We start from the raw sequence: 144,179 nt of genomic DNA, 5'->3' as shown, positions 1-144,179 counted from the left end.
CCAATTTCTCAAGCATGAAGCGACTAGGAATATTTCTACTCCCCCACCCCTCCGGATGGGATGCTAGTCCATCTCAAGGTAACCCCCAGCATTAAATTCACCAGTACCCATTTGTACACCTGGGTGGAGAGAGGCGCTGTGAGAGTAATGTGCCTTGCCCAAGACCACATCACAGTGTGGCCCAGCTAGGGCCGCTCAATCCATAGTCGAGCACACTAATCATGAGGCCACAGCGCCTCCACAAGGGAAGCTACTCCCAGAAACATTGGGTGGGGTTGTGCAGCCTGCTCCCCAAAGCCCTTACCCTATTTAAGACCAAAATCTGCGATTGTCCCTGTCGTATACCCTGTTTCAGACCTACACTGTACCATATAATAAATTTATTAGTTCCCTAGTTCAGACCAATGTGAAAGGCAATGTTTGTATGCTTTTATTAGGTAGGATAGCTTCTTCTAAGAAACATACTTAGTACAAAAACCATACCCTATTTGGCACCAAAATAGCCAAAGTCGATGCCCTACATTACCCTACATGTCTTTCTGACCAAAACGTCTTATGGGGTGATTTATACATGGTGAATTTCAGCCTTGTTTTTGAAAGAAATCCTCGTGAAAAAAGTGGCGATTAAATGGAAAAGGTTTTAGTCCAAGCTGAAAATTCCAGCCCGCTTTGAAAAACCGGGCTGGAATTTTCAGCACGGGCAAACGGGCTGAAAAAGTTCCGAAATGTCCATTAATTAGAATGAAAGTTCCCCGCCCTGGGGGGATGAAAGCTAACTTGGGGATGTGCAATGATTTCATTCATCAGGTAACAAAATCACTGAAAAGGAGCAAGCAAGGCATTGACAAAATCTGGATCGGACCGGATCACGGATCGGATCAAGGGAAAAAATTCAAAATTCAAAATTTTGTTGAGCAAATTACACTAGAGTGACTACTGTGAGCAGAACGTTTTATTTAATTTAGGTGTGATATTCCTTTATTCTTTTATAATATCAAGCCAACTGGGAGCTGGTCACAGATGAATTTTTTTCAAGCTGTTGGGTTTTGATTGCGATGATCAATCATGTCGTCATATCTTTCTCCGCAGTTCAACTATATGATATTTCGTATATTCACTTATATATTCACACTCTTCACCATCTACGGGTATATTACGAACTCACAATGTGATCAACTCCCAGTTGGCTTGATAGCTCAGTTGGTAGAGCACTGCACCGGTATCGCAGAGGTCAAGGGTTCGAGTCCCATTCAGGCCTGAATTTTTTTTCAGGCTTTAATTTCATGACCGCTTAAGTTGTATGTATAATTGCGATGATCAATCATGTCTTCATATCTTTCTCCACAGTTCAGATAAATGATATTTCGTATATTCACTTGCATCAAAGGTAAACTGTCATAAAACGAGTCAGCATGGCAATAATAGGACGAACGTATGAATCGAAACACAAAAACTAAAAACACTAAAAAAAAATTAAACACCTGATGATTTCAAACAATTTCCATTTTTGAGACAAGTCTATACTTTTACAAGATGTGAGTTTGGAATACAATATTTCGCACTGGAATAAAACGAAACAAACCATTTGTATTTCAAGGAAATATAGCTGTTTTACAAAAAATTATAGGAATAACATCGATAGTGTGAACGATAGCGCAACCCGAGAATGAACAACATATTAGGAGTTATGTCACGATTTTTAGAGTCATTTTTAGGATCGTAAAGAGTTGCCTTTAAATAGAATAAAACCTTAAAATGATCGTGTTCTAGGATAGAAAACACTTAAGAGGCAAGAACAAATCAAAACGGAATGAGGATCGTTAAGGATGGCAAAGATTAACGAGGACTGCAAATGACAAACTCGAAAAACTAGGCTAGTTTTTTCAAGACGTGCAAATCGTGACGTAGCTCCTTTAAAGCAAGCCATGTCCATAAGTTTTCGTACATAAGTTTTCTCATTAACTGTAACGCCAACTGTAACGCTCACATCTGACACGAAAATGTAGCCAAGAATTAGCTACTGATACGGGCAACAATTTCAAAAACGAGAATGGGAGGTTTGAGTCAACTAACGTTCAAATATAACTACATCTGCTTGTTCATTACAATTTAAATTCGTCGTAAATTAAGCGGTTATGTGGCTTTTTAAATGACCTCTTGTCATTCTCTGTAATTAACATGTCGTTGCGTCAAATTCGGGATTCTTATTTTCATTTAACATATTTTAGTCTTCCACTTTTATTTTTTATTTATTATTATCTTATAAACGATTTGATTTTTGGGGGGATTTTTTTTTCTTTAAAACTTTGTTTTGTTTTTTTTTCTGTGATCCGATCCGTGATCCGATCCGTGATCTGGTCTGTGATCCGATCCATGATCCGATCCGTGATCCGGTCCGTGATCCAATCCGGTCTGATCCAGATTTTGTCAACGCCGGGGTACAGGCGTGAAAATGGTATCATCGAGTAAATTCAGAGTTAAATTACTGCGCTGGTCCACCATAAGCCTTGGCTAAATCTACATTTATATTTACTCAATCATTACTACTAAATAAATACATTATTATAAAATGATAAGGCTTCTTTTCATGTTATTGCAATAATATAGTATCTATTTACTATAAGAGTGGGTGCCACTGTGCCAGTTGCCTAATGGTTAGAGTGATAGACTTTGGATCAAGTAGTTGGGATGTGAGCCATGGCCAGGGTCATCATGTTACATTCTTGGGGGAAAACTTTACTCTCACAGTGCCTTTCTCCCATCAGCACTCAGGAGTACATTAAATGGTTTTGGCAAATTGTAAGGCAGCGCACCCTAACAAAAATAAACGTTTGGGGGTAACATGGACAAGTATCTGTGGTGCACTAGTGTCCTATCTGGGTGAGATACTCCTAGTTATTTTATGCTATGGAAACCTGGTTGGAGCTTGTTGACTCCTGAGAGTTGGGGACTTCTAGGGTTGTGACAACTTTGCCCACCTACCTACATGCACCATCCAAGAAAAGGAAAATAATACTGTAGTCAATTGTACCGCAAGGAAATTCTCCCAGACTTTCACAAGTATTACAAGAAAAAGAGTTGTCTATTTTATTTAATAAGCTGCAATTCTCTTTCTTTTAATCCAAGATGTAAATGGCTGTCAACCAATCAAAGGTCGAGTGTAGTTTCTTATGTGTTTTAAAATATATGTCATCACCCAAGAGCTTTGAAGTTACGTTAACATTGTAAGTAGAGTAGGCATTTTTTTTTGTATCTAATGTAATGTTATTGCAATAAAAAAAAATAAAAAATAAAAAAACCAAAAGCTTTGAGAACAATTGTTCCCATAAGAAAAAAATGTTAGCAAATAAAAAGGTGAGAGAGATGTCCTTTCAGGAGGTGATGCTGATGGATGAAGGACAATTGTCCCTTACCAGTAGGCCTGATGGCTGGCTAGAACTCTAGATGCGATAAATAAAGTTTTTGATTGATTGATTGGTTAGGTGATTGATTGATTGATGGGTTGGTTGGTTGGTTAGTTGATTGGCTGGTTGGTTGGTTGGTTGACTGATTGATTGATTGATTGATACTGGACTGTGGGCACGCTAATTGTTCCACTAAATTCTGTAACTTATGTTTGATAACTACGTTTTTACCCCGGCTGTTAGCATTTCACATTACAAAGTGATTGGTGTTAAGGTATTAAGATCAAGGTCTGACTGCTACCAGGCAGGGCAACACAAAGGGTCATCACTGTTGCTCTCCCAATGATCTACACTGTCTTTTACATACCGTAAGAGTACAGACTACCAACTTCACTTTAACTGCCAAAACAACTTTATTAGTGGAAACTTTATGTACATTTGACAAAGACCTGAATTCTGTGGACTTTGCTATTTGGAACAAAATCATTCTCCAACTACAGTATTTGCTACATACATGTAGCTCCATGGAAACTTCTCACAATTTGTTGCAATTTTGCAATACATGTAACAGACTGAAGATATGCCATATTTCTAGGGCTACATACTTGCTGGAATGACAAAATTCAAGACTGCTCATGGCATTAAGACCCTCCATTGTAAATATGAGACTAATATACTTTTTGATTTTAGATGGCAAGAGAGAAACCCCAAAACAGTGATTTGTTACCCATCTCCAGGAATTCCAAGATTTTGAGATTTGATCAAAAGCGGTTTCCATACCTCACAATTTTCTATGTGCAGTACATGTACCACAGAGCATCATTACTGATCTGTATAAATTACTCCATGTATGTCTGTTTTTTGTTTGTTTGTTTTTGTTTTTTTTTACTCATCAACAGTCCTTGGTCGCTTATTCCCAGATTGAACATCATTTTCATTGGCTTGATTCTGCCGAGCTCTCTCAAAAAGTTTAAGCAACTGAGTGGCTTCCCTGAGCTGCATCCTTCTGTCCAATTCTTGTTGACATGCCTCCTGGCTGTGCTGGGCTTCAGCAAGACTTCTACCTAATGCTGTTGAAAACTGCTCTGTTTCAAAGTTGATCACGTCTTGGAGGCTTTCATCCGAAAATGAAATAAAAAATGCAGGATCATTTTTTATTCTTTTCAAGAGATCAGATGAAATGTTTTCTGTTGTTTCCCCAGCATCTATACGGTCAAACTCCATGCTTTCGTTCATTTCTAAACTAGCCACAAAACTACCAGAACCAGTTCTTCCTTGACTGGAGCTAAAACCTGTTGATTGACAAAAATAAGAAGAGATTTCTAAGAAAATACTGTAATTTTCATGTTCCAAAAAAGAGGAGCTTGAGAAGAAGTGGGGAGCTCATGCACATGGTACGTACTCTTGTTACTTTGCATACATTCTGGGGATCATGAGGGATTTTTGCCAGATGTTGAGATTATTTGATTTTTTTTTTTTTTTTAACTAAGGCCAGCTTTAATGTAACTATTGTCTATCATAGGGATTTTAGCATCATATTCTTCATTTTGGGATGGGCAGTTTCTAATCAATAAACTTGATCATAAGTTGTATACACTTGAGTTGTATCTAGTGGTTAGTTGTTTTTTTTTTTTTCTTGTGCTAGCATTTGACTTATATTTGGACATGTATTTGTATTTAGTTTTTGTACATTGAATTTTTATTACGTATTTACCAAGATTAGTTTCTTTTAATTTTATTTATTTGACTCCAACTTATTGACGGGCATTTATACATGAGCCTTGGATATGGAAGGCAACCTCATCCCACATGTTGCATTGTATTGTATTGGCATATCATGGATTACATGCCATGCATACAGTGTTTCAGCCAGAAAATTTTACTTGAGGACCAAAGTGGCCCCTGAAGATCTTTTTTAGGGGCCAATTTTTTTTAGGAAAAAGACCAATAAATTGAAAGCTACAGAAGGAAAAAAATACATCAGGGTACCAAGGAAAATAAAGCAGTTTATTAGGATCTACATGTATAATAAAATTTAATAGTAAGTGCTTTTTGAAGGGTTTCTATTCAATAAAGTTTCTTTTGAATCAGATACTAGTATGAAGGATCCGTGCATTACAAGAGAACAATCCTTAGGCATACATGACATAGTCAATGATCAAGGGTCTGCAATGCATTACAGGGCGATTTCAAACACGGTCAGTCATTTAGAAGTTTACCGATGTGAGAGAATCAATACAGCACAGCAAAAGCACGGATTGACTTCTTTTCTTATGTTGAATGTTTTGAAGCAAAGATCTTTCAATATGATTTTCTAGAAGGACATAACGTGTGACAAAATAACCGTTATTTATGGAACGCCAGAACTGTCTTATGATACTTTTTTTTATTATATTGGGTGGTTATGTCATTATATTGAGTAGTTATGTTATTATATTCGGTGATTAACTCATTATACTCGGTGCTTATTCCATTATACTCGGTGCTTATGTCTTTATATGCGGTGCTGTCTTCATTATATTCGGTGCTTATTCATTATATTCGGTGCTTCCCTCGTTATATTCGGTGCTTTCTTCGTTATATTCGGTGCTTTTTTCCTTATATTCGGTGCTGTCTTTATTATATTCGGTGCTTATTCCATTATATTCGGTGCTTACTTCATTATATTCGGTGCCTACTTCATTATATTCGGTGCTTACTTCATTATATTCGGTGCTTACTTCATTATATTCGGTGCTTACTTCATTATATTCGGTGCTTACTTCATTATATTCGGTGCTTACTTCATTATATTCGGTGCTTACTTCATTATATTCGGTGCTTACCTCATTATATTCGGTGCTTACTTCATTATATTCGGTGCTTATTTCATTATATTCGGTGCTTACTTCATTATATTCGGTGCTTATTTCATTATATTCGGTGCTTTCTTCGATATGATCGTCACCAGTCTTCGCACGGGGTCGTACAATTTGGAGGTAGTCTAGGGAAAGCCGGGAAAAACGGGTGTCACGAAAACTCAGACCCCGAAACAGACCCCGAAAACTCAGACCCCTCGAAATTAAAAACTCAATTGTTATCACCCGAATTGCTCTATGGCCACAATGGGGGGAGATGTTTATCTTCTCCGGTTTATGTTGTCGCGTCGATCGAACGGTGAAACACAAATATTTAACTTCTCAGGTTTATCGCTGTCGCGTCGGTCAAACAGTGAAGAACTAACAAGGTTTAGAACAGCAGCCGACACTGCTTTTCAAAACAGACCTTTTTTATGCAATCGTATGCAGCAAAAAAATGTGTTGTTCTCTGAAACATACTCGTTTGATCGCAATCTGCTTTTTGACTTTATGTGCGTTGCGTGACTGTCGGCACGTAAAAAGTCAACACGTAAAAAGCACTTGAAGGTCGAACCGATTGAACCGCCATGTCTGGTCTCGAAATGTGAGTGAACGAAAATTGAAAGGAAGAATACAAAAGCAAAAACCGACACAACTTCTGGTTTTTTCCGTTGTGGCAAAAACTGTGCTACTTGTCCCTACATTTCTCACGGACTTACTACATATACCTTCTTTTCTACCGGGGAAACGCGCGCCATAAAATCCAACCTGACCTGTGACACTAAAAACCTCATCTACATGATTCAATGTAACCGCTGTAATTTACAATACATAGGAGAGACGAAACGACGATTAAAAGACCGATTTAATGAACACCGCCGTACCATAGATAACCCTAACAACAAATCTAAACCTACTACAGCCGCCGAACATTTCCTGTCCTCTCCTAACCACACTGCTAACGACATGCAATTAATCCCCATCGAAAAAATCGTTTCTAACCGAGACTCTATCCGTACGGCCAGGGAAACTTTTTTAATTCAAAAAGGCAGAACAATTGATCCTAATGGTCTGAACATCCGCGAAGAAACATATTAATTGTTTCCATTTGTTTTCTTTTATTATGTTCTTTTATCATGTTATTTTATTTTACCGTATGCTTATCTTCAATTTACACGATCAATTACTTTTGCGTAGTCCGGTATTACGTAAATATCGGCTACACAACATAAACTGGAGAAGATAAACATCTCGCCCCATTGTGGCCATAGAGCAATTCGGGTGATAACAATTGAGTTTTTAATTTCGAGGGGTCTGAGTTTTCGGGGTCTGTTTCGGGGTCTGAGTTTTCGTGACACCCGTTTTTCCCGGCTTTCCCTAGACTACCTCCAAATTGTACGACCCCTTGCGAAGACTGGTGACGATCATATCGAAGAAAGCACCGAATATAATGAAATAAGCACCGAATATAATGAAGTAAGCACCGAATATAATGAAGTAAGCACCGAATATAATGAGGTAAGCACCGAATATAATGAAGTAAGCACCGAATATAATGAAGTAAGCACCGAATATAATGAAGTAAGCACCGAATATAATGAAGTAAGCACCGAATATAATGAAGTAAGCACCGAATATAATGAAGTAAGCACCGAATATAATGAAGTAGGCACCGAATATAATGAAGTAAGCACCGAATATAATGGAATAAGCACCGAATATAATAAAGACAGCACCGAATATAAGGAAAAAAGCACCGAATATAACGAAGAAAGCACCGAATATAATGGAATAAGCACCGAATATAATGAAGACAGCACCGCATATAAAGACATAAGCACCGAGTATAATGAGTTAATCACCGAATATAATAACATAACTACTCAATATAATGACATAACCACCCAATATAATAAAAAAAAGTATCATAAGACAGTTCTGGCGTTCCATAGTTATTGATTGTCAACACAGAGAAATGTAGCCACCATCATGGTGACTAAATCTGAATTTTTGGTCGCCAAGGATGAAATGGTAGTTGCATTGGTGACCGTATCGATCACAATTTCGAGTCTTGGGATGGCTTTTAACTTATTATGCCTGTGTTAAGCCTGCAATCTTGTAAAAGGAAAGAGCTAAATTGGCCCCTTTTTTTTTCTGGGGGCCATCTCTAATTGTAACGCGGGATTCCCACGATGGCGCGCTCTGGCGGAAACACTGGCATATGCTACATCTGGTGTTTAATCTGACAATTGAAAATGAATTTCAACTATGCTACCACGTGGGTAACTATGATGTGTAGTTCCAGAAATTTTCATACAACTGTATACCTCTTCCACGGAAAGTCTAATTTAGCTTCATACATTTCTTTAAATGTTCCGGCCTTACAGAACCCCTTTCCCACAGGAAATTCCAATCCTTTCTATGAGAGTCCTGAGTATGAATATTTTCTGGAACAACATAATGCAAGCAAAATGTCCCTAATGTGTTCAAATCAAGGTTAATGAGCAATCCTGTATTTTAACACCAACACCAGAATAGCAGAATATCTCTAACTGCATGCTGCTGACAATTTACAGCTGAAAAACTACATGTACTATTCATAGAAAATTATATAGAATTCAAACTGTAAACTTCTTCCTACATACAAAGTCATGTATTGCATAATGCATGCACAAAAAGATAGCAAGATGGTAATATGTGACCAACTGGGTAGGTGACAGGAGAAAGAAATCTTATGGACTCCATATTAATTGATTTCAAAAATAGAGAAAATAGAACAACTCAATTTACTTTTAAAAACAATGGGTAGTTACCCCAACTTTTAAATTTATGAAAGTCAAGATACTAGATTCTGGATTCCAGATTCTGGATTCCAGGTTCTTTGTTCAAGGGTTTGTCATTCAAGGCTGTAGTAAAAACGTGTAGCTACCCTAAGTTTTCTTATTGAATTTTAATGGAGGTTAAGGTAAAATAAAGCTGCCGACTGCAGACTGCAGACTGCGGATAGTGGACTTGGGACCGGGGCAAAAGTGAAGACGGAGAGACAGTATAATGCAGACTGCGGACCAGAGGTAAAATGCAGACTATAGACATTGTAACTGAATTGTGTTACCATTTACATCAATGAGAGCGAACCATCAACAGGCTAACCTGAGCATTATTCAGACTAACCTGATTCAGGGTAACCAGAGTGCAGATTTTCCCTATGATTAGCCTTAATAATCCTGTTTACGCCAGCACTCAATAATCGGTCAGTGTAAAATGAAGACTGTGGATTACAGACTGCAGAGTGAGGGTAAAAGGCAGACTGCAGACCAGGGGTAAATTGCAGACTACATACTACAGATTTTTTAAGTATATATTGTGTTATTACCATTATCAAGTGCTAACCATAAACAGAGTTACATGTATTCAGGCGAATTGTAGTGAAAGTCTGCACTCCAGTCAGCCTGAATATCACTCCAGTCATTAGCCTGAATAACACTCAGGTTAGCCTGAATAACGCTCAGGTTAGCCTGTTTACGGTTAGCTTTCATTGATGTAAATGGTAACACGATTAAGTTGAAAAGTCTACAGTCCACAGTCAGCATTTTACCCCTGGTCTGCAGTCTGCATTTTTAACAGGCAGGTACAAAAGGTAGTATTGAAAACGAAGACCTGAAGACTGAAGACCCCTATGAAAACAAAGACCCTTTAATTTTTTTGTAGGAAACAAAATAATTTCAATTTAACTCTACCTATCTATTTAACTCTATCTAGGCCAGAATTGATGAATCAGTTACTACATGTATCTTTCAATTGCACAAAGTCTTGCTTGCACAAAAAAAGTCTTGTAGGAAGTACATTATATCAAGAATAACAACAGTTCATCTAGAAATAGACATTAACAAGGATTCAAGATCTATCAACTGGAATATCAATCAAATACTAACACAAATGTAATGGCTCCTCTTTGTATTAAACGAGTTCAATCAAAATAAAGAAACTGAAACAAGTACAAACAAGCAAATACCGAAGACCAATGCACGTAGCATGAAATATCGTAATACTTATCTGAATTATTTCGACATTTGTAAAGCTTTCTTTCATGTCGCTGTCTGTTATGCGTCAAATTTGAAAGGTGTGGCAGCATTTCATTTCAAAGTTACGATAGTGTACGACTTTCGATTGGAGTAACATGACTGGGTGTTGGTTATGTCATGTTCACTGTTGGACGGAGGTAAGCATCAAATACACCTAACGCATGCGAATGTTGACATTGAACTACATGGTGTTTAATACACTGGAAAATGAACCTTAGATTGACTTGAGAGGATAATGATAAGGAGAAAAAAAGATTGTGAAATAAGTAACACATTAAACACGGTGGCGGCTTCATTGGCGCAAATCGTTTTGAGTGACATTTCCTGCAGTCAAATATTCCACACAAACCTTTGAGCTGTCGCTGTCAAATTTACAAGCACGTGGGTTCTAAGTAGCCAGGCGTGCGTGGCCAAAAAAATGGTTTGGTATTTTCACACAAGGAACAATACTATTTTCCCCTTCACGGTGACTGGAAAAACAAAATAGCCACAAATGAGGAGGCAATGCGATACTATCAATAATTATGCTGACCCAAAGTGTATCATGCAGTAGTTCCCTTACTTCACAATTGACCATATTGAGATCCCTTCAGGAGCCCCACAAAGTTTGTTTGAAGAACCTTTTCTCCCTAAATATCTAGACTTTTCCAGGACTTTTCCCGTGGATTTTCTTGGGTTTTCATTCCGCATCCTTGTTGATTATGTAGTAACACATTTTTGTACCAAACGTATTTAGCACAAGCTAGATGTTTTACAATTGATGGATTTTAGTTTTTAATAACATCCTAGGATGTCTACATATACCTGACACGTTTAAATTGCAGTGGTTTGCAAGTGTTGCAGTTCTTGGACTTTTCCAGTTTTTTTAGTCCAAACTCGTTACAAAGAGGAACTGTTACGTTTGCGTTTAGTATTTGATTGATATTCCAGTTGATAGATCGCGAATCCTTGTTGATGTTTATTTCTAGATGAACTCTTGATTACTGTAGTAACACATTTTTATACCAAATGAGTTTAGTACATGTGGTTTGTTCTTGTTCCAGTTTCTTTAGTCCAAACTCATAAAAAAGAGGAACCATTATAAGTTTGCAGTAGTATTTGATTGACATTTCAGTTGATAGGTCACAAATCCTTGTTGAGTTTATTCCTAGATGAACTGTTATTCCTCGTAAAAAATAGACCTACTACAAGCAAGACTTTGTGCAATTGAAAGATATTTTTATTCCTAGATGAACTGTTGTTATTCCGGATAAAAAATAGACTTACCTCAAGCAAGACTTAATGCAGGGTAACCTGAAAACACTGACCCCCGGTCCGCGGACCCCCACAATGGACCGGGTCCGCAGTCTACCCTACGGACCGGTCCATGGACTACCCCTACAGACCCCCTCTACGGACCACCCTAAAATAGTGTAAAAATAATAAACAAAGATTTTACTTATGGGTTGTCTAATAGATTCACACTCGTGTCGGTGATTTTTCGTGTGTTACACTGTGCAAATGTACCAGACTTGGGTTTTTACACCCCACCACCCCTCCCAAAAGAAAATGCCTAAAAGCTGTTTTCAGCGTAAGGAGATGCCGATGGTAAGAAGGAAGGTTCTAACCTTCCATTTGTGGCTCAATCTAGCTATGGAAGATATATTGTTAGGCCGTTTATTCTTGTTTGTATCTGTTATTCTGCTGAGCAAATTGTGAAGCCTGGAATGAGTTCACAAACCCACTGGAGAATGGGCTGAACAAAATGGCAGAGGGGAAAGAACAAAAATTTCGAGGCTTCCTGGAGGCTTTCCCGCACGCATTTTTTTGTATACTTTATGGCCACAGCAAGGGTAATGGTAATGTGTAATGATATAAATTGCACCCTAGCCTGAATCCAGGTCTGTTATATTTGTACAATGTAACGTTCAAAATTTTGCCGTCACGAGTAGTCTATTAGACAACCCGTGAAATATTTATTTATCATTTTTACTATATTTTTGGGGTGGTCCATAGAGGGGGTCCGTAGGGGGAGTCCATGGACCAGTCCATAGGTAGTCTGCAGACTTGGTCCGTAGTGAGGGTCCCCAGACCGGGGGTCAGTGATTTCGGGTTACCCCTTAAGGCAATTGAAAGATATTTTTTATTCCTAGATGAACTGCTTCAGCTGTGTGTACAGTAGAGAGAAATTATTTGTATTTGCAATGAATAGTAGGAGACGTTATTCCATTTTTGTGAGCCTTATTTACGGATTAGAAGAAAAGAACTCAAAATCAGAAGTTGTCGTTACCGTTTGCCGTCTGCCGTTAACGTCATGCTTAAACTCTCTATTACGAACCTTACTTACAGTAGTTCTCAGTACTAAATAAAGTAAATTTAAACCACTGTTTAATTTAACAGTAAGATCGATGATTGAACGGCGTCAACGCCGGTGAAAATGTCACATGTCCTTACAAGCAACATTTTAACTTACTCTCTTGGCCAGCCGTCCACTCCTCTCTTTCAGAAACAATCATAAGTTTTGTTTGATCTTCCAGGAAACTAAAATACTCTTCTTCGTCAATCTCGGTTCCATCACTCTCAAGAAAAACACGGCAGTTCGCTGCCGTTGCACCAAACTTTGAGCTTGCCCTATCTTTCAGTTCTTGAAGGCTTTCTGCAACAATTCCTGTAGTTTTTGTCCGCTCAGAGTTACAAACTTTATAGGGACGCCGTCGTTTTCCTTCCATGTCAGAACGTCGCTTTTCACTCTAATCCGTCCACCATGTTTAATTGCTGAGATGCCTTGCCATTCTCGTCCCCATAGCCCTTTTCGCTCCTCTTAGTCGGCAGAGCCTTGGCACGAGAATCGAACTGAGGACATACGGGGTGCTTACTATTTAGCAAAAAAATCCGGAAATTTCGGTTGAAAGTCAAATGGAACAGTAATTTTCCGGAAAATCCGTTCAGAAATTGTAGACTACCTTCAGAGGCAGTCCTCTTTTTGCGTTCGGAAAGGAACGGCGGAAATTTCCTTACCATTTGGTAATTTTCCAGTTTCCATTCTCTCATCAGCCGAAAACAATTACGAGAAATCGAATTGCAAATGGTAAGCGCCATCTCGTTCGTTTAGTTTGCTGATTTTGGAAACACCCTTACCATTAACAACGGTCATCCCAACCGGTTTATTCTGACAAATGGTAAGCACCCAGGATTTTCGAATTAATTCGAATTTTTTTTGATTGGCTGTTTGAAAACAAAGAAATCCCGTTGAAGCCCTGAATTTTTTTCAGGCTTCTTCTTTCCAATTGTTTAAATTGGAAAATTTATTGCGATGATCATTCTTCACTTTCTGGAAGTCAGAATGTTCGCCCGATTTGCTGGCGCGAAAATATGAAACAGCTGTGAGCAGCGGTGTTTAAAATCTAAAATGGAGGACATGGAGGATTTGGGCGAAAATTCTCTCAATTCTCAATCTTGTTTAACTCACGGCTAAACACTTGTCGCTGTTGCAACAAAACGTTTTTTTTTTTTCTTTTTTTTCTTTAGAAACCCCGGTTGATATTTTCGGCCGGAAAAGTAGCAAAGAAGCGGAAATTTTAAAAGTGCTTGAGCTTTTAACTGGGTAAGAAATTAAGTTTGGCGATGGTTTACCAACGAAACTATGCGAACCATGTACAGAAAGGTGAAGAATATTCAAGAATTCCGTTCTTTGTGGCTGGCATCACTTTCTTTGCAGGAATTGTCGATCGTAGGATCTTGTGGAAAAGAGTTTGTGGCTTGCAACAGGTTGGGGGAATCACCTTCGTCGAGTCAGCACCCTACGCTGTCTACGGTGAGGCGAAAAAGAGTGAACCGCGACAGTGTCGAATGTGGTCAGCTGTGTCTTTTCGTTGAGGGTGATCAACATCATTGCTCCCAAGAATAGCACGACTGCACTACAGCGCCTTCCATAATTTTAAAAAGTTGGAACAGTTTATAAATGCGGGCTTAGGGTTGGTGTTTCAGAAAATATGTCTAAAATATATTACTGTGTTGCCCTTGAAGGAAAACGGTGTGTAAATGATTTTGTTTCCTGGCGAATAATTGTTAGCATATTTTTTATGCTTTGGCATCAATGGAAGGAACTATGGGAAGGCCAATAAGTGATTTCCACTTTTCTTTGCTGGCCCCAGCCTCCAAACGAGGAAGCTGAACTAATAATGATGACGATGATGAGTGGATAATGTTTCAGCTGTGTACTGATGCAAAAAGTTAAGAGGTGTTCCTTAAATGATTTAGGTGAAATTAGGGTTTTTAAAACCAGGTCTCAGCAAGGCATCAGTTTTAAAACAAATCTGTCACTGTATAAAACTATACACATTGAATTCTCAACTCTGATATATGTGCAACTGAAAACAGAGATTTAGGTATTCTGTTTGTGTTTACTACCTGACAACTAATCAGTGAGAGACTCACAATCAATCCACCAAAATGAAGAGACCTTTTCACCAACATTGAGGATAGAAAAATATATCCGTTTCTTTAAGCCTCATATAAAAGTTGGAGCAATATAGGTTGTACTAAATGAATAACTTGATTTTTTCATTTCATAGGTACTTAAAAAAAATAGAAACCGAGGAAACGTACACAATAATAGTCTTATGGATAAAGTTTGAAAAGTTTACAGTGGATTTGAAAATATACAAAGTGTTCATCACTTACAAAATAGGGGCTAAGTAATGAAATTTTCACTTGTCAAGAACAAGTGGTCAACCTATAATTTCTCCCTACTGTAGTAGTAATACATTTGTAAGTAGACAGGCCAAGTTAAACAATGTAATGGGCCTTTCTATCCATCCATAAAGAAATTTTAACTTTTTACACCTATAAATGTGAAGCTAGGAGGAATTGAAGATGATCAATTTAGGGACCGTTCATTTTTTATAAGGTAGGGGGGGCTGGTGGGATTTGGGGGGGCTGGTGGGATTTGGGGGTGGGCCATGCGAAAAAAAATGGCTTTCGAGGGGGGGCCATCCCAAAAAAATAAGGGAAAAAGGGGGGGTCACGTGAAATATTTTAGTAAAACTTTAAAATGGCATAATGTCTGAATATCAAAAAAATTGCTATAGAATAAACATAGAAGGCAGGATACAAATTTATTACAAACTTTCCTTCTGCTTTAAAAAAACGTTTGGCGACAAAAAGCATTTGTAGATACTGAAACAAAGTATTTAACACAGTTATTTTGGAATGCAACTTTCACTGGCACTCATCTTCATCTTCGCTGTCGTCGAGTTCTTCGTCGCCGCTTGTGCTGCTATGGGAGTCTCTTTCACCAATGCTGCAAGAAGCAGCAATGCTTTCCGTCAGAGTGTACTCTTCAGGGTACATGAAGGTGTAAACACAATCTCTCACTTCCTGCTGAAGGTTGGTGGTGATTCTGCTTCTTGCAGCATTGGTGAAATAATTCCCTTCCAAGAGCTGTGCGACGTATGGCCCATCTCTTCTAAATAACGACGTGGCAACATCCTCAACCTTAATACACTCTTCAAGGCATTGTGGAAGATCATTTCCTAGCGGGTTTTCAACACAGATTCCATAAACTCTTTGGACGTTGTTTTCAGTCCGCTTCCTCTTTCTTTCATTTGACTCTCTGCGGTTTTCTTTTTTCCTTCTCCTTTTGTTGATGTGCTGTTTGAGTATGCCCTTGAATATGCTGTTATAATTGCTCTTCTTATTTTCCAGTGCTTCCACGTCCTGCGTGACCTTCGTCAACTTAGGTTCTATACATTTGATCTGTTTTACATTAAAACTGTGGGCAAATTCTTCCCCCTGCTTTAAAGCAAGCCCATTGGACTGAAAGAGTGTGGAATCGTGTTCCTTTACGTCTTTCAATATGACATTCAACTTTTCCACCATCGCCCTGTGTTCTTTGATGGAGAAGTTCAGTTTTCTTCCATCACTGGGCTTCAACTGGTACCCTGGCATGGAAAACTCACTCGCCCTTTTTGAACGGCCATCCGCACTTAGAAAGATTGCTTCTTTTTCTTAAACCAGTTCCTGACCATTCCTGCCTACCGGAATACCACTACCTCCCCTACCAGAAGACCCCAAAAGAAGGGCGTGATCCAGATGACTGGCAGCCAAGGGTCCAAGCGAAGAAAGAGCATGGAAGTGGCAGGCTGGTTTTATCTCACCCAGAGAGCGTTGCTCTATTTGCAGATAAGTTTATTGTCAAATCAAATTTTGTGGTGGATTATCTTCAGCATCTTGAAGTGCTGGAATTTAAAAGGAAAAAGAGAGCAGAAGAAAAGACAAAGTTAAGTAGGGACGCAAAAGATAAATCATATGAGGATTATCCTTGGACTGAGTTGTGCGAAGATCTAACCAAGCTTAAAACGCTACGTGTTCCAGAACTAAACAAGTACTTGAACCACCTCGGGCTGAAGCAGCATTTGAAAAGCAGCAAGAGTGAGAAAGTAAAGGCAATTGTAAGACATTCATGCTTGCAGCAGAAGAGTCCTCTCAGAGCTGGCCAACCAACACTGAGAAATGCCAGGACATTGACACAAAATGACAACAGGGCAAGTGCTGACAGCAGTGAAACGGATGAAAGTGACAATGATGAGTATGACAGTGATGCCATTGACTCTGGGGAAGAAGATGACTCAAGTGACGTCATTCTTGCATTCATCAATTCAGATGAGGAAGATGCCAATGAGAGGCCAAATGCCACACGCTCAGGGCGAGCCATAACTAGGAGATCCGAAATTGACTTCTCTTTCTTTTGATTTGTTTTTTAAACAACAGCTCTCTGTAGTATAGGGATTGTAAATATTGTCTTCATAGTGAGCACAATAACGTGAAGTAGGGGGATAATAGAGAAATATTAAAAAAGTTGAAATCTAAATATTGTTTGTTCAATTTTTTTTAGGGGGGGGGTCATCCCAAAAAATTACCGCTATAAGGGGGGGCCATGTGAAAAAATTGGTAAGCTGAGGGGGGGTCATGTGATTTTTAAATGGTGCTTCCCAAATCCCGCCAGCCCCCCCTCCCTCATAAAAAATGAACGGTCCCTTACGTGGCGAAATCTGCAAAAACGAATGCCTATGATTCTCTCAAGCATTCCAACAACAATATTAAGGATAAAATGACTGGTTTTGTTGTCCGAGTAGTCGGTATGCGTTGAAGGACTTTAAAAAAAGAAGTTGGGATCGGTTAGAACTATCAAATCTATAAATGGCCATCAATCAGTTTCTCTACATCCATCCCTTCAGTGAACTTGGGAAATAACACCACACCACGGAACGGCTAACAGTTCGAATTTATAATTCAATAGTTGAGCAGCTATTCAGTAGCAAATGGTTTGTGACCTGTGTGTTGCATAATGAAATAACGACAACAACAGCAACATTTATTACTTATATTGCGCTTTTTCTATACGAGATTTGTGATAAGGGCGTCGACGTCAATAGTACAAAGTGTTGTTTGATCCTATACATTAGAGACAGATTGGTTTGCTCAGCAACCACAATGCAGTTATAATTAGGCTTTAATTCTTGATATTCTTGAATATTCTAGAACGTTTTTCAGTTTTAGAAGGTGACAGAAGGATGCTTCTTTCTTGTCCTTTTTACGATTTTCTCAGTTTTCTCCTCACTTTTAGTTTTGATTTAAAATATAGATATATATGTTTCAACACTCGAAACAATGTTTCACGGTTCAGTTTCCAAGCCACAAGAATTTCGTCAAAGATGCTGTGTTTGGAAATGGGATGAAATACTTTCTCTTGTGTTGATTTATTACTTACGAGACCCAATCTTCAACTGGGATTGTCCTCGCACAGCCACAGCTTTGTAGTCTAAGGTGTCTGTTAGCATTTTTTCAAGCATTTTGTTACCACTACAAAGATCATCAGAACAATCAACGACCCTTTTCAATCAACGACCCTTTTGCTGTGTCAATTTTTTTCGGACACTGCATTGTAGAATTATTAATGTGACCTCACACAGGCTTGATCAATTGGCGTTAAGTGATATCCGGGACACACAGGAAGAACAAAGCTAAAGCTAACGATTGTTGTTTTCGTTTCGAATAACACAGCATCGAAATATTATCCTAGTCATTCAAAATGGCCGGCTCACCGGGGAAATGTTTTGTTAAAAATAAAAACTTAAGCCTGATGCTTATGAAAGAATGCTAAACACGCGTTAGGTACAAGGTGTTCACATGTGCATGTTGAAAATATCTTTTTTTTTTATCGCCATCATAGGTTTTATTGTTTGCCCTCATTAGTCCCCAGCTATGAATTGATTGCTTCGGTGTGCGCACAGATTTTTGTCATGAGTGGGGCTCGATGGATTGCCACTAAATCCGTGCCTGATTTAATTGCACTCATTACAACGGTTTGCAAATCGCAAGGCCATATAAATATTTGAACAAAAATTGGTCTCAGATAGAAAGTATCAAAGTTTCAAGTTTTCAGTAACAGATAGTTGGAATTCATGTGTATCTCACCTCAAGCCCAAGAGAAGTATGGAAAGATCATCATATTGTAATTACGCGCGTTAACTAAAAGTTTTATCACGTTTGTTGGGTATTTACACATGCATTACAAACACACAGATGATTGCAAAAACATTGCTTACTCGTTCCACATGTTTCAAATCGATTTACAGCAAAATCTCACAAGGATTGGCGCAATATCTTTTCACCCAATTCTAAAATTCATTACTCATTTTACGACAACGTTCAAGACTGATTCTACAGCATGAACTCAGATTTTTGTTACTTAACCAGAGAGATTCGTTTGAGAACTTAAGGATTTGTTCTCATGTCATTTGACACGTTAACTCAAAGACTAAACGATGGTATTTAGCCCATGCTCTTTAATAACAGCAATCATGAAGCAAACAATAGGAGGTAAAAGTGACCTCTGTTGTTACTGCTTCTGCATATGACTGGAGAAATCTGTCCTAAAGAGCTTCCAAAGACAAAAATAGCCAATTAGATAGGGTTAATAACTATTCCCTTCCCTCTCTCCTTCATCTCAGTATAGATATCTTACCGAGTTCGTTCAGATATGAACGCGTGGTAAACTCATTTTTGCCTCCGGATGTCTTAAAAAATTTTGAACATGCACCGCGTGTCAATTTATGGGCTTAATGACTAGCGAAATATCAGTAACAAAGCCTGAAAAACAGATGGTGTCTCAAAGTTGAGCGAGAACATTGAACTAAGGAGCACAGTAACCAAGAATACTTTGTTGCAGTTCACACGCAACACATCGTCGCTGAGTAAACACTCGTTTTGAAGGCTCAACTGTGAAAGCCGGAAGTCTTGGGATCTAAGGTTGGTTTATAAGTTTGTTTTTGATAGTTTATGTTTGTCTCAAAGGAAAATAACTCGCGGAAAGTTCAAAGGAAGCTTGGGTTTTGGTACTATTCTCTTGACAATACAAAAACACGAAAGTAAGTGTTTCTTTTGACTTGTTTTTAAATTTAAACTTACATATTCAATAGTGATTGGTATTTGAGTGCAGTATTTAACTAAGCCTGCCAGACGTTCCGAAAAACAGACAGTACACTCGTGCAATCGTTTTAAACGAGTTGGAGAATTGCTAAGCAATTCGAAGTGCTATTCTAAACGCCGTTGGTGCAGGTTCCGATCATACTATATATCAAGAGAATTTTCCAATTCAGTAAAACCAGAAAATAGAAAGTAAAAATGTGCTACTCACTTAGTTCCGTCACGGAACAAAATCAATTTGCAAGAGGAAATCTGTGTTACAAAGGAATAACTACAGGAAATTCAGAGGAAAAAAAAATTATATATACATATACATATATATATGTTACACCAGGAAAAGATAGTTTCGTGTGTAATAACTCCTCTTTGTGCAGAAATTCTCCAGATCTCAGACAGTCAACATTAGAATCTAAACTCTAAATGATTCCTACTCAGTACTGGATTTGTAAACCAGCAGTGAATTAGCTTGTAGATCTATATTAACAGATGGAAAAAGCTACACCTATTCATTACCAATCGCTCAATCAGTTTAGCCAGAAAACGCCGGGGTAATTAAGCCTTCTCGGAATCAAGCCCTCCTTGAATCGTGCTTGAGAAAGGTCGATTTGTAGTCTCGTTTTTTAGATCTATATTGTCCACCAGTCCCTTTTAAAGACCTCCTTCCAAGTGTCACCTTCCGTTTCTTGGCGAAAGCTCAGTCAAGAAGAGTTACATCTCATAAAATGCTTCAGAATACGTACGATATGAAACGTGACAAAAAACTGTACCGAAATGCTTCACAGATCAGTAAGTGATCCGGAATTTGCAATGCTGCGAAACTGATAATGTCAGAATGCTCGTGGTTATGCATAAGTCATACTAGTCGCAGCCCGGTGCCAAACATGTCCTGTATTGATTCATCATTGTGTGCATTTTTCAGTCAGTGTAACTTTAGTTTCATATGAAAGCGTCAACACCAGACGTCTTACTTGAGTCCATTTAGAGCCGCATTCTTTCAAGCAGCTGTTAAGATTCGATTCTGTTTGTAAATTAGGTAAAGGAAGTGTCTTCATATCTCGACCACTATCAGAAGAGACACCGACGAGTTTCACTGATGAAGTGAACCCTTTTGCTTTTCAAAAGCATCAATCACCCATATACTTGAAACACTGGGTAAGGTCAACACTGGTATCTGCAGTTCCGTTGTGATAACCAATATCATCACGAACCAATTCGGTACTGACTGGACTTGCTCTGTTCCAGCTTTGGTTTTTTTATTTCCCTTTTGTATGAAGCAACACCTTAACTACAGCATGTACAACAGTGGTTAATTTTTTCTTGGTTGTTAACATATCCTCGCAACATCATTTTCATTTATATGCAAAACATTGCATTTGTGTCGAATATTTGAATGCTTAGACTTTGCATGTTTGTATTCTATCTTGTCTCTTAAGCCTTAACATATTGCCAAGAAGGGCATTTGTAAACGAGCTACCTGCAGCTATAGCTTACAGTGGACTGCTTCAAAAATTACTGAAGAGTTGGTGAGGTCGGATCGGTGAGACATATCCACAGTGACTTTTCGAGATTGAAAGGCAGGGATTAGAAATGGGCCCCTCCGAATTACAAACACTGGCCGTTTGATAGCCTTGTTGTTGCTTATACAACAAAGATTAAATACAAAAAAGTGGCTACCTTCCCAAGATTTTCTGTTCATTCTGCTTTTGGCAACCCTCATTTGCTGCTCCGTGTTCAGGTTAGAATGAAAAAAAAAATCAGTTTGAGCTTTTCAAAGCCTGTGATGTTTTTGTCGTGCATTTGCATTTCATCAAGACTCAAATTGCATCGTTGAGGATTTTCTTTCCGTTCTTACATAATACTCGACAAAAATTACAAAGGTGTGCCTGGGCAATTAGGATTTGCAGTTACAAAATTATTCCACGAAAACGTAACATCTTTAATAACAGTGTTCCTTTAATCGTTCGGGACTCAGTGTGGTGAGTTAAATTCACCTCATCGCCAACTCTACAACACCGAGTTGACAGAAATATCATGGAGGACGCTTCAGAATTCAGAACTATAATAGTTTCAGTTGTTTGCTCGGCCCCACTAGCCTTTTGAGCTATAAACACTACCGAGGGTAAATAATGTATATTTATTTTTTATTTATTTGTTTTGTTAACATAACCTTCAATTTGAATTTACCTGCTTCTGCAACCAGTTCAGCTCATGGCAGCAGGAAATAATGAGTGGTACTTGCATGGATTTTACCAATCACCAGTCGGTCCTTATCTTCGCCAAACTCGTTTGATTTGTAGTTTGACTTACGTCTTTAAGAGTGAGAGGAAAACACTCGTGAAGTTTGGGAAACAGTAACGTCATAATAAACCGCAGTTTTATACATTACATCATTTTGAGAGACATTTTCTATAAGTGGAGGGAGTATCAAGAGGGCAAAGAATGCAATGCAATCTCTCCTGTCCGGAATTTGGCCACTCGACTTGATCACGTATGAATTTATAAAACACTTTAGTCGCCAGCACATCGCTATGTACTCAGTTATGGGAAAACCTATGCGGTTCACAATTCTCCATATTTGCTTTAACGTACTAGATAACCGCAACAAAATGGCCAGAAAGATGTTTTTCGAGCCATAATTTCTGAATAAGTTGGGCACGTTTTTGGGACGTCCCGAAAGTAACTAAGTAGGATTAAGGTAATCCCCCGAGAACGGTATGATTTTAATTAACTTGCCAATAATGAGCTTTAGATTATTTTTCCGATAAGACATTCACTTGCAACTATTTTGATTCGTGTTTAATACCTAAGGGTTGATGCTCTTTGGTGTACCAAAGACGCCACTGGGTTAGCCATAATTACCCATACATTTTACTCTACTTGACTTTTCACGGAATCACGCGTCTCAATGTTTACAACTCTCGACGTCATCAATTTATTTCCCTCTGGAGGAAGACTTTCCTCTTTATTATAGCAATCGCTACAAAGCCAGTCCATATGGATGTGGGAAAGGAACTTAAAGAGCACCAACAATGCAAACGATGATATCTTCAAATATAACTTTACCAGGATGTGCTGACTTAGTGCAAACAAGAACGAGGTAAACTGACTATCGTATAGTGTCTGCGACGTCGCAAATTAGTCACTGTTAATTTCATGGCGGCAAATAATTGGTTTTAAAAGTCAATTTGGTAAAACTAACAGACAAAAAACAGGATATCTTAAGAATGTTTTCAAAAATGGCAAGAATGCAAACTCGCTATGAACTATGTGCACTGTAATATGATGCCTGTATAATGATTTGACAAACTTGCTAGTAGCAAACATATTTTTTCATGTTCCAGCTCTCTCTGAATATAACAATTCAATAAAGCCAGCAATGTTTGGTTTCCTATTAACCCCTTCTCTCGTGAAAGTGGGTAGTTTGGTTGCACGAAAACAAATATACAAACAAAGAAACAAACGTAAACAATACAAAGCAAGACAAGGCAAAAAATCCTGATTTCAGTTGAAAGCTAGATTTATTTATGATGGAATGAAGCACTGGAAAAGAGAACTGGGAGCGAACGGTGACCATGTTTTCCCAACTATGTGGTGAAATGGGCTTTGGCAAATTAGCAAAAAAATTTATTGGAACTATTGGTAAAACAACAGTATCTCCTTTTCTCACTAAATGCGTCACTGGATTTTTGTTATGTTGGCCAATTTTGCTTGTTAATTTGTTTTTATTTGTTTGTTTTGTTTTGTATTTTTTTTTTTTTTTCAATCTTCAGTACACCACAAACCGAGCTTTCAAATTCCAGATCGATTTCATCTGTTTTTCATATAAAAGGGACCGTTCATTTTTTATGAGGGAGGAGGAGCTGGTGGGATATGGGAAGCCTCATATAAAAATCGCATGACCACCCTCAGCTTATCAATTTTTTCACATGCCCCGCCCCTTAAAGCGGTCATTTTTTTCGGGTGACCTTCGCTCCCCCGCCCTCCTCCCTCCGCCCTCCTCCCTCCCCCCCCCCCCCCACCGCACCCCAAAAAAGAAAATAATAACCCTCTCTCAAAATTTTACCCTTTTTAGTATTCTCTATCATAATCCATCAAATATTTTCGCTCGCGCGCGATTGGTCTAAACGGGTCACGTGACCGAATATTCCCCAGCTAAAACTGCGAAAAATATTTGAAGGCAAATAAACACAATAGCTTCCATTTGGCATGAAAATATGCTCGCATATTTGTTCTTGGACAAATATCCTAGCATATTTTCGCGATAAATGGAGACTATTGTTTATCTATTCCCCTACTTCACGTTATTGTGCTCACTGTGAAGACAATTTTTATAAAAACTGTCTAATTTCTCGGGCGCTGATTGGCTCATTTTTATTATCCATAAGAGTACAAACGGATAAAATTTTAATTTATGCAAGCTTTCAACAGTTCAACGTTTTACTGTCAAACTGTCAACTTTTTAACCAATGGGATTTTATTGACTTTCTTAAGTAGCCAATCAAAAAGCGAGAAAAGCTATTGACAATGTTCGCGTCATTTGGAATAAAATTCGCTTAGCTTTGTTTACGGCAAGTTTACGGCGTCTTTTCCCCTCATTTATTCCCGGCATTTGACCACTTTGAGGTCTTGTTATTGTAAAAAACAAATAGACGTCAGTTTTTTGTGCGTCTATCCCCTTATTGAAGATAAATCTGGTCATAACATTGTCAAAGTTTACCGCAGAGCAACTGGCCTGCGGCTTGTGGTTCCACAGCCACTTTGACAATGTTATGACGCAATTTATCATCAATAAGAGGACAGACGCATAAAAAACTGATGTCAATTTGTTAACTTTACAATCCTTATACTACAGAGAGCTGTTTATTAAAAAACACAAATCAAAAGAAGGAGAAGTCAATTTCGGATCTCGTAGTTATAGCTTATGAATAGAAGTTATGACAGCATATTCAAGGGCATACACAAACAGCACATCAACAAAAGGAGAAGGAAAAAAGAAAACCGCAGAAAGTCAAATGAAAGAAAGAGGAAGCGGAATGGAAACAACGTCCAACGTTATTTTAAAGCAGAAAGAAGGTTCGTAATAAATTTGTATCCTGTCTACTATGTTTGTTCCATAACAATTTTCTACCTATATATAAATAATGAACGGTCCCGCAGAAGTAAAAAACAGCTAACCTTTGTCAGGGGCTTATCTGAAGGCACGTGACTCTCTAAGGTGTCACGGTTCGTTTTGTCTTGCTTACCAACCGAGGCACGGCTTTGAACTAGAATACAAATTTAACTGATTTCCTGCTGTGTTTCATGTCTCTTACACTTGGCAAGGCAAAGGCCAAAAATGTTTTAAGATTTCAGTTCAATTTACAACACCTAAAAGTCGACTTCTCTGCTATAAGGCCATACCCAGGATCATAAAACTTTTAACAAAAAAAAAAATACTACTAATCCGGAAGTAACTTTACTGGGTGAAATAGAGGTAGGATGCATAGTAGCGTCTTAAAATAACCGATTATTCTCTCACAGGCCGAATGACTCAGCAAACTGTGAGGTAGCTCATTGACTTTAATCTTATTCTGTTCGATTATTCGCTTCCGCTCGCCAGGAATCGTTGACTCATCCTGACAACTGAGTCAGCGTTTGACGAAATCAACTGCCAGCTAGGAGAGAAACCACCACTGGCAATATCCAGCTCTGACTCGAGAAGTAGCTCAGTGAAGAATAATCCGATAAACTATTTCTTTGCCTGTTTTCTTACAAGTGCTTGCATGCGCGAAGGGCGGTTCGATCCATTTTTGGGAAAGGTTCCGGTCCGTTAACTTGAGGGCAAGAACGCAGCCAGGCGCGGACGGAAACCGGTCAAGTGGCAGCAAATAGTTCAGGAAACTGATCCACTCTTCCTCAATTTGATTCGGCCGTTAATTGCACGCAACAGCAGAAGTTATCAGCGATAGTTCAATCCACTGCCAAGGTTAAGGTTCCTATGATAAACCTCCTTTTCGGGATCCCTTTTAGTCTAGGGGACTGGCCGTATAATTTTGGTTATAATTACAGTCTCCTATAGTTCCCATAGTATGCTTTTAGCACTAATATATATAATTCCCCGGAGTTTGTTTCATGAACTGAACTGAATTCAGCAGCTTTTCCCCAACAGTCACTGGCTGTCCAAACCCCTGTATAACCTGCTTTTAAGGAAATGCGGGTCGTGAGCAGCGGTGAATAAACGAGCCTGTCGGCATTCCAGCGAAACGTCTCAGTCTCCGTCAAACAAAATGCGCCTGAAGCCAATTATAGAAATTGAATTTAGCTTCTGACCTTGACTGAGGATCGACATTTTCAAGTTAGAAGCACGTTGCTCAATCATTTAGTACCATGCTATCAGAGTGGTTTCAGACTTCGGCTTCGAGATAACCGGGACTGTTCAACCCTATACTAATAGGGCCCATCTAGAGACCTACAGAAGACAATCAAAGCACCGTCTGAGATTAGAACGGTGTTGTTTGTTGACCGAATAAAAATGAAATCGTGGCATAAGAACTTGGTCTGACATTTCAGGCTAATAGGATCTCAGAGGTATCTGTCTCGAGGCTTGAATACGAACACGTGAGGTTTTCCGACCTCGTAGGGTTACACGCGTGGCGGGAGACAAGGAAATTACTCCCACGCGTGAATCCTGTTAGCTGGGGTGATCTGCGCGTAAATCTAGTAAAAGAAATCCTATTGTCCTCTTGACTGGAAGACATTTATTTAGCTTTCATTTGCAATTAATATCGTGCCAAGTATGTCACGAGATCAAAAGTATGAGTAGATCGCGTTATCGGACCTCGCGACCCAAGTATACCCGCTCGTTTGGGACGTACCTCATATCTTAGCCGTTAGTAAGTTTAATTTCAAGAAGTGTTTCAATTCTGTTTTGCTGCGTGAATTGAACGACATGAGAACGCAAAACTCAGTATCACCGTGTTACACACCGTGTAACTTTTATACCGTATAGTAGAACCACGTTAATGTTGTAAATGGGGTTATAATATTCCTTGCAACGTAACTCGCGTAAAATATGAGGATATCGTGCCAAACCGTATACTAAAACTACGTGTTCTGCATGACTGATAATCTCTGAACACGTGAGACAAAACGTCTAACACGTTATACAATACGGTAAAAACGCGTGTTTTACTTTATGCAACGTGTCGAGCCTATTCGAAAAACAAATGTACGAGCCTTCCTTTTTAGTACGGCTGCAGCTATTTAGATTTTGCAGTTGTAGTTTTTATCCGGTTGCAGAAGTTCGTGAAGTGCATGCATAAAAGCATTTGTCCTTAGCTTGTATCACGGCGAATCAACGTCCATTGCTTCTGTTAGCAGCCTTTCAAGAAATAGGCATTTCTGAATTAGTCCTCGTTTGTACCTAAAAATGTCTAACTCCCCCTACTACCGTGTAATAATAATAATAATAATAATAATAATAATAATAATAATAATAATAATAATAATAATAGCTCATTTATAAAGCGCACACATCCATTATTTGCCCAAGGCGCTTTACAAAACTATCCCTAAAAACTACAACTTTACTCAAAAAAAATAATAAATAATAATAATAATAGTAATAAAATAAATATTTAAAATATAATAAAGAGTTACTCTTACTAGTGTATTAAGGTTTTCTTGTTTCTTTTTGACACTGATACAACCGGGCTGCAGCATCTCGGTTTATGTTGGCAATTTGGACAATCAGTGTGTGGTACTCTGTTCGCAGCCATGTGCCTCGACATGCTAAAAGGGAGAGTATAAAATTGAATTGATAGAGCGTAGAAAGCGAGATGCTGAAATTTTGTTAACAAACTATTCGGACCACGCGGTGATCACGTGACATATATTGTCCACAATACTAGAAGATTTTATGGGCATCAGTAGTATCATGTATGAACCATAACTACATAGTAGGAATATTAAAAATAAAACAAATATATAACTGAAACAAGGCAGAAGCCCTGTTTGAAGGAAAGCGACCTTTCTATTAATGCTACTCTTATGGGATTTTTTTCCTTTGGTATTTGGTGGTTATTAGACGCTTCCGCTCTATGGTGGCTGAAATAAAGAAACACCAAAGACATTTGTTGTAGTTTCGTGCCTGAAGCTAGTTTACTGTGAGTTTGAGAGTGCACGAATTATTGAGTACCTTGGGGGCGGGTCATGCCCCCCTTTCGTCGGCCACACCTATGTTCCGGATTTATAACACATAACGAGCACACAAGGGAACATGAAGAAATATTTTCTCACCTTGTTTCTACCCAGTTCCGGCTTCATCAGACCTGACGGCGTCTGGGATAGATTGCCGACCTAATTTTAATATTTGAGCTGCTGATTGACAAATCCGTTATATTTACCACACGTTTACCTGTATCACTTCAGTGAAGGACATCTTGAATCATGGTACTGTCCTAGCACGCTTTGGTGGAATTGCATCATAATCGCAACAAAATGCTGCACATATCACATATATCTCAAAAAACAACCCTTATAATCAAAAGTTGCAAACTTTATTGATTTTTTTAATATATATCGGCTATTAGTAGGAACCGGACTTTTTTCAATCTTGGATATTAGCTTCTTGCAAAGCATCGAATAGGAGCATGTAGGCAGTGACAAGTTCGCTTGGTTGGGTGGAAAGGCTAACAGGATATTATAAGATGTGTATTGACTTTGCCGATGGCCAATAACCGAGAAAGCTTAGTACTTCTTTACCTAGGAAGAATGGATTTGTCAGAGCAGTTTTTTTTTTTTTTTTTTAAATCAAAAGGCCTGAATCAGTTACATGAAAGGGTGCACGTGTTTTTAGGATTCGAGCGCCGAAACGACGATAGTGAAAGTTGTTACAAACGGTCATAGCAACTTAACGCCTACTTTGTGAAGTACAACGATTTAATCAAGCTCGTTTCCCCTATAAGTAAATATTGACCTACACCTCGGTTACAATCGATAAACTCGATTGCACTTAGAGAAGGAAGCTTTCTGAGCTTTTCAATTACCCACCCTCACACTCCCGCAAGACTGAGATCTTCACACACAAATGATGATGAATTACAGTGTTCCTTTGAATTTATTTCAGGGCACGATTACAACGTTTTTTGTCAGTTGATGACATTTCAAACTATTTGCTGTATTTTTCCAGCTTCCCTTTCACATGGTTCTGTTTAGTTTAGCAAACAGGAAAGCGAGATGACATTGATCACGTCCTCATTATTACTGTAACAATTCAAATTGTTTTAGTTCTGTGATAGCCAACAATATAATAACCACCGCAGCCTTCTCATTTGTGATACGCCACCTAACGTAACATTTTTATCCACCTCTGGCATTCTTACATAATCCAGGCAGAAAGAAAATAAAGATATAATCTAAACATTTTCAAAATATATCAGTTCTGTAATTCTGAAAGATGAACAGCTGAATTTGCGCGCGCTGGAAAAGATAACTGGTGATAACAGCCATCAGGCCTGACCGGTGTAGTTCACTGGTGTAGTTCACGTAAAAAAAAGAGGTTCCCCAAAAAAGAAATGTCTGTTTAACCACAACCACACCAGTGGTTCAAAAACATTCCCAAATTCACATCTGGCGTTAAAATTAGTTTATCTTGCCCTCAAAGAACGTTTTTGTCAACAAGAAATAAAATGAAGGTTTTCATCTGCTGAAAATGTGAGTCATTGAATGAGAATTGTTACTATATAGGTGGGGTTTAGTTAATCTACCGCGCGCTCCCATTCGTTGATTTTTGATTGCGAGGCAATGACTAAATCTAAATGTTACTCGGCAGGCTACTGGTTACTTTACAGTAAACTCCAGCTATATAACAAAACACTTAATCACTAGTCCCTTGGCAAACAGCTTAAAAAGTAACGTTAACTGTTTCCCTCGGGACCAGTCTATACGTGATGTGCCGTGAGTCACAACTCCATCCATCCGGGGATATCTCATGTTGAGACAAATAACCCCGTAAACTCGAAATAGCGTTTCTCATGACTTTTGCCATCCATTTCTTACATTTCAAGTATTGAGGGTTTCGGTGCATAAAGGAGATGACCTTAGCTACTCGCATGCTTGAGGAGATAAGCCGTAGGCACGTCGAAAAGGTAGCGGTTAACAAATTGGAGAAAATGTAGACAGATTTTAACCTTGAGCGTGAGAATTACCCGAGCTAGACATTCAGTCATTTATCTATCTTTAGTAATTTTTTTAACTCGAGCTATTTATACTTGAGTGGATGCCCATTCAGTCATTGGTGAAACATTCAAGGAATTTCTCCTTTGTTTGACTCCTCACGCTAAGCATGAACGGGACCCCGCGCGAATGCCGAAAGTTCCCGTCAGCGTTTTGCGCCAAAATCTTGCTTAGGGTCGGCTGCACGCTTCATCTAGTTATAAAAGCGTTTTCATAAACTAGCATCAACAATGATTAAATGTAAGAACTTGTTAATCTGTGTCTAATTGCGATTCTTTTAAACCGATCAAAACCTCGATGTTCATGATTTCCGTGTTCCTGTCTTATAATTTATAACGATCCTTTAACTATTAGTTTTACCCCTACTTGAGGGGATTTCGTTCTTCTTGGTAGCACGATGGCAAAACGAAACATTGCTCAGTTGTTTGATAAATTATCTGAGCAATTTTAATGTTCTGAAGGATCAGAAGTTGTTTTGTCGTGAATGAAAGCGATGCCTCCGTTACCTCACAGCGTTTGCTCGGTTCAAATTCCATCGTACTAGCTGCCTAAATCCGGAAATTCAAACATTTTTAAACTTGCTTTTAAGGACGTAAAATAAGGGTAGCTCTTAAATAAATAAATAAATAAATAATTAATTAATTAATTAAATGATTTGACGCCAAATTTGAGTTGCTTTTTTTATCGAATGCTTTCAGTTGTCAGTCAGTGAAACGAATTTATAAAATGGTTCGACCTACATACTTTTCACTTAATTGAATTCACATATGTCTGGCCAACCGACAGTTGAATAGTGCACCCTGCCGCGAAATACAAGTAAAATTTGGCTGTATTGACTTGAGGGAGGGAGTGTTTATAGTCACTTCAATGGTGCCAAGTGCAAGCTGGGTCACGAAGAGCCTCATCTGGTTCAACAAATGAAAATCATACGGGCATGCGCTGTAATGGAACCTGACAATGAAACAACTTAAACTACTGATGACTTTTACAAGACTGGTGTATTTTCCGAGCTACTTTTGTAGCCGCATGTTTCTCAAATCTTCCAGCAATCAAAAAACGAAGATGCCAAAAAGATTATCGCAGTTAGATAAATTTCACTATCGACTGCCCACCGGGAAATATTGCTGCTAAAATGCGCGTAGGTGATGGGACGAAGAGGATATTCACCATGGGAAGTGCCCAAACCTATTTCCTATCGACCGAGAAAGCGTGTGATCACATTGATTAAGATGTTATCAAGCGTAGCTCGTTGATAAGTCAGGCTGCAGGGTGAAACGGTATTTGTTTATACGACTCTCGCCCAATTCCGTGTAAGTTACACGGATCTGATAAAGAGCAGATATAAAGGTGCAGTCTGCAGAGTGTCAGACGGATTCACGCAACCCAACTTCAACTCCGATCCATCGACACTACTTGTAGAGCTGTAACGAGCAAGATTACCTCACTATTGACCAGGAGATAAAGAGGATAAAACGACAACTGGAAAGCAAGCTTTACAGGCTGGTAAATAGCAATTTCTTCATTTACTATTTCTTCAGTTACTGTCATTGTTTCGTAATATTTCGTTTTCGCGGGTTTTGCAAAGCAGGGAAGTGATGACTTCTAGAAAACCCTCTGAACTATCCGATAGCGAGCTCAGCTCTACATAGATAGATGTGTGCGGCTAAGAACAAATACGGGATTATCCGTTTTTGCCCGCGGGAGAAACACTTCATTTCAAGAGGTGTCAGGCAAGAACATCGTTCGAAGCACGCAAAAATCTTCTTAATCCCCGTCGAAAGTGAAAACCGAGAACACCCGTACGATTTTCGTGGCTGTGTCGTCATTTTCAATGTACCTTTCGTGAAACAATCTCGCGCGTTTTAGCAATGTTGCACGACGTGGAACCATTTCCCCAACTTAGTTGTTGTTTTAAAACAATCGGAAATCGAAGCTTTTAGCAGGGTATTAAATGATTTAGCGCCTCGAATTTCCGTTATCTAATGAGAGTCACTCTTGATTTTACAGTCACTGGAAATTTCTTTCAAAAAACTGCGTTGTTTCAAACAAGCTTGCATAGTAGGAACATTTGATTCATCACTGCCCTTCGATTTTACTTAGTTACCTATTATTTAGGATTTGTCTGATAAACACACAAAAAATTGTATCTTAGATTTAGTTATCGTTTTACGTTTCGACCTCTCTGTGTTTTTACTTTGATTATTTGTGATTGCATTTTTTTTCTGATCTTGATAACTTATATATTTTGAGCCAAATTCCCCATGATGCCTTTCCTAATTAACCAAAAGATTTAAAAACAATTTCCATGTTATTTTAGGAAAGTTTGTGGTCTATTCTCACTGTGTGTCAGTCTGATTTCAAGCTAGCTAAGACTGCCTAACAGTTGGATGTAAATATCAATTTGTTTACTAACGAATTATTAAATATTGCATCATGAGCTGTCCTCGGAACGTTCGTATTTCATAATAACTCCAAACAATTCGCTATAAATACTCACTGTTGTCCTTTGTAATAACAACAACAATTTATTCACACAGGTTGAGAAAAAAAATAACACATGTAATAAAGTAAATAACAGTCAATCGCCGCAGTTCTTGTTTTAAAGAAAATTTATTGTTCTGTATTAAGTGTCTACCGAAAAAACCGCCATCTAAATTGCCTGGTTGCTAGCAATGCATCTGATAAAATTCCCTGTAGGATTCTGAACATTCATGTGCCCTAAATCCAATTGCAACAATACCAATTAATGGATTTTATCAGAAGAGAGAAATATAATAACGTAAAGTTTCACGAACATTTAACTCTTGACCTTTTTCACACTGTGTTGAGTGAACACTTTAATGGGTACGATTATGTTTTGATAATCTCACGAAACGAGCCGAATAATGTTTTCATTTCAGACCAAATGTCCAAGGGCATGTTTATCGAGTCCACTGCACCAGTTCGCGATATCTTGGGTTTTGTTTCGAGATCTTTCCTTCTTTTCGTGTCGTGGGTTATACAAAAGGCCGATACAGAGACAATTATGGGACATGTGTGTCTTATTTATAGTCGACACTGAATTCGACGCCCCCAATCAAAACAAACTTGACAGAACTTGGAAAATTCAATTTAGGCTGCATTGAGGTATTAGATGACGATTGTTTTCGTGGCAGTGTTTGTCATAGCTATATGTTAACCTTATATCATCGAAGGACCTTTCAAGACCTCTAAACACGCGAGACACCAGTTTTACCAAATTCCAAGCGAAAGAAAAGCAGAACTGAGAGTTGTAAGTCTTTGAGTGTATTTTTTCTTTTTCGGAGAACTGACCCCCGTATCGTGAACCTTCGCAATCACTTTAGGTAGAAGCCTGAATTGGATTTCTAGAATCTCTTCTGTGTCATGTATCAGCTAGAGATCCAATTAAAAGGAGTTTCCAACATCTCAATGTTTAACCAAAGTCGAATACTAAGAAACTGTTGAAAAAAGTTTGTCTTTTTCGACGGCACACTTCATGTTGGACAAAGCAACTTGTTTGCTCAATCTGCCATCTACAGAGCATTTATTTGCATATTAATCTGTAGGATCTGAACATGATATGGCTAAACTTACACTAAACTTTATTGAGTTTGCTCGGGCCCAATGATCCACTAGGGCGGTTTTCTTTAACACTGTGCTTCCTTAAATATACCGTTGTTTCGTATTGATCCAGGAATGCAAAACTCGTATTTCCCTAAACAACGTCACACCGTGACATTCATCTGATACCCAGACAGACCAACACATTATTTCTCCCTAAAGGTCATCACATTGCATACGAGCAGACATGAAGGTTCAGAGAATAAGGTGTATCATCAGCTAGGAAAAAAACGACTGGTTTTACGTCCTAACCAAACTTCAGGGCAATGATGTTGACAATAGAAATGTGGTATTCAGTAATCAATTAATCTTTCGAGCTTAGTCTAATGTAAATCCTCAGTATAAAGAAGACGTGATACTTTTAAATTTAAACCGGAGATATCTTTGGTTTTCCTGGGCTGGGCAATTTAATCCTGGTGTTGGTTTGCATTCTTTCAGAAAATCGGCACATAAGGTAATTTAAAAAGAGACTTTCTCTTATAACTATTCCCTTCAGCACAGTGCGAAGCTATGTCTTGCCCACTCAGTTGTTTTTCTAATAAAAATAGAAAACCAATCAACTGAAACAACATTTTACTGAAGAATGTGATTGATAATTCGCAGCTTTTCACGCAACCACCAACTTAAATAGAACAATACAGGAGAACTAGCCCAAAAAGGCCCTTCCCAGTTATGTTTCTGAATCTCTTTAAGCTAACTTCATATGGCTAATAAAAGTTAGCCCACGAAGTTTCTTCAAAGTTTTAGACATTTCACATTCTACATTTTAGCTAGCTCAGGCACTATGGCAGTGTAGAAAAAATTCAGAAGTTATGATTGTGAAAGACTAATACTTGTCGACTTCCTAAGAGGTAAATTATTTACTTCCAATCTATCACTATTCTTAATTTTCATTCACAAGTACGTTGTTATAGTTTTGCATCATTCGTCACTAGTTAACGATTTTCAGGCTCCAACGTTAGAACTTCAATCTGCCTGATTCACAGATACCTTGTTATTGTGGACATTTCACTTGGCGACTAAATTGTGTATCTAAATGGGATGGATATATTAACAATGAAGGAGGCTTGTGTCTCACTGAGTGATTCATAGCCAACTCGCCCAAACTAGACTTTTTTTACTATGGAAACTAAGGTTAAAGTAAACCTCTTCAGATCTTAATCTTCAGCTCGAACTATGTCATATTGAAGTTTCAGTTCAGTATCAACGAAAAATATTTTCATGGTGTAAGCTGTAACGATTCGGAGTATACTATACTGGCTGTTGTTCTCTACTTGGTACATGCAATCAGTGTTCACGCTACAAGTCACTTCTACCAAAAGGTGGCTCGAGAGGAATGCAGAGCCACTTTCGTTTTGCAGGCTGCATTTTAACAATAAAAAGCAACAACTTGGCTTACACTGCGCCATAAAATAGACTTACTTCAGATAAAAGAATGGGAGCAAAAGCCTTTTGACATAACATGTTTCACATCAAGAGTCATCGCTAGTTATCTCGCTTGGAGCTTAAGCCATAAGATGCCACTGAGAATTCATGTCAAAACAATACCTGTGATGTTGTGAAAAAAAATCCAGGGAAATTTCTAGTATTTCAAACACACTTGTGAAATCTGAATAACATCCTCAGTAATGTCTGAGAATCAATTAAATTTAGACGTTTTCACAAAGACCATTCCAAGACAAGAATGATACAGCACCTGAAGTCGAGACATCAGTTCCGGTGTCGAGACTTGATAGCCCAAGCTGTTGTGCAGATATATCGCTAAATATCTAACGGGTTATTTGTTGTGAACGAACTCCTTAAATAACTAACGGCTTTAGCATTTTGGGCAATGACGCATGAACATTCCTTTGAGTGATTACCGATTATTAGTGGGTTTTTTTTTTTTTTTGCATATATTGACATAAATTGTAAAATGCCCACTAAGTTATCAACAGGTTTGAGCTGAGTTTTTATTGATCCAAGTTCAGATTTTTTAAACAACAGATTTTCAAATCATTGTTAGAATTTCAAGAAAAAAAAAATCTTTTTTGCATAGGAGCAGGAAATTTCAATGTTGCGTGGACGAGAATAACTGAAACATCCGTTTCGTTAATCTCTGCGAATGTTTAGTTTCGAAAGACTGTAGAAAAAAAAAAACGTGAGCTTACACGTGAAAATTAACTTTTCTTCCAAGGATATTAAATTACAATTATCATTCTTGGCAAGCGTCTTTCCTGTTCGATAGAAAAACTGTGTAGAAATTACTGGAAATCGCGTGTGTGTAATGGAATTTTGCTGGATTATTTTACGACTTGAAAATTCAAAAGTCAGCTTGAAAGACTATCTCCAGTCAGTTTAAAGTTCATATATACGCCTTTATTTCCGGCTTAAAAGCTATTTGGCTGCCTGCATTTTTCTTTACGGCCATAAAAGCACCACGAACATTTAATTACTTTAAACATCACGAGGCGCTGCCACTTAAAAATATAGTGTTTACCAAATAAAGAAGAAGTACTTTAAGTTGAGCGGAGAGAGCAGTATTAATTTCGATTCCTTTCCGAATTAATTGGTCTGAAAGGGCGGAAAATTGATAGAGAATCATTCAGTGTCATAAGGACGTGCTTGAAGTCCCCATTATTTTTAAATATATTCCACAGAATTAGACAAGCTAAAATATCAAGCACCGCTCATTAGCGGCCACACATAGCAGGTAAGAAATATGCAGGTAGTCTGATAAGGATCAAATTGTCCTAAAACGGGTATATGTTTGCCTTGATGTTTGCAAATCTGTCAAGTATATTGCTCAAGTATTAATTTACTAAACAATTTATCTCAAAATCCATGCAATTATGAAATTGAAAAGGTCAAAACAGTAAATTTAAGCCGATTAATTTAACACAAGTTAGCCCTACTCCAAGGATGGTAAACTACCTTAAAGACCTCCCAAGGGTAAGTTAGGCTCCGGTTAAATTTGCATCCAGTTAGTGTACAAGGCGAAGGTTCATCGATGATATATATCGCATGGTTGTTTTATGAGTTACAGATGTTGTACACATAGACCTCACAGGTAAGTCCACATACTTGGCGCAGTATCTTTTATTGTTGCATTGTCACGTAAAAAAAAAAAATATATATATATATATATATAAAGCTGCCTTCTAGTCTTTGTTTGCTTCTTAGCATAGAATTGGTTTAACCCATTGAAAGTTTATATACTTAAGATCAGTTGTACTTATCAACAATGGGTTTTTTGTTTCCTTTCCATTAACATGTTTCCTCGGTTTGAGATGAGCCATCCTGCGGTTGTCCTGTTTCCGCCTTACAATTCTAACAGTGGATTTTAGAATAGCAAAGATCATTTCACAATGAACTCCTCTTCGTGTTTCAATTGTAAGCAGATAAAAAGTGTTATTTTACTTTTTGTTCCTACTTTTTTTAACCGCACTGAATCCTATCGGCTTCAATGAGATGACATAAGCCGATAAGTGACCTAAAGAATCTCTCCATAAAGTTGAAACGAGCTGAAGAAGAAGAAGAGTTGCACGTATTACACTTGTTACAAGTTAAGCAAAGTAACTTTCGTATTTTATTGCGTTTTGCTTAGTTGTTTATTTATTGTGCATCAGAATCGAAAGTGAATCTAACAGTCGTTCTTGTAAAACCTATTTAAACTAACTTTATGGCTCAGCTTTTTAAATAAGATCACTGAAGAAGATCTTGTTAACCACGCCAAAAATCCCGTGAAGTTGGCTACAATTCAGCCGCTATGTCCCTTATAATTAGCTTGTAAATTATATCAGTTTAAGTCCTTCGATTTACGTAATTCCTTGGTAAAATCGCATTTTCTGATTTGACAATGGAAATGCTTGCACGCGTACATGTTTGTTGTGGTCCTTATCACGAGCAATAAGGTAAATTATTGTCGAGTTGATGGTTTTTGAGGTGAATTTCCTCCCCCTCAGCGGTCTTTTTGAACGATTCATTTGTATCAAGCGACTGACGTTCGCGGCAACAATAAGAAAGAAACTTTTAGTGAAAAACGATTTAACAAGAAAGAGTTAACATGTAATTTAAAGTACTTCCTTCCGAGCAACAAAGCACATTGCATAAAATTTTATTGTTTTCACCAATGTGTTAATCTAGGTGTTTGTGGTTAGCCAATTCTAAAGGAGCCGAAGAACGCCAGAACAGTGGAGGCAATAACAACTTTTTGAAACATTGCGAACTCTTAAACTTCTCGGAAACCTATCAGTTGTTATTTTCCAGTTTTCTTGGTTTGCACTGCATTGACCTGCTGTAGCAAATATTAGGAAAATTACTTCTTATTCGTGTATGCCTTTGCTTTTGTAAATGTACATTTATTGTACTCTTATATTGGGAAAAAAGGACTAGTCTCGGACACGTTTTTCGATCCTTGTTCAAAGTTTACCCCTTTAACCTCTTCTTGAGTACTGCTTTGTTTTTCCTTTTTGAATAGCATGTCATGCGCACAGGAATTAATAAATATCTCCTCTTCTGAATTTCTGGTCTTTAATCTGTCGGTTCTCTTTTATGCCGGTTGTTGATGTCTCTGGAAATAACAGGAAGTTCATTATTGGGTAATCCCTGGCGCTATGTGTAGATTGCTGTAATGTTATAAGCGTTTCATATATCGTCGATTGTATCTTAAGAGATCTGCACTTTTCATTTTGACACCACTTGTATGTGAAGAGCTGCAGCTAAAGAGCTCCGATCACTCTTGATCGCAAGAGCGCTTAAAGTCTTTTTGCCAGACGATTGGTTGGCTAGGAAATCCTCGCGGTCCTAATTAGTCAAGGTAAGCATGTGTTTTACTGGAGTTAGTCCAGAACTAATACTTAACGTTTTTATTTGGTTGCTCTTTTTGGCCAAACAACCCTAATAAGAGCCGTGCTTAGCGTCACTTCTCTAGCACGTCTTTCTCCTTCAAACCATACTCCAGAGATCACAGAAACAAATAAGTAAGCTTAAGACAGGAAATATCTTGTTATGAATTAACCCGACGATAAATACTATGGCCACTTTACTCTGCAAAAGATTGATTTTACAATAGATGTAATATATCATACGCGAGAGACAGTGTTTCATCGGGATATCCAAACACCGAGAAGAGAGTTGAAAATAAGACGCGCAGCGGAGTATTTTTTACGAAATTCGAGGTGATTTTATAGTCGATGAAACACTGTCTCGAGTATTTGATATATCTTCTCAGTCGAAACAAGAACTAAGTAGTAAATGGACAAGTAAAATCGTCAAAATCTATGCCAATTAAGACCGGGTATCTAAACTTCCTTCACGGTTGTGATTTTCCTTGTTTTAACTTGATGAATTATTAATGAGTTTGAAAAGTTTGTGATGAAATCTTTTACCGTGAAAGAATTTGCCATCAGAATTTGTCAGTTGCAGTCAACAGCCATTGATTAGTACACGTCAGAAAAATGAGACTTTGCGAAATGATTGATGCCTAGCAGTCTGAGTCAGGACATTTTTTTTTCCATTTTCGCAAACGTTAGGAACCGGTTATCCAACATCCGCTGTAAAAAAAAATTCAATTAATTTGTACCAAACCCTTATAATTTCACGGTTAAAGTCTACGCGCATACCTAGTCGATGCCTAGGGCCCCATTTATGTGGTCTCGGGTACCCGAGACAACCCTTCCCCCGAGGCAGCTTTAACGAGCGTTTATATGTGAAAACGTAGTCCCTGTAGGCCGAGTCAAAGTTGACCCCGCTCGATTATTCATAAATAACCCTTATTGAATAATCAAATGTGCAAATATTCCTCTTTGAGTTTCCCTCGGTCATTCGATCACAGTGGGTTTTGCCGAGTTAATTTTCTCTTCTTTGATACAAATTTCTGCTTTTAAACCTAAATCTAGGCATTACGTGACACTCGCCACGCCGATTAGACGAACCAAACTGTTTTATACATGAAGAAAAGTTGTCTCGCCTGCCAGGGTTATTCTAGCTGCCAAGGCGAGAACCCGAGTTGTCTCGCTCCCCGAAGCGGGTTCGCGATCCTCATGTAAACGGTTGTTTGAGTTTTGCAAAGAAATAAGTTAAAGGTCACCTCGGCCAGGGTAACTCGGGGAAAGGGTTGTCTCGGCTAACCGAGACCATATAAATGGGGCCTAAGATTCCACGTGGACCATTTCGAGAAGTGGGCAATCGGTGGACTCACGAACGTTTTATGTTTCCCCTTCGCACTATGTACTTTCCCCTGACCTACAGTTATGTACAACTATGAAAAAAAAGCATGTACTAACTCTGAAAAAAAGCATTTCCTGCGCCTCAGCTTGTGTTCCTACCCTTTTTGTGTGATATGGGACAGGATTGTAGAACAAAAAGCCGCAATTTATCGCGGACTTGGGATCGTTTTCGTCTGATCAACATCAGTTAAACTCGGTGAATCTTTCAGTATAAATCGAGTTTTAAAGGCGTATAGCATTGACACTAATTTGCAGTATTTTATTATCTTCTCTGTTGTTCTTAAATAAAGCGATTGTCGATTAAAAAACGTACACCTAGGAAGACTTAACTTATAATGCTGCCTGTACCTAATAAAGTCCGGCCATGCATTGAAAGAAAATCCTCTACCGGTGCAGTGCATACCGGCGATTATTTAAATTGTGTTGAAGGCTTTAGCCATGCATGGTGCCAATAAGTATCATATCAAATGGTAAAGGACATTCTGAAATGCTAAAAAGCACCCAAATCGCATTACTTCACAGGAAAGCAATTTCCAACGTTCAAAAAGTTGTGTCAGCAGTGGCTGAACGTAAAAGTGAAAAATAAAGGAAGATTGACCCTGCCAAATTTTCAACTCAATATTCTATCCCCTAAAATTGATCTAAACTGACTGCGCATGTGTATGGTTCATATTATATCATATAAACGTGACACTGACCACAAGTAAGGGTAATTGGCGCGCGCAAAGAGGTCCCATATTTTCTCCGCGGGAAACACATGAATAAAAGGCGAAAAGCACCAGTTATTCTAAATGGACGCTGATGAATGTTTGCTTAATTTTGTTGAAAAAGGAAAAAACTCACTTTGAAATGAGGAAAATGCCGGGGAGGCAAAATACACGCAATCAATCTGAATATGTCACGACAAACCGCGACGTACTTTTCCTGAAGAGAAGTTTGCTAATGCGAGAAGAAATCGCTATAAGGCTGTGGTCGGGCTTGAAATAACTTCAGTAACGCACGATTAAGCAGGAGGTCCCATATAAATCCGTGTCATATGGAAAAAAAACTCACTAAAACGAGTGTTCCTATTTACGGACTTGATGATTTCCCAGACCTATTTAATCTGTTTGCTAAATTTAGGCCGGGCTTAAACGTTGAACTTGCCATGAGCCAATATTAGCCGATTCAAGTTAACAAAAGTAGGCCCGCTAATTCATGCGTAGACGTTATAAGCTGGACTCTACTCAGTAACAGTCTCACTGAACTGATTTAAACGCCGAACTTGTCATGTACATATTTCAAGGTGTTAGCCGGCTCGACCCAAGAAAAGTTTGGTGTCTGAACTGTTCCAGTTTCGACTTCTATGAACATATACAGCGCCGGTTAAACACCAACATTCATTATTCAACCTGCGTTCAAAGGTTTAATATTTCCGTTGTTCTTCCGTGTACGTGCGAGACTATTGATGACATATTTCTAAATTTCCTTTTTTGATATGGCGATAATAAATCCTTAATATCGCTCGTTATCGACAATTTGTTCTTTTCCTCTGTTCGTTGAGGAACGAACAGAGGACAACACTCCTCATTCAACTTGCGTTCAAAGGATTGACATTTCCGTTGTTCTTCCGTGTACGTGCAAGACTATTGATGACATATTTTTAAATTTACTTTTTTTGATATGGCGATAATATCGACAATTTGTTCTTTTCCTCTGTTCGTTGATAACAGAGTGTTAATTCTGTGGTTTATCAGCAATTTACAGTTTTCCTATTCTATCCGCGTCCGCGCATTTTAAAGTTAACACTTCCCTTATGGGTGTCCGTCCCTTCCCCTTTGGGTGCGATGTAAAAATTTCTTATGTCATGCCGATCGGGAATTGCGCCTCAGTCTTCTCTGCGCTAATAACGTGAGTTTGTGCGCAGCTGGTGGGCATTTCCTCTAACCACTTCTGGAATATCATGGTCATCGTGACGCTCTGTGTCTTGATAAAAAGCGAACTCGAAATCGAGGCTCGATTTCGAGTTCGCCTTTTATCGAATGTAAACACGACGTAGTCATGTGACGCAGGACAACAAGGCTAGTCACAGGTTAATTTAAAACGCATCTTACACTTTGCAATAAATTATTACTGATACGGTGAACAATATTTTTTTTGGCTCTATCACTAAAGCGAAACGTCCTTTACATTTCAAGGAATTCTGTAACTTTTAGCTAGTTGAAAATCCAGAACCCCGCACTCTGTTTTCAAAAACACCCGTGCCCAAGATCCCAACGATGGAAAATATATAGACCTCTGGTACAATAATCAGTCTAAATGAAAGTGCAGTTTGCGCTACAGGTTTAGTAATATGATAATAACAGCACCAATTTGCGGCAGCAGTAATATTCTTCATTTTCTTGTTTATTCTACTCTGCCGCAATTCTTGCCCGGTTGTCAAGTGATAAAATAATATTTTCTCGCACGTGAGAACCAATAGCGAAGCGCGCGAGGGACGTCATAACTTAGACAAACAAAACGGAATGGTGGAAGATTTGACGCTTTTTCAAGCGCGTAAGCAGGTGTCACTAAAACAATTTTTAAAACGAAAATTTGGCGTTCATTTTCCTCCTATTTCTCTCAGAACACGCTTATGTTTCCTGACTCTCGCGGGGTTCCAATAATTTGCATTCTATTTTTAGACTTCGCGCGCTTGGTTATTAGAAGTTCGTGTTGGGCATTACGTAACTTCTACAATTCGCGCCTTTTTTACGTGGCTCTACTGTTACTGCGGAAGTTCAAGACTTCAAAGACAGGGCTTTGCGATTTAACTGCGCATTTAATAGATCGTTTTTTGTTTGTTTACAGGAACCACAATTTGCAAGACCGATATATGAGATTAGATATGTGAATCTATGCTTAAAATTCTATCCTGTAAAGAAAATTTGATACAGCAATATATTTCTATAACCGTCTTTTATTACACTTCTATTGTCCGTGTTCTTTTAGATAAGAGCTTAATTATTAACTTATTTCAGAAGGCTTAAGGAAAATGTTTGGAATAGTTTTATTTTGTTGAACTTAATTTCACCAGATGTTTAACATATTTCTTGTTGTATTCAAAGAAAAACGTGCTGGAAAACTCAATACTAAGTAACCGCAAGAATTAAGAACTTATGAAAATGATGACTTAGAGCGGATCTACCGACATTAAACTCTCTGAACAAAAATAATTACGAAAAAGACGGAAGTCTTAGAAAACCGCTATAAAAATGGAATTGCTATCAACTTGCTTAGCTTTTCCGGTCTGTTAATTGTTTATTTACATAATGCGCACTGTGAGTTCGTAGTAATTACAGCAGTTAAGACCGTATTATTGTTTACAAACACGAACATTCCATAAAACACTTTATTGATGTATAATAAGTCAGATACCAAGATTATCATACAGCGGGTTCACTAGCAAGCACAAAAGCACGATATTAACTGCTTAATAGAGGTTCTTCTTATTAAAAATCCCAAATAGATCTTAGTTCCCATCATCGCTTTTTATAAGAATGATATGTTTGGGTTTGTCTGGGTGTGATATCCCATGGGACGCGAAGGCGTTATAATCAACTGATGCGGGCTTACAATGAAATCGAGCTGAAAACAAGTCAATAAAAACTCGCGCGAGCAGACACAAAGTACCTCAAGAGTGAAGCGAGTTACAATAGAGGAACACCTAAGATTTAAACCTTAGCAGCTTTGCACTAAGATAGGATACAAATTCTTCTCAGTTTAACTTTTCTCCTGTGTTCCAGGCAGCTTTCTTAATTGAGAAGCTAGTACAGAGGTATTTGAACTCCCTAAAACTTCTATCAAAAGAGGGTCGGACGATGATTGGATATACAGGGACAACAAAGTAATTGAAGTTCGCTTTAGCTAGTGCGGTACTGAGAAATGGATATCCCATAACAAAACTGTATTTCATAATAGTCTGGAAAAGAGTAATGTTGACCGTGTGAAATTACAATCCCAAAATTACGTTTACAACAAGATCGTTTGCGGTTTGTTTCGTCTTCTTTTTCCTTAAAGAATATCACAAAAAAAACAAAACAAAAAAAAAATCTCTTAACTTTTCAAAGTTGTTTTGCACCTGTTGAAGATTTTTCCTTCAAGTAACATTAAAATGATGCGAGTTAACCTGTTTGTCGTAGTTTTAATGTGCACTCCTGATCAGCGCTGTCAAACACGCAAGATAAGCCGACAAAGTGCGAAATCACTTATTATCGGCTTAATCTCTATTGAAAAGGGTCTGAGCCCTTCATAAACAATTTAGGTCAATAACTTATTTGCACGGGTAAATAAAACATTGATACCGTGCAAATACAATTTGGAATATGTGCAACATCATCTGAAAGACGCTGGTGTGTCTTTTTTTACTGTTTCTCCTTTGCTTTCAGTCAAACCAGTCTGCGTATTCCCGTTTAACCATGAGATAATTATCATATATTTTTGTCATGACTTGACAACTTTTTATTGTCCTTGAAAACAAAAACAATATTGTTAAAACGATACGACAACGAAGTGACAAATCAGCAATTATTTATTAACGCTGCTCTGAACTTTGACTCGTTAGAGCAACCTGTTGTTAGTTCTGAAGTCGTTCCTTCACTTTCCATTCCCAAAGAAAACACATTCAAAACGTTTCGTCATGTTGCTCCAGTTGCGTTCCAGAAATATCGCCTTGACGCATGCAAATGTTTCTTTTCAATTAAGCTGCCTTCATCCCAATAACAGAAATTCATTGAGTTACAGTGCCGTCATTTCTGTCTACTTTATCAGGTGTTATAAGGCGGCAACACTTTGACAAGACCCGCCTAGGGGATTTTATAAGGAGGCCAGATTTTTCTTTTGTTCCACAAATTCTCGTGATAAACCTTTATTATTCTACTCTGGCAGATAAAGAGACCGCTCGCATAGCAGCTAAGATGGCAATTTTCAAGATGGTACCACTTTTCCACTTCTTGGTGGCGCTGGAATTTTTCTTCATCTCTCCTGTCACATCAAGTCAATGGCTGTAAGTAGCAACCCATTTTCTTGTAATTGAAATCAGTTGAAAATTGCTTGAAAGCGTTGTTTTCGAGTTTTCAGTGTTTGCTGTGTTGTGTTGTCTGGTTTGCTACCGTCGGCAAAGGTATCATGCATGCATAATTATTTTTTACACACATCGCAAAGACTTTGCTGCTTGTTCCTCCATCGTCACACAGCTTACGGGCTTACTGATGCAACGAAGTGATTCGCGCCTTGTAGTTTCAAGTATTCTGTTTGCTGAAATGTTCTAGGTTGTTTACTCCTTTGCAACATATTTTATTGCACCAGAAGCAGATTAAAAAATCGTTTGTCAACAATTCTTGAATCGCAGCAAAAAACAGCACTCCATTTAAATAGAATGAAGATCTCTATTAGACAATATTCTCGAAATAAGAGATTCTTTTTAATTATTTCCAGTCCGTAAATTCCTCTTTCATTAAATCTTGCAACGTTGGGATAGTTCATATAAATTATTTTTCGTCTGGAACTTTCATCTGCTAATTAATTCTTGTTGATGACTTCGTGCCTGGACGAGGCATTTTTAACGAGGGATTGCCTCAGCGAAACCTCAAGACTGCTAGCTGAGAACAAATTTAAATAATTTGAAAGATAATTTTCCAGATTATCGCTTAAAATGGCAACTTGTGGATTAAGAATGGAAAAATTAGAACGAGAAACAGACCGCAAAAGTAATACAATGTATCGAGAAGCCAGTTTTCCAGCTCTCAACATTTTCTTACAATTAAACTGCGCGCCCAGTTTGCAGTCAGTAGCCGACAGGTGCAATTTATTGGCGACGTAAATCAAAGTACGTACAAGCATCCCTGGAATTTCCGATACAGCTGAACAACTGTCTCGACGCGAACACAACTGGAAGGAGGCAGGACTGTCTCACTGGTCCTGGGTTCTCTGTAACTGACATCTCATTTAATAAGGCGAACGCTTCTGTAAAGCTGAAGGCTGGAGTCACTTCGGAAGATGTCCAGAGAGTTCATTGTATTCTGTATTCTATGTCTGTTTATATGTGTTGATAAGCTAAGGTTATACTGTATGGATCCGGGGGTACTCCCATATAAAAAGGACGGGGGTGCTCGTCGTACTTCTTGGGGTTGAAAAAGCAGTTTTGGTACCTCTTAGGGTGTTAAGTCTGGAACTTTGGTGGTACTTTTTAGGACAATGAGCCCAAAACATATGACAGCAGATAATGTGTTATGTAAGAATTAATACCTCTTAGGGGAGAAATCAATCTCAAGCCACGCCCACAAAACAAGATCTTGGTACCTTGGGGTTCTTTTCAAAATTTGCGACTAGCACCCCCTCTCTTCTTATATGGAAGCCTTTCCTCCTTCCCCCACCCCCTCCCCCCGCCCCCGGGGTATGGATCAGTGACACGTCCTTGTGCATATTATCGAGCACTTTTTTTAGTGGTTAAAAAGATCACTTCTTGCCGTGATTTAATCACAGAAAATTATATTAAACAACTACTTCCTTATGAGAAAGACTGAATCTTTTCTGTGCACGTGGCTATTTCATGTGTGTTTTTGGGGAGCGGGAGCAATAGATCTTTTTAGCTTGGGCGCTTTGTTGCCCCATTTCAGACCATGTGATTACATTCTTGAGAATTCTTGCTTTCACATTTTCAAATAGCAGAGCGTATATGTAAACAATAGCCATCTTTTCGAATATTTATCCGCGGACATTATCTGTTCTGAGAAGCGAATAGTTTACCGAGAGCGTAGCTCGAGGAAAACTGTGTGCTTTGAGGAACAGATAATGCCCAAGGACAAATATCCGACCATATTTTAGCGCCAAATTGGGGCTATTGTGTTTGGTAACCTTCAAATCGTTTTCGCAACACGCTCAATTTTGAAAATTGGGGAATATCACTAGGATATCACTAGCTTTAGCTTGGGCATATTCAGTCACGTGACGCGTTTAGACCAATCGCGCGCCAGCGAAAATAGTTGATGGATTATAAGGATGAATATATTTTAGATGATTATAAGAAGAATTCTCTAGAGTATATCACGTGGTATGTAATGGAAAACAAACCGCTCGAGCTAAAGAGATCTATTACTCTATTCTTCAACCGCTGTTTTCGAGAAAATTGTGCATGCGCTAGGGCCTGTTGAAATCATGAATTTTCGGACTTGTTCTTATGGTCAGTCTTCTTTCTGCCACCAGGAAAAAAATATAGAAACATGAAATGATTTATTTGTAGTATGATATTTCTAAAACTGAAAACTAACAATAACAACAAGATACTGCGAGCGCTATGTTTGGTTGGAACCCAGTGCCCTGAAAGCTCAAAAATGTTTTCAAATGTTTGTTTTACAGAGGTAATGGCAGTTCGGAATACCAGCTATGAATGGGCCCTACAGCCCTTCTCATTCTCCCGCGGTAGTGGCAAGAAACCATAACGAGGTTTTTATGTAATAGGGCTTCCTAATTGAAGTATAGCATTTCTTTTTACGGTGGCTTGAAACATTCCCCAGCACTTTCCAAAACTTTGATTTTGACAAGTGACCTTGAAATTTCAAAAATTTAAAGTGGCTCTGAACCCCATGTGATTGTTTCTTTTGTTTGAGCGGCATACCGGGAAAAGAACTTTGAGCTAAGTGCATTATATATATATATATATATATATATATATATATATATATATATATATATATAAAACGGTTATAAAATGCCTCAAGCCAACAAAGAATGCCACTGCGTCAGGAGGATCAATGAAGATTCACAGTCCAAGCCTCACCGCAAAAATGAATTTAAAAACGTTTGATAAAGCAAGGACGGACAACTTCTGACGGTAAAAAAAGTTAAAAAGTTAAAAATTTAATAGAAAAACGTTTCGGTCTTAGACCTTCATCAGTTACAAGAGAAAAAGGACGAAAACTAAGTTTAAATACGGTTACAGTGTGGGAGATTACGTAACGAAATGAAAAATACAATATTGTGCTATTAATACATCGTGATTAATACAATACAGGAAGAAAATGCAAAACGAGAAATACAATGCTGTACTATAAATTGCGTCATACAGGGTGATAATTAATAGACCAAACGAAAAGAATACAATACTGTGCATAAATTACATTATAGAGCGTGATAATTGCAGAACTAGGTTAAATTCAACCTAAAAACTAAAAGAGTTAAAATAGATAAAACGGACTCTTGCAATGCGGTAAATATAAGAAGAAACCTACGTTTACGCTGGACAAGGTTAATAACAAAATCCCAAAATCGAGGCCTTTGGAGCATTAAAGGGTTGACAAACAACAAAATCCCTGGAGGGGCCCTTAAACAATAAGCTGTAATAAGATCCCAGGCAGGGCCTTTGAGCATACCTAACACCCAAAAAGCTGACAAAATCCAAGGAAGGGCCTTTGAACTGCCTTATGGCGCGAACGCATATTTACACAAGAGAAGGTTAATTATAACAAATTCTGTTTTTGGAGTGAAATTCTTTTCTTTTATTTAAGCCATGGGGAGCCAAAGAGAACAGTTGAGCACTCCAATAAGCCTCTTTCGTAATTAAAAACCTATCGATCTCGTCTGAGTCATTAGGGGCCTGCACCTGATCAATGCATTGGAATTCAAAATCATCCAAGGAGTGTGGAATTTTATTGAAATGTACTGCTACCTCACAAGTGGTTTTGTTTGTGAGCATAGCAGACTTGTGGTTACGAAACCTAACCCGAAAATCGGTGGTAGTTGATCCTATGTACTGTAAACGACATTTCTTGCAGGAAACTAAATAGATCACGTTTTTAGAATCACAAGAAAGCCTTGAATGAATGGTGTATTTTCTGCCCGTTTTAAAACTTAGAAATGATTTAGATTCAACAAAGAAATTTCGACAGAGATCGCATCTATTTCTTTCACATTTAAAGCAGCCATTGTTTGGCTGAATTGTTTGTCCCTCATCGGCGGTTTTAAAACGAGATGGTGCTAATAATTCTTTCAGGTTTTTTGTTCTACGAAAAGATGGTATGATAGAGCCTTGAGGGAAAAGTTCTTTCAATTTAGGGTTGGATTGCAAAATCAACAAATGCTTTCTAATTATGCTACTCACATTAGGCAAATTAACCAAAGCCTCCACCATTTCTAGGAATGATTTACTACGGCAACGCGGAAAACAATCGAAGAAATTATTTCCATTTGTTCTCACATTTAATCCTAATTTGCCTAATGTGAGTAGCATAATTAGAAAGCATTTGTTGATTTTGCAATCCAACCCTAAATTGAAAGAACTTTTCCCTCAAGGCTCTATCATACCATCTTTTCGTAGAACAAAAAACCTGAAAGAATTATTAGCACCATCTCGTTTTAAAACCGCCGATGAGGGACAAACAATTCAGCCAAACAATGGCTGCTTTAAATGTGAAAGAAATAGATGCGATCTCTGTCGAAATTTCTTTGTTGAATCTAAATCATTTCTAAGTTTTAAAACGGGCAGAAAATACACCATTCATTCAAGGCTTTCTTGTGATTCTAAAAAAGTGATCTATTTAGTTTCCTGCAAGAAATGTCGTTTACAGTACATAGGATCAACTACCACCGATTTTCGGGTTAGGTTTCGTAACCACAAGTCTGCTATGCTCACAAACAAAACCACTTGTGAGGTAGCAGTACATTTCAATAAAATTCCACACTCCTTGGATGATTTTGAATTCCAATGCATTGATCAGGTGCAGGCCCCTAATGACTCAGACGAGATCGATAGGTTTTTAATTACGAAAGAGGCTTATTGGAGTGCTCAACTGTTCTCTTTGGCTCCCCATGGCTTAAATAAAAGAAAAGAATTTCACTCCAAAAACAGAATTTGTTATAATTAACCTTCTCTTGTGTAAATATGCGTTCGCGCCATAAGGCAGTTCAAAGGCCCTTCCTTGGATTTTGTCAGCTTTTTGGGTGTTAGGTATGCTCAAAGGCCCTGCCTGGGATCTTATTACAGCTTATTGTTTAAGGGCCCCTCCAGGGATTTTGTTGTTTGTCAACCCTTTAATGCTCCAAAGGCCTCGATTTTGGGATTTTGTTATTAACCTTGTCCAGCGTAAACGTAGGTTTCTTCTTATATTTACCGCATTGCAAGAGTCCGTTTTATCTATTTTAACTCTTTTAGTTTTTAGGTTGAATTTAACCTAGTTCTGCAATTATCACGCTCTATAATGTAATTTATGCACAGTATTGTATTCTTTTCGTTTGGTCTATTAATTATCACCCTGTATGACGCAATTTATAGTACAGCATTGTATTTCTCGTTTTGCATTTTCTTCCTGTATTGTATTAATCACGATGTATTAATAGCACAATATTGTATTTTTCATTTCGTTACGTAATCTCCCACACTGTAACCGTATTTAAACTTAGTTTTCGTCCTTTTTCTCTTGTAACTGATGAAGGTCTAAGACCGAAACGTTTTTCTATTAAATTTTTAACTTTTTAACTTTTTTTACCGTCAGAAGTTGTCCGTCCTTGCTTTATCAAACGTTTATATATATATATATATATATATATATATATATATATATATATATATATATATATATATGCAAATTGCCATTTGCAACAAGTCTGCGATTATATAATATGCATGATGTATCTATCTGTTAATATTCACAGATCTCTAGCACTCAGCAGCTCTGTAAACAGCTTCAATACTAAAGGAAGCTGCGATGAAGTCGGCGCACATCTGAACAACAGACAGGTTCAAGTCTGTAAGAGGTACATTGACGTCATGAACAGTGTGAAGTTTGGAGCTTCCATTGCAGTGGAGGAGTGTCAGCATCAGTTTCGTTACAGGAGATGGAACTGTACTACCGTGCAGTTTGAGAAATCCCCTGTCTTTGGAAATTCTGCAAACGGAGGTGAGGGACAGCTTCAATCCCCTTTAGCTTCCGATCTCAAAATTCAATTGTTCGAATTCTAATTAACGGTTACTACAGATTGATTTTAATGTTCACTGCTACTCCCGAAAGATGAAGAAAAATCAAACCTTTGGCAAGTCAAATGATCCAGATTTCCGTTATATGTGTGCTTTTTTTCCCCTGTAGGAACCAGGGAAGCTGCATTTGTTCATTCCATTTCGTCAGCCGGTGTAGCATATGCTGTGACGCGCTCATGCAGCGAGGGAAAACTGGGACGAAAATGTGGCTGTGACCAGAACTACAATGGAATGTCTGACGAGGGATTCAAGTGGGCGGGTTGTAGTGATGATATCCAATATGGCATCGATTTTTCCAAGAAATTTGTGGATGCAAGAGAACGTGGACGAAAAGAGGAGAATCCTGCTCGAGTTCTGATGAATTTACATAACAACGGCGCAGGGAGAAGGGTGAGTTGTACTGAACAGTTCTTTACGTGCTTTGAATTTAACTTTTCGTATTTCCGAAATTTGAGAGCGAGTATGGTAGGTTGGTAAGTCGTCAGTAACATAAACAGATTGTACAGACTTTAATCAGTTTAATCAGTTTAATCAGTCAGTTTAATCAGTCTCTTCTTCGCCTTAAGCGCTTCAGGGGAGAGGAAGAAGAGAGTGTTCTGATTTACTAATTGTTAGAACTAAATAAATTTTCATTTCATTTTCCAAACGAAAACAGTCTATTTCAGATCCTCTGTCAGTCAGACAGACAGACAGACAGACAGTCAGTCGGTCGGTCGGTCAGTCAGTCAGTTAGTAAGTTAGTAGTCAGTCAGTCAGTCAGTCAGTCAGACAGCCAGACAGTCAGTCAAATAGTAACTTAATTTGACAATTAGTTTTTATTTGTTGTGCTTTTATTAATTGAATCGCAGAAGTAATTGCAGAAATAATCGTAGTTAGTCTATTCGCATTTGCCTCAATCATCAATTACAAATTACATTTTCTCTCATATAGTTTTGTTTGTTTGTGCATCACAATTTCAACAGGCCATTAAACAGTTCATGAAACTTCAGTGCAAATGCCATGGTGTGTCAGGGTCATGTAACGTTAAAACCTGCTGGCGTTCACTACCGAATTTCAGACTGGTAGGAGATCACATCAAGGAAAAATTCGACGGAGCTACCGAAGTGGAGGTCAAACTTATTGGATCAAGAATGGTTCTAGTTCCCAAAAATCCTAAGTACAAGCCACACACCATTGCGGACTTGGTGTACATTGATGGGTCGCCGGATTTTTGTGCGGCAAATCCCAATACTGGCTCCCTGGGGACCCAGGGAAGGTTTTGTAATCGCACTTCTCAAGCTATAGATGGATGTGAATTAATGTGCTGCAATCGAGGGTACACCACCAAAGTGGAACCCAGATCTGAGCGTTGTGACTGCAAGTTCTACTGGTGCTGTTACGTCAAGTGTCGCCAGTGCCCGAGGCGGGTTGAGGTTAGCATCTGCAAGTAAGATGCCGTCTTACATTCAGCCCCGACATTCAGTAAAACTATTTCTGCCTTCAAGAGAGACGAACGTGTTGTAATATACATGTATGTAGTAGCAGTCAGTTTTCTGACCTTAACAATACTCTGACTTGTAGTTACACTTCCTTCAATGTTATTCAAGGGAACAAATGTTTCTTCTTCGTCAATCCACCTAGCTGTCGACTCCATGCTCGAGTTGACTTATTCAGACTACATAACTCCTCGAGGGAGGTACAAAACCTAGTGGCACACGTACCTCCTGCCTAAATTGAATTTGTATCAGCGTCAGTAGTGATCTCGAATCCTAACTAGTAGCAACACACACTGCCGCTCTGCTGATTAACACACTTGGTACGAGCTCTCTTTTTGAAGGTGAGGGTAACGTTTGAGACTGAGTATTGAAAGGAAATGGGGGCGCTTTTAGAAAGGCCCCAATTGTAGTGGACAAAAGTTCATCTAAATTATTCCGGTAACATTCAGTACTAATCAGTTAAAGTATTATTGTCGAGGAAGAAAAAGTAAGCCCAAGAAAAACGGTTTTGTTTTGCTGGCCGGATCAACTTTAATAACGTGTGTTGTTTAAAGGGGGTTGTTAAAGAAATATCACAACGCATGCATTGGCCACGGGAAGAAATCTTGGGCAAGTCTCATGCCGCAGTTGCTTATTGTCCCCAGTGACGATACAAAAGCCCCTGCGAGATGATACTCGCCTCAGATTTCTTTTTGTTTTTAAAGTGGCGAATTTGGTGAGTTATGTGAGCGCGCGAAACGTTTTTAAAACAAGATATGAGTGTAAGGAGAACATAGCAAGTGTTCTCAAACATCACGACAAATGCTTACTTGGCACAAAGTTATAAGAAGGACTTCGTTTATTAGTTCCTTTATACAATGTCCAAGAAATTGCGTGCTCAAACTTCTGACTTACTGGATGCAGTATATTCAATCAAGCAAACGCGTGACGCGTGACGTGCGTAACGTGAGGTGGGTGAAATAAGGTACTTGCTTTCTGGCGATGAACTCGAACTGGCAATCGTAGGGCCCAATTCCTTGAGCATTTCATAAAGTACCAGATCATAGTGAATTAAAAGCACATAAATATAGTCCATATTTATTAAGCCAAGTTGCCGCACTTACTCAAACGTAAGTTTAGATGCTCTCAGTTTATATAACCGTCTAGTGTTACAGTTATATGGTTGCCACAGAAGTAATATACTCTTGGTCGTTGCAAAGGTTTATCTTAGCTGAACACTTGGTACAGTACTCAATTATGTGACAAGGTATATACTACTTAATGAGTTTAATAAGTTTGTAAGCGAAATGTATTTGTTGCTTATGCAGATGTGTCTGTGAACTACAGAAAAGCAACTGTGTTTACTTTTAACACTGAGCCAGAACTGTAGGCTGATATTGTAAATATTATTGTAGAACATTTCACGGCAGTTTACGTCAATACAATGTGAATTCTTACAAAACACTGTGTGCCTTATTTACTGGTAGTTTTCCAAACGAACCATAATTTGTTCATTCCGTAACAGAATGCAGCTCTCTTATTTTCTCTTACTCCTTGCATAATATTATATAACAATTATTTAATTCCAAAAGATTGTTATGCTGTGGGATCTTTTGAAGACATCGTCCCAAGCTCCGTAATATTTATACAATATTTCAATGGCCAAAGTGACACACAAATTTTAGTTCCGATTGTGTCCCCTTTCGACTTAAAAATTTTGGAAGACCAAGAGCTTAAGACAAGGCAATTGTTGGTCACAAAGAGGAAAGGGATAACCATTTCGGTTGCCGAACTCGATCTAATCGATTGAGTTAGATTGGTTTTGATTTGTTTGATTGACTTCGATTTGTTCGGAAATCGAACTTTCACAAAGTCCGGTGTTCGATTTCAATTGATTGCTGAACTCAATCGAACCTAATCCACGGACTGAGTACGATCTGCGAACGTTCGATCGACTATGCCGGGAGTTATCAACCCTGTTTAGACAGGGATTTACCTTGATCTTCTGCGATCGTGGGAAAGCATGCATAATGATAATGAAACTCAAAAATCTTTTCTCTCGCGTTGAAAATATGGAATGGACACGCCATATCACGTGATAACGTCATGTTATCCGAACAGCCGCCATCTTAATCCGCCATGTTGGATTAAAAACAAAAATGCTGAAAGCCCAAAAACGGAAAAAAAGGTAAAAATAACTGTATCAAAGAAAAATTTTGTTAAAGAAATAAGTCAGTTACATATTTGGAAAAAATTCCTTTCAAACTGAACAGGGTTAAAAAGTACCCTCACCGTTCTTGATAATGGCCTGTGTTCAGCTCTCAGGTGAGAAAGGGAAGGCCTGCGAGCGAAGTAGGGGGACTGGGAAGAGAAAGGGAAGGGATGGAACCTAGCTGTAAGGAGGAGGTAATTCAGTTGGGGCTAGACGAAAAAAACTGAATGGCAAAATCAGTGTAGGCGATGCTTGTAATCCTTCGACATGGACATTTTGTCTGTTGGTTAAAGTCGTATGGCCACGACTAACTGTCCCCGAGTCTTCGAAGATATTTTAAACTCCTCCCACCCTCTCTGTCTCTGTCTCTTCGCTCACAGTTTTCGGCTCGTGGCCTGTTCTTTTCTTGATTCGATCACCAAGCAGCCTGTTCACAGGCTTTATAACAGACTTAAGCACAGTGCTACAAGGAATTTATTAAAATACAAAACAACAGCAAAAAACAACAACAACACTGCTGAAACTAATTTGTTTTTGCACACGCTTTATAAAGCTACTAAGTCTTTCCCAGAAAGATATAAATCATTACGGCCCGATACACACTGAAACGCGTTTGTTACCCGTACAATACTTGTATAAAAACGTCTTTGTTGTTGAACCTGAGTTATAAAACGCTGCTTTTCTCCAATATAACGTGGAATTTTCTTGAAACTCATTGTACAGCTTTGACAGTACAAAGCAGTCTTAACAATTACGAAAGCCGAAACTCTTCTAAAACGACCCTTGACTAATATATGGATCATTTTTGAGGCTGGCCAAAAAACTCAGCTAACATAGGCCCCAAGGGAAAAGAAATCCCTTACCATTTAGCAGACAGAGCGGACATTCAAATCAACGAGATTGAACAAAAAGTATATTTATATAATATATAGACTACACAAACAAACAATTGCTACAACTAAATACAAGATTAAAAGCTCTGGGTTATTTTAAACTAGTTAATTAAGTCATCTTATACATCATGTAGCATTCACTATACTCTACAACTCTATATAAACAAAATATCTGCGAAGTTGAATTTTATTGATTGCCTTTGCAATTATGTAGCTTGAATTAGCGCATCTGTGAAGATTATAGCGGTTTTACAACTACTCGCTTACGTCTTGGACATATAATTCATGACATGCAGTTGCACCACAAACGCTTCAAACACAAAAGCAATGATTAATACTTCAACAGTGTCAGACATGATATAAAGAGGACATGTCCATAAAAGCTAATACTATCAGTCTAAAGGGGTTATCTTTCTTTTTTTTAAACACATTTGGAGTAATTGTGGCTTAGTAGGATGTTCATAAAACGAGAGACGATCTTAAAACATTTTCTCTTTAATCCAAGGAACGAACTCGGACACACGGACGTAGACACCATACTTGTTACGTAATCCACATCCCATGCTGCTGCCCCAGCTCACCACTCCACCCAACACCCACTTCCTGGTGGTTGTGTCAAAGAAGACAAAGCCGCCCCCAGAGTCCCCATGACAGGAATCTTTTCCACCAAGAGTCTCCCCTGCACACAGCATGAGTGGTGTCACTGTGTACTTTTCGTCATTGTAGGCGGCTTGACACACGTCATTGGCAATAGTCGGGACGCAGATCTCTTTCAAGGTGTTTGCAAACTGTCCAAAGGAATTATTGCTTACCTTGTAACCCCATCCCACGGCGCGACCGAATTTTCCTGGTGCAAACATCCTCTTCTGCCTGTAATAACATCAAAAGAAGGAAAAAGTTTAAAGTCCTATTTAGGTACCCGCGAAGGGAAAGCTTAGCCTGCGTACATAACTGGCGGGATTTTGCGGGTTAGTGCCTTTGCAACAATCCCTGCAGCTACGCAGGCTAGGGAGAGCTTATCTTGTTTCCAGTTCCCTGGATAGGATGCTTTATTCATTAGAGGCTAGATCCTCCTATTTGTTGGTGTTGCCCATTTCTAAACCTGGCTGGTTAAAAGCAAAAGTGCCTTACTCAGGCAAACAACAAGTGAATAACCTCGGTCAGGGTTCGAACCCAGGTGTCCAGGAGCGATAATTATTAGGGCACCGCACCTCCCAGATAGCAGCAGACTAGTTTTCACGTGCAGCCATCGACTAGGTGCGAAGAAAAGCTTGGGATTACAACCTTTCAAGAGGTAAATTGCGCAAACATGTTTTTTTGTATTAAACTTAGCAAAGAGAGATCGATGAGATTCAAATTCATATCTTTCGGCCGTCGTGTAACATCCTCCAAGTAGTTCATTTAACTTACCTTGGTCCTTCCGGTAGACAAACAGGTTTTACGTAGTGTGATATTCTGACTTCACGATCGAGTTGCAAAAGAGCCAGATCAGACTCAAACAGCAAAAAATCAAAGTTCTTGTGATTGATGATCTTGACAACCTTTCGTTTCTGCACATGGCTGGCGTTTAATCTTCTGATCTGGTGGAGACCGGCGTATATCTCCAGTAAATCTTCGCGAACGATACCATTTTGCTTGGTTGTAACACAATGTGCAGCTAAGATAAAATGCGACACAAAATTAGGGTGAATGACGTCACACGGAAGCTATACAGAACATGACACTTTTAAGTGTATGGATTGATTTGTGGTGGCCTGTTCCAGGCTCTCGGTCAGTGCGGACGATCGAAAAAGCGGGCGGGATGACCGATAGCGTGGAACAGGCTAATTTTGTAGGCGCAGGGCAACCACAATCCTGATCTTGATTGCCGAAACACTTCTTTTACTGTTCAGTGTTTAACAAAACACTTTAGAACTGGTACATTAGAACTGGTACATTAGTGTGTTTTGCCTGCTGCCAAATTTGGGGAAAGGGTGTGGACACACATTAATTAGTTTAGATTCTTTTAGTCAGTGTGTGTTTTTTTGTTTTTTTAAATTCAATTTGACAGTGATTTACTAACACAGTAGTACATCAGAAGGTCCCTTGGAACACTGCATGCAATACATGCTAAAAAGCGTCACTTGGCCCTTTAGAGACTTGTTATGTAACAAAACTGACTACAATAACCGCTTTGAAATTACCAGGTCTTGGCAACTGACCTGTTAAAACCCACTGCTCATTCAATAGACTTCCACCACACGCGACTTCACCAGCCCTCATGAGTAACACGTGCCATGGGTACGCTCCTTTAAAGGCGTTTTGTCCACCAACAATTCTCTTCCTACAAACATCACGGCTGAAATTGAAGTTATTCACTTCTCCACAGGCTAATAAAAAAGAGAAAAAAGTTGTTGAGACCTTTTGGACGAGTAAGGACGGTTTTTTAAATCTAATTAAAAGGAGATCGTGTTAATAAACATTTCAAGCTTGACGGGAAGAGTTTATTTTCTGAGGTTACTTACTAGCAACACACTTAGGTTGTTCGCCAGACCACTTTCCATCTGCCAGACACTGTCGCGTTTTTGGACCATGAAGCTCAAAATACTTGTTGCAGGAATAGCTGACGACTTTCTTGTAGGTGAATCCACTCTCCGTGATTTTGCCATGAAGTGGGATTCCCGGGTTTCCACAATTTACCGCTAACATCAAAGAAGCCAATAAAAATTAAACGAGTCTATTAGAAAAACGTACTGGCTATTGTGCAAACCTTCGTATTATGCATTGTCTATTTTCGTCTTGTCTCTCGACCCACGTGGCTCATTAATATCATCTGTTCAATTATTTTCCTAAAATGATTTATTGTGAACGCCGTCATAGATTACAGATTATTTACCCAAACCTATGGAAATGTAGACAATATTTCGAAAAGTTCTATTTCACAAAAAAAGGACATAAGAAGAAGACTGCTTTCTTTGTTTTGCAGAGTTATAAACAACCGTGAAAACGATGACATTTTATTTTTCTAGAAACGCCTTCTGTTTCATAAATCCAAAACGTAGCTTATTCACTTACTAATTCGGATAACACAAGGCATAAGGATTATTCATAAAATGACATGTCATTAATAAAAAAAAGTGACAAGTCCATAATATAAAGTCCGAATGCACGAAACATACTGTTATATAGTAAGGATGATCGCAACCTGTTTACCAATCATTGGTCATTTGTGTGATACCATTATTGCAGTATCACTTGATAAACGGTAGTAGTATTCATCCTTCAAAGTATAGCTATTGGAAAAGTGCCTGAAACTGTTGCCAGCCTCCTTAAATTAACCTAACATTTAAACTAATTTAGACAGTTTACGTTTGCAAATCTCACTTAAGTCGTTTGCATTCCCTTAGGTAATGCTTTGCGCCTGGAATTACTCTACCTACGTTTGCATTCAGGGACGACTCCGTCCCAGTCTCCAGTGTTAAGACATTCTCTCACTGAAGAGCCAGTCAGAAGGTAGCCTTCCTCGCAGCCAAACTCTACGACGTCCTTGAACGTAAAGCTGTCTCCCGTCATGTTTCCATGTTCTGGAGCGGCTAAAGTTGGACATCTTAAACCTGTTGAAAGCAAAACGTTCGAAATGCAGCGGACACAACCACCAGGCGTAAAACCTATCTCAAATAGGCCATTTCGATTTAAACTTGGTTAATACGGAACTGCATTTAAATTGTTTCTGCTGCAATGGAATCATCCAGTATAAATATTTGGTTAAATAAATAAAACGGATGCGTTATAAAAGAGAATTTCTAGTAAGTCTGGGAAGAATAACCCTCTTGGTCGACTGATAAATACATGCTATTTTAAATAGCAACTGGTCTCTACCTCATGCTTACACTAGACACTGCATACTTACCGTGTGTATCATAGAAGGCTCTGAATCCTTTGTAGTTTCCAGAGTCATCAGACACGAACTCAAGGTGCATGTAGTTGGCAGATGAAGTGATATTCTGTGGAAGAGTCTTGCCGCACAAAGGACCATACTTCTTGTCTTTGCCCGCTGACACTTTCATGTAATCGTAGGGGCATGTCACATCGGGATGGTCCTCTACATCAAACTAGATTGACAAAGGCGATCACTATCAACGCCAAACGCCAAAAAATGTCTACTTCATTGATTGTCAAGCAATTTGTACTTATTCTTAACAATTTTCGTTCCTTTCTGGTTGATTTTTATCACTTCAAAACGCTTTACTTTCATTGTAGAATTTCATTTGGTGGGCATTCGGCAAGGGGAGAAGAGATGGCGAAGTAGTGAGAGGGCTCACCTCCCACCAGTTTGACCCGGGTTCCAATCCTAGAACAGGCGTCAAAAGTGGGTTGAGTTTGTTGTTGGTTCACCTCTTGCTCCGAAGTTTACTCCGGGTTCTCCGGTTTGCCTCTCTTCAGGAAAATCCACACTTCTACAATTCCAATTCGATCTGGAAACAGCTGACGAAGAACCTCCCCGTGGGATGTGCCACCGCAAATTCCTAATTACCATTATATTTATGTCTTTATTTCTTTATTTATGTTACTTGCAATTTTGTATATCTCCAAAAAATTTAAATGGTGATGAATGTGACAAAGTGTTACGAAGTGCAGTAATCTGATAGGCTGTTGCAAGCCATAAACATATTTACCTGAGTAAAAGTCAACGTTATCTGGTATCCCTTATCCACTGCAATGGTCCAATCACATCTGGAGTTTTTCGGATATTTTTTGGGGTACTCTGGACTTGCTATTTCGCCTCTTCTGGCAGTAAACTGCTGGTCATTGCATATAACTACGGAATGTTCAAACAAAGCCAAAGTAAGTGACAAAAACAGCAAGGGGCAAATCTATTTTCTGTATTTTATCAGTAGCAATTGAGCTATGTTCTACTGGAAACCCGCGAATCTGATTGGTTCTGCCATCGTTTTCTATTCGATGGTAGACAACGTTCGCACCCGCTGCTTTTGAAGCTGAAAGTTAATATTAATTTTAAATACACGAAATAGTAGGTTTGGCTTTAATGCTTTTAAGTGTGTACTTAAACAACTAGACTACTCGCCCTACTACTCAGTTACGCTTCGTTGAATATTCGCCCAAATAAAACTCGGGCTCGTAGTCTAATTGTTAATGAGAACGAAAGTTAGAATTGTACCCTTTTCATATTTTAAACACGGTACTTTTCTTTGACAAAATCACTTGTTTTTCTATACCTCGTACAGTGTAGGTTGTCATCTGTTCTTATTTAAGCAATAGACTGCTTATAAATTTGTAAAGATGAATAGCCTCAAAATATAGTGACGTAGACCACTACGAGAACTTTAGAGTCCAAGACTCTAAACTCCAATCAATAGGACTGGTAAGGAGTGATGAGGAACTCCACATAAACGGAGTGACATCATGACAGAGGGCTTGTTTTAAAAGCTTCTGTCATGATTTAGCCTTTAAAACCAGAAAATAGGTATAGTACTTACTATGACAAGACTTCTTATCCGGTTGAAGCTTGTAACCCGATCGACAGGAACAATAATGGCCACCGATGTAATTGTGACAATAATGGTCACAGTTTCCGTTATCTACTTTGCACTCATTCTCATCTGCATGAAAAATCATGGCAGAAAAACAAATTTATAATACATGAAAACCATCAAACAGGAACTTTATAACTTCCAATGGAGGCTATGTTTTTAATTAAAGTGCTAATGAAATGCTATTTCTAACGTGGTAAGCCCTATGGAGGCGCTATACTAAATCAAAATACGGCTCGCTTGCATTTCTTTTGTATAGCGTTCGTAGTTATTACCTTCTTGGTGATTAGTTGAGAGCGATATGCAACTTCTTAACTATATAAAAATTCACCAAGCATGCCTTTAAGCATTCTATACATCTTGTGCAACTCACTAACAAACGAGCTGTTATCACACAAATATATTATGAAAGAGTAACGAACGAAGAACGGAAAGAAGGAGGGCAGGAAGGAAGGTAAGAAGGAAGGCCGCAAGGTAGGTAGTAGGAAGGAAGGATGGAAGGATGGAAGGATGGAAGGAAGGAAGGAAGGAAGGAAGGGAAGGAGGAAGGAAGGAAGGAAGGATGAAAGGAAGGAAGGAAGGAAGGATGAAAGGAAGGAAGGAAGGAAGGATGAAAGGAAGGATGAAAGGATGAAAGGAAGGAAGGAAGGAAGGAAGGGAGGGAGGGAGGGAGGGAGGACGAACATAGATGGGTGGATGGATGGTTGGATGAAATGTTATCAAGTGGCTTACCGACAGCAATGTAATGTGCTCTGAAACCGCTATAGGGTTCCTCGTTGGAGTAATCCGTGTGAAATGTGAGGGTGACTTGATTCGTTGGTGACACTGAGTATTCTCTGGGAAGCTTTTTATGATGCGTTCTGTTCGTCTTGCTAGAGCCGCAAAATTTTCCAAGGGTGCTGTTGCCAGAGCGCAAAGAGATCCAGTCGTAATCACACATGTAGAAGTATTCCACATCGATCACTGTGAAGCGGATTCTAACCCGGTGACCTGTAGGGACGGTGATGTTCCATTCGCAGTGTAGATTGTCTGGGTAAGTGTCAGGGAATTTGGGGGACTGGATGATTCCAAAAAGGCCATGGCGATTTCCACCACAAATTGCGCCTGAAGTGAATAAATATTAAGTTATCATATAAGATGTTTTCTCAGGAGCATATGCTTCCACTTGGTGACATCAAAGTTTTAATGATCCAAACATTTCTAGAAATTTTAAATATTTAAAATAAATGTCAACACTTATTGGTTTAAAAACCTGAAAAGGAATGGCAAACTTTAGGTTGAAAATATATATTGAGCGCATTCAGAATTTATCTCACTTCTCTCGTTTGTTTGTTTGTTTGTTTGTTTGTTTGTTTGTTGGTGGTGTGGCTGAAGGATGGGCTGGTTGGTTGGTCAGTTGGCTGGTTGTATGGTTGGACAGGTTGATGGTGGACTGGTTGGCTGGGAATGGCTGGAGAAAAAGTGTCTCACTCTCACAACATACAACTTTCGTTACCAAATGCAACCATTGACTTAAATTTGCTTAAATTTTTCAAAGAAGCCATCCACATGAGCACCATTTGGTGAATGGTATTTAACGAAAATCTGCTTCTCAGTGAGGTCGTGTTAACTGGAATACCAGAGGTACTGACCCGATACAACCTAATCAAAACTTTAAAATGGATATCTGCTTATGTGCTTGCTGGGTGTTTGATTCCTTTTCCTGCAAGAACATTAAGAGGCCCTCCGCCTAAGAAACGACCGATGATTTCCGGCTAAAAAATAAAATCGGCCGATTTTTATCTCCCAAGCAGAGGTTACCGAATACTATGTAAAAATGAATTTCTTTTGTTTCACTTTCGCTTTAAACCAAAAATATCGAGCCGCAAACTTTTTCCGTCTGATAGCAGCAAAATCAGGCCGAAAATAAGCCCCCGCAAAAAACTGTTCAGAAATTACTATCGCAACGCAAAATAATGAGAAAACTACACAGTGTTGAAGAAAAAGGCCTTTTAATGCAATATCATTCGATAAACATCAAAAAACTGCCGAAGCGATTAAAAAATAAAGTTTCAAATAATGCATACTAAATTAGATGGAGCGTTGGAGCTGATTTTAAAATAGTTATTTCTCAAAAGTTCAACGCTTTTGAAAGCAATCACAGTGATGAATCAGACATTGGAGGGATATGCATCACGTTTCTGGAAAAACGGCCGATTTTATTTTTTAGCCGGAAATCATCGGTCGTTTCTTAGGCGCAGGGCCTCTTAATAGGTAAGGTAGCTGGGAATGTGAATCAACCTACCCCATCCTCCTTCTCCCCCTTCCCCTCCCCCATCATGACGTACGTGATAAATTTGGGCCACATGTCTGCTGGCTGACAGATTTCATTAAGAAACTCGCTGGGAGAGGGGAAGTTCAGGCATGTTTGAGTAACTTAGAATATTCATTTGTTGGTCACCTTGTCGCCATGATGATACCTTGCGATTTCTGACAAATTAGCTTGTGTGGGCCCCTTCAAGCTCCTATAAACTGACCTTTCATAATCTTTGCCTGTAATCGGTGCTCTCAGCCAAAGCTGCTTCAAATTAATGCTGTGATAGCTTCCCATCACCGAATTATCACCAAATTTCTCTCATAAAAAAAGGATGCGACAAGCCCCAAGTTGAGCAGGCGTCATGAACACTGTCAACACTGTTATAGAACTGATTTCGCACAGATCGAGAAAGAATTCCTTGAGTAGGAACCGAGATGTACAAAACGATCTGAGGCCACCAGGCCTACAAATTATCATGAAGATGACTATAATTCTGACGTGTGAGTGAAGTTTTCCTTTTGCAAACTGCAAGAGGTAAGAAATTCCAAAACTAAACATGGAAATCTCTGGATATAAATAAGGAAATCCTGGATTTATCGTAATGACACTTATAAGGATATGCGGCGTTTCCGTTTTACCGGCGGGACCGGCGAACGACATAAAGGACGATTGAACAAGTTAAAAAAAAAAACGTGCTTCATTGGAAAGAAAATGCAGATAGTTAAATAGTTGACATTTTGGTTGAAGGTCAAGGTATTCTGGGAGAAATCTGCAAGAAAAAAAAATGATTCAGCCTTCCAAACAATAACAACCAAAAATGTTTAATTGCAGGCGGGTGGCGTTGTCACGTAATGTTACGATAGGACATCGACATTCTAATGTCTGAAACAGGTAAAAGAGGTAAAATTCCGAGAACATTTAATTTTGGCTTATATCCAATGAAAAAATGTATTGGTTGTCTTCGTCGCATAACAGTCATTATTTCGAATAAAATTGAGTGCTGCAGGGCCTACATTTTTAGCGAAAGACTTCAAGAGCGTCAATTTTAATTTTCAAGATACCTCGTTTGACGTCATACGGACAAGTTCACAAGTTCATCTCCTTCTTTCTAATCGAATAGGTCACGAATCAATTATAAAAACTCCAATTTCAAGGACTTCTAAGAACACCGCCCGAACAAATGCGCTTTTCAAGGACTTTCGAAGGTCTCGAACTCGTTAGATCAAATTAAATTAAATTCCGGACTTTTCTTGTTCCAGTCTAGACTATTCTGCAGGGGAGATTTTTGTATAACAGCCGTATTTTTGGGTCCTGATCCGCAAAGGAGACAATACTCGCAGCTTATCCAAAGAAACTTTATGCAAACAAGGGCGCGATGTGTGCACGTGGCTACTTGTTTTGTTTGTTTTTTTGTTTTTTTGTTTGACTTTTATATCTATATCTATATATATATATATATATATATATATATCGATCGGTCGGATCGTCCAAGAGCGTTACGAAGAGCTACTCAAGTGAATAAAGAGCCGGTGTAAATTTTAAACCAGATTTTTGTTCTCTCGGTTGCTCGAAGAACCTTCTCTAGAAGTACGTAGCGACTGAGAAGGCCCAAACATATTAAGATTGTGCCCGAGGCGCAAATTAGGTTAACAGCATTACATTTTTCATGTTCCACTTATACTTAAAATAACTTTAAGTAAGAACAACACGAATTGATCGTCCCTCAAAGCAATATCACGTTGTTCTTCAAAAAAAGAAATATAAGTGAGCATTTTAGCGACATTTTCAAACTCACATTGTAGACAAATTAACCCACGGGGGTGGGGTGGAGGGTGTCACCCCCATTAGGCGTTTTCAAGCTTAAAAGAGACGATTTACACTAAGATTAAGAGGCTGAACTTTCAGTCGCTGTTCATTCATCCTTCGCGGAAATTTTAGTATGTCAATTGTGTGTTTATGATTTTTGACTTTGCCATAGCAACCGCAAATTCCATGCAGATCTGGCCAAAAATCTACATTTTTGACTTAATTCTTTTATTTTTATTCCAGTTCTCTTCATCGAAGAAAGACTTTTACATTTCATAAGCATCTTGGCTCTTAGCCTCGTTAATTTGCACACCATTTTAGTTTTATCGCTATTATGAATTTTGCATAAGTATCCTTAGAGCAGTTTGCTTGCCGGGAGCCTTTCCATGTAAGAATACGTTTTTTTTTTCTCAATCCTGTGACCCCGTCTGAATTAATTGAATTGAATTGAACTGAATTGGCATGAGGTTAGAATTGCGTAATAACTGTCTGACATGGATCCAGCTGTCATTTCAGAACATATACTAAAGGACAAATCAGTGGGTATCCTGATGTTATTCTTGTTACTAAAGAGAAGTCGTATGAAAGCTTTGGAAACCTCTGCGCCGCATGTTGAAAATCAAACGTGATTATCGATTTTGCAGAGAAGCAATTCGGAAGTCACAGCTGATGAGAGGAGGAAATCCCTTTGTGAACAAACCTCCGAAGAATAGGTAATGTTTACTGATACGATTCCCACTCTTATGTAAACACAACACCTCCTGGTGCAATATTACGTTCAGCAATGGAGTGTGATTTCTTATTGACAAGAGCTGCATTGGCAGCGGCTTTCATCACGGGAAGTCCAGGAATTGGAGCAAATATTTTCCTTTTTTCATCTTAAGAAACTTGTTTATAATGATCACAGATTTCTATAATCTCATTTTAAGATGGCGAATCTATATTTTCGACAAACAAATTAAGGAAAAAAAGAATCAAACAGAACCCGCCTAAGGGGTCTCGACTCGAGTTTTGCGTTTCATTGAAACATTAAATGGTTAATAGAATGAAAGGAATTGTTTAATTGGTTCACATCAATTTGATCCCAATCGTGAGTTGAACTAAATAAAAGATGAAAAAAAAAATAATAAAATAAATAATGAGAACGTCTAGTTTGACTTTTGCAATCTCGCTTCAATGGACTTAAAAGAAAATCTCAGATAATCAAATATTGCCGAAGTATCGAGCTTAGGCACGCGACATAACAATTAACTTAAAATCATTGCTAAAGCAGAAGGATGAGAAAGGGAAAACAAAATTGGCACTGCCCAACATTTGGCGCTAAAACGAAAAATCTCAAGGATGTTTTGCTGGAAAAGGGTTTTCAGGAAACAACTTGATTAGAAAGTCGTGAAAACTGAGTGGCAGATAATGACCTGATCCCAGCTGAACAGTGGAACGCAGCTGCGACCCAATTGAAGGCTTAACTTTCGTAAGCCAAGGCCATCAAAAGCTTGTGTTCCTATCCTATCCCAAATCTGCTTTATTACTCTTTGTAAAGAATGACAGTATTAGTTTACATGTAGCATCCTTTGTTCTGTTCAGCAAAGCAAGAAGTTGCCTAAGCTGATTAAATTCTAGGCGATGAAATTTTCTAGGACGTAATTAAGAACCGATTAACGATGCTTCTGATACTGTGCTTGTACGTGGATTCGCTGCATCAAAGCTTACTGTGTGTAAAGTGGTTTCTTTGTATCACACAGGCTGGAGGTCAAAAAACAAGCCAAAAATAACAACGGTCAGTAGCAACAGGACAAAGTGCATTTTAGTAGTCTAGGTACTAGCTAGTTGTTTTTCTTTAATTTAGCGGTCGATTATAAAGTTTGATCGATGTAATTTGTCTCTTTGGCATCGAAGGCACTGCGCATGCTGAAGTTTAATCTTAAAAAAAGCAAAATTTAGGTGGAAAGATATTTACCTTGTTTTTCCTGCAAACACACCATATTGTATTTGACCCCTGATCATTTTGTTATAAAAGGCCATCTATTCTAAGCAATAATAATACTTTCAATGTAAACAAAGTAAACACGGGAAACAGCACCATCGTGCAAGATATTTCCCCTGTTCTCTAAACTCTTGCCTTTCAAGACGTGGTCACTGCGCGGAAAGGGTACATATTCTTCACCAGAAGATTTATCACTAAATCTACGCGTCGTAGACTTTATTTTTCTGTGGTGGATTGCAAGCAAACATGCCGTCTTAGTGGAGCCAGGTATTCCCAACAGAAAGACATATTACTACCTCCAGCAAACTACATTTGACAGCAGTGCTCTTAAAACTGAACAACCAAACCTGAGAGTTTTACTATGACTTCCGGTCGATGGCTGGCCCATCGCAAATATCAACTCCCTTTTCAATCAAAACGCGAGGAAAGATTACTCACTCGGCGATTGCCTTAAGCTGAAAATGTTAATGGCACAGGAAAGTGCAGTGTTACCGAGGTCTAGACGCTTTGGATTTATCTTAACTGTTGAAACTAATAACTATCATTTGGCGCCAAGCTGAGAGGATACGGGCAACCAGCGTGATTCCAACAGAGATAATAACTGTGATGCATCTATTTACTGACTAACGATGATATTTCAACCGACAGTGCTGATGTTAGGTAAAATTGCAGTTTGATATCCAAAGCTATTTTTAACATTCCACATGTCAATAAAATGAACGGCTTGAGGAGCTTTTTCACGCCTTTTGGCAGCATCGACATTTCCTGTCGCGTAGAATCTGACGAAATCATTAATTCGTATTTTTGTAAACAAATGTGTAGGACTGATAGATATTTTAAAGATGACATCAGGCGACGTTGATCTCGATCGGCCTCCGATCGTATCACACGAAAAGAAGATTTCATCACAAGATTGCATTCGGGTTAGACATCAGCTACCTGGTAGCCACGCCGAACTTATTCCTTGTGTGCTTCAGAACGGATGTAACAAGCGATCGTGCTCTGAGCTAACACTTTAAATAGCGCCCTATCGATATTCACCCCGAGAGAACTGCCAATTGCAACAATTACAAAAGAAATTGAATTATGAAACCCACTGTAACAATCAAGTTTTAGCCAAGGAAAGCGTGTAACTAACTAGGCGTGTACAAGAGTGGGAAAGTACTATGCAAACTATGGCGGTTTTATGACCTCGATAGAGCACGAGATGTTCAGTTGTTGGACTTCCTCTAAAACTAACCAGAATGCTTCTCTAACGAAAGGACAAATGTAACAGTTACAAACACTAACAGTAAATGAAAACAGTACCTGAAAAACGAATGACTGTAGCAAGAGGAAGAAGAAGCAGCAGACACTCCAGTGATCTACGATACACATGTAATCCAAAACAGTTAGCAGTCGACATCAAAATCAACTCATCACCAAACACAAAGAAGCAAAAGAATCACAAAGGACAGTTGTTTTCGCCATGATTTGACGACAGTAAAGTTAACCTACCTGAGCAGAACCATGGTTTTTGAACTCAAAGATTCGTCGTGTATAGATGGCGTAAAGAACTAAAGCGTATGCAGTTACATCTGACAATTCACTCTTCTGGCACGCGCCCATCGCTACTAAGCCTTTATTCATTGTTAAAAATGATCGACAGCTGTCTTCATATTGACAGCTTTGACTGTAATCACAGCGTCTAGAATCGCTGACCTGTAGACACAGAAATCAGGAAAGATGTAAAGTGATCGGTAGGGCCGCCTACGCTAAAGCCCGAGGAGTAATACTTACTTCAAGCCAAACAAATATTCTTCAAGCGAAAGGTGGGAATAGATTTTGACTTTTTGCGCCAAACATTTTGCATGATCCATCGATATAAATTCCTCAGTGACTTATCCTCACATGTTGACAGCAATACTTGAAATTTTGTTCTTGTGGAATTATGGCTTCATTGCAAACGAATTGTTACTGATGGATTTCTCCGTTCAAAGAAAGGTGGTCTGGTCAATGATAACCAGGGACCCTGAGCTCCTTAAGGCGCAGTGTTAGTGCAGGGCCGAATGAATTTTGCTTACGGAGTGGCTGGACCTTTTCGGCTACGATTATTATAAATTTCAGTAAATATACTAATTAAAAAGATGAAAAACAAGATGATGGTTTTCTGTGTGCTCAAGCGTGTAAGTAGCACCCAGTGGTACCATAGCTTATTGACATTTTTAACATTTTCAAAACTGTAGTACACGGATCAAGAGCCCTCTCCCACCCACCCTCAGTCCTATTATCCCAGAGAAATTACTATAAGTCCCTCCCATGAATTATAAGTAGCATTGCGTGACAAACGATAGTTGGAAAACCAGATAACTGAGAGGCTAGAACAATCCACCCTCGTTCCACGAGCGTTTCCCTTACAATTTAGAAGGAGCTGGAAACGCCCAGGGAAGGAGACTGGGTAATCGATAAATCAAGGTAACCTCACGTTTACATTCTCCTCTTGACTGGCTAATGTACGTACAATCTTCAAGGGCACAAATAATAAACGTAGGTTAAGTGCTAAGGGGTTATTTCTTTCTTTCTTTATGTATTAAATAATTATTGACACTAGCTCTGTCTTCCGTCTTCTCAAGCACGATTCAGACTTGATTATTTCTCTGGTTAGATTTCTTCTATCAGGCAGAAACTTACTGAAGTCTCCCTGATTATAAAACCTCCCATACTGGTTGTTACGATCTGACGATATCGAGGCGTTTCGAGGGGAAACACTGCTGCAGTATCAGTGTAAACTTGTACGTCAGTTCATGTCACAAAATACATGAAACTAATTTTATTCATGGACTTGGGTTTATCAATTAACCTTATAAATTTGATCAAACCAAACTTAAAGCAACCATAAAGTTTTCATCACCACAATCAGGGGCTACAACCAGGGACTACAACCAGGGACTACCAAGATGTTTAAAAGATCTTATACTGAAATATCTCGGCGAGTACTCCCGATGATTAAAGGTAGGTTCTTGTTGTTCCGGCAACTGTTGCTTTCGCTAATGTAATTTCATTGCGTGTACATGCGCGAAACTTGCAACTGAGTAATAGTGTGGGCTCATTAAGTCTCATATCCGCCGGGATCCACAGCATTTGGGATTAAAATGGCTGCCTGTGGCAGCAGCTACTCGATCAAGATCAGGCCTGCATCTAAAAGCCCCCAGAAAGTTCCTCAAACATCTTATTGGCTATTTCCACCCAAAATCACTTGACTCAGGCCTTACGCTTTTCAATGCTATCAGTTGTCCAGCCTGACGGATTTGATTACTCCTATTAAGCTTTCATAACGGTTTCTTCCCATCAAAAATATATTTACACTGGATTCCACAGCAACGTGCCATGGTAATAGTCTCTGACCCATACCCAGTAATACCGTATTCTGTTTCAGCGTCAAACTGCCTCGAAATTAACCTGAACGAGGTGACCTGCTGCACGTACACAATTTCACGTTCTTTCACATTCAGTTTTATGCTTCTAATACTTCCCATCCTCTTAGTCATGGTCGTCACTGCTGTCTCTGATTCCGCCCCGGGGTTTGCCTGACTCGGCTTGAAAGATCTTAGAGTATTTTACGGTCCTATTTCTTTTCGGCAGTAATTTGGTTGTGCTGTTTTTTGGATTGGTTACATCCGATACTGCGATGAACAAGGTTATGGTCAAGAATCATCTTATAAGCAGAGAAGTCAATAAGTGACGAAGATTACTAGAACTAGAGTTCGCGCGAAGAAGTAGCAAGAATAATACCTGGATCAGAGCGCGCAGGTCCCACGTCCTTTCGAATATAACTAGATATTCAGGCAGTTTCAAGCCTTTTTAAAAAACAACCAAGAAACCAACAAAAAATGAATAACAACAAAACAGCAACAGAAATGAGAAAGCTGTCATTGTTTAAAAACTAATGATACTATCAAGTTTTCGGAACAAAGACTTTTCTGGACAAAAAGATTATTTTATCCCAGATTCACAAACAAATACGACATTTCTGTCGTGACCATGAAAACTAGCTGAATGAGGTAGGTACTCCTAGACCAGGCTTTTGAAAGGGTCGTGCTGCCGAGTAAAAAACATGCAAACAAACAAACAAACAAACCAAGCGAAAGAAAGAAAAGTCGAAACTGAGAAAGTACATCACAAGGCAAAAAGATTCCAAATGTCAGCACAATCTGGCACCATTTGAGAATGTTATTCAATTTTAGGCCAAACCAGCACAAAAAAGTGGCACATACACATACTGAGCTCATGTAGGAGCCTCCCCCCCCCCCGGAAAACCGCAACTGATAAGCAAATATCGGTAAACCTTTAGGCCCGAAAGGAACTGAAAGGGGCTGATTTTATCATGGTGTTTATTGCTTTCCGCTCTTTAGTTTATAAGCTCTTGTTTCGGTGTGACATTCTCAGTTGAAGTAATTGTTCACTTGCCCAGGTATGCTCAGGTACGTGTAAATTTGTCCAATGTGTTCGCTTGCGGTTTTTACGCACTTCCTATTTGAAAGCCAACCATTCACAGTAAGCAAAACATTCTGTCGTTCATCTCCCCGGGGACTACTACATTATTCTAAGAACTGAACTGCGGTAGTGGCAGTTGGCGACCTTGCCGTTGCGCCGGCCCACTGGAAAGCATATCAGACCGAAACACAATGACGGGAATTCTCACCGCTGCCATCGCTTTGTAAGTGGCTCTTCTCTGTGCAAATTGTCCTTACAAATAGACATGCAATGTTGTCATGTTATTCCATTTAGTGGGAAGTGATCGTCTAGCCTGATAACTGACAGCATAAAGGACTACGTTTTTCTCTCCTTTCGTGCTAATAAATAGTAATCACTCAGGTCTTTTCTTTTCTCAACAGAACGAGCGTGCTTTATGTAACAATAACAGAAGTTTCCTCAGGTAAGACCAATCGTTGAACAGTTTCGTGTTCGTTGATTTCTCCTGTATTAACACGTTGGCTACTCAACTGAGGCTTTGTGTCGTTCAGTGTTGTAGCCATGTTCAAAACGATTCGTAGATCCTCTATCCTCGGTTCATCGTGATGTAACCTAAGCAGTAAGCGTGATATTTTCCCCTTTTTACCACGAAAGATATCGTATAGAACGCGATCTTCTCGAGAATAATAAATCGCTGCTGTCAAGTTACTTCGTACTATGTTTAGAATTCAAAACCCAAATAAATGTCGTCTTCATTTCAATATATCAAGTTTCAAATGGCGTGAGTTTTATGTTGTTTTCATGTAAACTTAAAAGGCAAATATCTTGTACAAGCTAAACCCTTTACACTCTAAAAATGCTACTGACTAAGGATAATTTAGCACAGCCATACTTTTAAAGATGGTCAACGACGCTAAGTGAGTTGTCTGAGGTCCGGCCGCTAGCGTGTGAAAGTAACCATGTATTATAACTGGATAATGTTACCAACCTACCGTCAACCAACGAAGCGAAGCGAACGAACGAACGAACGAATTGGAACGAACAGACGGACGAACGGACGGACGAATGAACAAATAAAAGTGAATGAAATTAATGAATTAACGAATTGAAGGAGCAAACAAACGCGAACGAAATGAACCAACGGAACGAACGAATGACAGTGAACCAGGCAATCTGCAGTTTTTTTTTCGAAGTAAGCTAATAAAACAAAGCATTTGAATATGCTTGTAGCGGGGTCGTAAATTGTGTCCCTTGAGTTCACAGGTCCCGATGACAACCAAATGCATTGTTTCATTTTGAGTCTACCTTCCACTTTTCTGAAGTGCAATCAATGTTTTGCTGTCTTAGGCAATAGCACACAACTTGGCGACCATTAAATATGGTGTTCACAGGGCCGAGTGTGCGATAACCACTCTCTCTCCCGGCGTTTTTTCGAAGTAATGGTGGTAACTTCAGTTTGTTACTTCGTCGTTGAACAGTGGTTTTCACTTCGTAATTGTGATAGTTTGCTCCACACAGGAAAATGCCAACGTCGAATTTATCAAGCGACAGGACAATCTGGCACAATAGAATCACCTGGCTATCCAAAAGACTACAGTCCACTTCAAACCTGCATATGGCGGATCAGTGTGAACACAGGGTACCGGATTCACATTCATTTTGACCCACGTTTTGACGTGACCAGGACAGCAGCGTGTAAAGACGAGTATGTACTGGTCAGCACTCGAAGACAGAGATTTAGTGATTTTAATGTTGTTCGAAACAGTAAAGATTCAGTTGTGTTCTGTGGCAATCAGAAGCCGAGCAACGTAAGTTCCCCTAGTAATGAGATGTGGGTACGCTTCAAGTCGAGGTCTGGTGGCCGGAAAGGTTTTAGAGCGTGGTATGGGGCAGAAGGTAAGTCCTTTACTCATTGTTCGTTTGTCCACTCGCAATAAACAACAATTGTTGAGTGTTCTTTTTTGGCAATGTATCAAACGCTAGTGTCTGTGTTCCATCCGGATTTCCAAACACCCAGAGACCTCTGTCTGGTGCAAACGCCGCACCACTCATGTGAAGAACCAAACTGACGAAAAAGTAAGGCAGACGGTTTGGTTCAGTTTGGACAGTTTGGTGTGACAATTTAGCCAGATACGGTAACGATATAATCTACTTCGCAAGTTTCGACGTATGCTCAAACTCTAAGTGAGATGCCATTGTTATAGACCACCTATCGAAAGAAATAGGATTACAAGTTATAGTAATATATAGATTTGCCATTATTATAGACCTCCTATAGATGGAAATAGGATTACAAGTTATAGTAATATATAGATTTAGCAGAGCCTAAAAGCGGAGCTCCTGATTGCTAAAATTAACCATAAAGGAAAAAGAGGATTTGTTTTTCTGGGATCAGAAACTAAAGAAATGATCAATATTTTTAGTTTTCAAGCGTGTGGTTTTGCTATCTTTCCAATTAAATCTTAACAAACAATACCCAATAAGCGTCCCCAATATAGTAGAAATTACGTACGTGATATATCAGGGACTTTCCAAGATACGATTGTGCAAGGAATATGTCGGGAGAGAAGTCAACAACGTGCTGGGTGTTAATTTGCGCCGAAATTTTGCCTTTGGACATACTCTTTTCTTCTCTCCCAGAGTAATAATCTGACTTGAGCCTGCGATCCAATCGAAAACCAGTACCTGGTCAGCGGTCAACTAAAACAACGCAACCTCAATGAACTGTAAACCTGAGCCCGCGAAATGGTCACGAGATACTGGTCAGCGGATACCTTGTTTCGACAGCTATTAACCAAAACATGGATGTAAATATCAAATATATACCTATGGTAATGTTGCTTCTCTCTCATTTTTCAAGGTATTGGGTTTGGCGTACCGACGTACGGACAGTCATGTCAAAACCAAAATTTTTTAGATCGATGGTTTACCAAATTTTCTAAGGTATGGGGCTCCGCTTGACGCCTTTGGCGCGCAGGAGCTCCGCTATAAATAAGACAAAATGGCGTCTGTGCTGTCTTCAGAGAGTGGACGAGCCATCAAGTATCTATCTAAGTGCAGAGGTCTAGCTAGTGAAAATCAACCAAAATAGACATTCATTTTATTCGAATCAGCACTTTTTATTTACATGTAGCGGAAACTAGTATGTAGAAATCGTTCATTGGCCTAACGGGTTACTTGTTTGACTAACATGATTTTGAGTGACTTGGCTCTTTAGTCGTAGTGAGGTTATGGAAAATTCTAATAGTTTCTTTGCATTAGATATTGATGAGTGCTCGGAGCAGGCCAATGGAGGCTGTCATCATGGCTGTGTGAATACTCCAGGAAGTTTCAGATGTAGCTGTCGATCAGGGTTTCGTCTCGTGCCTAATGGGAAAAGATGCATCGGTAAGCATCGTTTTCACTCCAATATGTAGCAGCTAAACTTTGATTATTCCTTACTTCGGCTGAACTACTCCATTTAGAACGCTTTGAAAGTCTCAAGAATGTTTTTCAATTTGAATTTATTTCCCAAATGAGACGCAACCCATCAACGGCCGCTGTGACGTCATACGACACCGAAAACACTCGACTGCTTTAGTAATTATGACATGTCTTTAGCCAATGTTAGTCAGTGTCTCCTCTAAGGGAGAATTTTAATAACAGATCTTCTCGAAATTTTCCCTTGTCCACTTAAAATATAGCTGTTGTTTTAAGCTAAGAAACAGTTAACAAGGGGTTTCATGAGTTCTAGTCAGATTTACATTAAATGAGATTCAAGTTCTTCTTTGTTCAAGTCACTTTGTGTTTGTGTGGGTTTTGGTTGTTATTATTGTTGTTGTTGTTGATTTGTTTGTTTGTTTGGTTTTTTTGCTCGTACCGCCGGGGAATCAGGATAGCATACGCAAATGAAGTGTAACCGTTAGTTAAGTTCATTGCAACTGACAGAACGTATCTTTGATTATTCTTTCAGAGGACATCTTGATCTCCTTCTCCAAGAAGCGTTATCGTTCATCAGTTCAAAAAACAGCCCCTCTTGGTACGTCCATTATTACGGTGCGCGCCAGTGCTGGAAAATCCAACCGTCCAGTCCATTATTACATCTCATCAGTGAACAGCAAGACTTACAATGTTGAAAGCGCATTGTTTGACATCGACTCCACGATAGGTATTTACAACACACTCATTTGTTTTATTTGTTCCTTAGTTAGCTAAGTGTTGTTAATAGAAAACTATTCATGACCTTGCCTATAATGAAATCAAACAGCCCTGTCCAAATTATTATTGTTTAATGACTACATGGACACTAGGATAACCAAGTTGCCGACTTTCGTCAAACTCGCAATCTGATTGGCTATGCGGATGCGGTCTATCAATCGATACAAGTCCTACGTAGCGCGCGGTTTTCACACTTTTTTTTTAACTCGACGTATAATTGTCAAGAACATGATAAAGATCATTAGGCTATCGGTTGGCGTATTTTATCTACAGCTTTTTCTGATCCTTTTTCTCCAGGTACAATTTCTGTTCGTCGTAAGCTCAAGAAGACAGCCCTTTATCGCCTGAAAGTGGAGGCGCGCTATAATGACATCACTTCCGGTTATGCCACGGTCGTAGTAAGAGTTACTGCCGCACAGCAGAAGAAAACCCAGCCAGAAGCTAAGCGAGGTTTAAAATTTCGCAGTCCTATTTATTCGGTCATTATTCCGTACAACATGCTCGTCGGACAAACCATACTACATTTGAGGGCTGAGAAAAACAGAAGCTTCGTAAACTCCATTGTACGATACAGAGTGCAATCGGTGGACCCCTTCCACAGAAATCCCTTCTTCAGTCTTAATCCCTCGAAAGGTTCCCTCAAAATCACCAGGGATCTAGCAGAACTCGTCTTAGATGGTAAACCCACCAGCTTGGTGTTACAGGTTATAGCCAGAGTTCAAGGCAATCCAAATGTGTTTGCGTCAACTCAGGTGTCAGTTGTCGTTGTTCCAGAGTACGCTGGTAATGATTACGTGAAGTCGTCACTAGAGGCTGTTAAGAATAGGTCTTCCTTCACGGAGAGCTCTGACCGGCTGCGTTCCCAGAGGAATGGTTCTTCTCCCGGTCAATCAAAATCACCGAGAGGTCAAACAGAGTTTTCTCTACACCGCATATTTCGGCGACCATCCCGAGAAGCTCAGAGAATGTCTCAAGCAGACTTACAATTCAGCAACATTATTAGAGAAATTAAACGAGAAATGGCAGATCAACTGATCGGTGAGTTTTTAAGTAGTAACAAGAATTTTCGATAACACGATGATGCATTAAGTTTCGTGCTACCAACATGTACCATGTTGTATTTAATTGATATCCCATCCTGCCTAAGCAGTTGATGCGCTGCGTTTTAATGAAACCATGCAGTGAGAACCACAAGAAGAGGTGTCGTATAGCTAAATCTGTCTTAATTTGTAAGCCATTACGTTCAGTCAGGTGCGAGATAGTTCACCCACTCATTTGTTAAGCATAGCTAAGTTGCTGGACTAACTCATAATATGATTGGTGATCGGCACTTACTTTTGATCGATAAGCCGGCTCTCGGAATTTGAACCTGCTTCTACTATTCTCTGCGTTATTTCCCCAAAGTACTGCTCAAAACCATCAATAAATCATGGTCATCAAAATTCTTAAAAATAAACAGCCACTGAACTGGGCTATTAGAAAAAAAACTGAAAAAGAAACTGCCGTTCTTAGGGTGTGTTGTTAGAAGTGCTACTTGTCTGATTCTTGTAGCGTGTTGGCACCTAATAAAGTTGACCCACTAGTTTATCGCTGTCGTTAGGAGTAATTAAATACCTACCATATAAAATTCAATTGTAAGGAAAAGGAAACAGACCACTAGCTTTTCCGGAAAAGCACAATATATCACTACTGGTTTCCTTTATAAGATAACCGTGCCCGATCAAGTGCAGTATCGGTGAGACTGGGACCGAGTTCTGTTGCCTCAGCCACAAAGTTATCTGACATTATTAAAGAACTCAACTGTTCAGCGCCTGAAGCTGAATGTTCAGACACTGAATATCATTCACACTACAGAACATTTGATGGCACCTGTAACAATCTGGACAACCCTCTGTGGGGTGCGGCAAACACTCCATTTACCCGGATGCTAGACCCACTTTACTATGATGTGAACGGCCTCTCGGATCCCGCAGGATTTCCCGATCAGCCGTACGCGCCAGAGCTTCCTTCACCACACCGCGTAAGCAAAGAGTTTCTAATTCACACCACAGAAGCCAGAGGAAACAAGAACCACTATTCTCACATGATGATGCAGTGGGGACAGTTCTTAGATCACGACATCTCTTTTACAGCAGAAAGTGAAGGAGGAGAGAGATGCTTTTTACCAAAGTAGGTGTTTGCACCTGTGTATTTTAACTGAGTGCAATCGGGCAACACCTTAGATTTGATGGAATTAGTCTGTTAAAAGACCCTCTATTTTGTCTTGCGTTTGTTGAGATCCCAAGCTTAGCGAAGCGCTCCGCGCTCGCATCGCTCGGGCACTAAAAAAAAAAAAAAACTCGTAGCAAAGCGATAAAAATCTCTGGACAGACTAGATGGAGTCGAATTTGAGATTATTTTCCCAAAGTCGAGATCAATAAAATATACATGATATGTTCTATTCTTGAAAACCGGCAATCCAGAGAGTAGCAGTGTTAAAGAAAAATAGAGCAGCTGCTCTCAAGCAATTATTAGTAATTTAACCCTGTGCCCTGTCTGAAAGTGCAAACCGTACAATAAGAATGCGTTGCTATGGGATAATCCGGATCAAAATCAATAATCCAAGATCATTTAGATCATGGTACCTGAAGGAGGTCGATGAATCCGTGACCAAAGTGGATTCATCGGTTGCTCTGATGCACGATGATCCCAGTGATTTTGAATCACTGATCCCGATTTAGATAATCCTAAAGGAACGTATTCTAAAAACTACTTATCTTTATGACATAGACGGGAATTACAGCCTTGCAAGATTATACATCGGCATTTTTGTACTGACTGACGAAAAGCAAAAACCTTGCTGACTAGTTTGTGATAAAAACTGTCGAATAATATAAATGTAGTCAGTATGAGAAAGATGTTTATCCGTCAGTGACACAAGCCATACACTCGATGGGAGTTGAACCTATTTAGAATGTTCACAACCCTCTATTTTCTCGTATTTTCATTCGATCGTTGAAAGCGGGGATAGACTCGCGAGAAAACCGGACGTTAGCTCAAAAGGGGAGAGCCTATTCTTCGTTTGGTTCGCTTCGCTCGCCTCCCAGTCCCCATCCCCACGCTTCACGCTCGCTTCGCTCGCTTTTTCTTTCGCTTGCTTTGAAAAATAGAGAGGCTGTGAACAGTCGAGAACCTATCGAGACCCTCTGCACACCGTGACCTACATTATGCTTTGTTTTTAGGTGTGATGGTTCACCTGAGGATTACGAGCCTCCTTGCTTTCCTATCATGTACCCGGATGGCTCTGAGTGCACTATGTTCACAAGGTCAGCGGCAGCCTGCCAAACTGACAGTGAAAACGTAGCGCCCCGTGAACAGCTTAATACCATCACATCATTTATCGATGGATCGCAAATATATGGTTCCAGTAGCGAGGTGGCAGAAAATCTTAGAGATTTTAATTGTAAGTATTGAGTTATAAGAGCCTCAGAATGTTTTAAACTGAATGTTTTAAGCCTCATGTTGAGTCTTTTAAGCCTCATGTTGAATGTTTTAAGCCTCAATGTTTTAAGCCAATGTTTTAAGAATGTTTTAAGCCTCAGAATGTTTCCATTTTCTGTTGCACGTGAGCAACAAATCGAGAGTCTGAATAGGGTTTTAAAATTCAATTCTGGTGGTTTTATGATATTTATTTTGTACATTTTTTCGATGACTATATATTTTGGATAAAACAAGAAAAAATCACAGAAGGAAGAAAAGCCGGCAGGGCAAGCAAAACAAAACCGGGGCCCCGCTTAGCTCAAGGTCTGGATCCGCCACTGCTGCTAACTGAGATTACATCGCATTCATCCAGACTTTCTAAATCATGGCATCATTTATCGTACGTGGTGTGTCCATGCGAACTATTCTCCGCCATACAAAGGCTTTGTTTAGTAAAGAGGCATACCCTGTTTGATACAAAAGTAATGATCAACCAGCTGTAAATTGAATGCTAGTTTTCTGGTGCAACTGTGGGCAAGGTTTCTTTCAATTGTTAACGTTACAAGGGAGAGTGAAGAAAGATACATTTTCTGTTTTTGAAAAATAAACATTATACGTATTAACCCTATTCAGATCGGGCTTTTTGGGGTTTTTTTTTGAGACCGGAGGTGGTGGTGGTAAGGAGGGGTTGGGGGGGGGGGACACTTTGTGACCCTCTCCCTGAATGTCACTTTTGGAGAATTAAAGCTTTGACAATTAAACTTGGAAGATTATAGCACGTCCAAAAATAGCTCTTTACATGCAACCTCGTTCCCAGGGTCCTCTCTCTACCTCAAGAAAGTACCCTGGTTGCGGCTGGTCGCGTGTCAATGCATTCCAACCAAAGCCGCACAGAGGGTGGGTCCTCAACTTAATTTTGTCAACACTGTCTATGGAGGTGAAAGTTGCGCTGCCTTACAGACGTTATTTTGAAAGTTAAGCAAGATATTCGTCAGAGATCCTGCCTGACCGGTACTTCGTTTCCATCTGAACTTCTGTGAATATGATATGTTAATGAGAGAGCAGTTCGCTTATTTTTCACTACTTTTTTTAAATAACCGTCAACGGCCTGCTTCGAATTAGTTTAATCAGTTTTTCACAGCACAAGAATTAAATAAATGTCAAATTTGCGATGGGATGCGTTCAATTTAATGAGAAGCTAGTCTCTCGACCAAAAATTGGACTTACCGCTTAACAGTTTTGAAACGATAGCCGTTGGATTTTGCAAACGCGCAGCCGATGTCGTTGTTGTCCAGTTCTTCATGAAATTTTTCACTGTAAGAGAATCGAATGACCGTCAAACGTTCGATTGGATGAATTCAATCAAATTCAGAGTTAGTCTCTTGGCCAAACACTGGACGTATCAATGCTGCCCTTTGTGATTTTGCTGATCGATCAAGCTTTAATATTCAGCGCGCAGACGTTGTTGCTGTCAAGTTCTTCGTAAAATTTTATCGCCGCAAGAGAATGGAATGACCGTCAAACTGTCAATGAGAGTAATTCAATCAAATTTAAAACTACCTTTGTAGGCGAGCATACGACGTATTTAACTCCAACGGAACGAGTAAATACCTTCGTTGTGACTTTGCCGAATTATAAATAAAATTAAATTCACCGCGCGGTCCATTTATCGTGGTGGTCGTCATTTCCAAGTTCTTTGCCAAATTTTTTCACTGCCACAAATTCCAAAGACCGTCCAACTATCGACGGGGAAAATTCAGCTAAATGCAGAGCTAACCTTTAAGCCGAACATTGAACGCATTGAACTCCTATATCGAATGTGTCAATGCGCATGTTATCGCTGTGATTTTTGCCGATCCACAACGAGAGGGTTACAACTTGGAATTCCACTCCCTACTGGGCTCAGTAGGCAAGCTCAGTGCTGAGACAAACTTTAACTTTCCAGCCCCTTCCTTCAATCACACCTCTGAAATCTGCTAAAATCTAGCAGACACGTGACCAGCCGTAACCAGGGTACTTTCTCGAGGTAGAGAGTGGACCCTGGGAACGAGGTTGTTTACATGGAAAGAGCGATGACGTCATATGATGTACAAATGGTGTCATTATTACTGATGAACAAATGCCATCTTGTATCCGCCAACTGGTTTTTTTACGATTTAGTCCATTTAAATGACAGCTTAGCATTGGTTTGAAACTGCCGGACCGGTTTGCTTTTTCTCCTGCAGCAAAGAAAGGTTATTTGAAAATAACACGGCCGAGATACCTTCTGCCTTTCGTCGAGTCACCTTTCAAGCCTCCTTTGAATCTTTGCCAATTGTTTGGTGGTTGTTTTAACGCCGGCGACTTCAGAGTCAATGAGCAGATTGCACTTGTAGCCATGCACACCTTATGGGTCAGAGAACACAACAGAATAGCAGACATTCTCCACCAAATCAACAAACACTGGGATGCGGAGACGGTATATCAAGAAACTAGGAAAATCGTAGGAGCCATGCTTCAACACATCACATATAACCACTATTTGCCCAAGATATTAGGTGACCATGCCTTACCACCTTATCACGGATACACTAATGTACACCCCGGTGTCCTTAACGCCTTTGCAACGTCAGCATTTAGATTCGGTCATAGTATGGTCAGACCAAAATTTGCTATGCTTGATGCTAACTTTGACCCTGTTGCCCCGGATGTGCCGCTTATCAATGCGTTTTTCAACAACAAGCTGGTACAGAGAGAAGGTATTGAACCCGTGCTGCTTGGACTTCTAGCCAACGAATCACAAGGTACAAACCGTGAGATGGCTGCAGGACTAACAAAGCACCTCTTCCAGCAGCCGGAATCGGAGCACGGGTTTGATTTAGCGGCGCTAAATATCCAACGAGGTCGCGATCATGGTCTCCCAGGTTACGGAGCGTGGAGACGCGAGTGCAATCTTTCCCATGCGGACATCTTTCAAGAAACGAGTTACGAAATCAAAAACGCTACATCGCGACAGATTCTGCATGACTTATATGAAGATGTGGAATATGCCGACTTGTGGGTGGCGGGTTTGGCTGAAGACTCCCTCCCTGGGGCAATAGTTGGTCCTACTTTGCACTGTATTATAAAGGAACAATTTCGTCGACTGCGGGATGGTGATCGCTTCTGGTTTGAAAACAAAGGCCTTTTTACTGAAGAGCAATTTGACGAGATAATTAAAACTTCACTATCGCGAGTACTATGCGACAACGTGTTCGGAATCGTATCTGTTCAGCGAGATGCTTTCACTGCCGCCACAGATGAACTGAAACGGGTTGAGTGCACTCAGATTCCTGGTTTGGACTTAAGTAAATGGGAGCAAAATCTACCCTCTCCTACTGAAACATGTAAGATTTTGTTTTATTCTTATTATTATTTGAAAGGAACAAAGGCAGAATGGCCTGTTACCAGTGAAATGATAATATTTCACAGATGAGTATAAAAAATGCCGGAGAAATGTGAAAACGCAGCTTTATTTCTGCGGCTAGGCCTACCATCCACACTAATCCATCACGAAACCGGCGCTTTTCAAAAACGCTTTTCAAACCGGTGGAATTTCAAAACACCGGCTTTTCGTTTTCGTGTGCACGCAAACGTTTTAAAAACGGAGCTTTTCGAAAAAGATGACGTCACGACAATCATGTGATTTCCCTGTCCGAGGTTTCCTCAAACACGAATCTAAAATGACCGGTGATTGTTGCGTTTACAAATGCCTCTGGCGTAGTGTGGAAGGAGAACATTTGACGAGTTTTCAAATTTCTCCAACGTAGTGTGGACGGGTCCTTATATTACTCAATGTAATGCTGGAAGCAAACCAGTCTTTATAACACTTTTTACATAGCTTTGAAGTGGTTGTTCAAGGGATGCATAACGCTATCCAGGGGATTAAAATAACCACCATCCAGAAGATAAGTGTTGGAAAACAAGCCACGCAATCCACTGGATAGTGATTTATCCAGTGGATAGCGTTAACCACCTCTGAACAAATGACTCAGATGGCTTTTTCTAGTTGACTGAATAAAACCTACGTTTTCACACTGAATACAAATTTATATGTATAGTGTGGAAAATGATTTGTTGAAGTTGTGGCAAGAAGGTTTAATATACTGTGTTACTTTGTTTAGCAGTTGGAACGTGGTCTGACTGGGCATATACCGTGAAGAAACCGACAGGCAGCTGGGCTGTTTCCATAGCAGGTGACATGTGTCCCAGCTCCGTGATGGATATAGAATGCCAGCTTGCAGATGGCTCGTCAACTCAGTTGACAGGCCAGGTGATCCACTGTAAAGAACGAGTTGGAGTGTATTGCAGAAACAGCGAACAAACCAGAGACAGCGAGATCTGTGCTGATTATCGCTTCCGATTTCTGTGTGCCCGTATAGAGAAACCTAGTGAGTATTTCTATTTTTTTCTAATCAGGTTTTCGTTAAGTAATATAAATAGAGCAAGTTTTTTTAGTCATCAGTGGTTCCCATTTTTCTTGTTTGGCTTGCTTTTCAGTTTCACAAGGACTAAGGGCTCTTGAATCGACACTCTCTCAAACGAAACCGCAAACACAATGCGACATTGGTAAGTTGTGACAACAACAACAACAACAAAAATATTGACACTCTATTCAATTTTTCTATTATTGTTACCATTACCATTGTCATGACCATTGCCATCGCCATTACCATTGCCACTGAGCGGCCAAAGAAATCTAGCGGCCTGGATTTGTTTGCCATTGCCGTTTACTGCTATCGCAAAACACTTTATTGTTGTAAAATGCTGACAGGGAGCGTTCTTAATGTGTGTCTAGGGAGATATCCAAGCGACTTCCCCTTAACGTTTGAAGCCCTTCAGCACATTACTATTGCCGACGCCTACAACAACGAACCGAATAGTGAGCACATGCAAGCAGGCAAGAACAAGGGAGAGTCTAAGAAGCGTTTTCTGATCTCTTTCGATACAAAGAAGATCACAAGACGTGCGATTGTTCATTCTGCCAAACTGTACCTTTTTCTCATGGACTTTGGAGTCAGCTCTGTGGAAGATGAAGCAGCGAGATCGCCTTCGAATTCTTTAGAGGTTTATCAGATCATAAGCACGGACTGGTATCCAGGGAATACCACCAGCGTGATACCATGGCATCAAGATTATTTAGGAATAGGAAAAGATGTAGCAAACAATAGGTATGTATAATTTAATGTATGAATACGTCATCTTTGATCTGTTTAAATGCAGTCAGAGGTTTTCTGTCAAGGAAACAAGTATTCCTTGAGGAATGGAAAACAACTGAATCGTGCAATCCAAATTATTGACAAGCGGCCAAGGTGTCTTTCAAAAAACCTTTATGCGCTAGTGTCGTTTTTAAAAGCCTTTTTCTTTTTTAGAAAATAACAAAAGTCCTATGTTGCTCGTTCCAAACTTACGAGATTGAAATAGTTAGTCTCGGTATACCGAAACAAACGAAAACTTCAACCAGTATTGTTACTTATTACACATTAGCTCCGTGAACGGCAAAGATGAACCAAATTTGCCTGCTAGAGATTACCCACTGTGTCCCGCAAGAAACCAGTGTCCTCGGTCCACAAACACGCAAAAAAAGAACTTGGCCATGCCCAGCCATCTTGACCGAACAAGCTTGGTCAATTACCCATGTACCGTTACATATGGTAATGGACCTCATTCTGACCGGACAATGTTCTTCGTGCACGTGCCGTTTCTGACTGAACATAATTGACAGGGAAATTTCTGTACCTCCGAGGGCGATTACCGTTAAAAAACCCACACTTTTTCTCTTCCTCAAGTTATTTTCTTTCCCCTCGAAGTACACTTAGAGCTTTAACTTCCCGTCTCGTTCATCACTTTTTGTAGTCACTCCTACTCACTGACCTTTAAGACATGAGCATGAAATTTATCCTTACCATTCCAAGGCATTATTAACTACTTATTAACCAAGAGTGAGGTCTTTACGGGAAAATCTCAAACCGAGAACTTGCCGTATTGACCGAGCAATAGCGAGGTCAATACGGGAAGGCCGAGGTTTGAGATTTTCCCGTAAAGAGCGAACGCTCGAGGTTAATAAGTTGTGTATTTTATTACTTTCACCATGACATTTCAAGTTGTGTTCTGCAGACTTATTATTATGAACACTAGTAGGGGGAGATCATCTGACCCGCTGCAAGAGATCAATGCCTATAAAGAAAAGATAAACTGGTAGACAAGGCTATGAACCAATTTTTGTGAAGTTTTGGCGGGTTTCTACTTCGGTCACTAAATGCCATATCTTTAATTTACTCCTCCGAGTATGTAGTTGAGTCAAGGAAATTCCTTCGTCTTGATTGTGTTAATACAGGCTGGCAGAGAGCGTATACCTCCAACCTGGAAATGCACAGCGATGGATAGAACTAGATATTCAGCATGCGGTAAGGAACTGGCAAATCAGAAAAGAGCCTAATTATGGACTTATGCTGAAAGTCAAAAAGGAATCCAATGCTAATGCAGTGATGCAGTTTGCTTCAAGCGATCACCCACTCAAACATTTGCATCCCAAACTTGTGGTGTGTCTTACTATCCCTCCGTGGTAACTGACATCAAGACAGGCTACCTGAAGACCGCTCTAAGGCCATAGCTGGGGTTCAGTAGAAGAACTTGTGTTTTTGCACATTTCTGCTAATGTATTTAACGATTATCATTTCATTCAATCATGTGTTATAATGATGACCACGTTTTCACGTTTTGTCACCTCTCTGGTGTTTATAACCTTAATAAACTGGTACTTTGGAGTTGGTACTTTTCTCTTGTAATAAGTACATAACTCATAATTACAAAGCTCGACAGAGCTCGATTGGGTGCCAATTTGTCCTTTGCCCGTTTACCCCCTAACGGAAAACACGTGTTGCAGTTTACTACCGATTGCGATGAGACCTTTCCCTCCTCTCCGCCCCCTATTAGGCCTCCCACACTCCCATGTGAGATTTTAATTTTTATAATGCTCAAAAACAATCATCTACAAACAGTTGTAAGTAGTACTTAAAAAATATATAATAGGCAGGGAGTGTCGTCTTGCTCCTCGCTGGAAGTTCTCATGATCTCGACAGAAGAAATCACAGAAAAAAGACTTGCAACGGACAACATCGCTCCCGTAATGTTAAATAGTCTTCCCCCCCCCCCCCCCCACCCTATTACGACTACGAATATCAACCCTACTCCCAGGGTGCAGAAAATGATCAAATGTTTAATCAAGGAAACAGAGGTTGTCTTCGATTTGATGAACACTGTCTGGAACACTCGAGTTTGTAAGATGCATACATGCATGACTACACTTATTGTGTCGCTATTGACGCCGGTTCCAATACTGCCACAGCCGCTTGGCACTGAGGCTGAGATCTACACTCTCATCTTGAGATGGTCCACTTCGTGTTCGAGTTCTGTAAATTTTTTTCCCAGAACTTTGGCTAGTTGATTCAGAGACAATTTGAGGATCGTCTCAGACACCCATTTCGGAGGTAAGCTTTCTGCACTTCGCCTCCATTAGGTAATTTGCTTCACTTAGGTCGAGGTTGTACATATCTGTGAAACTTTTGGAACATCTTGAAGGACTCCGTGAGCTGTAGAACTGAATGGTTACCGGCTAGAATATTACAAGTCAGTCAGTCAGTAAATATTACGAGTCGTTTATTTATCTCACGTTGTTCAAAGGATGTGTAACGCCATCCACTGAATTAATCACTATCTCTAGTGGATAGAGCAGTTTCTATTTCAATACGACATATCCACTGGACAGGTTTTTATCGGTTGGATAGCACTATCCACCGTTTGAACAAGACGGTCTCGTGTAAGTGCACAGTGTTCTCTAGTTTGGAGGTTTAGATTTGTGTAAATAATGGTTGCATCTACTCGATGCTCTGCTGATCCCACGCAGACCAATGAGTGAGTCAAGTGATCAAACGTATGTTGTATCAGTCACAGATCAATGAATACCTAATTTTTTTTCTCAGATTAATGTCAATAAAACCCAGGATATGTGATTACGACACTTGCAGTGAAACAGTGTTTAAAGTTCTGCAAATTTTGGTCAAATAATGTTCTTTGTAAGACCGGGTTTTTAAAGACGCCAAGTCACTCTGTTGTGCAAACCTCTTTACGTGTTATTGCTTTTTACCAGTCGTATTGAAACAATAACTCGATCAACGCGTCAGAAAAGCTACCTGAAAATCTCTTGACTTAACTATTACCATATAATTTGAAGCTCCCTAGCGTGTTTGCATTCTTTTCAGCAAGAGGAATAAAAAGGTGAACAAAACGTTCAAAACATGCTTAAATTTGTGTTTCTACAACATCAATGCGTCTCAAATTTTATTTACCCGGTATAGTGGCTATAGATAAGCATTGCAATTGATAGCTTCATATTCGGTGCCTAATGGATTTGGCTTTCAGTAACGCTTTTATTTACACATACATGTAGTAAAATCTCTAAAACTTGCACATAGTTGATAGAAATACTGTTACTGTGGCTCATAATAGAAGTAGGATCATAAAAGCCGAGTTCTAAACTTTGTCATCATGAGAATCCAGAAGATACCAACGGACCTAGTCCTGCTTGCTTTCCAATGTTGGTGACTTGGGATTACATGCAATGTTTCCATAAAACAGCAGTTTTCAGCATCGTTCATGATCATCGACATTCATTTTGTTTAGATCACTGTTTAGCTTTATTTGTAGATCAGTAGGATCATGAGAAGTAAGGGTGAGACAAGTATCATCAGCACACAGTCTTGGTGTTCAGGATAGGCCATTTGCGGGAGGATCATTTATATAAATCAAGAATAATAAGGGTCCCAAGATGGATCCTTGAGGGACACCACAAACAGTGGAGCCGTAATCAGATAGAGAACCATTTACATAAGTTCCTTGCTTATGATCAGTCAGATGTGATTGAAACCATTTTAAGCTTGTGAAGTCAACCCCATACAATTGAAGATTTCTGAGTAGAATTTCATGATCAGCCTCGAAAGCTTTCTTAAGATCGAGAAAGAGAACTTCGTTTAGTAAGCCATTATCCATATTAGAAAATCAGTCATCGGTTATATCGAGGAGTGAAAAGGTCGAAAACCCGACTGAGCCGCGCTGAGCATCCGCAAGTAAATAATGCCTCATTAAGCAACCATATAACTGGTTGAAGACTGCTCTTTCAGTAATAAGTTTGCTGACAATCGGAAAGACAGATATAGCTACAACCGTGGACGTATTGTCTTGGAAATTTCCCCGTGCCCCCGTTCAATGTTGGAGATATCAGCGCAATCGATGGACACGAATTTCTACCCCAACATTGAACTGGGGGGAAGGGGGAATTTTTCCAACATTTGAGACCAAGGTTGTCTGAGCTCTGTGACGTGACAAATCAAGATGACAACACGTAATAACGTTAGTAAGATTAAAAGATAACAAGATAGGCTAAACCACTTGATTTTACGTGTTGACCTATTTTAAGCGGACTTGTAATTGTTTACGTTATGTTTTAATTCGTGGTATCAGTGATCGAACCATTCGCAGGCTTTTAAACAGGAACGGCTAACACTACCTCCAAGCTCGTAAGAAGGGTCTATTGAGTGCAAGTGACAGAATGAAACGGGTCGCATTTGCGAGACGTATCATAAACAATTACCCGGCCAATGTTTGGACCCAAAAGATTGCGTTTCACTTAGATGGCGTCTCGTTCGTATACAAATCTAATCCAATGGATCAGGCCCGCGAGATTTGGCGGAAAGCATGCGAAGGACTTAAACAAGGATGTCTAGCCAAAGGGAACAAAGCAGGAACGGGCGGTAAACTCGTGAAAATGATTGTCGCAATAAGCTGCAACAAGGGTGTAATCATATGCAAACAATACGACAGAATGTGTGGCGCTTTCTTTAAGACTTTCATAGATGAAAACTTCGAGTCCATGTTTCAAGCAGCAAAAAAAGGAGAAAGTAGACTGTTCTTGATGGACGGAGACCCATCCCAAAACAGTGCACGAGCTAGAGCCGCCATGAGTAGAGTAGGATGTCAACTGTTTAAGATTCCCGCAAGATCTCCAGAATTAAACGGCTGCGAAAATGTGTTCAACATCGCTGCAAGCAAATTGAGGAAAGACGCATTGGAGAGAACCATTACACGGGAATCCTATGAACAATTTTGCAATCGAGTGCGGCAAACTATTGAAGCAGTATCCGCGAAGACAATAGATAGAATAATCGAGTCCATGAATGGTCGTCTGCGACAAATTATAGACAAAAATGGGGAAAGACTTAAGTGTTAAAGGACATTATCAGCTTCACGAAACAGGTAAACGTTTTCAATTAAAACTGAGTTAAACGCTTTTATTAAGTTCAAGGCATCGCTAACAATGATAATTTAGTTACTGAAAGTAAGCTAATGATAGTGGTAGTTGTTTGAACGCGGTTTATGACGGTTTACTCCGCATATATTATTGAAAAACACATGCCTGACAAGAGTTACAACGATTTACATCGGTTTACAACGGTTTACATACACATTAAAGGGAACAATTAAGTCTTTTTATTTTATTGTGTAAACCGTTGGAAACCGTTGGAAACTGCAGTAAACTTCTATTAACTACTTTCGAGGAATACGGAAATCGTGACAATTTCAAACAAAATTAAATAATTTTAGCCCACTGCCTGCTTATAGTTCCTATAAAGTGTTCAGTCCTCCTGTTCTCCACTAGACGCCCTTCCGATTTCACTGAGCACTAGACGTGCAAAGCATTTTCCGCACGGTGGTACTGCTTTTTGGTCTTGCTGCGAAATTTTGCGGCTAAGATGGAAAATTCGCCATTGTACCTGCATCATCTCGGTCTCCCTCTCATCGACCACAACCCCTGGTACAAAAACTAACTCGTGTTTGCTAGTGCCAAATATAGGCGTGTCCTTATCAACCACGATGTCTTTGCAAAAGTGTGACTTCGGGGCTGGTAGGTGTACCGGCTGTCCCTCTAACATAAGAAGAAGATCGTGCCAAGGTATTATTTGGGGGCTCCAGCGAAAGTCGTTTAGAAAGTCTAATGAACATTGCGAGTCTGTTCAGGTCTCAATTCCCTGAAAACGCTACGAACAATCGAAAAAGATTATCATTACGTCTAATTAACACTTTCATGGCGTTGTCCTCATTTCTGTAACCAAATGCAAACAGGTAATAACACATTTTGATGTCGCTTCCCTTTTTTTTTTTTGTCTCCCGCCAATTGTTGTTAGGTCCCAGGTGGTCTCGTTCTCAACATTACAGTTCATCATGTGGGCCTGTAACGCAATTCTCATCCTCAGACAACCGTGGACGTACTGTCTTGGAAATTTCCCCCGTGCCCCCGTGCAATGTTGGAGATATCAGCGCAATCGATGGACACGAATTTCTACCCCAACACTGAACTGAGGGGAAGGGGGAATTTTTCCAACATTTGAGACCAAGGTTGTAGGTCTATAGTTATTTGGATTAGTTTTGATGTCATCCTTGTAAATAGAAGAGACTGGCTACCTTCCAATCATCAGGAAATGATCTAGCCTCTAGAAAAATCTAGTTTCGGGAAAAATCTAGTCTCGGGAAAACTTCAAGCCCCAAAACATTGGGCTTTACTTGGTGTAGAAGACAAAATTAAAGTAAAACAATAGAGAACAAAAGGCCGGACAAACGAAGGGCGAATACAATGAAAACAATAGATTTGTGAAGCGGTCTTCTACTGTGTCTTCTCGGTATATCAAGAAGGAGCCAAAGTTAGTAAACTGTTTAAAAAGCATATATATCAAAGAAAATCTGAAAACGAAACATAGTTTCAAAACGAAAGCTACGACGGAACACTACGGAACTAAATGTCACTATGATAGAAACAGCAAATTTCAACTTGGTTCTGATTTTTCTTTTAATTTGACGTAGCTATAATATTCTGAGCTTTAAGTATTGTAGTATAAAATGTCTTAAATTCCAGCTAAGTATTGTCAATGCATTTGAGAACGCACACGAAAGTGAAGGAAGATGGAAGTTTGTCAGCAAAACTCCACACAAATTCAAATCGGCAAGAATGCATTACTGTCCAGAGATGTTTGACATCCAGAGAGTTCATGCGCTAGACGAAGAAGTGTCAAATTAGTTATTGTGTTGTAATAACTGCTCCAAAAAGGACTGAAAATTTTCAGATGTGTATCATGAGGGTCACTTCATAGCGTCACAGCCAAATTTCTTGCACTCCTGGGATACCTTAATTTAGAATAAGCGACCTTGTCACTTTGGGCGCATCTAGTATGATTAACGATTACAATATAATAATATTAACCCTTTAAATACCAAACTTTCGCCAAAAAATACCGTTTTTAACCGTTTAGTTTTTTTTTTTTTTTTTTTTTTTTGCCATTAACCGTTCTCAATTTCATTTGTTGGCCCTTTCCTTTCTGTTTTTCTCGGCCCTTTTACACTGGCTACCTTTTGCATTGTATGTTCTTTCTGGCTGCAGTGAAAAGTTGGATGTTGATCACGGACGAAGCCTAGAAATGGACCTTGATCAATCATAGGCGTTGTGGACCATTTTACCACCGTTTTTGCACCAAAACTGATAACGTTGTTTTTCGATTTGCGACGTCGGAATGTCGTCGATATCTAAACCTGACCATTGTGCGGAAAGGGCTAGCCTAGCACTACTATCTGCTTATCAAGAATATCTGATGACATTTAAATTGATGACGTCACAAGTGGTACAAAGAGCACGACATTAATTATGCATATATGCGTAGTTGGTATTCAAAGGGTTAAGTCATAATAATAGGAACTGCTCTAACGTTTGATGATGTCCTCTTAAAATGAGGCAGTTATGTATTGTGATCAACTCTCAACAAGTTATACCCAGATGTAATGCTAAAAACAAGAAATACACTTCATGCAACTTTAGGAGGATCGTTTACACAAAAATAAGTCATCGCCATACATACGAGACATAGAGGCAGCTTACATTTCAATGGCCTAGGAAAGCGTGCAAAAACTTTTTTATGTGTGGGTGGGAGTTTATTATCACGTGCGAGGATTGATTTCATTGGACAACAGCCGAATACTTGTTTTTACTGTTCTTAGTACAACAAACATTTGTCTCAAAATGATTAGGCTCTCTGTCAAGAATCTAAATTTTAGAAGTATGTTTATCGCTTAGCCTGGTCACGAATCTTGAAACATATGTTCAAATGCTTATTGCATATGTGTAACGTTATAAATCAACCACAAAGTGTCGCTGATTTGTACAAATTTTGCTCCTTTGATAACAAACAAAAAAAAGGAACGTTTTAGCGAATGTGTTTTCATGAGGGGATAAACAACTGAGTAGTTCAGCGATAGCAGTATTTAGGTAGCAAGATACAATAGAGCTTACAGCGTAATGCGGCCTGCCAAGTGGACTATAAAATCACACTGCAAATCACGCAGCTAAATAATTCTCTGATGTTTAGCTGTAAAGAAAGCAGAGGTTGATATAATAGTAGAGTAAAGTAGTTGCATAACAAATATATACTATTATTAACCCGTGCAAAGTCGTGTGCTTAATTTTTGCATGCAATTTGCTGATAATGCCGTTTTCTATGACTTTTGGTCTTTTGCACACAGGGAACCTTATTGAAGAAAGCATTGCGGCTCTTTTTGAGAAATGGGGGAAAGAGGGATGTTGAAACCAGGAAGTAAAGGTTGAGGAACGACTACGGAAAAATATTGCGACAGTCTGATTTATGAAAAAAAAGTCTGCAATCAGAAAGTATGGCAAGGAAAGTACGGTAACCAGAAGTATAAGATACAAACCGGGAAATGCAGAATATTTCTGGCTCGCTTTTCGGCAGGAGTCACATTTTTTATTCCTCTCCCTCTTGGCCTCATTACGTGGTAGCTCTACAATAAGAAAAAATAAACAAAGTAAGAATACAGAAGGATGAGAGCACGAAACCAAAAAAGGACTATTCGTTTGATCAGTATATCATGTACGTTGCTTGGCTGATTGGTTTTAGTTATAATACATCGCACCTACTGCGGAAATAGTTGCTTCAAGAAGGACAACAAAACATCACCTTATTAATTAATAAGAACAGTGTAAACAAGCTGGCAACAAGCTGAAGACTCCTGCCAACTCGGCGCGTCTCGTTGCCTCTATTTCACTCACGATCTCAAACATTTCAGCAAGTTTTAGTAAGGCGCCTACTGGACTCGATGGCATTATTAAAAACATTATGTAGCTCGTGCTTCAATAATCTGTGTTCATAAGACTACATTTCCGCTTAGTAATAACGTGTGAAAAACCAGAGACCGCAGAACGAATTCTTGTCGGTTGCGGAAGGCGCAACGTTCTTATTTTGCGGTCTTCAGTGCGGTTAGTATATGAGTTGTAAGAGCATGCAGTTTGCCTGTCGATTAATTAAGGTAATTACCTAATTAGTTTTATAGAATTGATTCGTCAAACAAGTTAACTTACTTTCAATATGCTATCGGCGTGAAGAAGGGGCAGTGCTGTGCACTCTCATGATCCTTACTCAGTTTTCAAGTCACAAAAGGTACCCTCTTAAACGTGTGAAGGTTACCGCTTTTATCCAGCTAAACAATGTTTAGCTGGATACCTTTATCAGAACAAATGTGACTAGCCAGTTGTCGCGGAAAGAGAATTCGATCAGTTCAGGATAACTTTTTGATTTATAACTAGCTTCTTCTATGAATTCCATTGATATCTGAAATAAAATGCATTAAAAAGAAAGCAGTATTAAGAATTTTTCATTCCTGGTCACTGAAATTCGTACAATATAGTATAATTAGAGCTTTATGACACGCTTGATAGCGATGGTTTCATATTTTCTTCGAGACAAACAAACGCCTGATATTAGCCAAGTTATCATGACTTTAAAATTAGGTCAATGATTAGACAGTACTGTACTCTTCGTTTAATAACATTACATATGTTAAATTATATTACAAATGTACTTTCCTAAAAGATTTTTAGCGACTTCCCATCTTATCATGTGTATAGCATCTCTTGTCATAAAGATACCATTTAAGATAACAGAATACGATATTGTTTTACACAACGCCATCTTGTTTCGGTTATAGAACGTGCCAGAAGCTTTTCTTGTGCCGTTACAGATGTGCGGTGAAATCGAGAGCTTTGGAGGGAACTAAAAATTCCAGCTTTTGCTGAAGTATCACTTCTTGTCGTTAAGAAAAGCATTCGTCAAGGAATACCTTTTTGAGACACTGGTTAACCACCACGGCACAAAATGTCATGGCTCTCTATCAAACGCGTTAAATAACTAACAAGACGTGATATAGAGATGCCTGAAGTACCCTTGCCAAGAGTTTAGAAATAAGCTTATCACAATACTAGACATACTAGGCGGATTTCAGACCGGATTCGTGACGCTTTCATTAGCGTATTTTAGTGGTTATTGCTTGTTACGCACGTGCTAATGAGATCCACAACAATTAAACACGGTGACAATGGCTAACTTGGCGCCGAGAAATTTTGACACCAGCACGGTTACGAGCTCCGCGGCGCCGTTCACGAGACACCAAGACCGCCGCTTCTTTTCAAAGTAAATTTGCTACTCAGAGAGATGTTTCGCGACTAAGGGAAGATTGTGAGTTTTAAACATGTATTCGCATATTAAATTGATTGAAAGCCAGCTGGGCGTAAAGCTAGAGATTGGGTGTATTTTGTTTAAAATTGAATGGAGCGCTACCATAATGAAGCAGGAACGAAAACAAGACATGAAACTATCTTAACAAAACCAAACATTGGATTTTTTCGTGGTTTACTTTAGGAAGTTAGTGCCTATTTCCACAATTTGACTGCACGTACTTAAATCATTTTCTTCCTGTTTTCCAGTACAATGCCTACTTGCATGTTTCTTTTTGAGTTGAGCCAACTAAAACACAAAATAGCCGTCTTTTCGGCTTCGCTAAAGAACCCGCAGGGTTTCACTGGCGACGGGAAGGCAGTTTACTGATTAGGTCAGATCATTAGATGACCATTAATTGTCGTTTGTTTGTCTAATTGATATCTGTTAACAGTTTAATTATATAAACGGTATATTTTACATGAAATGCACACGAGTGAGAAACCGCACGCATGTCCGGTTATCCTTTCTCAAAATCTGCGAGGAAAGACATGTCTTGAAAAGAAGCACAAGCACTCATTTTCACCCGAAATGAGTGATGCCAACACTCCCCAAGCAAGACTTTTTCAGTTAAAGTTCTCTTCTAAAGACGAAGACGTAGAACATTCAGCATTCTATAAAAGCCGAACACGTTTATTTTTGCGTTCTGGCTGCCAAGCTTTTTTTTTTGTTCAAACATAACTTGAGACGACGATTTTTTTGTTAGTCCTTCTTTTTTGGACACCGTGTCTTCAATCAAGGCGCCGCCAAAAAGCGTCGTCGTAGAAGTTCTGACTAAGTCTGTACACGTATTGTGGTAACTAACTAAAAGAAAGAAGCTGACGGTGACATATTGTTTCAAAATTATTTAATTTGCCTCAAAAGGTCTTCAAATTAGTTTGTTTTTTTGGAATTCCAAATGCCTTCTGATTTTGTTGACGTTCCACGCGGATTATTTACATAGCTTCCCAGCTTGCAACTCGCGTATTTTAAGTACCTTTGTTGAAATTCTGCTCGATAAAAACTGTCTTCTCAGCTCTCTCAGAGACATGATTTATGATTTGTACTTTTCAAACAGAAAGGTGTGACACTATGTAATGCATGCAGACTTCGTGGCGAAAATTTAATCCCCCTGGTAAAGAGTTCATGAAAACACGAATATCACCCATATCGTCTCTACAGCCGCACAAACACAATATTACACGCAGCTGGGGTGTCCTTAAGTTTCTTCCCAGAAATGTTGACTTGAATGGTGTAGCTGCCACAGAGTGGTTAGAACTTAATGTTAGAAATGTACATCGCTTCGAAAGCCTCGCAAAATGAAGTGTTTTTTTTTTTTTTTTTGACATAGTCGGTTCTACTCTTAGAATTAAAACTGACAGCGTCAAACCGCAAAGAGGAGTTTAATGCCTAATGCAATGGCTAAAAAGATATGAAATTAAAGTATGTGAGAGCTGATACCCTAAAGTTGAAAGAAACTTTAAAATGTGGAATCGATTTAAGAAAGCGCGACCTTGAAATCATAATACTTGGGAACCGAGCGGCAAAATCCAAAAATTTATAATAAAACGATAAAACATTCGACATGCTCTTAATTTTAAAGTGTGCCGCCGTTGATAAAGGCGGTGGTTGCGTTTCACGTTCCCTGTTTTTTGACTTTGATGAATTGGGGTTGCTCTCAAAATCTTAAGGCCAAAACTACAAGATTGGGTTTCCCCTTTCGGTTTCGTTTGGGTCCTCTTTTAACTGTCTGGCAATTTCAGGTGAACTAAATTTAGTTCACTTAACTGATATTCCAAACTCAAAGTACATTTGGAGGCGATTAGATTAATTTTTGTTTCTTCAGCAATTACAAAGCGGGACCGGCAGAGGTTTTGACGTGTTAAAAGGATAACCACATCTTTAAAACTCAAGCAGCCAAGAGTCGCATTTCCTGCTGTACTGTGCAATTAGTGTCCAAAGTTTATTGGAACAATTGTCAACGACTAAACTTCGGTAATCCGCCGTAATAGCCTCGATTGATTATCCCATTAGACAATTCCACGGTTCGTGTTGTGTAATGTATTGTGATACTCACTCTTTATACAGGAAGAATATTTGCCCCTTTGGTTTTTATTGATTGGCTGGAAATGTACCCTCGAAAGGAATGCCAAACGCCATCAAAGATGATTTATGAAATACGCGAGGTATAACAGTGTTCAGTTAGATCCGGAATGTACATGCGATAACTTGATTTCTGGAGAACGTCGGTCAGCCATGAACGATTCTGCAATTTTTGCTATTCTCTTCGCGATCCTTGCGTAAGTAAAAACTATTTTAGATGTTCACTATGATATAATGCAAAGCACTTGAGGAATATATGGAGCTCTGGCTTAGTGTGGAAAGACGCCAGCGTAAGGACTTTAGTGTGTAAAGATTTAAAGCCACTTTGGTGTGGAATGAGAGGAGATTTTTTTCTGAGTTCGGTGACTTGTGAAGATTGACCGCGTGGCGGGTTTCTTCAGTCAAAGACAACAACAGTATTTATCTTAGGGTTTCAGAAAGTAGCAGAGTGCTAGGCCTCGCTCTGTTTGCCTGCACACTTTGCACGTCCGTCTGGTATTCGCATGCAGTTTGGACTATATTTTTCTGTGTCCAAACGAAGTTGAGTTGATAAGCAGGCTGCTTTTCAATTACTTTTAAGTAGCATGCATTATTCAAGTTGAAACAATTTTGAGAACTGAATAAAATGTATTTTATCTTACAGCGTTTCGGCTGTGCCTGGATGCAAAGGAGCGAGGCGTGGAACAGGTAAGCCGTATAGTTCGTATTCAAATGAAGTTGTTATAAGAGTAAGACCGCCATTTGTTAAGCAAATACGTGACCGGATTAGATACCGAAAACATTTTCACTTTCTTTAACAAGCGTGTCATTTAATTGTCCGCTTTTCAATAAAGGCGGTCGTTCAAGCTGAAATATACAATTGGTCACTTGGGGCCTCCTATGGTAGACTAACTGGCGATAGTTAATCAGTCTTGAAAGAACCTTTACACAAAAAGCCCAGACCTACTTGACTAAATGCTAAAAAAAGAAGCTTTTATTACTTTCAAAGCCATTCAAATTAAGTTTCAGCAGGGATGCAACGAATCAGTGTTAGCTGCGACGTAAATTCTTCAAGACGATGTTACATTCTGGAAACAGGAGAAGTTAACATAGCTGCTTATGGTTTAGCACCTTGGCAATAGCTTGCTCTTGGTTTAAAGAGTTTCCAATTGTTTTTCATCAACATGTTCGCGCTTCAATTTTTGTTTTTGTAATTACTCAGAAATGTTTTTTCAGGAGTGTTACTTTTTATAGCCTGATACCGTCTTTTCATCGCTGATCGTGTTTTTTTTTTTCCAATTTGGTTAAATTTTATCACTATATCGTGATAGCATCGTTTAGTCGGCTCTATTACTCTTGTTGACATAGCGTGTAAATTTAGTCAGCCCTCGCTCTGTAAAGATAATTACATCATTTTGGTCGGAAATAGAGTTTATCTCTTCCTAGTAGCCTTGTAATTATTTATAGACGGAAACTTTAGAAACTTTAATCTCAGCAAGCTAAGTACATATGTGGTTCCCATTACGTGCCATAGCATATCTGCTCGTAACCATTCGACATCTATATTCATTACTAAAAGTACCGCTCAGTCATGTGTCTCATTCAGACAAAGCCCGAAGTTAGTTTTACAATAAATAACGATGTTCAAACGAGCCTCCATTTTGTCAAGAAGTAAATACGTCGGCTTATTGCACGGTCTTTATAGCTCAGCCATTAACAGATCATTGAATATCAGTCTTGTCTTGAAGACCACGTCGCTTTTGAACAACACCAAAAGAAGAAAACAACTACACTTTTGCAGAGCAAATACAAAATCGTTTCAGCAACGCGTTCAAAAGATGTTCGTTATTTTTATCGAGAATGTTCATTGTCGTCGCTGTCAGAAAAGCAAAAATTTGTTCGCACACGTAGGACAGGACAGGTGCCGAACCTTTCATTTCATTTTAAATCTGCTTGAGACATGCTAAAACACCAAAACGCTTCGTAAAACGTTGAATTCTATACCAGTGACTTTCTTTGTATTCTTTTCCTTTCAGTATTAGTATTAGGACCTCTATGTAAACCACTTTTAGTGATGGAGCTTCCTAATAAAAGATTGTTACTACTACTAGTATTGTATTTTTTCTCAGTTCTTTGAAAGTTCATTAAAAGCACAGCAAACACGACATCTAGCTGCGAAAGGCTTGATGGCTGCTTATTTATCTGCACGGCTTATAGTATTGCAAGTTAGGATGTTCATGTCCTTTAGATTATCAAGCCAGGTATTTATCCATAGCTGCGTGGGGCCTCATACCTGGCTTGATAACTGTGTGTTGAGAGCTACCCTGTTAAAACAGTTCAAGAGGGACGTTTCCTTAAATGGGTATTCTTTCGTATTTTCTACTAACAAGTGTGCGTATCAGTTTCCATGGACTGATATGGGAGGTCAATGTTTGATTCTGGAGAGGTCTCTGGAAGTTTCAAGCATGAACTCTTGTTTTAAAGTGGTCGGACTATGGAAGAAGCACTCTATTGTCGGGTTCTGTACTAGAGATCGAACGACGATGGGCTTACCTACGGACTAAGTCCCATTCGATTTTGAGCCGTATATTTAGCTTGTCCTTTGATCAATTTGTCACCAATATAGTACATTTTTGGGACACTTTCACTGGATTAAAGTAGGCGGGTTAGAGGAAGTCGTCCTATTTAAAGGATTTAACGGGTTTTTGCAAGTTTAGCAGCTTTGTCTCACGAAAAAGATTGAGCTACGTTTGTCAGTAAAGCAACGATTCATCCGAGTGCAAATACGTTTAGAACGCAATGATAAAGATACAGTAAAACGGTAAGCACATTCTTTCAGTAAGTATAAAAACAAGGTCATTTAAGAAGTTTTGAAGCGAAACCGGGGGGATACCAAAAATCCTAGTGATATATTCAGAACCCAAACGGACAAGACAGATAACTAAACGAACTAGATTTCAAGGTAGACAGATTACATATCAGGGCTTTTTAAAGTCTCTTCTCGAAGAAATACTCTAATTGCTTATTTATTTTGTATAGTTTCTGACACAGCAATAAAGACAACAGCCGCCGTTAATTCCACTCTGTTACCGCGATGTGACAAGAAAACAATTCACCTCGCCCAAACGACCGGAACAATCCGCTCCCCAAACTACCCCCAAGGGTATCAGGTAAACTCACAATGTACTTGGCACGTGCAAGTGCCCCGTGGATTCCGTATCAAAGTTCGCTTTCGACGCCAATTTGACTTGGAAGATTCACCAGGATGCACGAAGGACTATGTCATGCTGTCTACTTCAAAGCAGTTTCGCAACCCACTGATATACTGCGGTGGTGCAAGGCCGCATGGAATTATAACACCGCAAAACGCCGTATGGATTCGATTTCGTTCCGACAATGGTACCACGGGCAAGGGATTCTACATTTCGTACATGTCAATTGGTAAGATCCTATATGATTTTAAATCAAATTGTTTGTGACTGGTCGAACTGAATTCTGCAGCTTTGCACTCTTCGTTTCTACCCTAGACTAAACAAATATATTTAACGTGAGACAATAAGAAACCTATAGTCAGCTTGACTTACTCTGGTCAATCTGTTGTTTAGAAGTTACTGACATTTACAGTTAAGACGAAATAAAAGAATATTCTGAAAGCTAAAACGTTTCATTTGAATAGCATGCATTTCATAGGTACGCGTTTAACTTCCAGGTTTTTTTTTTTCATATAGACGAGAACGAATGCAAGCGTCCAGTGTGCACATTTCCCAGCCTGTGTAGAAACACGTACGGAGGCTACGCTTGTGACTGTCCTGAAGGATACGCAAACAGAGGACCAAAGGACTCAGCACGCTGCGAAGGTTGGTCAAAACTTTATGTTCAGTGATCCTCTCGATCTAAGTCAGAGTCATCTCAGAGAAATGGCAGCCTCGTTGACTGTTGGAAGAATACTTCTTGACGCTTTAGTGTGCCATATTATTGCCATGTTTCTACGAGTCTCGCTGTAGTTCGTTGCAGACCTAATACTGTTTAGAGAACTCTTGAAACGTATAGAAGGAGGGCAAACGCCAATCACGAGAAAAAAAATGCAATACCGTGAAGTTGACGCAACGAAATTCTTTTTTTTCCTTTTCGAAAATCAGACCATTAATAGTGTGTTTTATGTTGGGCGTGGTCAGCACGACTAAGAGGGCAAAAAACCCTGTTAAACCTGCCTCGTTTCTTTCTTTTTTCGAATTGTTTGCCCTGATTGAGTCAAATATGTTCCCAGCCGCCACTGTTCTCTGTCAGCCCGTAGCTGCAGAATCCCTTTCTAAGTTTACTCTCTTCAATTTCTGGTGTTTAGGATATCTTTCAAGTTCGGAAGATTTTTTAAGCTACAATCAATATGTTAAAAAGAAAAATGTTTTCAAACTGACTTCATAGACTTTAGCCGAGTTTTTAATATCAGTGTTGCCCTTTTTCAGACATCGACGAATGCAAGATAGCAAATGGACGTTGTGACCACAAGTGCGTGAACACAGACGGAAGCTATTACTGTATGTGCAAGAGAGGCTTTAAGCAAGCGCCAGATGGGAGAAGGTGTAGAGGTAATGACACTATAAGTGAAGGCAGTGGGCTCTGAGGATGCACTACTGAATCAAAGGCGGCAGAATAGCTCAAAGCATTAAGGCAATATTTCTTAAGCAAAGAACGGATCCGCAAAGCGGACAACAGCAGTAACCCTAATTTCAAATCTAGTATCGATTTAAAAATTCCTAGTTTTGTCAATAATCTTTCGCAATATATTGAATAAGTAATTTTTAGAATAAGTATATCCTCCTTTTTTGCCAGGACACAGACACGTGGTTTTACTTTTTTGAATTCATAACCAATTTATGTGTAAAGAAAAAAAATCTAGTAACAGGACATTATAAAAAGTGGAGACCTAGAGTAAATTATATAGTAGTAACAACGCTTTGCAAGTTGTTATTTTTTATTATTCGAGACTTAGATTTGCTTACAAGTATTGATTGAGCATTGTAACTGTAAAAGTCTGATGAATTTTTCGAGTACGATTAAATATACTGACTTCACTAGCTACATAGCTGACTTAAGCAATGTTCCTTTATTCAGTGAGAGGTTTGCTCGTGTATAACCGGCGCCTATTTTAGATGCAGTTAAAATTTGCAGCGTTGCCGCCCAAAAGATTGACTTCTTTATATCTTTAAACACAGTAGAATTGTAATACTGATCATGGTTATCCTCCTTCTTAGGCCAATTAATATAAACGGGGTGTAACATACATTGAGCGCCTCTGGTTTGGTATCAGAGAATTGAGGGCAACCTCAAGTCTCCTGATGCAATGCATTCTGTTACAATATTCGTTTCAAAATGGCTCCAACCCTCCTCCTTCCATTTCCGTGCTTTTGCTAAAGAACATTGACATCACTATAACTATAGTGTAAAGGAAACTATTTTTGATACATGGTAATCCCTGAACAAGTTTACCCCACACTCTACCTCCCGCCCTCTAGAGTTTGTTTCACTCGACTGAGTCGGCGAGAAGCCAGTTAAACTGAGATGGCTTGTGAAAGATTTGAAGGGGAACTCCCTCTCTTTTGATTCTAATAACATGGTTAGTAAAAATATTTTCACTGCCAATGCACATCGGAATGAAACAAAATTGATTGTGACACTCTGACGCTCGCATTGGCGAGCGGTCGAGCGCTAATTCCCGACAATTCAATTTTACATCCTCTCCCTCGCTCTCAAACACCTCAAAATTTTCACAGGTGATTAAAATTCTTGACTAGCATCTCTATTTACGTAACCGTGACTTTACCTCAAAAGACAGCTGACCTCCATGCACGAACATGCCGTGAACGTCGCGGATGAAAATAAACCCCTGCAAAACACGTTAATTAATCTTCCTAAAACTTCCTGAGAAAACAGAAAGTAGATCAAATTATTTCTTACGTACCTATTTCTACTGAAACGAGATAAAAATAACTGAAATAGAAACTGCTGGGTTGGGTACACCTTAGGTTATCCAGAGCATTCGTTCATCAACTGAACGCTTACACATATCATAATTACTTTTTTAGCTAAAGAATGAAATTTTGTTCCCATTTTATAGTCGTAGTTGAAGACTGGAATCTCCAATTACAGCAAGGCCGGCCCTACTCGTCAAATTTTCATTCAGTCGAGCGGCAGTCTCGTGACGTCAAGATTTGCAACCTGTGTCCGACAATTTCCCGCCAAAACCCTTGACTGCAAGAACGTACCGCGCACTACCGTTGTCTCTTTATTTCGCTTCTTTTTTCCCTATTTCATTTTTTTCCATTTCCGCGCTAAAATCTGAAAAAATAAATCACTCAACACTCAATTAAGTGCGAAAAACGTTTTAAGGACGCACAGACTAAATATGTAACGTTGGAGGCCAATGCGGTTTGCCCTGTGTATATTGCGTATTAAGATTACCTTAACCGCGAGCTTTTTTCATAGATTGCCTCCTCGTGAAACGGAAAATATTATAGAGAGCAAAAGGTTACGTTACGTACCACTGAGAAAGTGTCAAAGCTTAATTGCAACTAATTTCCTAGACGATTTATGATTTTAAAATTCTGCAAGGTTTTCCTTCGCCTACTCAAAATCATTCCCCGGTAATTATACTGGAAAGAACAAATCATGTCGACTATACTTGCAAATGGAAGAAAGGCCAGGAAAACAAGGAATTTATACGTGATTTGGTGACACGACAGCTCATGCAAGTTCATTGTCATTTATAAAATTAGCAGCAAGTGCCGGGCCTTATCTCACGACAGATGATTTAATAAGTTTTAAGTTATCGGAAATTATAGCTTAAAATAAAATAGCTTGTTTGTGGACTGTCCCACTATTACAACTACTTATATTGAACAAAGACAACAATAGACCATTTACACGTGCAAAACAAACCCAGCAAGGACCACCAAACTCAGGATTGAAACTGTCTGACAGTTTCGGCGTCACCGCAGCACATCATTTTCATTAAATGCCGATTATTTGGCTCAGCAGTAACCTCTTAATCTTGCACATATGTTGTTGGTTGGCAAGTTGTTTATTCTCTATTTAGTAATATTGCACAATATTCCGACTGGTCAACTTCAAACAGAGAAACAGTTCAGAAACTACTTGATGGGTTGTTCAAACTCAGTGAAACCTGTCGAGGAACAAAATGTGCAGTCCATTCGATTCATGTGAAAGCTTCTACACGTAAGGGGTCTTCATCGCTCAAAATAAGCCTTGCACATCGATTGGTCATGTGACAAAAATATCAGAAGTATTCATAATAAATTATTTCCCCCTGGAATGTACGGCTAGAACATCGCTGCATCCAAATTTCCATTTCCATCCAAAATTCACAAATTCTGACGTTGGTCTTTCGATTTCTGCTTTGTATTGTGCGATGGCTTATCAAGGAAATCATGCATGGCTCCTTCACCTGGCTTATCAAGGAAAACTCGGAGGCACTAATAAGAAAAATAAGCTAGTGGCCTGTCTATTTTGTTTGATTTTGCATACAAGATACATGTGCTGCACAACTGGACCGCAAAACCATCGATTGCAGCTAAAATATGAACGTATATAAAAAAAAAAATTAATAATAAATCGTACATGTCCCGCATATATCCCGGTTTGTGTCTTTCTGTTACTATTTTGGTTCGACTTCCAAAGTGTTCATCAGATTTTTAAGATCTTTCGCTGGATTAATTAACAGGTCATTAATCATACAGTTTCGACCTGTTTTGCCCTCTACTATGCCACGTCTCTACACAGTCGACATGGATCTGTGAAATCTTGATCTGCTCAAAATAATTACAAAATAATCTAGCGTTGCACTTTTGTGTTTTCAGCACTGTACCTTGTTAAGATCTGTAAATCTCGCTAAGGTGTGTTCGAATACGCTCCCAACAACAACCGCCTCACAATCTTTACTATATATCTCCACATAGGCATAATCCTTTGAACATGTTTATGTCAAAAACTGCGCTGCTTACCTGTTGTTTATTCTGCTTTGGTTCTTAATTACCACCAACCAATTCAATTTCTTCTTTTTCCTCAGCAGATAAAAATGAGTGCACCAAGAGTAATGGCGGCTGTTCGCACTTCTGTGTCAACTCCAGGTCCTCGTACCGCTGTGGATGCCCAGATGGTTACGCTCTTCATTCCAATAGAAAGACGTGTTATCCAGGTAACAATAACGACATTATCTCTCTCATGAGAAGCTTGAACTTAGAAGAAACGTTTAGGCGGTCTTTAATTTCTGTCCGCGATCGACGATCGGAGAAACAATATCACATTCATTGCGATAAATTACCCTCTGGGGAATTAAATGCGTGATGGAAAAACTGACCACAGAAAAATTGGCTAAAAGCCGCTCTCTTCGTGTCAGGATTTTATTAATAAATCATATTCATGTCATTTTTATTTTAACGGGTTGAGGATGAATCGAAGAACGCGTAAAACCCCTGTCACCCCGTTCCTAGGGTCTCTTTCATCTACCGCCGCGAGCGTTTTGGTAATATTCTAGGACTCTGGGAACCAGCTCGGGGCCAAATGCAAAGTAAGAAACAACTGCCTAATCTAAACTGTCTGGATAAACTTGCTTCTTAACACCAAACGGGAGATCAGTGTGTAAGTACTGATCGCAAACGAGGTCGTGAGTATATATACTCAGTACAGACCTAACACAATGAGGTCTGTACTCAAGATCAAGGTCGAGATTCGCCCATACGTACCAAGAAAGCTCGGTGTATAAGATGTTGATTTATTCAGAAACACTTTCGAGAACGTAAGCTAAATGTCTCGCAAATCGATATAACTGGGTAACACAGGGACAGTGTCGAGTCAATAGCTGAATAAAGCGTCCAAAAAACACATGGCGAGGAAATAGTTTAAGCAAAGTAAACCGAATTACTTTAGTGTAGGTCGTTTGTACCCAGTAACGCACTTCTGACACTTCTGGCACATGAACCCCATTCTAAATATAAAATCGTTTTCATCGTGAACAGTACCTGAAGATAGCTTCGTCTTAATCGAACAGACACAAGCAGTCATTTATTAGTCATAGAATCAGATGTTCCGTTCCTTTTTCGTGTCCCTCCTTGAAAATAGTAAGTTTCTTTTCCATCTTCAGTTCATGATAATTATTAATTAATTACATTAAGTCATTCGATTGTTTCCTTTTCCTCACTGTAGACCTCTTGTTTTCCTCTCCTTTTCTTGACAGAAATTTCCTTCTACCAGGACCAATATACGGTGGCCGTGAGCGAAAATGCACAACCTAACACAGTGGTTACTAAGGTGGAAGCAAGAACCTTTCCTCAAAAACGCATTATCACATACTCTCTCCTGTCCGAGAACCTCAAGCAACCAGCAATATTTACAATCAATTTCAAAACTGGGGAAATCATGGTCAGTGGTAAACTCGACATGGATGAAATGCGCAATTTCTTACTTGAAGTCGAGGCTAGTTTTCAACTGCCCAACACTTCCAATGGAGTGCAGAATCGATCAGCCAAAGCGTTTGTACTCATCGACATTCGAGAACATCAAAGCGAAGAGTCGCTATCTTTTACGCAAGCCTCCTATTATCTTAAAGTTCCTTGTAACACGTCACGCGATACGACTGTTTATCGTGTGCGTACTACTGAAAAAGACAACGCGGGAAACCTACGGACAAGATATAGATTTCAGAGTAAGCTGGATCACTTCTTTATCACCAATGGCGGGAAAATCAAGACCCAAAGGAGTCTCCTGCTGTTCTGCTACGTCACTCCTCGAAAGTCCTTCCGAACAACAATCGTTGCGCGAGATACCGCGGGCATAAAACGAAATACGCAAGCTTCATTACAGATTGTGATAATGCCACCAGGACTGCTGTCGAAAGACATTGCTGGCACGATACCAGGGAGTGCTGCTAATACAAAAGATACAATCACTCGGCGCCAGACCTTTCACTCCGGCGCGAAAATTGAACAACAGAAAAGCAATAACTTTACTGCCAAACATCACGAGGACTAATAACTCTGTTCCTGGAACAATGCATTCATTTGCAAGACAATGTTGTATAGTGTAGTTTGTACAGTGTCGAAAGGAAGCTATTGAATGTAGATAGTAATATAACTTACTTATATTTAGAGTAATCCGCAATAAAATTGTGGAGGCAGCTGAATAGAATTATATGAAAGCTCAGCACAGCTCATGTCAAACACGTCTTCAAGTCAACATTTAGTGGCCGTGAGGATGGGGACCTGGGTACAATCCGTTAGTGCTAAGCCTGATTGGCATGCGCATTCTCCTTAAAGAGTACATGCCCAATCAATAAGGGTAGCTGTCTCGATGTACGTTAGGATCTCCAAACTGTCATGTTAAAAATAATTTTGCCGCATTGTTTGTAAATACCACACTTCAGCTCAATACAACTACAGAGTAGTGTCTGGCTCTAAAGAGGTGTCGAAAGGGTTAAAAGCTTTTAATGCCATATATAGAACATTCTGAGGCAAGATAGCACAGTGTATGAACTCGGGCCATTTGTTTAAGCAGACACCATTTCAAGTGTCAAAATACCTCCTCCGTATTTTACATTCGATATTAAAAGATTTATAAGTGCATATACATCGTGTCTTTATTTCGTCAGTTGTGATCGGTACTGTGTTTGTTGTCGTGTAACTTTCGTTTGGTCCCATGTACACGTTTTGGGAACCTGTGCAGCGCATGGAGTCCAGACAAATCTCGTCAAAAAATCACCCAAAAATTTTCAAAATCTTACCATTATATCCAAGCTTCAACTCGCGACTCATATCGAGTTCGCTTTTCTCCACCTTGGGAGCAAAATTATTCGGCTATGGTCTTCATCAGAGTACAAAGACTTATTCCTTGATCCCTTCCATAAAGCACACACCACCATGTTTTCATGTTTTTGTGCGTGTACAAATAGAGACCATGAAGGTTGTAAACAAACCATCAATTTAAAAAAGTTCTCTCCCGTTCTCAAATGATTTTTGTTACTGTTGCATAGTTTCAGGTTCTTTATTTCTTTAACAGTATAAAAGAAACGGGCCGATAGAGTGGTCCAGTTCGAGTTTTGTGACTTTTTTCGTTCCTTCCTTCTTTCTTTTGTTTTGTTTTGTTTTGTTTTGCTTTGTTTTGTTTGGTCCCTAATAAAATGAATGAATATTCATTTTGAGAAATCATCACATAATTTTATCCTAATTGTTAGAAATAGTTATATTATTGTAAAATCACTCTAAAACGGCAATATGCTACCGCCTTGACTTCACGTAAAAAGATCTGGATTGACATTCAAATCCCTCATGCTCTCCTTTCACATGGCAGCCAATGTGGACCAGTTTGAGATTCTTCCTAGTGAAAAGCAGGTCAAAAAAGTATTTCCAGTTCAGTTGGCTTCCTTTAGGACACTTTTCAGCAGCTTGGATCATTGCTGGGAAAATCTGGCGAGACTTCTCAATTCTGAAAGAGTTTCCAGGTGAGGTGTTTTCAATTTTTTTTTTTTTTTTTTTTTTTTGCAAGAAAATAATAATTACTTTAAAGATACCTGATTAGTTCAGTGCAGCCATCAAATTTTAACCAAGCAATACTTCTAATTATATAATTATTATCTCAATAAAAAACATAGTTATGTGTACATGTGTAATACATCTTGCAAGCCTCTTTATCAATTATCCATGTAACTACACCTAAATAATAAAGAATTTGATTTAGATCAAAGGACCTTTATCAGCTCAAAAAGGAAAACAGGAAATTAGTGATGGTGGTAAAGTACCGTTCAATGAACCAGAAGGCTTTCTATTTGCAAAAAGTATGGGCAAATGATAAAAGCCAAATTCTGTATACCATACATGTATTTTTCAACTGTACAGTCTATCTCTCCTCCCCCCCCCCCCCCCTGCCCTGCCCCCAAAAAAGGAAATAAATAACAGAAAGTACTCCTACCCACCCTGAAGAAAGCGTAACTACAAATTATCAGGAGGAGGGGTGGGTGGGGGTGGGTTCAATAACAAGTTACATTGTGAGTTTTTTTTGAAGGAAAGTGTGATGATAAACTGGAATTTCCTCAGGAGATGGGAAGGGGGTGACTTTAAACCACTAAACCCTCTGTAGGATGGGTATGGATATTTTCCAGAACAACATGATTCAGGTAAACATTACTTACACATGATCAAGATTCCATGTACTAAACAGGACTCTCCTTTCTTTGCTGCCATATGGGTTGATCTTATGCATTTTGAAACAATTTTCTTCATTATAAGGACCCTCACAACTGAACCAGCCCTTGTCACAGCACAGACGCAGCTCCTGACTTGCAGATCGAGCAAAATAGTCACCATAATACTGCTGTTTTCTCAGTTCACCTTGAAACTGCTCCAGAGTTTTTGAAAGGATGTTTTGAGCTCTTTTTGATGCCTGCAAATTAGATTTTATGTTTACAAGGAGTTAGCCAGAACCAAGACTTTCCTGCAGACATATGCTAAAGTATTTTAGGGTACCCAATGAATAAATACCACTATCGGTAAGACCAACCCTCTGCAAATAAGTGACACCTAATTGTAGAAAATAAGTGGGGACATAACATGGGGTTGGCATGAGGGTGCAAAGGAAACAGGTTTCCCCAGCTTGCCCTCCAGGTAACTCGGAGTCATTCAGAGCTAGCTCAAAGGCCTTCCAAAATGGTGATGCTGCATCTGCCAAACAAAAGATCCTGCTTGTAAGTTAATATATAATAATGCCCAACGTGCATTTAGAAGTTGAAAAAAATTCACTAGTCATGAATTAAGAGTAACACAAAAATCAAGTTATAATAATAATAATAATAATAATAATTATCACGATAATATATAAATAAAATAAATAAATAAACTTTAATATGACACTTCTACATTTCTGTCCTAAACACTTTACAGTGATTAAAACCTAGTAGTATATTCAATACTCTTTATAAAAACAATGAAACTTCTTGAAAATTATGAATGCTGAATTACTCCATTGTAACTATAAAGGTTAATTAACCTTTATATTATATAGTATAACATAAATTAATACTACTTCTCTTAATAGGAAATTACAAATTATAAGCTCACTTAAAAAGATGGGTATTCAATTTCAATTTTAAAATGGTTAATATATAACTGATTGTTCTAACATTCATTGGAAGCTTGTTCTAAAGTTTTGGTGCCATAAGAGAGAAAGCCCTGTACCTGTATGTAATAAGGTAATAGTGTTGAATAGTGAAAAGCCATTTGTCCGAGGATGAGCAAAGGGGTCTTGCTGATTCACAGCGGTGTAACAGTTCTTGAACGTACTTTGGGGGTACGTTATTTGAATAGGTAATCACATGATTTTGAGTGCAATTTGGAGTACATAAGCACAAGCAAATTTTTCGAAGGCTAACAAAATTGCTCAAGCCAGTAGGCCAAGTGCAATTTGTAGTAATACTACATTAAAAACATACCATTTAACACCTACACATTGTTTCGTTAGGCAGCCTGCAGTGTGTTTGGTATTCTAATACCTTTAAACCATTCGAAAAGTACTCACAAAACTTTCAAAAAATTTTCAAGTCTTCAGTGAGCTTCAGGTAATCTTCAGCAATCTTTGGTTACCTTCAAAAGGGTTCAGGTGATTGTCGGAAGTGTTCCAAAGTGCTCGGCAGATATTCATTTTAAAATCTTTGGAAGGGTTCATGTGAACTTTGTCCGCCCTCGAAATACCTCAGATTACTGCCTGCAACTATGAGTGTCCTTCAACTAACTATGCCTATCTTTGTTCTAGTATGCACTAGTGTTACATGATAACTGCACTCCATTTTAGCCCATTAGAGTAGAGTAATTTTTTCAAGTGTATTGATACCCAAGAAACTTCACTCATCCGTACTGAACATGAGAAGGACACTTAACCGACAGAAAAATCACTAGCGCCAGGCTATCAGACATGACTTTCTTTGCCTTCTGGCTATGGAAAACAAAGTTAAGTGGCCCACAGCATTTGGTTGGAAGGCAGTAAGGTGGGAACTCCCCCAGTCACCCCAAAGTGCAGACCATGCAGACTGCAGACCGCAGACCATGCAGACCGTGCAGACTGTGCAGACTGAGTACTTTTTTCTAACACTTGACTCACTTTTTTCGCTTCTAGTGACAAAATAGTGTTCAATATGTCCTTATGTTTTAAGGAAAACGACCAATTTTTTAAGTTTGCAAGACATGTTTCGACAGAGCTTCTGTCATCTTCAGTTGAATGAATGATTACAAAGCAAGTTGAATAATAAGTAGGCAAAAATGCTAATTAAGACAAATAGTAACAACAAGAACGTGAAAAGGTGTAAGTTAAAAGGATAATTTTAGATTTACATGGTGTAATTGCTGATTGAGGGAAGGTAGTTCTTTTTGAATATGAATAGCCTCCTTTATCTTGAGTTGAAAGCTGGTAGTGGCGTGATCTAAAATATGAAAGCAGTCTATTGAACACAATGAGCGACAATAGACTGCTTTCATATTTTAGATCACGCCACTACCAGCTTTCAACTCAAGATAAAGGAGGCTATTCATATTCAAAAAGAACTACCTTCCCTCAATCAGCAATTACACCATGTAAATCTAAAATTATCCTTTTAACTTACACCTTTTCACGTTCTTGTTGTTACTATTTGTCTTAATTAGCATTTTTGCCTACTTATTATTCAACTTGCTTTGTAATCATTCATTCAACTGAAGATGACAGAAGCTCTGTCGAAACATGTCTTGCAAACTTAAAAAATTGGTCGTTTTCCTTAAAATATTTACATGTCTGCTGCTATCTAGTCCTTATGTTTGTTATTTATCTACAGGTGGCACAAACTCAACATCTGACTTTTGACTGACGCGTTTAATAGGGGTGTGGACAAAACATGGGGTAGGCCATAGCCTACCCTGTGGCCTACCCTATGGTCTACCGGTGGTCAGAGTTTTAAAAACATTAACAAAACATCAGTAAGAACCAAACGAGTTAGCTGGCATAAAATTATATCCCTCCAATAGGGGTATACAAAAAGTCACTAACACAATTCTCAACATCACATTTTGTCCACACCCAAATAAGAGACTTTCTATGGGAAATTCCCTTTACTGGTCCTAATATGCTAAAACCAAGCATAAAAATAAACTTACATACATTCTGGGTGCAAATATCGTGTCAATTTTTGATGGGTTGTGGTTTTATTTATTTTGTCTAATTTGTTGTTGTTGTTGTTGTTGTTATGGGTTTTTTTTCGATTTTCTTAGTCTTTGTTCTCCTCTTAACTGATTCATAAAACAAAGCAAGGATGGTGACTCTAAGCGGCTTTGTCCTACAAATCGCTTTTTCTCCACAAAATACAGGATCGCCATTAGACTAGGGGTATTCTCTCTTTCGCTTAGTTAAGTGTGACCATAAGTAAACCTTGAGGAAAAAAATGCTCGCATGAAATTTTTTCCTCGAGGTTTTCCGTATGCATCACACACAATGGACTAAGTGAAAGAGGGACCACTCATAGTCTAAATCGCCACAAAAACACAACTGCCATAAGTACAGATACATTAACCATTGCATCAACTCATCACGGCAACCGTACTGCACTGAGAATTTCAAATGATAATCGGTTTTCTGTGATCTTCCCATGTGCTAGGCTTTTTTGGCATGATCGCAGTCACACTCCAACAGCCATTTGGAATTACATTTTGTACACCAAGAGTACAAAATACACATGTTACGAGTGACATTATAATACAAGATAAAAGTGAAGTTTATTTCTACATTTTAAAATCGCTTTACTTAAGCATATTTAGGACTAAATGGAGTTCCCTTGCAAAATCTATAACACATCAACAGTCACATACCACCAAGTTTCCATGGCCTGTGGATAACAAACACTCTGATATATAATTGAACAGAGCCACAAAATATGCAAGTCAAAAGTAAATGCAAAAACAAGAATAAGAAAAAAAAAAGTACACAGTCTGCACAGTCTGCATGGTCGGCACAGTCTGCAGTCTGCAGTCTGCATGGTCTGCACCTTGTGGTGACCAAAACTCCCCCAACAGGCACCTAGCTTTAACAGTCAGGATCCTAACCATGTGCTACACATTACGTACAAATAAATACTGTATACATGACATGTACATGTACATTGTAGCGAAAACTTTGGGGAGACCTCCAAGGACTACACAGGCCAGTTAATTCTAACCCAGGTTAGGGAGGTATATGTACACCAACCAGGTGCTTTAAAAAAATTGCAAGAATCGTGCAGACAACAGAAAGGAACTTACTTTTTCAAAAGATTCCTTTGCATTGGAGAAGTACTTCCTAACTCTTGATTTTGCTGCATCTCTCATAAACTCCTCCTTGGTGTTAAATGACTGTTTAAGTCCATCAAACCAAGCTTCGTCCTCACTACGCTTCTCTGCATTAATATTATCTTCTAAACGATTGACAAGCTCCACCATGACACTGTACATCTCATTGGATTCAGAGCAATGTATAAAATCATAAATCTGATCAATGATCTCGTCTCGTTGTGACATTGCCCTGAAAATCTTCTCAGTAGCATGTTTGAGAACCGTCACATCTGTCGATAAAGCGTACATCGTTCGAAGGATTAGTTTCCAACTATGTTTCAGGAAATCAAGCTTGCATTGAGCTGCACATGTGAAACACTAAGGCTAACAAAGGCTACAGTATCCTAACTTGAGTTAGGGTTATTGGTATCCTCAATTGAGTTAGGGTTATTGGCTTTCTCCACAAAACAAACAACTGTCTACATGCAAACTAGGGTCTACCATTTTACTTACATCCTTCCCAAGTCTCTTCTGGTCGTGCAAAGACAAAAACTGTTTGAAGAGGTAGAGTATTCAAATAATCGTCATCCTCCACTTCAGTCCCATCTTCGAGATACACTCTACAGTCCGTGGTCATAGCCAGCTTTTTCATCCCTTTCTGCTTCAGATCGGCAAAACTGTCTGCTACTATCCCTGTCCTTTTCTTTCTGTTAACATCTTGGATTTTGTAAGCTTTCATGCGGACCATGTTTCGCTTACCTTGTCCGCCATTTTCAGAATTAATTTTGTGCCCAGTCTCCAGCCCTATCAGAAAACATAGGTGCGCAGTGCGTGCATACAACCCTGGCCAAAAGTTTTGGGACACTTTGCGCTTTTGCCAACATAAGGTCTTTCTGTTCACCTCCCCCTCCCCAGCCCCAATACAATGTTGATGTTGAGTCATTCATAGCATTTTTTTTTTTTTTGGAGGGGGGGGGGGGGGTGGAAGAAATAGGGAGCTCGGAATATTGAAAAATGACTTTCCTCTTCAAAATAATGTTCCACCAGTTGGCATTTTGCCAAGTGCCCCAAGGACGTTTGGCCGGGATTGTAGATACCTCCCGCCAGAGGCCACGATCCTTTCAGCCAGCGTGGAATAGGTAGCCTTAATTGAAAGTTAAGTAATCTAAGCAATCATTTGTTTTGCATTTTTTTTTTTTAACCAGTTTTTTTATTATTTATTTTTAATTCTTCACTTATGTCGGACTGTACGGACTGTGGAAACATGCCTCATTCGAAACTTTAAAACTATTTCAATTTGCCAGTTAATGTTTCCAACCACTGATTAATGTTAACACTTCCAGAATGGTTTGGCTTCTAGACCGTGTTCTGTGGTTAAACGTTTGATCCAACCTCGTTCCCAAGGCCTCTCTTCTTTCTGTACGGCGCCGTATCAGGTCTACCATACATTTGCAAGTAACGTGAATCATGTATTATCGTTATTATTGTTGATTTGGAGTGTCGGCATTTATCACGCCACGTGGCATTTTAAGAAGGTCATTATTTTTTTTTATTATTTCAATTTGCCAGTTAATGTTTCTAACCACTGATTGATGTTAACACTTCCAGAATGGTTTGGCTTCTAGACCGTGTTCTGTGGTTAAACGTTTGATCCAACCTCGTTCCCAAGGCCTCTCTTCTTTCTGTACGGCGCCGTATCAGGTCTACCATACATTTGCAAGTAACGTGAATCATGTATTATCGTTATTATTGTTGATTTGGAGTGTCGGCATTTAACACGCCACGTGGCATTTTAAGAAGGTCATTATTTTTTTATTATTATTTTATTTTATTATTATTATTATTTTTTTTTTTTACTATGATTAGATAATGTTGCAAGAAAAAAATGTTCAGGTTTTAAATTTTGCGCCAGCCCAGTTTCCCTCAAAAATCGATGCATTAACGATCAACTGAGCCCAGTAGATTAAGTACTTAAGACCATAAATTGAGTCTTACTTTCTCCTGGGCCGAAAATTTTAAAATGTTAGGTAAACTAGATACATTCGTTCTTGGTCGACAGTAAAGGCATTTGCCTCGATTAATGATTTTTTTTAAAACAGAAATTACCATAAACACCGGAAAGCGGCAACATATCCCAAAACAGAATTTGCTGCGCTTTTCTGGTAAGTCACCATTTCTCTAAAACCTGCTGTAGTTTCTAGTTCCATTCTTCAAAAATAATGGCCCAGGCTAGAGGCATAATTAGAAGTTATTGTTTATTTAAATGTGTGGGCCAGCTCCATTTATCATATAGTGGCTTCTCCTGAGAGGTTATTGCATGATTGATGGCAAAAATTGTTTTAGTTTTAGGAAAAATCAGTCAAAATTGCTTCCGTTGTTGCTACTTGAATTTCTTTTTTTGGAAGTCTTTCAATTCCACCAGGTAGTTTACTCTAACAAGGGGGTGGCGTGTTTTTAACTCGCTGCCAGCTTGTGTTTTGAAACTTGATATATACAAAGGAGGGCTAAACACGAGTAATACACGTTTATCCAGGCTGCATCGACAAAAACAAGACCTTTATTTCGCCATCCCATCAAACAACGTCTTCCCGTGACCTGTGCGTTCCATTTTAGACCAGCTCCCTCCGTTTTTCGTTTTAAGCACTTCATCATGTTGCGTATTATATGCTATACCTTCCCTCTCCTAGTTGTTTTTGGTTTCAAAAGGGTAGCCCTGTTTCCCTTGAGAAATAGAAGTGCAGCTGGAGAATTAGTTTTTCCGGCAAAAGAATTGAATCATCCTGGTTTTGACGTTCCTGCATTTGTGATGAGTTTGTATCGAACATATGCCAAAGATGATGGGCCTGCGGAGGGAAACCCACAAAGGATCCCTGCCACTGTTCATTCCATTGTGGGCCAAGGTAATGTTGGTTCCACCTTAGTTTAATATGCTAAGGCCGTTACCCTCAGCGCTGTCTAAGCGGAGGTTAGTTTGTTGTTTGTTCAAGGTAATCGTATCCTCAGAATGTGCCAACTTTGCTTTCTCCGTAAAAGAAATTTTTTTCTAGTTCCAACTGGATCTAATTAGAGGCTACAGAGGTGCTCCTTTCAAGCTAAATACATTTACTTGTGATTCCTTAGTTATAGCAATGTCTTCGCATCATGGTCGCTGAAATCAATGTCATGATGTAAACAGTAACACTATTTTCTTGTAGCTAAATGTTGTATTTGTTTTCTTCAAAATGATGGGACAGAGCAGTTTGGAAAAAAAATTATTCCCATCAGCTTTATTCGTAACAATTCATATTGTAGTCCTTAGTGAATTCAATACTGTAGTCTGAAACCTTTATCGCTTGGAACCATCTCAATTACAATACCTAACCTGATACAGGCGGCTTAGCTGTTTACACTGACCCTGGCATAACTTGGGCAGACTGAACACATTAGCGCTCTCTAGAACACATATGCTGTGGCCTTGACTAACAGATAACATCACCTTATCACACACAAAAAACGCGAACTTCTATAGTTTCAGACTTCCTTGCAAGGAATGACTCATTCCGTTCAAGACCTAACAATTCGGGACGCGCGACCTCCTGAAAATCATTCCTCGTGTTAGAAGTAATTCTTTTTCTAGCCTTCCTTTGTTTTACCCTCTGACTGAGAATGACGAATTGCCACTTACATAAATGGGTAAAAACATGACAAACGCAAAGCCCAAAATAGCTTTGCCGGAGTTGATTTCCTGTTTTCGCCTACTGTACCTTTGTTTCTCGCCAATTTCCGCAACTTTGTTTGATACGTGCAAAATGAAGTCTCTAAATTGTTGCAATCAGATCACTTTTACAATTTTCCTTAAGTCCATCACAAGCCATCTAACCAGAAACAGGAGTAGTCAAGTGTATCTGGTGATATTTTATTTAAGAACATCTTCCGGCCAACGCTCCTTCAATTTTAACGTTTTGGTGGAAATAGATCGGTACACTCACGACTGCAGTTAAGCTGTTCCTGTTTTGTCTGAGAACGCCTGCCTGACTTCAAACGTATCATTATTGACCGCCTCACGTTAGCGCAATTTCCCTGATAGCTTAATGAATGACGAATGTTTCATAACGAAACAATATTTAACACCACGATTATAGGGACAATGATGATTGCTGATCTGAAACGATTCGTTGCACGATGCACTTCAGAAGGATGTCTCCGATTTCTCAAAGATCAGTTGTTTTCTTTATATTTAATTATACCATTCTAAAGTTTGATATTCGAACACTCGGGGTATCCTTTACAAACAAAGTCACAACTTTTAAACCAGGTGGAATTCAATACTGAAAAATTCGGAGACATGCTTAATATATAGGGCAGCTACATAGGAACATTGCAACCAAATTTCACTTTCACTTATGATGTGCTGACACTGACGCCGAGTTTTTCGAAGAAGGAAGACTACTGACAACATTCCGATTTCTAGCCAGTGATTAAATCAAAGAAACTTCGCATTTCTGAGAGAATTGAGGTATATTGATAAATTAAGTGAGTTGATTATGGTATCATATGTCCACAAGCATGTAATTACCCAAACAGAGGAAAGAGAGCTGCGTGATCGAGTGAGGCGCGCAGCTCGACTTCATCAACTTGAAGGCCAAGAGAAGTATTTGATCTTGGACTGATTAGACAAGAAGTTGTACCATAATTCATGGTCTCTCGACAAAATAAAAAGACGGCTCTTTTAGAGGTTGCGATAATGCTTTTAGTCCTAGGCAAGCACTCTTCTAAACCCGTTAGAACTAGCTGGCTACAGGAAGGCTGGGGTGTGTCACAGAAGATAAAATCTTCCGAGAGCATTAGCTCAAACACAACTAGCTTGGTTCCCACAGTAGAGTTGTGAAAATAAAAATCGTAACCCAAGACCGGATAGTGCATGGTATCCGCTGTCTCACCACTGGGGTAGTAGCCCAAGAATAGTTTACAGAAAAACTGTATTTTTCTAGCCTCTAAACAGATGTCCTAATCCTTCGTTTGGTTAGCCTAAACCGCTATGGGTTGTCAATGCCAGCCTGAGTTCATTGTTGTTCCAGGCTATTCCATCATTGGCAAGTCAGTCATTCTGTTCGTGAATGTTAACTACTTGCAATTTCAGGTTGATGATATAAATGCAGATAGACAAGTGATTATCATGTTTAGTGGACTTTCATAGGTTGCATACTCATGATTAATTTGCATTTCTATGTTTACCAAGTATCGGCAAATTCTCTAGCTCTCCCTCTTCACAGAGCCACAGCAGTACATGAAAGGCATAAACGTGTTTGAACAGCAATGTCAAAACTATGCGCTACACCTATCTTATTTTAAGGAATTGTTAAAGCATTTACCGAGAGGTTTTGAATATGGCAGCAGACGAAGTCAGTAGTATGATTCGAGAGCTGTCTGGGCTAAAACTCGAGAGTCGATTGATGCAATCGACTTTAGTTTTGGAAGTCAGTTTATCGTACTTGCATCGCATCTTTAACAACTATAGAAGATTTCCGAGTAAGCCCTGCTTACAAAGCGCGATTGCATACTATGATGTTCATGCTGTTTAGGCTCATGTGTAAAACGAACGCTCGACAATACAGGCAGACGTCTAGAGACCAGTCGCTGAATTCGTTACTTGCGCCGGCCTTTGGCGACAGATTTTCGATCGCTTCGCATCGTCCTTTAAAGAGTATTAAGTTAAAAACATATGTTTTTCCTTTCTATAAAGAGCCTCCTCACACTCGAAGTAAATATGTGTTGCATGTGTTCGTAGTTTTATTTTGTCTGCACACGTTTGTAGGAAGAGCAAAACATAACATGGGTTCTCTAGTGGCCGGGTTTATTCGGGCTTTTGCACATTTGATGCTTAGGTGCTCAATTTGTCGGCATATACGTTTCCCTCAAAACGTATCACACTGTCTGAACTCGCTTATAAAAACAAGTTAAACATGGCATGAGTTGTCTGACGCCTGCATCTGATAGCTTCTTGTGTCGGTTTTGGATGATGCCGTAATGCACTCAGTGTGACATAATATTGCGCCCATGGCGCAAGCCTATAGAACGGGCTACATAGCGTGGCTTGCCTCGCCTTGGCCGCTTCGGTTTTTACACGTTTTTTCTGGCTACGAGCACGTGCGTAGCGTAACCACCGTGGAGGAACACTATTTAGCTCTTGGGTGTCGCTAAAAATCAATTGTGTATTAAAAAATGGGTTCTTTAGTTCTTTGAAGTGTGATGACAGATCATTGGGTAAATTTACGAAGTTGAGTGTTGCATATTGGCGAGAATAAAGTCAGTTTGTAATCAGGTCAGTTTCTCTCAGCATCATGTTCCACCAGTTAGGCGCAATGCCACTTTTGAAAACGTTTTGTTTCACGAACCAAAACAATGACTTATCCAATCATCGCACGCATTTGGGGTCTCAAGATGCGAGGTCTATTTTCATGAGATTATTTGCATCAGTTTTGATATAGCTTTTGTTCAGGTTAATAAAGCTATGAGCTTGCGTGCGAGTTCCGCTATCCACATATTCTACAACAATTCACGCTGGATTGACGGAGTAACGTAGCATGGCATCACTAATTTAGCACTATCGTGTGAACTTCACCTTGGTACTTGAGAATTCAAATTTAAAAAAAATAAATAAATAAATAAAAAAAATAAAACAGAACAAAGCATGGGGTCTATCTAAGCCAAACAGTATGCTCATTATGTCAGACACTATACGGGAACTTTACATGGCCGGCCAGGAAATCTAAAAGACCTATACCTTGTGGTCGAAACTCTTTCGTAAAATCTCTCCATTTCCTCCATACTCTTTTCCTCATTTCTTGTAAGTACAAAACTGACAAAGCATTTCGTTACAGTGTTATAGAGGGCTAAAAGAGTGAATTTCGGCTGAGTTCCATAAGCGAAACACACTGATCGTGCGCCGCGACATTCGTAGATTCACAAAGAAAATTAGCATCACTCACATCCTCTTGTGTCCCAACACGTCCTCCACATATGCACATGTCTCTTGATGCCCGGGGGGACCGGGCCTTAATGTCGATTACATACCCAACAAGTTATCCCGGGAGATACTCCAAAAAAAAATTTGGCGGGGGTGTGCGGCCCGCTTCCCAAAACTCTCACCCTATTTATGACCAAAACCAACGATTTTCCCTACCCTATTTAATGGCCAGACCAAAAATTAGATACCCAATTTATGACCGTTGCGGCTGACACAGTTGCCCTAAACATAATTTTTGAGGGGCTTTTGTTGATTGTCTTATCGATATTGATGAATAAGTAGCTTCTTCTAAAAAACATACCCAATTCAAGGTTAGAGTAGAAAAACCATACCCTATTTATGACCAAAATGGCCAAAATCGATACCCTATTTATGACCAAAACGGCTGAAAAACCATATTTTGGGGGGCCGCACTACCTTTTTATATGGCTCATATAAGGGAGTATCTCCCTCCCGGGCAAGTTATCGATCAAAGTGAAGGAAAAGACGGCCAAGCCGTTGTCAGTTACAACATGGTTACAAGCAGTCTCGTCTCAAAGCAACGAGAATGACTGCAGAACATTTCTTAATGTTTTCAAGGCCCATGATGATTGTTCACGATAGAGATACTGTACATTGAAGCTGATCAAAGCATAAAGAAAATAAATAAAATGCATATGCATGCATGTCGAAAGCAAAACTTCACTGCCTCACACATGTTGCCACCATTTTCCTCAATATAACGCATAACGCCGCATTAGTGCCTTCTTTGTAATTGTGTTACTAACAGGAAAGTAAAGCACTCCAGTAAGACTTGAAAAAGGCAAATCCACAACTCAGTTGTTGATTCCACAAGGAAAAAGTTGACAACCGCCATGTTGTTAATTCACGCTATCGTTTCATGAATTTTCCAGAAGTAGCATTGAGCCGGACTGGTCACATAAATCGTGGTATAAAGCATGGACAGAGTTATAAGATTTTTCAAGCTGGCACCTATGTTATATTGTCACTCTATTTTCAGCAACTCCTGGAAGAAACGGTATTTTTTTCAAGCTGAGCGGCCTTCATATTCGTACCGATGAGACAATCCTGTCAGCCAGAATAAGAATAATGGTCAAAACTATTGGTCCTCAGCCACCCTTCGCCCCATCGAACGGAAACCTTGTTCTCTATGATCAGTTCAACCACAAGCCTCTACAATCGGTTGCGATTCAGGAGGGAGAGGCTAGGTTGGTCGTGTTTCCTCTGCTCCCTTTGGTGAAAAGGTGGCTTCGTTTCCCGCGTTCCAATCAAGGTGTATGTATTAGGATACACTCAAATCACCAGGACGATGAAAAGTCTCTGAAGGTGATGCTCGACTGTACAGGTGAAGCAAAAGATAACAGGCCACTCTTGGTTGTGCAAATACAGTCCAAACCACAAAAGATTTATGCAGACTCATTTCGAATAAGGTAAGCATGATTTGTCAAGCTTCTCACGTTCTTTAGTACACGATAATATCTATAACAACAACAATGACAGAACAACAGAGACGCGGTAGATCTACTTGACATTATTCACTCCATATGCTACTGCTCTTTACAACTGGCTCTTCTAAACGTAGCAAAGGAATTTTTAACGTTAAAAGCATGCAATTCAAAAACCTCAGTGCGCCATTTTAGCACTATAGGTGCATAATTAAGAGGCCAATAAAACTATGAAATTAATTTTAACGGACCAATGCTTTGAAGTTCAAACGAAGGACCAGTAGCTTATGTTAACTAGCGTATACATTATAATTTTGCAGTTATAAGCAAATGGCTGGCCTAAAACCAAAGTCCAGACCATCTCGTGCCATTCATGACCGCGGACCTTGCTCTAGGCGTCCTATGCGGGTTGAGATCTCAAAAAATATTCTTTGGCAAGGTGTTGTTGTTCCTAAGTTCTTTGACGCCTACAGGTGTGGAGGAGACTGTAAGTTTCCGCTGCATAAGAAGGTAAGTTGCTTCAGGGTTTGAGGGCTTGTTTACAATGAGGGAGGGTTACCCTTGCAAGCGGGTTAACCGTAGCTGGAGGGCAAAAGATAGCCTGGGTTTACAACACAATTTCACAGGTAGGGTAACCCTACAACCCGGGACAACTTAATGCGCGGTTACATTCAAAGGGTCTGGAAACAAGTAGAAAGTTAACCCGGGTAGGTGGGTTAACCCTACCTGGAGTGTTTACAAGGGAAAAAGTTAATCTGCCTGCCAGGGTAACCCTAACACGCAGATAGGGTAACCTGCCTACCCGGGTAACCCTGGCTGCCTTGTAAACACGACGAAGAAAAAAAGAGGAAATGTATGAGTGCTAGGGTAACCCGCTTGCTAGACCGCTTGCTAGGCCGCTTGCTAGGGAAAGGCTCTCTCCTTGTAAACATGCCCTAACTAATGGTCTAGCAGCGTAAAAAGTACTGCATCGTACCTTTAATCCACGCGTGTTTTGTGAGTCTTGGCCAAAGCTCTACAGTATGCTTTCGCTGTGCGCGAGTCTCTCCACCTATTCCAAATGTATATGATTAAATTGTTAGTGTAGGCAAACTTAAAGCCTACTTGGCAAGTCGCTTTGAATGGTGGTAATTTAAAGATGGATCGAAATCATCCGCAGCTAACTTAGTAGAAGGCATATTTTATTTATCTAAGCTAAGCTGGGTCCCTTTTACCTTTACCTTTACTAAGTGTAGTGCGCAAGAGTTCATGTTTCATTCATGACTTCAAAATTAACATTCACGTTGCTCAAAACCGTCATGAGTTCTCAAAAAAAAAAAAAAAATGCAATGTAGGATCGTGTTTAAATGAGGGGAATGGCGCAACAAAAGTTCTTTGTTGTTTGTGTTTTGTTCGCTCCTTTGGCCTTGACCGTGCATTGCAAAACACCATAGGTGTTTACGTCTGCCTGTGAAACAGACTACTAGGAACGTTTCAGTGACGTAATTCATGCCTAGTGTATGAGCGTAAAACAAAGATTGTGCACGGTCGAGAACCTTCTAAAAAACACTCTTAGTATCCTTGTTTTCTCCTTTGAAGTTTGCTGGGCTTCATAACCGTTCCCCTTTATCAACTTCGATGGGATCCAAAACCGACGAGTTCCATTATTTTTACAAGGTAAATCCAAGCAACTATGCCATCATGCAAGCAATTTTGCATTCTTCAAGACCGGACCAGGGAAGTGGTGAACCGTGCTGCGTCCCAATAAAGCTGACAGGAATGAGCACTATCGAATATTATGATAACAACTTTAGCATGCACTTCTATAAAGAGATGGTAGTTGAGGAATGTGGATGTCGCTGATGCTGACCCGATGTGATCTTGAGCAAGATAACAATGCTGGCCTATCAGCCAGAGAAACGACCGAGCAAGTTCATAGAGTAATTTTATGCTAAACCTTTGCAGTGCACAAGAGGTAGTTTTTTTCTCACTGATTGTTTATAAGTTATACGTTTTTGTCGTTTAATAAATAGGAAAGGACTGGCAGATAGGAAACACGGAAAAGGCGCTTTAATTAATATTGAAAGCGTTTTCAATTGTTGAGTGAGACGATCTTCCATAGACACCGCATTAATTAACATTTTATCGTCATAACTAGTGTTGGATCTTCCCATATCTAGCGTTGAAAGAATTTAGAAGGAAGTGGAGATACTTGTGTTCGATTAGGTTAGCAACGTATCTGTCCTCGGCATATATATTCTGTACTCGAAAATATGAAAATATAGTTCTCGAGAAAATTGATTCTGGGCGACCGATTGCAGAGAGGAAGGGGGTAGGGTTGCAGGGGGCTGGGGTAGGGGAAGGTAAGAGAGTCCACACAGCCTCAAACTCGAAGTCATCACCGCTCTTTTAGTCTTTTACCGTCTGAAAGGTGAAGAGAATCTTTTCAAGTTGAAAAAATGGAATGACAGTTTGTCATTTTGCCTTGGGAGGATAAAATTTGTCGCCGCAACGCTATTGACTGCCAGTAAAGAAGGAGCTGTAAGGCTCTCTTCTGAAATGATTCGGCAATCCCAAAATGAATCCTTAGCCCAGAAATGATCGCCAAATCAACACGCGTGCCACACGTACAGTTTATAACGGAAGAAAGCCCATACATGGTTAAAGATTACTACACCAAACAGTAATTGATATCTGCCAACCATGCATATTTTAGTTGTGAACACTGCTGCATTTAAGAAGTCGTGACTTGATTAACTCTGTTTGTGACCCGCAAAAACATCGGAAATCATTGCAATGCAAAAATTAAAAGAAACTCATACATCAGACTGAGTAATTACCCAGGTACAGCAATTCAAATACTTTCAGTTCGGCATTCCTAAACTACTTCGATCATTTCGGGAACCGGTCGAACGAATAGCCCTCATTCATGATCACATCATACAAGCAAATTTCACCACTAAGCCTCACTTTGAAAATGCGAATTGAAAATGTTATTGTGGGCAAATTCTCAAAGCTGGACAGATGCGAAAAATGCCCTCGTGAAAATTACCCACTTGGTGGTGAATTTTGAGAATGTGTCGAAATCATACATAAGACCTTTTTGAGTATTGTATCGAGTGTGGAGATTACATCGGGATCTGCACATCATGAGGAATAAACATCAAGTGGTATTTGGTAAGGAAGGTAAGGCAGATGAAGTCTGCGTCTGTAGCCTGCGTTGCAGGCGTAAATAAACGGGGAAGGGAAGGGGTAGTGAGGCAAAAAAACGGAAGGAAGAAAGGGAAGGAACGCCTGCTATAAGAACCGGGCTTTTCTCATTACGCCCACCAATTTCCATGTAATCCGATTTCATCAACTGTCAATAGACCAATTTCGATGTAATAAAATTCAGCCCGAAACAATAGACCTCAGTTCGCGTATGATGCTCTGGGTAGTAACTACAGAGTTTGCGGGGTTTACTCCCCAGAGCCTTGAGCTGAGGTCCATTGTGTTAGGCTGAATTTTAATATATCGAAATTGGTCTATTACTGTCAACAAGTTCACCAATCAGAAACTAGAGCGCGCTTGTCGTCATAACTGACTTCCTGCGGGAATTAGTCAATTAAAATTATTTCCCGGAGTAATTAATCATTGGAGCGGGAAAAACCACCTAACAACCATAAGGTTATTTTATCGTGGAAATGTCCTCTACTCCCACGAAGAGTTCGAAAATAGGGAATTAAAAGAAGGAATACGATCGCAATAATCTAAGCAGGTTCTGTGTTATCGAGTCCGGTGCAAAAGCGGAGAGCGTCTTTTGAAATTTTATTTACAACGTCCAGAGAGTGTGTTAGCCGATTGTTGTTCTGCCATTGGGTTCGCTTTAATTCAATGCAAAACTTGTCTAAACGTATTTGTAGAAGTAGTAGACGCAAAATCAGAAACGCTGCAGAATTATGCTGTTATAGGGACGGTTGTAACTTCAAGCAATTTGCCAAAACTGCTCCGGCTATGAACTGTGAGGCGGTCAGGGAAGATTAGGTAGTGTTTTTCTTCCTTTCTCCCAGAATCCTCCTTCCATCCGCGTTTTGCTTCCCCCATTCTGCGTCCTGCTTCAACTAAGATTATACACATACTCCAGCTTAGATGAATGCTAGTTCACCCCAAGGTTACCTTTCCCTTCTCGCATGAAGTACGTTTGTACCCATGTTTACACCTGGGTGGAGGGAGAAAGTGTGAGAGTAAAAGTGTCTTGTCCACGAAAACAACACAAACACATCGGCTAGCACTCGAACCCAGAGTGCTCGACCGGGAGTCTAACCACTCTGCCTAGACTGTCACCAGTGGTATTCATCTCTCGCGCCAACTTAGTATAGCACAAGTCAATATTTTTGCTAAACATGTTTCTTTTGCTTAAGTGTATGTAATAATTCCTTAGCTAGGCCTCAAATTCTAAATCTCTAACCCTAGGTTAGATAAAATTATGAGCTCGAGATTTCTATCGCGTGATTAAGTTGACGAAGGCGCTGCCCAGGTCAACTATATAGAAACCGAGAGCGAAAAATGCGATTGTTTTAGTATAAGTCGATATCTACGATACTTCGATACGATACTTCGTCAAGATATCTACAGATACTTCGAAAGCGCAAAGAAGCGGCTGCCAGTAAATAAACAAGAGCATACTGCTACGCTACCTACTATCTACAACGGAATAGATAGTGAGTAGCGTAGCCAATCAGAATCGGAATTCGTGATAGAACGCTATTAGATTTATGCTTGATGTAGATATGGTAGATCTAATTGTTGAGAATCCTAGGAGTAGGGAGCACAAAGTGGATCTACGGTAGTCTCACTTTTCCTAAACTTCAGTTATTTGATAGTTAAGCTGACGTGTGTGCCCTTGCCATGGCAACGTCAATAAATGTAATCAGGCCTGTAAAATCGGTTTTGTTTATTAGCAAAAGATCTGGTCAATAGATTTTCTTTATAATTTGCAAGCAACAAGCTTGTAACGATGCTCGCAAGTTAACGCTATTTTAATAATAATTTGATAGAGAGATCTTTAATCATCCCAACCTCGCTCCCAGGGTCTTTCATCTTACCGCCCCCTGGAGCAGGCGAGGAGAGACGGGTCTCTCCTCGCTCGCTCCAGGGGGTGGTAAGATGAGAGACCCTGGGAATGAGGTTGTAATTATCCCTCGTTGAAGTTTGACTGGAATATCTAAAATTTCCTCTGTTAAAGTTTAATTTTTTTCCGTACTCAAGTTATTTATTTCTGAAAGTATTTTCGTGCCAAATTTCGTGAAATTCTAATGCGTGGTTCTCGAGAAATAGGCGTATTTCCGTGAAAGCTATTCCGCATTAAATCGCAATTTTTTGACTTACTACGCATGCGCTGCATTTAACTGGATTCTTTCCGTTAGAAAAAAAAAAAAGAGAATTGCTGTGTTCTTTGCATCGTTACCTTTCCTAACATGCCTTTGTATTAAAAGACTAAAGCCATCAATACATTTTGTTCAGTTAGGAAGAAAAATAGCACAGATAGCACGGGCATTCAGCAAATAAAATGATCGCTGTATCGACGCCATGTTTGTTATTTGCAATCCTTGTGCGCGCGCTGAATCGCATTAGTAAAAACGCGCGCGAAAACTGTGTTCGTCCACCTTAACTTGACGTTTGTATGACAAGCATCCTTTCAAAAGGGGTTTTACTCTAATTTGGTGGCTGTTTTGTTCAAGCTTTATTTCTGCTTTAGTTCGAATTTTGCTTCTATGGTGATTTTATTTTAAATTCTGTATTTTTTTTCTTTTTTTGTAAAACAGTTTTGGAGCTCACAACTAAAATTTGCGCTTGACACTGAGTCTTGTTAACGTTAGAAACAACGTTAATAAAACTTCAAAGACGTTTTCACCAAATAACTTCGGTCTTCATCCGTTTTTTAAAAAGCCAACTGAAAGACGGCTTTCTAACGGTTCACAGATCTGCACGCGCCACGCCAGCAAAAACATAACGAGTTTTGGAGCTTTTAAGGCTGATCCAAGATGGCGGAAATTTTATTACGAGCGACGTCATTTTGGCTTTTTGTGACTTCATCAGTTGACTTGTGATTAACTTTAAGTAAACAGGTTCGGAGAATCTGTACAATGATCGCCATATTAACTTGTTCACACTATTTTTTTTTTGAGATACTCCAAGGGGGAAGAGGAACAAAGTTTTCCCACTTCGTGCCCCCACACCCGTCAGGCTATGAAACGAGAAAAAGAGTTAGATAAACCAATTTCGATATATTAAAATTCAGCCTAAAACAATAGACCTCAATACGAGGCTCCGGGGAATAACTATGGAGTTTGTAGGGTTTATTCCCCGGAGCCTCGTGCAGAGGTCTATTGTTTTAGGCTGAATTTTAATATATCGAAATTGGTCTATTTGTTATGGCGAGAGATGCTTGAGAATTTGTGGGTCATGTAGCAGCTCTCGCAAGGTCTCACATAAATGGCTCGATGCCCTGCGACAGAACAATACAACACACAACAAAAACAACGCCCCTAGCCCCATGCTACACGATAAGGGCAATTAGTATCGCCCAACTTGTGGACTAATGCAAATCCTGCATTTTGATTGGCTACGCTACTAGGGGACTATTAGTAATAGCCATCGAGTAGCGAAATTGGCGCCATCGAGCGTGACGCTTTCTTTCGTTTTATTCCCAAATAAATATTTCTTCAACTTGCATTTGCTAACGTTATTATTACCTTTTCTGTTCGACTAGTTGGGTGATACTAAAACAATTAGACCCTTCGCCCTCAAGGGCTACGGGTCTTATTGTTAAATAGAATAAGCCATTATCGAATTCTCAGATTGGACAGTAAAACTAGCTTACAATGGAGGCTTATGCGGGGGAATATTATTAAAAAGAGATGTTAAATACTGAAGGTTTAATCTGAACACAACAACAACAAAAAACGCAACATCAAGCACGGTCCCGATCCAAAATCGCGTAGATCTGACGTAACAGAACTTCAACGAGGCTACCGACGTACCCAGTAGGCGGGAGTACAAAATACACCACAAGAGATTAATGCCATTTGCATTTGAAGAGACTTTCCGCATCTGCCTCAGTTTCGGAATTGGTCAGCATTGGTCAGCATGAGGGCGTATTAGGCGGGCCAGCCGTCTGCTATTGGTTTGAGTTCTTAATTTTCCCGAATGAGACTCGATGGCCTCTTGAAGCTCGTTCTCCTTACCACCTATGTCACGAGCTCGTTCTCTATACGTCTATCTGCCGATGTTCTTGAATGGTCAGATTTTATAACCCAAAGAGGTTAGTATAAAGTCACACTGATGAATAAAATTTCAACGCGTGAAGTCTTTAGCTGTTTACTGACACATTGAAAAAGTTAGGCCAACGAGCACTCGGTACTAAGACCCTGGAGCTTAACGTTAGTTTACCATCACCAAGATTACTGAAAAAGTGTTTCAACTACGCTGTATTAATTTTTAACGACATACATGTATAGTTTTCCCACATTTTAATCAAGGTTGTAATAAGTGAACACATCATTCAGTAGAAATGTAATGAATACCAACGCTAAAAAACGGAGTTTCCTTGTCATTTTTGACATCATTATCAAGTTAATGTTAAAAACAACGGTAATTTTTGTTTACATATGTACAGGCGAGGTGCGAATAATTTCTTTGGTGAGTTAAGCGTAGCAATGATAGATCGGAATAAAAATTTTTCATCGCAGGTGCTAATTACAAAACAGAGAGAAATATCAAACAATGACTTTCGCATGAATAGAGTGTGAGTGGGTGTTCAGTTCAGGCTGTTTTCTTTTACGAACAATCAGCATCTCACAGATCAGACGATCCAGCTTTCATTGCATCTCTTTAAGACTGAAATTTTGTTGGCAAGGTCAGTGATCTTGACGTTATGCTTCCATCGTAAATGCTTCCCAGCAGAATATGATTGTGCCCTTCAATGCATTGATGTGGTTGGCGGCAGGTGTGTCTGATATATCCTGTATCACACAGATGACATTAAGAACTGTAGACCGCGTTATTGGCTCAGTAAGGGTGGCTTTTCCTCGCCGACATTTTAGCATGTCTATAGGTTAGGTGCAAACGCGTGGAACTGTTCATACCTGACCCGTAGATGTAAACCGTTATTTTTATTTCTAAGTTAATTATGATGTCATGATGACATTGGAACGTGTACAAATTTGTGTAGAAATTTGCATCTCTTATTCATTTATCTATTCATTTATTTTTTTTATTATTCGAGAGCCCACAATAAGTTATTTAAACTGAATACTCCGGAACTTGCTGTAAAGTTCATTTATTCGTTCGTTCGTTCGTTCGTTTCTCCGTCCGTCCGTCCATTCATTTATTCATCAAGCACCGCTTGACCACGGCTTTATACGCAGTACAATCAACGTTCCGTTTGGGGTGTAAACAACGAAACACCCAGAAAAATACTGACTAAAATACTTGGCTAGAAAACGTGTAAAGTTGAATTTTGGGACTCATGGTTTCATCGTTTGGAGATGCGAAATGTATCCACAAATTAAAATGAGATTCAATTTCAATAATTAACACTTGCTTTACATGTAAAAGACGCAATGCCAACTGTCGGTGTGAACTATTTCCAATACTAGTTACAAATGTTTATCACACTTCTGCCTGGTAACTGAAGGGTCAGTTATTTCGCGTTTATAGCTAGACTTGCCACAAGTCGACCTTTTCTTAATCCTTGACTTATTTATCTCTTCATTTATTAAGTAGTCTTCATGGGGCGAGCGCGAGCGACGTGAGTCGCGAGAAGATGACTTGTTTCACTTGCAGGAATGTGAATCAGAGCGTAAATTTTTGGCGCGAAAAACATGATTGACATGTCTCACTTTTCATGTGCTCCGAGGACGATCTTCACGAAAGCAGAAAATGATTTTCATGAAAACGTTTACGAGTACTGTTCCATAACTCAAATGAATTTATTTGTGTACAGTGCAGTATGTAGCCAGTAGACAAAGGAAAAAGCTGTTCCGTTGAGTAACGCCTCCTGAAAAGACAAAACCGTGTTTAAACCGATCGAGAATTATTTGTTTTAGTCTAGATAGGCCAATGCTATAAACTTATGTAGGTCTAGCTTGTACCGACAAGAATCCGAATTAACTAAGGAAGACGGAATTAGTCGGGGAGAACTTTAATTCTGTAAAGCTCTCTTGATTAAATAACGTTGAGAATCGAAGTCGCAACGAACGGCAGAGAATAAAAGCGCTGTTCTCAAAAGTCCTTCATCGATCGACGAGTGCTTTCAACACAGTAAAGTCGGTAAAACGGCCAATGCGAATTTGCTGCAATGCCCTCTCTTTGAAGAGATGAAACTTGGTTATTCATTAAATCAACTAAAACTGCAACAATTACGCAAACTGCAGGACGGCTCTGTTCTCTCATGGAAAGATCCAAACTTAATTCTCTCAAACGATCCGGATCACGCAGGAGCTTAGATCGCGTCCGTAAGTAAACAAACACGTAATGGTCGGATAAATAGCCTTTCACTACTTTTCCCTGTCCGTCTTTCAAAGACTTGAAATTAAGTTGGATAGACCATATTAAATTGCTTCCATAAAATTCATATCCTTAAGTTTATCCGAGAACAAAAGCTAAATGAAAAAGATTTTTATAGTACTTGACCTCAGTAAACTAATTTTGCTCTGCGAATTGTGTCGTTGATCGCGCGCGACGTCATGACGTATAGTTGGTACTTGTTTGTTCATTGGTTAATGTGTATTTACGTCACCGGTGGAAAAATCTACCGGTAAAATTTGGCGCGCAGCAAGTGGGAAAAGTCCTTTCCAACGGCGAAACCAACAGGCCGGGGAAAAATTATTGGAAAGGACTTTTGGAAAGTCTAGTTTATAGCCTGTACTCCAAACTTCAAAGCCTAAAATATGTCACGTTTTGTCATCGTTTAAAGGACGAACTTCTTAAAATGGTAAATTGTTTGTCAATTAAGGACAAAAGCCACAAAATTTCCTACTTGTCGGAGTCATTGAAAATTTTACCTTCTCAAGTCCCAGTAGGGAAGTCCAGAAAAATCAAAGTAGGTAAGAAGATATTGATATATAACCTCTTGCTAACCGAGCGCGAGGGCTGTAATAAGGAATGTTAGCCCAGGTTCGTAGCAGTACAGAACGAGCGCAGCGAGGTCCGTACAAAAACGACTGAGGACCAATATTCCCGAGTACGACTCGAGCAAGTTAGGTTAGTAAATATTTAACCGCACGATCATAGGTCCAGCGCGGTTCGGGCTTCGCTCGCGGTTTATATTTTTGCGTTTCGGTGATCAGAACCAGGCTCTCACACGGCCGAGTTCTCAACAAAACTTCGCAGCATTTGATAAGGTATTGCACATATAAGCTAAGAAAACCAGGTCTTTTCGTGGTGATAGTATTCCTACTGAATGATGTAAACATGAGGACATTTTTACGACGTGGACATATGAACATTGAAATGCAGAAACGTGCACTTAATTGTTTACGGAGTGAAATGATGCTTTTGGTGTGAGAGTCGTCGTGAAAATGAAATATTTGCCATTGTTTAAAAAGGCGTGTTTGTTCATGGAATGCTTGACGAAATTGACGTTATATTTGGAGATTCCAATGTAGTAGAGAATTTTTCAGATGTTGGCTTTTGCGTGCCTCAGAAATGTTTCAGTCGTCAAAAAGAGACAGTAAAAAGTGTAGGCGAACACTGAACAAAGTTAGCCGCTGTGGTAAGTTGAATGTTGTTTAAGTTCTTTTTTTCTTTTTTGTTTTTGTTTTTGTTTTTTGTTGTTGTTGTTGTTGTTTTTGTTTTGTTTTGTTTGTTTGTTTGTTTTTTTTTTTTGCGGTTTTTGTGTTTAATGCGCATGCGCATTAAACAACTGTGTTGAAAACGGTTCCGTGTTAAACCATCCCGAGTGTAAAACTTCGGAGGTCCAATGGGATTTCCCGAAGAAATGAATCTTCAAGAGTGTTATTTCGTATTGCTGTCGTATTAAATCGGGAAGGCCGAGCACCAAGTACATGGGCGCAATGGCGCCCTAATGCTGGTTCACGTCGTTCGTGTGTATGGGAAGCAGTGTCGTTTGAGCGTTCAAGTAAAGGCGGCCACATTGCTACAACTTGCTGGGCCTATCGTTGGATGTTGTGTTGTCGTTGCCGTGTTTCCTGTTTCGAATAATTTGGACAGCTTTCCGTCTCGAGTTGGTTTCTGATTTTCAAGGTAAGTCTAAGTTATTTTCCACTTCTCAGTCGCTCTGTCGTTTTCTTCCTTTCTTCGAAAGTGCTGCACAGCCCTCGAGAATTTAAGCTTACGTACCGACAAATGCCTTACTCCATGTCACTCTTTGTTTTTTCATTCAGATGTTGCTAACCGAGTTCCTCGGCGACAGGATTTCCTTTGGTCACGCAAGCCATTGAAATTTTCTTTAGCCATGGCTATATATAGTCACATTGAGGTGTGATTTCAGTCGAACTGCTGAACTTGCTGGAACTGTTTGTTATCGTGTTAAATGGAAAGATCAATCGGCGAGTATGATCGGCTACCTCATCACATGTTCACCGGGGATGCTGGAATTTGATGCTTGCGATTTTTATTTAACTGTGTTTTACTTGCCAACATCGCAACAAATTAAGCTTATGTACACTATGACAAACTGGAATCAAATGATGTTTTGGTTTATACATAATGAGGTTCTACTACTACACATCACACCGTTTTTATGGCAAACTGAATGCTGTGGAGGAAAGTCCAGGCGCTACAATATTTGATATGACTGGTCCAACGACCACTGTGTCTGTAGACTACAAATCAAGGAAATGAAATCCTCTTTGGTGAAAATACTGGTAAGCAATGTGTTGAATTGTCTCGTCAAATAGAATATATTAATTTGCAAACTTATTTCACTGTAAATATGATTATTGGAAGTGACCTCTATAGCTCTTCAAGATTTTCTGTACGAACAATAGACTTTTCTGTAGACTGATACACGTAGCTAACTGACTTACATCCAGGGGGTCTATGACATTTCCAGACTGCACAATTTTTATTCATTATCGCATCCTCACTTCCATTACCGAGAGCTAACCGTAAACAGGCCAACCTGAGCACTATTCAGGCTAGCTTGAGTGATATTTAGGTTAACCAGAGTGACTTTTAGGCTAACCAGGCCACTATTTAGGCCTAAATGTAGTTTGCAGTCTGCAAATGTCATACACTGCATTCCATGTTTGTTTTCAATTTTTAGTAGAATGTATACATGTACTTAACAAATAGATTCCATGTTGCCGTGCGTCTGTTCAGTAATAGATCACAGACGACGTCAAAATGTGGTAAGAACAGAAAAGTGGCACACGAGGCGATAGCCGAGTGTGTCCCTGATGTTCTTACCACATTTTGACGGCTTCTGTGATCTATTACTGAACAGACGCACGGCAACATGGAATCTATTTGTTTTATATAATAACGAAACAAACTACTACCGATAAAGCTTTTTTTTATTTCAAAATCTTTCAACATAACTCGAAAGTCGGCCTTTGCCCACTATGGCGAACACGAAAAAAGCCATTTGACGTAATCTATTGTCTATACAAATTGAAGCAATCTCATTGGTTGCTATGCGTAGCAAAGAATTGTGATTAGTCCAGGAAAATCACACCACTATCAAACTTGACTCGAGCGTCACTTCTCGTGGAATGAAAACTTACAGCGAAAGCAGAATTGAACTGCGAAATCTACAAATCTTAAAGAAAATTCTGGATAAGTCAAGTCAGTTTTTGTCATCAGAGCAGCTCTGTGAGCCGAAAAGCTTGGTTGTTGCCTCGAATATTGCAGGAGTTGAAAAACTACCTTCGGAAAACTTGCGGTTGCGGTCAACCTGGAGGCCATTCGATTCGAGTTTTGAATGAAAGGAGCGTTAGTGATGGTGGAAATTTGTGTCCTCTGTGGTTGGTGATTCTCAAATCAGTTTGAAATAGTGGGAGACACCTTTTAACTGCGATGTAGTTTGCCGTGAGCTGTAGTGAGCTATACTTTGCTCGCTGCTGTGCCCTGAAACGGACTGGAACATTTGCATCAGAAAGCAAGGTTATGTGCTTATTTTGACTGATTTTAAGAAGTGGTTTTGATGTTTCATGCCAGACAATCACTGTGTCAACAATTATTTTGAGACTGAGAAAAAGTTCAATGTTTTAAATAAATTAATCTCATGAACATTTTGTTTATTGGGTTTGTTAAATTCGAGATAGAGCAATGGTTCTCGGCTTAACAAGACCACTTTTATGTTTGATTTAGTCTCGCGCGACTGCCGAGAGACTGCTCGAGTATTTTTTCTGAGTCATTTTCTAAAACAGAAACGGCTTTATCTTTCTTCTACCTGCTGGACTATGCTTCTGGTACCTGTTCAATGCCTGGACAAGACTTTCTTGTACCATATCTTTTGCCCAGTCATGTAAAATATTATGTAAATTCTCAACTTTCCGCCATTTTAAAACACAGAGGGAAAAACTTTGAAATGATGACGTCAACCGTGCGTCTGTCCTCTAACAGATCATAGGCGAGAACCAATCAAAATGCGTGAATAACTTGGGTTATTATATAAAATACAATACAATATTTTGCAATGCTCTATTCCCTCTATGAGAGGCGCCTGCAGGGAATCATAGTAGTTATATTCATAGAAACAAATATCAACAAGAGATGATTAATACAACTACCATCATGTTTCCCTGCAGGTGCATCTCATAGAGTGAATGGCTATTATGGCATACCATGCAATGCAATACAGCACATATATCTTAATAGATGTTTTGATGTAGAAAGTATTGCTCTATATTGTCATGAGTCAATGTGCTGTATTTTGATGAGCAGGTCAATGCACAAACAATGAGTGAAATTATACTTCAATACTGCACATGAAATCGTCGAACAAGTGATTTATTATCCAAATGTTGTAGTCGATAATTATTTATCAGCAAAAGAGGGAGAGTATGACAGCTCTGCATGACTTTCGCAGACTTGACAAGTAGGATTTCTGCTATAAAAATAACTAATTATACAATTTTGCTGTATATTTGTACTCTTTCACCTGTTGTTTGGATTATATTTGCTGCAGTTCAATAATGAGGTGAGTTATTAACAGACCCAGTTAAACAAAGCAGCACTGAATTTCTCACGTAATGTAAAATGCAAATTCAAAATAAATAGTGCTAACATATGCCTACAGATGCAGAAGCAGACGAAATACCAACATTTTGACCTGCACCTATAAAGAAGTAACTAATGTACAGAAAAGTGGTGGCCAGTTGCTTCGGAAACATGCTCTTACACTTTGAGTTAAAGTTGGCACTGAACAATTTTGATACTAAGAACAACGCAAGACATCTGCACTATGCCATGTCAGATGTGAGCACAAGAACCTAGTTAACCAAAGTCAAGCACACTGAGCAACGGGAAATGGAACACTCTGTTCTCCATTGTTATTTATTTTCTGTCATTGAAGTATTTTACTTTGTATCAACATCTCATCAATATGTTTTACGTGAGGAGTTGAGCTAATTCACAGAACTCTTTGTCCAACTACTGTATTCTGACAACCACCTGGAGACTCTGATTCTGTCATCAGGAACACTCTTTTGTCCAGCAGATATTCTACAAACCACTACCCATTGATCAACATGTAACCTTACAACAAGCTATTGTAAGAAGTATAAAAAATGTACAGTGTATTAGCATTATTGTTTTTTTTTTTATTGCGCTTACAGTTTCATTTTAATGAAAGAACTTAGTAAATTCTCCATGCAAATTGATTGTTGTTCAACATGGTTATATTTCCTTTACAGTCATGGTAAAAACTTAATATCAGAACTTCAGTGTAATTCAGGACTTACAGGATTCACGGTAATTCCAGGAAACCATCTTGACACTTCATGTACAAGTTAATTTGACATCCCTCGGTAAACAAAGTCTTCCTCTGTCAATGTTTTGTTCCACTACTCCGTGAACGGCTCACCCTTTGTCCATCTCTGATTATGGCTCCAGTTGACTGAAAACGCACTAAACACGCGTACGCATTGCGGACCTATTTTTTAAGTGTGTTGGCGGAGCCAAACTGAATTGTTTAGTTCGAGGAAGTCAAGGAGGATATTGTTTCTTGTGGTTAAAAACACGCAACTGTTTTGCATGACTGACATAACATGAGAAAGGCGATATTTTCCTGTTGATGATGACTTTGCTGTTTTATCGTTAACAAAATATAATAGTCTTCTTTAGAAAAGGAAACATTTTTTTTAGTTATTTTTCTATAAAAGAATACATGTATATCATATTTTTAGATAGACTGTTCGTGGCTTTAAGTTACATTTGCAATCGCGTGGGTGCTCGCTATCAACAAACCCGTACTGCGGAAGTTTAAAATTGGGAGGTGAAACAAATTAGCGTTAGTATATGTATGATCAATTTATCGCTCGGCGGTTAAGACGTTTTTTTTTTAGTAAATAGATTTAATGGGTTGCAGTTTTCATACTACGGAACTGTTTTCGATTAATTTCAGAAATTTAAAACTGTTCCCACGATTAACATTTCACGAAGGGAAAGTGCGAGCTATTGCTTGTTCTGGTTTTACCAGGATATAGAGTTATTGTGCCTTTAGACCTGTTTGCCATCGATTCAAGACTTTAATTCAAATTTAACTACGCGGTTATAATGAGCTTGTTGTTTGATAAATGGCATTCGTGCCATGCTTGTCATTAAATTTGCCGGCAATACACGGTTCAGGACAGTTTCCATGGAAACGGTCTGAATGGCAAAATCCCGACCAAGAAAGAGGCAATCAAGACTACCTTGCCATATAATAATGTACGTTATATTTTTTACGCTCAAAAATCAACTGACACTGATGTTAATAAATATGTCGTAAGTGCTAAGGTCTTTGGCATCTCTCACTGACAACCTCCTGGGGAAGAAAATCATTGAAATTTATCACTAGGTTACCTCCTATACAAAATCACGTTTGGTGTGAACTAGTCTCTACCTATAAATGTAGTTTCAAAACGTCTTTACGATAGATGCAAATTTATTTCCTATTTACTGGAATTGCATCAACCCCAAAGCCCTCTCTCCTCCTGAATAAAAGCCTTTGAAAAACATGATTTAGAGCAACTTTTACGAAACCACAATATCATATGGAAACAAGTTATACTAAAATAGGTTACAAAAATTCACAGCATGAGAAATCAGAAAGTGACGAAAGCAAATCCCTGACGGGAAGCCTGATCGCACTATCACATGAAAAGAAAAAAGTCGCTCCATGAAGTTGATGAGGACTTCAAAACTTAGCCTTAATTACCTCGTGTTTATCATACTAATATGAGGGAGCATTTATTCCAGCGTCCATTTGTGTGAAACTACGTACTAAGTTACTTTTATTTCTGTTATATTATATTTTACCCACAGTTGTTGCCCATGCGCTTCTGTGTAAGCAATTGAAAGATCAAAAAACATCCCTCACATTTTGGAATCGGTTTCCAAATGAAGGAATATCTGGAAAAATTTAAGTTTCTTTTTTTCCTTCAAGTAACTCTTGTTTCTCTTTTATCGAATGAATCGATCTGGCTCAGTGTTTTGTTCAATTCTTCCAGCTGTCATGAAAAAGGCGGACCTTATGCCATTAGCGTTATTTTCTTTTATGAAGTGCTGTTTCCTCCTTGATTGCGAATTCTGATTTCAGTTTTGATGGTATGCTCTTTAATTTACGAAAAACAGTACATTGCATTATTTGCTCTTATCTAAGATCGAGATAAAGTCATCCCAAACTTTTTGCGTCTTTTATAGTTCAATTTGCATGAACAAAGCCTTGATTGTTATTGCTATTTCAGCTGTCTTTATTGATTACTAGATTCATGTACTAAATAATACGAAAACTCAATTAAACCCTTGCATGTGCTAAAATACACACCGAAAGCTCAATTAAACCCATGTGCTAAAATATATGAAAACTCGATAACTCAGTTTGCTTGACCTCGATTAAACCAATATCAACTGAGGAAATTGAGAAATAAATCTACTTGTGATCAGAAATTAAAGAGTTGCTGTCACTAACAAATTTCAATTAACTTTGGCTGTATTCTTCAATTTACAATCAGTACAAAGTCATGTTGTTTTCTTTTGATATAGCTATTTTTATATATGTTTGTAATTAAATTCCTGTTGAGCTATTTGTAAGATTTATGGCTCAGTTTTAAGTCACTATAAATACTATTCAATATTAAGATTCACTAACACGTCAAAAGCCATCAATCAATAGCATAATTAGTCAGTGTTTTGATTCACACTTGTTATGCTTTGTGATTCGTCAAGCGAGCGTTCTTTGTTTTTATTTACATTATTTGTAAACATTGGCTTTATTAATGGTAGCTCTTCCTGACACATATTGGCTTTTCCCCGAATATTTCATTAGGCGAAAAGCTATATCAATTAACTAATGGCCTTCAAGCAAGTAATTAACTTTCCCGCTTAAAATTATATCAGTTTCCAGGGAGTTTTCTTTCAGCCCCTGAGGAGTGAATTTACATATTGTGTTCGTCAGAGCATTGGTTCCGCGACGTCAGTAATGCGGTAGATTCACTCAGCCAGAAACAAGCAAAAATCTGATCTGAAGTCGTTTTGAACCACTGATAGAGGAACAGCCCCTTTACTTTCAAAACTTTTTCAGTCTAATATACATCCAGGTCAGTGGTATTTGTCATCATTTTCTTAATGTCGGATTTCCTGAGGTGTGTTAAGTTCGACAAATGCTGTTCAACACCAAGCAAATCAGTCAAATTTAAAGTTGGACTTTACAAAATAATATACCTTGTGCGAACTGGCAAATGTTTCAGATGTATACTACATTTGATTTGGAAATATGTTGCAGAAAGATTGATCTCTCCACAGGATAGCGCCTTAAAAACACGCACCGCTAAGCTATTACCATTTATAAGTGCGTTTACTCGAAGCAACAGATGCGTGAGAGATATGATGCATGAAAACAGAATTACGTGCTTCTAATACTCACGCAACACAGCTTGAACAAATAAAGAGACTCCCTACATTCTGTAAATTGAGAATCCAATTGATGCAAAGCGTTTTCTTTCTTTATTAGATCACAAGATATTAGGACAGGCCTAGCTCCAAGCTTGAACATGTCGTCCACGAACAGCACTAAAACTTACAACCTTTGGTCAACAAACGGTGATGAGTTTATCGCAGCCATAATTGTCTTAGGTAAGTATATGTGCACAACCTTCATTGGGACTAATTTTTCACCAGAATTCTGTATTAAAGTAAATTCATACGAAGTTAGTGATTTCCTTCCCAGAAATTAAATAATAGTTTAATAAACAGAAGAAGCCAGGTTGATTTATCAAAGTTAGTATATCCGCTTGACGAGCAGTTCTAAGCAAGGAAAAATAAAAACGATTAAGAATCGTTTTTTTCAATTCGTATAGATTCAATTCTTATTTTTCACAGTGAAATAGACTAGCATTCGGGTATATACTGACTAGCAGGTCCATTTGCACTAAGGTGTAACGCCCAACAAACATTGAAGAATAAAGATTTACGTTGTCCCGCAAGCATCAAGAAAAGATCAAGCTGATCGGAATACGTTCCCTATCCGTAAAGACGAATTGTGTTGTATATGTAATCGAAGCTTATCTTTGTTTCAAGCGTCAATCTTTATTCAATACGCAACTTTTTCTTCCAAACAAACAACAACGGTGACTGTGTCATTGATATTGTTAGCAATTCGCCGAAAACTATTTCGTTTCAATTTGAGGCCGTTTTCAGATGCACGGATTAAAACATAGTTCCCCGAAGCTGGTTTTTATTTTTAAACTCATGAATCTGATAAGTTTGAGCAAGGGAAAGTGCTAGATTACTAATATCAAAGCAGATGGAAAAATTCAAAAGAATCACACGCATTCCCAGAATCTCAAGATAGTGTTCTCACTTCAATGATGTCTTACTGTGTATTGCTTCTTTACTTGTAACCATGGTTACCGTTCAAGCTGAAATCACAACTTAAAGGCGCTTGTAAATATTACGTCGAGAATATTGTGGGCTAAGTTCAACTTTAATATTTTTGATTAGCGTTCAAATCTTTTTTCAGTGACTTAATTGCAACTTTTTAGTCGTAGGACAAAATTTATAATAAAATAATGTGAGATAATAGGTTTACACGATTTGAAAAGAATAACACAGGCTGGGGTTCAGGTTTATCGACCATTGTCTTGACATGTGAAGTTTTATTGAAAAGGTTTGTTTGAGCGTTTATTCCGAAAAACTTACCCGAACCTCCATTAGCAGCTGTTCCTTACAAAGGTAATCCCACGCTCTTCCTGCTGAAGGTTTTCTGCGGGGGAAACAAAGACTGGCTCCAGGGAGAGGCGGAAATTTTGCCTACACCTTTATTTTTCTCTCAAAATTGAATTTTTCATTCAACTGAATAATATGTGTCAATGTAGCTCTGGGATATTCTAACAATGGGAAGATCTATAAAGCCGGCCTCCGACTAATTAATTTTTGTGAGGTAGATTAATAACCAACGCCGCCTGCAGAACCAAAATCTAATATGACAGCAACAACTAACAATATCCAACAAATTCATTTTAATAATATTTCTTACATGTGGTTTAATGGGTGGGATTTGCTGATAGTAACTTAGGCATTTTGTTTAATTGGTAAGGTTTTTTCTCCTTTTCAAATGTTTCTTTACATATTCATCGCCAATCACCTAAACTGAAACGATTTTTTTTATTATTGTTATTTTTTTTTACATGCTGTTTTCTAAGTCATAAATTTAGTTCTCTTGAGGCAGGGTTTCCTTCCACCTACTTACTGTACATGATAGAACTTTGATCACAAAGTAACTGTCAATCGGAGGGCATTAGGAACAAAATTAACTAATGACCAATGTTTCCCTACTAATCGATCCTTCTTCTCAATAGAATGTCACTCTGATCATTAGTTTCCATGACATGCTATCACAACTCCCAAACCCCAGAGCTACATTTATAAATTCCAAATGTAAACACAGAAAGCATTGAAATCGTATTTGACCAGGAATAAAGCCAAAGACAGTAAATCGTTGAGATATCACTTCACGTTTTCCTAATTAGCACCAGCAAGACTAGTTCAGCATTTAGATTTCGATATAAATAAAATATTGAGGTTCGGGTTAACTTTTTGAATGGAACAGGCTAATCACAGTGGTCCATTTCTGTCAAAATTAGACATTGTGCTCTAAATGTTTAAACAAGTCACGATACACTCAGACCTTTTTATTTTTCTTGTTCATGCTTTCGAAAATGAAGCACGGTTTAGAATTTGGGTTAAATGAACGTTTTAGTGATTTTGTCAGCCTTGAGTTGAACAGATAAAACGAGAGCAAAACGAACTACATCACAGAAAAAAACAATTGAGAACTATACCAGAAAGCTTGATCATCAGACTCAAATCAAGTGCGCTGGATTCTTCGTTTCCATCACTGTTAACATTTTTTCAGCCCTTAGTTGTTTCTTTCTTTCTCAAAATATATCTCAAGTTAATTTTATCCATCAGTGCTGCCTTGCCCATAAAATAAATCCATACTTCATGCACTAAAAATTCGTCTACAATTGTTGGGACTTATCCTCGTTGATCGACTCTCTTGGTCGAGACATGTTGATGACGTGTAAAAAAGTCTCAGTTCTCACCAATATATAGGTGCTTTTAAACGTGTGCACGACCCGTCGTTACAGTAAATACTGCATTACAAATTTGCCATGCTGTAATACAGTGTGATACCACAGTTGAATTACTCCAACCCGGTCTTGGTCTGTTTGTGCTTTCAATTAAGCGATAAACTGACTACAAAGTATTTTCCGAAGTGTTGCGTCAACGCAGTGGCCAAAAACCCAAAATGGCAGTAATGGTTTTTTTTAAACGCTGCAACAACGTGCCCCAGGCACTTAAAAGAATTTTTTGCACCACGTTTCACAGAACATAATCTGCGAGATGTAACGAAGTCCGTTACAGTGGAGTCCTCATAATGGAACGCGTTGCCTCACGAAATGAAAAATGTCGGCTCTACACGACAGTTTGAAAGCAAAATCAACAGCATCTCTGATAAATCGGATTCCAACACGGCAACCATGTAACACAGTTTTATAGCTAACATTTTTCAAAAATGATATATTTCAACCTAAATGATGTTAAGTCCATGTTGAAATCAAGGCTATCTAACCTCAAGTGTTAAAATAAATATGCTTATATTTCTTTCCAATATTGCAGGACTCGTATCACTGGTTGGTTTAATCGGTAACAGCTTTGTTATTTCAATCATTGTCTCGACTCGTCGCCGTGGTCAGCGGTCTGCAGTGCAGCTATTCCTCCTCCACTTGGCGATTTCAGATCTGCTCGTGTGCGTGGTGTGCATACCGCTGACTTTGTGGCTCATTTTTTACTACCCCGAAGAAAACGTGAAAGGTGCAAGTGGTCTGTGTAAGTTCACACGATTTGTCCAGGTTAGTAGCTAAAATATCGTTTTGTGGGCGTTTCCAGAAACTTAGGACACAGTAACACATATTGCAACTGAAGAACTATAACAGTTATAGGAACTGGAATAGTAATAACATAATTTCCTTTTTTATCCCAATTCAATAATATTTTAATACAAAGTTCAGAGGAGACCGAAAACGGCATGATTCACTTGCACACTCAGCCTATTCTATGACAATGTCTCGAACGCCATTCTCGAAATTGAAGCGCTGGAAAAGAGAACTTTTATTTGCGAGGAGGATGGACCCACAACAAAAGGAAGGTATGGGGTGCAAAACATTGTAAAACGTTTGATCTCTCGGCGTCAAACCAGCAATCCTTAATAAGGGGTCGATAAATAATATTTTCTGAATCAGCTAATCGTTAACAATAATTGACATAATGTATCGATTACTACATTTACTGTTTACGGGCCGTTCGTAAAATGTTAACCACTTGTCAATTGCTCTTTCAGTTTCTGGCGCCATCAAGCTCCATGTGTTTACTGACCGTCATCAGCATTGATCGATATTACTCCCTTGTTCGCCCCCTGCAAGCTATGAAGGCCTGGCTTCGTCCTAAAGTGCTAATAACCATTGGATGGATTTACGCCGGCGCAATTTTCCTGCCCACGTTTTACTTTGTAGACACCGAAGAAGTCCAGTGGGCAAATGGAACGTTCTGGTATTGTAGCACCGTTCCCAATAACACGTTAGCAGGTTTTAGCTACCTAGTGTTCCTTTCAATCTTTGGATTCCTCATTCAGTTGGTCACAATCATTGTATTGTATAGCCGTGTTGGAAAGGCAGTGTGGAGCCGCGAAAGAAAAATTTCTCGCACGGGCACGATGTCCGCTGCAAATGTAAAGTCTCTGGACAAAACAAAGAAACGCGTTACACAAATGCTTCTGACTGTTGTCATATTCTTTCTCGTTTGCTGGGCGCCGTTTGTGATCTACACCGGCTTCATTGAGAGATATGTCGCCGACTTT

General features: G+C 39.1%; 9 protein-coding genes across 11 annotated transcripts in view; 6 read left to right on the top strand and 3 right to left on the bottom strand.

The window, feature by feature from the left end:
- Nucleotides 1-527, top strand: part of LOC145482641 (uncharacterized) — a 10,163-nt gene extending 9,636 nt beyond the window's left edge. The window contains exon 6 of the mRNA XM_081461252.1: nucleotides 1-527. This exon is cut by the window's left edge and continues 443 nt beyond it. The gene's annotated coding sequence lies outside the window, so the exon portion shown is untranslated.
- A 2,662-nt stretch (nucleotides 528-3,189) lies between these two features.
- On the bottom strand, nucleotides 3,190-13,301 carry LOC145482631 (DNA fragmentation factor subunit alpha-like). The gene is made up of 2 exons (XM_081461241.1): nucleotides 12,776-13,301; nucleotides 3,190-4,696 (listed from the first exon to the last, which is right to left on the bottom strand). Exons 1-2 carry the CDS (start codon nucleotides 13,029-13,031, stop codon nucleotides 4,290-4,292), a joined length of 663 nt encoding a protein of 220 aa, XP_081317367.1. The 5' UTR covers nucleotides 13,032-13,301; the 3' UTR covers nucleotides 3,190-4,289.
- A 17,447-nt stretch (nucleotides 13,302-30,748) lies between these two features.
- LOC145482614 (protein Wnt-4-like) lies at nucleotides 30,749-54,450 on the top strand. The gene is made up of 6 exons (XM_081461220.1): nucleotides 30,749-31,509; nucleotides 44,742-44,859; nucleotides 50,502-50,746; nucleotides 50,933-51,213; nucleotides 51,786-53,134; nucleotides 53,332-54,450. Exons 2-5 carry the CDS (start codon nucleotides 44,771-44,773, stop codon nucleotides 52,251-52,253), a joined length of 1,083 nt encoding a protein of 360 aa, XP_081317346.1. The 5' UTR covers nucleotides 30,749-31,509; nucleotides 44,742-44,770; the 3' UTR covers nucleotides 52,254-53,134; nucleotides 53,332-54,450.
- A 154-nt stretch (nucleotides 54,451-54,604) lies between these two features.
- LOC145482591 (mannan-binding lectin serine protease 1-like) lies at nucleotides 54,605-68,599 on the bottom strand. Its single transcript, XM_081461192.1, has 11 exons — nucleotides 68,497-68,599; nucleotides 68,308-68,363; nucleotides 61,646-62,017; nucleotides 60,860-60,982; nucleotides 60,038-60,180; nucleotides 59,272-59,473; nucleotides 58,802-58,975; nucleotides 57,887-58,063; nucleotides 57,584-57,751; nucleotides 56,793-57,039; nucleotides 54,605-56,252 (listed from the first exon to the last, which is right to left on the bottom strand). The coding sequence occupies exons 1-11, from the start codon at nucleotides 68,508-68,510 to the stop codon at nucleotides 55,862-55,864; spliced, it is 2,067 nt and encodes a 688-aa protein (XP_081317318.1). The 5' UTR covers nucleotides 68,511-68,599; the 3' UTR covers nucleotides 54,605-55,861.
- Nucleotides 68,600-70,905: 2,306 nt separating this feature from the next.
- LOC145481651 (uncharacterized) lies at nucleotides 70,906-86,270 on the top strand. Of its 3 annotated transcripts, XM_081460174.1 has the most exons (13): nucleotides 70,906-71,695; nucleotides 71,874-71,914; nucleotides 72,970-73,347; nucleotides 74,713-74,838; nucleotides 75,404-75,598; nucleotides 75,946-76,686; nucleotides 77,355-77,817; nucleotides 78,870-79,090; nucleotides 81,333-82,472; nucleotides 83,250-83,516; nucleotides 83,626-83,694; nucleotides 83,924-84,296; nucleotides 85,463-86,270. In XM_081460174.1, the coding sequence occupies exons 1-13, from the start codon at nucleotides 71,664-71,666 to the stop codon at nucleotides 85,692-85,694; spliced, it is 4,278 nt and encodes a 1,425-aa protein (XP_081316300.1). In that variant the 5' UTR covers nucleotides 70,906-71,663; the 3' UTR covers nucleotides 85,695-86,270. The 3 variants fall into 3 exon arrangements, with proteins under 3 accessions (XP_081316300.1, XP_081316298.1, XP_081316299.1); XM_081460172.1 differs by having other exon boundaries at nucleotides 71,874-73,347; XM_081460173.1 differs by having other exon boundaries at nucleotides 70,906-73,347; nucleotides 83,253-83,516.
- A 10,507-nt stretch (nucleotides 86,271-96,777) lies between these two features.
- On the top strand, nucleotides 96,778-106,895 carry LOC145482650 (uncharacterized). Its single transcript, XM_081461259.1, has 7 exons — nucleotides 96,778-97,069; nucleotides 97,516-97,559; nucleotides 99,891-100,292; nucleotides 100,580-100,708; nucleotides 101,315-101,437; nucleotides 104,935-105,063; nucleotides 106,102-106,895. Exons 1-7 carry the CDS (start codon nucleotides 96,942-96,944, stop codon nucleotides 106,893-106,895), a joined length of 1,749 nt encoding a protein of 582 aa, XP_081317385.1. The 5' UTR covers nucleotides 96,778-96,941.
- Nucleotides 106,896-106,941: 46 nt separating this feature from the next.
- LOC145482609 (DNA fragmentation factor subunit beta-like) lies at nucleotides 106,942-114,116 on the bottom strand. The gene is made up of 4 exons (XM_081461213.1): nucleotides 113,693-114,116; nucleotides 113,171-113,469; nucleotides 109,048-109,298; nucleotides 106,942-108,344 (listed from the first exon to the last, which is right to left on the bottom strand). The coding sequence occupies exons 1-4, from the start codon at nucleotides 113,925-113,927 to the stop codon at nucleotides 108,137-108,139; spliced, it is 993 nt and encodes a 330-aa protein (XP_081317339.1). The 5' UTR covers nucleotides 113,928-114,116; the 3' UTR covers nucleotides 106,942-108,136.
- Nucleotides 114,117-115,609: 1,493 nt separating this feature from the next.
- Nucleotides 115,610-123,644, top strand: LOC145481650 (protein decapentaplegic-like). Its single transcript, XM_081460170.1, has 4 exons — nucleotides 115,610-116,079; nucleotides 121,186-121,615; nucleotides 121,951-122,140; nucleotides 123,287-123,644. The coding sequence occupies exons 1-4, from the start codon at nucleotides 115,830-115,832 to the stop codon at nucleotides 123,470-123,472; spliced, it is 1,056 nt and encodes a 351-aa protein (XP_081316296.1). The 5' UTR covers nucleotides 115,610-115,829; the 3' UTR covers nucleotides 123,473-123,644.
- Nucleotides 123,645-139,135: 15,491 nt separating this feature from the next.
- The window catches only part of LOC145482611 (pyroglutamylated RF-amide peptide receptor-like), a 7,279-nt gene continuing 2,235 nt past the window's right edge, over nucleotides 139,136-144,179 (top strand). Inside the window, exons 1-4 of the mRNA XM_081461216.1 lie at nucleotides 139,136-139,359; nucleotides 139,773-139,894; nucleotides 142,943-143,175; nucleotides 143,664-144,179. The exon at nucleotides 143,664-144,179 is cut by the window's right edge and continues 2,235 nt beyond it. Of these exons, the coding sequence (XP_081317342.1) occupies nucleotides 139,813-139,894; nucleotides 142,943-143,175; nucleotides 143,664-144,179 (831 nt within the window). The 5' untranslated portion in view covers nucleotides 139,136-139,359; nucleotides 139,773-139,812. The remainder of the gene's footprint in view (nucleotides 139,360-139,772; nucleotides 139,895-142,942; nucleotides 143,176-143,663) is intronic.

This window comes from Orbicella franksi, chromosome 3 (genome assembly GCF_964199315.1).
Source record: "Orbicella franksi chromosome 3, jaOrbFran1.1, whole genome shotgun sequence".
In the NCBI taxonomy this organism is placed as follows: domain Eukaryota; kingdom Metazoa; phylum Cnidaria; class Anthozoa; order Scleractinia; family Merulinidae; genus Orbicella; species Orbicella franksi.
Note: the sequence above shows the minus strand (reverse complement) of the source record. Positions and strands in the feature narration are given on the sequence as shown.

Coding starts and splice junctions, on each gene's coding strand:
- LOC145482631 (XM_081461241.1), bottom strand. CDS start 13,031: ATGGAAGGAAAACGACGGCGTCCCTATAAAGTTTGTAACTCTGAGCGG. Junction 4,697..12,775: donor GTGGACGGCTGGCCAAGAGA/GTAAGTTAAAAT, acceptor GTCAATCAACAG/GTTTTAGCTCCAGTCAAGGA.
- LOC145482614 (XM_081461220.1), top strand. CDS start 44,771: ATGGCAATTTTCAAGATGGTACCACTTTTCCACTTCTTGGTGGCGCTG. Junction 44,860..50,501: donor GTCACATCAAGTCAATGGCT/GTAAGTAGCAAC, acceptor TAATATTCACAG/ATCTCTAGCACTCAGCAGCT. Junction 51,214..51,785: donor ACAACGGCGCAGGGAGAAGG/GTGAGTTGTACT, acceptor CAATTTCAACAG/GCCATTAAACAGTTCATGAA.
- LOC145482591 (XM_081461192.1), bottom strand. Junction 62,018..68,307: donor TACAGTCATTCGTTTTTCAG/GTACTGTTTTCA, acceptor TATTCACTTCAG/GCGCAATTTGTGGTGGAAAT. Junction 60,983..61,645: donor AGCACATTACATTGCTGTCG/GTAAGCCACTTG, acceptor TTTTTCATGCAG/ATGAGAATGAGTGCAAAGTA.
- LOC145481651 (XM_081460172.1), top strand. CDS start 72,891: ATGGTGGTAACTTCAGTTTGTTACTTCGTCGTTGAACAGTGGTTTTCA. Junction 73,348..74,712: donor AGCGTGGTATGGGGCAGAAG/GTAAGTCCTTTA, acceptor TCTTTGCATTAG/ATATTGATGAGTGCTCGGAG. Junction 76,687..77,354: donor AATGGCAGATCAACTGATCG/GTGAGTTTTTAA, acceptor TTCCTTTATAAG/ATAACCGTGCCCGATCAAGT.
- LOC145482650 (XM_081461259.1), top strand. CDS start 96,942: ATGAAATACGCGAGGTATAACAGTGTTCAGTTAGATCCGGAATGTACA. Junction 97,070..97,515: donor ATTCTCTTCGCGATCCTTGC/GTAAGTAAAAAC, acceptor TTTATCTTACAG/CGTTTCGGCTGTGCCTGGAT. Junction 100,709..101,314: donor GGACTCAGCACGCTGCGAAG/GTTGGTCAAAAC, acceptor GCCCTTTTTCAG/ACATCGACGAATGCAAGATA.
- LOC145482609 (XM_081461213.1), bottom strand. CDS start 113,927: ATGGTCCGCATGAAAGCTTACAAAATCCAAGATGTTAACAGAAAGAAA. Junction 109,299..113,170: donor CAAAGGAATCTTTTGAAAAA/GTAAGTTCCTTT, acceptor TCTAATTTGCAG/GCATCAAAAAGAGCTCAAAA. Junction 108,345..109,047: donor ACATGGAATCTTGATCATGT/GTAAGTAATGTT, acceptor AAACTCTTTCAG/AATTGAGAAGTCTCGCCAGA.
- LOC145481650 (XM_081460170.1), top strand. CDS start 115,830: ATGTTGCGTATTATATGCTATACCTTCCCTCTCCTAGTTGTTTTTGGT. Junction 116,080..121,185: donor TCATTCCATTGTGGGCCAAG/GTAATGTTGGTT, acceptor CTCTATTTTCAG/CAACTCCTGGAAGAAACGGT. Junction 122,141..123,286: donor AGTTTCCGCTGCATAAGAAG/GTAAGTTGCTTC, acceptor TATTTTTACAAG/GTAAATCCAAGCAACTATGC.